Below are 144,179 nucleotides of genomic sequence, written 5' to 3'. Positions count from 1 at the left end.
CCTATATTAGGGATACCACCCAACTATTGCAGAACCTTGAAAACCTGTGCGTTCCCACGGTTGCCATTTTGGTAACTGTGGATGTTGAGGCACTGTATAGCTCCATTCCACATTCCAAGGGAGTGAAAGTCATTGAGCGCTTCAGCTCTCAGTCACACAAGGATGACAAGCCACTGTACAAGTTCATTCTGCGTGCATTGGATTTCATCTTGTTACATAACACCTTTGCATTCGACGGCTCCCACTTCCTCCAGATACAGGGGGTGGCGATGGGGACTTGCTGTGCCCCATCGTATGCCAACCTGTAACTGGGGGAGTGGGAGAATTCCTTCCTTTCCTCTGACTGCCACGATTAATTTTCGGACAAGATCCTAGTTTTGTACAGGTTTATCGACGATATCTTCCTGGTGTGGAACGGATCAATCGATAGCCTGAACCAATGCATTACATCTTTGGGTCACAATGATTTAAATTTGAAATTCACAATGATATGTGACCCCCAAAAAATAACATTCTTGGATGTCACTAGCTTTAAAAATTTAGATGGCCATCTATCTAGTGTACTATACCGGAAGGAAACGGGCGGTAACACCATTTTGCACGCAACCAGTTTCCACCCAGCTTCACTTATCAAGTACATTCCATACACACAATACCTTCAGGTTCGAAGGAATTGCTCTGAAGAAAGTCTGTATATCACAGAGGCAAAAAAATTGCAAGTGAGATTACTTCAACGAGGGTATTGCCCTACGGGCCTCAAAAAGGCCTTCAATAGAGTCTGAGAAAGAACGAGACTGAGCTTACTTTTTCAAAAGCCCAAAAAAAGTTTTGACCCAGCCCAAATATGCGCACAGACAAGAATCATCACTACTTTTAATAGACAACATAAAGCCTTTAGAAAAATTATAGAGAAACACTGGCATATCCTCCGGATAGATCCAGTATTGAGTCAATTTACATCCAATAACCATCTTATTACCTATAAACGCGCCTGTTCATTGAAAGATAGGCTGGTTACCAGTGAATATACTGGGGCATACAGAGGCAATCCTTGAAAATGTTGGGGCACCTTCAAATGTGGGGGTTGCCCCAATGCCAATTTATCAATATAGACAAAGACTTTGTACTACCAAATGGACTGAAGAATAGACCGACTCACTATGCGAACTGTTGTACGTTTGGGGTAGTATACCTCTTAACATGCCCCTGTGGGTGCTTCTGTGTGGGGAAAACTAAGCTGGAATTACACAAATGAATCAGTAGGCATGTACATAGCGTACGGACATGCAACCCTGACCTCCCATTAGGCAGACGTGCAAGAGATGTACACCAGGGCAACTTTCCGAGAATAAAATTCTTGGTGTTAAAACGGGTACACCCCAATAGCAGGGGGGTGACTGGGACAAAACCCTACTGCAAAGGTTTAGAGGTGGATAGTGGCCCTACAAGCCACTCTACTTCCAGGCTTGAATAGCGTTATCAGCTAACGTCCCTTCTTAGGCCCCGTACACACGACCGGATCTGTCTGCTGATACTTGTCCGCGGACCAGTTTCAGCAGACAAGTTCGGTCGTGTGTACGGCCTATCGGACTGTTTTCCGGCGGACATTTGTCCAGCCGACCGTTTTCCAGCGAACAAAAATTTCTTAGCATGCTAAGAAACCTGTCCGCTGGAAACCTGTCCGTCGGACATGTTCGGTCGTCTGTACAGACTCACCGGACATGTCCGATCGACCGCCATCCCTTGCATGCGTCGAAGTGATTTGACGCATGCGTGGAAGTATTTACCTTCCAGGGCCGCGCACGTCACCGCGTAATCGTCGCAGCAACGGCGCGGCCACGTCACCGCGTATTGTGTACGCGCGGATTTCTGTTTGATGGTGAGTACACACATCAAACAGAAATCGGCCAGACGACTGTCCGCTGAAAACGGTCCGGCGGACCTTTTTCATCGGACAGTCCGTCCGTGTGTGCAAGGCCTTAGAGGGTTTCAATTCAGGTGTATGGGAGGGAAAGGGGTAAACCACTGCCCCCTCTATTCCATAGGTCATGCTATATACTGGTTCCAGCTTGGAGTTCCGAAACCCCCTTTTTTTCCCCCATATGTGCACCCACGGGTACAAGCGGATTTCATCTAGGTTGCCTTATAACTCATAGTCGGCCTGTTCACTGTATAGGTGTCCTGTTGGGACGGTGTGTACTAGTGGGTATGGGCCAGATGTATCCCATTTCTTTTTCAATATATATATATATATATATATATATATATATATATATATATATATACACTGGTCCATGAATTTCTCAGAAATCAGTACGAAGTTTATTGGGTCATAATATCAAGAGTGGGCCATTATAGCTTTTTTTGAATTATAGCTGATTTAATTAAATTTGCAGTGTGGCTGTATGTGATGTGCATGTGGCTCTGTACCAGAGGTGGTTCTTTCTATGTTCTTTTTCACATGTGCTTCGAGCATGTTTTAATAATATATTACGTTTTCAAGTACACACTCATGGGTTCACGTCTATTCTAGTTGCATGGACCCATTTTTGTGTTATGTTTACTTTTTTATAACTCCATTTTGTTTTTTGTAATATAATTCAATTACAATTTTTAATATTGTCATTTATTAAATATAATGATATATTTCTATTAAGTCCCTAATTATTTGCCCTTCTTACAATCCATGTACGCTATCGGCGTCGCTTTGTGATTATGGTTGGAGCGCAGTTGCATATTCACATCGAGGCTTGGTGTTTGCACATGTGACCATCATGTGACACACAAGCCCCGATCTGTGCCTTTCCACTTCCGCAACGCGATGGTGCTGACGTGGATGGTATATGCGCTCCACATACTCATCCTGCCCAGGGGGGTGGTTGAGATTACGCATTGCGCTGTTTATATTACCGAGACCTGAGAACAGGATCCCATAGTCTCGCGTCTTTTTTACCATCCTGTTCCTGCGGGTAATTACATTCACATTATAATGAGGCTTGGAGCTTGGTTTCCACATACCGGAAATGGATGGTTTTCATCGCCTTGTCATGACGGTAGGTTGGACTCTCATTCTGATTGGGGAAATTACCGTTTGTACCTATATATTGGAGGGGGCTACAGTGGAGCGACACCCCATATGAAGTATTCTCACGCGAAACGCGTCGGGTCGTCTCCACTGCCGCCTCACCTGTGTATACAGGTGTGATTTTACAGCCTACATGTGAGTGTAATTGCTGTTTTTATTAAACCCTTTTTTATCATACAAGATTGGCCACTTTTCTCTTGTATCTCTTTATACCACTGACACTATTGGAGAGATATTGTTCAGGAATAGTCCTTCCACTGTAAGCCTTCCGTTTCCATCAGAGAACAAGATGTGCACACCAACATGCCGTCTGCCTCTATGATCCAGGACCTTAATTTATAAGCCTAAATTGACATCTGGTGACATACGTCCCCACAAGTCCATTATCTCCGGTAAGCATTCATTTCTACTGGTGGCGGTTATCATCACTTCAAGGAGGATACCAGCATCTCCTACGTTGATTTATTTTCACTTGGTGGAATCCATTTATATGGACTATATGGTTTTATATTCACGTTTTTGATCATTTTTGATCAACCTTCCATTCACTTGGTGGAATCCAATCATATGGACTTTATATATAATTGTTTCTGTGTTGCACTTTTATATGTGTGTATATATTATATATATTACATATATATCTATATATATATATATATATATATATATATATATATATATATATATATATATATATATATATATATATATATATTTATAGGCAGCCATTTATCACTCAATTTATTTTCAATGTTTATTGTCATAATTCACATTGCTTAAGCGCTACACTTTTCTTTCCACATTTTGATTTTGCTTTTTTATTCATAATTAGCCGTGTTAGCAGCTGCATATTTCAGGCAGCGCAGTGTATACCACATCTTCCTATTTTTCTTTACATTGAATTCACATTGCTGCAGCCTTTCACTGTTTAAATATTATTTAGAGAAATGGATGTATGTGATTACCGGGCTTCCCGCACTGTAAATATTGAGGGTGTATTTACCATCACAGGAATGACACTGAATTAGGTTTTCCTTTTTTTACGTTTAAAAAATATTATGACCTCCGAGTTACATTTACAGTGGGATCTTGTGTTTCTCGAGCAATATATTTCAGAAAGTACTGTATGGTCCCTCGTAGCCTTTGCTGGGAGATTCATCCCCAGCAAAGCGATCCTGACCTAGACTCTTGGTACAAGTATTTTGACGATGCGTGTGTAGCACTGGTATTTTTGTCATGTAATGCTAAAGATTGCATACCACTAGAGGGAGCCAAATGCCAATGTGAGAGAGATATATTAACTTACACAGGCAGAGCTGAAAATGTTTATTGACTGTGAAGATACTCACTTACCCATAATGCTCACTCACTTACCCATGAACACTAAATGGCTGAACTGCATGCTGGGTGGGTAATAAAAGGCAGAGTGCAGCCATTTTCTGTCTCTTCTGGATGCATGGTCTGCCTGCAAGGATCTGTGAAGGAGTGTTCAGAAGAGGGCCTACATCGTGCAGAGCAGAACAACATCCATTGACTCTGCCTTACCACAGTGTGCTGGAGAGGTAGTGTGATCGGGTCTGAGGACCCAGGACCCTTGACGGAGCAAAGTGGATGTCCGGTTTGCTTGCGGAGCGGAGCAGTGTGACAGTGCTGACTGGCAGCAGGACTGAGACAGCCGGAGCGGAGGTTCACAACTTTTCAGACCTGGAGTGGTGAGAGGGCTGTCGCCCAGAAGTTATTTAACACCCGTAACACACTTAGACTCATTTCACAGTGTTGCTGGGACCTGTAGTCCTACGGGGAGGTCTCATTCAAATAGACTGAGTTCAATCAGGTTTAAAAGCCTATGCTTCATTGAGGGCTGACTGATGATTAAGTTATACCTACACCAAAGGCATCTACAAGTGTGCTGTATAGCAGGAATTGTTATCACTCTTCAGTTATGTTACTTCATTACTTGTTAAACCATTGGATTACAAACACTGCAGTATAATCGCTAGCCGAAGACAAAGAAGACCAGAGACTACACTTCTTATTGGGAGGGTTTGTGCTGTGGATACAGTAAGACAAAAGGCTGCCTTATACCTCAGGGGAAGCTCTTGAGAAACTGTATTGTGCTGTGTTGATATCCTTGCATTGGTATGTTTGGTGCGGCCGTACTGGAAGTGGGAAGGTGACCAGTGTCAAGGCATTGTCACTCTGAGCACTAGTCCCACTTGGAGACGCGCCGCAGTAGAGGCTCAAGGGACCTTTAAGTGTTAATAATTTGTGTACACTCATTGCACTATTATAGTAAGTTGTATGTTGATGCAGTTATTATAACTACTGTCTTTATACTAGTTCCAGTAAACTTACATTTTGGTTGATCACAATTGGTGTGAGGCTTGTTCATTATTCTAACAGGTGGAACAACGGATGCCCAGATAGCGATAAAGGTACACTATATACACACTGTTATGTGGGGTTGTTCCGTTTAGTGAAGGTTTCACATCCACACTGTTACACAGCTGTGTCAAGCGGGTTGAGACAAATTATTTGGGGTAGAAAAGCAGAGTACAGGCCCAATCAATTACCAGCAGCTCCTTCGGGGGTAAGTGCTACAAGTGGGGGCTCGTCCGGGATCCTGTTACTCTGAAATTAAGCCCACCCTCTTGGCACCAGTATGGACCCCGTCACAGTGGAGCGGTGGTGTGAAGCAGAAGGCGCTCGCTCAGAAGCGAGCGTGGCAATCACACTCCCAGGAGAAGCTTGGGAGGAAGAACAGGTCAGCCAGATTGTAAAGGCATTGTCCCCAGATAGAAAGGCCTGGGTGATTGCCATCAGACCAGATTGTGGGACCTCTCACACTTATGCCCTGTTGGAATGGAGAAAGGGAATTCCGGAGAACTTTAGAGGCTCGAGTGTGCAGCTAGCTGGCAAAACCAAGTTTTACCTGACGCACCCAGAGGGGCTCGGAGGGAGCTCTGCCAACTCTAGACATGTTAAGCCAACAATGCTGGGAGTTAGTTTTGGGTCAACTCCAACCAAAATCAGTACAAGGCCCCCTTTGGAGAAGGAAGAGGCCGTGGTTGACACGCACAGGAGAGGTTCCCAGTCGGAACGACAACTAGCTGACCTAAAACGGCAGTACCGCAATATACAAGAAAGGTTCAAGGAGACCTCCGGCATGATCGCAGGACACATTGAAGAGTTAAGTGTCCCGTGCAAGGACTCGAGCGGTGGTAAGCAAAGGCAAAGACCTGCTTCAGTCATCCAGAGACGCACTCATAGCCACTTGCCAGAGGTGACGATCCGGAAAGATTTCAAGATTGAAGGTCAGATAGGAGAGAAGGAACAGAAAGGCAACCTGTCCTATACAAATCTTCTGCATCAGATTGAACTGGGACTCCAAAGAGGATATCTTGAATCCGAAATTGTAGAGGCTGTAGTCAACGCCATTAGCCCAGGTCTGAGTATCAGAGGCATGCTGGAAATGAAAAATGGACTGACTTTAGTACAACTCAGGAGAATACTAAAGAGCTACTACAAAGAGGAAGATGCTGCTGAGCTATATCATCAACTGATAAATATGGCACAGAGCAGTCAGGAGACTCCCCAGAATTTCTTATTCAGGGCCATTGAATTGAAAGACCGCCTGTTGTCTGTCTCGAAAGGAGAAGATTCAGATGAACACTTTGGGGCTGAACTGATCCAAAAGAAATTCCTGAGGTCTGTGGCTACAGGACTGAGAAGTGACTATATCAAGTTCCAGTTAAGGCAGTACTTGGACGATCCTTTCACTACAGATGAGGTGCTCATTGAAGAGACTAATGAAGCAGCCAAGATGGAGATGGAAAGGGAGAAGAAACAAAGGAAAATTCAGTCCAGCACCACAGTAAGAACCAAAGGGCATCAATCTGAAATTCTACAGGGCTCCCAGGAACCCAGTGTCCTGACGGTGAACACTGATCAAATGCCCTGGTCCTTACCTGTACAACATCTGCCCCAGTCTGAATTAGGAAAACTGTTTCAAATGCAGAAAGAGATGTTGGAAATGATGGCCCTATTGACTGCTAAGCTGGTTGGACCACAGAGGGAGGAAGTCCCGGCACCTAAGACCCCGATGGATCCTACAGCCGCTCAGACCGAGAAACCGGCGAAGCCAAAGACCTGTTTCAACTGCGGGGGAGTTGGACACTACCGTCAAGTATGCCCAAGCCCAGCAAATCCTGAAACAAAACGTCAAAAGCCGGCGGAAAACTTCAGAGGGCCCCAGTGAAGGAGCCAGCTGGGCGCCCTGTTACAACCGCCAGCTCCAAACAACCTCATACATACCAGGTCCCTGGGGACACACTTAGGCCGAATCCGGTCAAGAGCCCACAGAAGCGAGGCGTAAAAGTGCAAACTACCAAACAGGCTAAACCTGCCACTCCCCATGGATTCCCTCCTGAGCTAGTGGGACCTTCTCCAATTGTCCCCATCCAAGTGGAAGGGATTTATACTAAAGCCCTGTTGGATACTGGAGCCCAAGTGACTTTACTTTACAGTGACTTTTATGAAAAACATCTCAGACACTTGCCACTGCAGAAGCTGGAGGAATTGGAAATATGGGGCCTAGGGACCCAGAATTTCCCTTATGACGGCTACCTACCCATTAAGCTCACCTTCGACCCGAGTGTGGCAGGAAAGGCCGAAACCTTCGATACCCTGGCAGTGGTGTGTCCCCGCCCCCCAGGGGCTGATAGAAGTTCTCTCATCATTGGGACAAATACCGACCTGGTCCGAAGACTTTTGACACCGCTTGTCCAAGTACAGAGCACTCCAGCCACGAAGGTACACCCAATGCTAGCACAAGTGTACCAGAATCTATTGCATGAGCAGAAAGCCCCGGCGGAAGGAGTGGGAAAAATCTGGCGCCTAGACAGAAGTGAGAAGATTGTGCAACCAGGTGAAGTAGTCTGTTTGAAAGCTTCTATCAAACTGACTTGGAGACAACCTGGCCCTTTCATCGTCCTTGAGACGGACAGAGAGAAGGAAGATAAAGAGTTGGAAATAATCCCAGAATTGTTATCGACCAAGGCGCTGAAGCGGAGCGGAGGGAAGGTCTCAGTCAGTGTCCGGAACACCACAACCTCACCTGTGAAGATGCCAGCTAGAGTGTTGCTGGGGCAGGTGAATCAAGCAACCCCAGTCTTATCGTATGGTATCGTGGGTGGACAAGAGGGAGAGATTCCTATGGAAGAGTTCTACCCGAAAAACACCCCCCTAACACCTGATTGGATGGAGAGAGCAAAAACTCAGCTCCTGAGATGGAGAACTGCGTTTTCAAAAAGTGAGTTTGATGTGGGGCTTGCAAAAAGTGCTGAACACAAGATTAGATTGGAGGAAGATAAACCCTTCAGAGAGAGGGTCAGGCGGATTCCATTGGGAGACTTGGAAGATCTGCGGGAACAGCTGGCTGAGTTGAAGAAGACAGGAATCATCCGAGAGTCTCGGAGTCCGTATGCTTCCCCAATAGTGGTAGTGAGGAAGAAGAATGGGTCTTTACGACTGTGCATTGACTATAGGACACTGAACCGAAGGACCATTCCCGACCAATACACCACACCCCGAATAGAAGATGCTTTACAGAGCCTGTCGGGGGCAAAGTGGTTCAGTGTGCTGGATTTAAAAAGTGGGTACTACCAGATCCCCATGCACCCCGAAGATAGGGAGAAGACCGCTTTCATTACTCCTGTAGGATTCTTTGAATTCAATCGCATGCCACAAGGTCTGTCTGGAGCCCCAGCCACTTTCCAGAGGTTGATGGAGAAGACTGTAGGTGACATGAACCTGATTGAAGTGCTGGTATATTTGGATGACGTCATAGTGTTTGGCAGAACATTGGAGGAGCACGAAGAGCGCCTGGAGAAAGTCTTGAGGAGACTCCATGATGAAGGCCTGAAGCTCTCCATGGAGAAGTGCCAATTCTATCAACCTTCAGTGAGTTACCTGGGCCACATTGTGTCCGCCGAAGGAGTGGCCACAGACCCTCAGAAGCTGGAAGCTGTCACCTCTTGGCCCAGACCCACGAATGTGACCGAGCTTAGGTCATTTTTAGGGTTCTGTTCATACTACCGTAGGTTCGTAGAAGGGTTTGCCAAGATAGCTCATCCACTCACTGAGCTGTTGAAGAACCAAGAGGAAGCTGGTTTTGACTCGGACAAACCTGGAAAACCAAAAGAGGGACCTAGGAAGAAGAAAGAGTCCATCGAAGACCAGTGGACTCCGCAATGCGAAGAGACCTTTAGACAGCTGAAGTGGAGCCTTACCACTGCCCCGGTCTTGGCCTATGCAGACCCTACCAGACCCTACGAACTGCACGTGGATGCCAGCCGAGATGGACTAGGTGGAGTGCTTTATCAGGAGTATGACAGACATTTACGACCTATTGCTTATGTGAGCCGGAGTCTGACACCTGCTGAGAGGAATTACCCAACTCACAAGCTTGAGTTTCTGGCCTTGAAGTGGGCAGTAGTAGACAAATTAAAAGACTATCTATATGGCGCCGAGTTCGTGATTAAGACGGACAACAATCCTCTCACATACTTGCTCACTACAGCAAAATTGGATGCCACAGGCCATAGATGGTTGGCTGCCCTCTCTGCATTTACTTTCAGCCTGAAATATCGACCAGGAGTTGGAAATCGAGACGCTGATGCACTGTCCAGAAGGCCCCATTGTTCCCAGGACCACTCAGGAGGATGGACCCAGCTTACCCCTGAGAGTGTGAGAGCCCTTTGTGAGGGGGCGGAACAACAAGTGAAAGGTGGAGCCAGGGCTGAAGAAGTCGGAGTGTCCGCTGCGGGGGTGCCTAAGTGCTATTGTAATGTCACTCAAATTGTGGAGGAGGGTCTACCTAAGCTATCTAGGAAGGACCTCCGGAGAGACCAACAGGAAGATCCCCTTTGTGGCCTGGTATTGAAGGCTTTGGAGAGCCAACACCCTGATCTACTTCTCCAGAGCGCTCAGAAGGAAGCTCGCCTGCTTCGCAAAGAGTGGGATCGGTTGCAGCTGCAGCAAGGGGTGGTCTACAGAAGGGGCCCCTCTGAAGATTCTGAAGAGAAGTGGCAGTTGTTTTTGCCAGAGAAGCATAGAGAGAAAGTATTAATTGCCCTGCATGATCACCATGGCCACCTGGGATCAGAAAGGACTCTCCAACTGGTGAGGGACAGGTTCTATTGGCCATACTTGAGGACTGAAGTGGAGAGCTACTGTCATTCCTGTCTCAGGTGCATACAAAGGAAGACCTTACCCCAGAGAGCCGCCCCAATGGGCCATTTAGAGAGTCATGGGCCAATGGATCTAGTATGCATAGATTTCCTATGTTTGGAATCTGACCTGAGTGGGCAAGGAAACATCCTGGTAGTCACTGATCACTTCACCCGATACGCTCAGGCATTTCCCACCAGGGATCAGCAGGCATCTACAGTGGCGAAGACCTTAGTGGAAAAATTCTTCATTCACTATGGCTTGCCTCAACGGATCCACTCAGATCAGGGAAGAGACTTCGAGAGTACCCTTATTAGACGACTGTTGGATCTACTAGGCATAAAAAAATCCAGGACTACTCCCTACCATCCACAAGGGGACCCTCAACCAGAGAGGTTTAACCGAACCCTTCTCAACATGTTGGGGACTCTGGCCTCTGAACAAAAACAACAGTGGAGTAAACACATCACAGCCATGGTACATGCCTACAATAGCACCGTAAGTGATGCTACAGGGTATTCGCCTTATCGTCTGATGTTTGGACGAGAAGCCAGACTACCGGTGGATTTGGCTTTTGGCACTTCTCTGGACCACACCTCAGAGACTTCTCACCGAGGGTATGTAGACAGATTGCGGAGAAGTTTGAAGGCCGCATATGAAAAAGCCCAAGCCACATCGGACACAAGAGGAAGTAGAAACAAGAGGAACTTTGACCTCAAGGTACGGATTCAAGATCTACAACCTGGTGACCGAGTCTTGTTGAGAAACCTGGGCATACCAGGGAAACACAAGCTGGCTGATCGCTGGAAGTCACAGCCGTACATTGTATGCAAACGACTCCCAGGACTGCCGGTATATCAGATCAAACCGGAAGGGAGTACAGGACCATTAAAAATGTGGCACCGGAATCACCTCCTACCTCTAACAGAAGCAGTCCGAATAACTTCACGACAGGAACTACCGTCCACGTCTACTGCTGTACCTCGACCTGTAACTAGGTCTCAATCTGGATCCCTTGCCACAGAAGGTAGTGAGGAGGAGGAGATGGAGATAAGCTGGTTGTGGTCACCTGAAATGCCAGGAGTTGATGCAAACTGTTCACCCCACAGAAGAAGAAAGGACAATGGAATTCTTAGACCAGAAGCCCCAGAATTTGTGCCACAAAATGGACATTCTGAGGATCACTCGTCCTTTAATGACATTGAAGTACAAGAGTCTGAAGTGGGAGAGGATAGTACCTGCTCGAAGATAGTGCCTACACCCAAGAGACAAAGAGTTAAAAGAGAGATTCATGCACCCAAAAGATTAACTTATGATGTGCTGGGTGAATGCTCCAACCAGACTCGGTTTACTGCCAAAAGAAATTCTGAAATGCCTGGTCTCTCTACTGTCAATTCAGAAAGAGAGAACCCCAACCCACCCCTTGACACATCTGTACCAGACACTACAGTGTCAGCTGTGAGTGCACAGAACAGTCTCCCATCACATGAGAACTGGTGGGAGGCTCCTCTGTCAGTATTGTGCAATCGCCTAGAGGCAAAAATGTGTAATAGAGCTAAGCGTTTGAATATCTTTGGGGACCAAAGACTTAAAGCAGGGGGAGTATGTAGCACTGGTATTTTTGTCATGTAATGCTAAAGATTGCATACCACTAGAGGGAGCCAAATGCCAATGTGAGAGAGATATATTAACTTACACAGGCAGAGCTGAAAATGTTTATTGACTGTGAAGATACTCACTTACCCATAATGCTCACTCACTTACCCATGAACACTAAATGGCTGAACTGCATGCTGGGTGGGTAATAAAAGGCAGAGTGCAGCCATTTTCTGTCTCTTCTGGATGCATGGTCTGCCTGCAAGGATCTGTGAAGGAGTGTTCAGAAGAGGGCCTACATCGTGCAGAGCAGAACAACATCCATTGACTCTGCCTTACCACAGTGTGCTGGAGAGGTAGTGTGATCGGGTCTGAGGACCCAGGACCCTTGACGGAGCAAAGTGGATGTCCGGTTTGCTTGCGGAGCGGAGCAGTGTGACAGTGCTGACTGGCAGCAGGACTGAGACAGCCGGAGCGGAGGTTCACAACTTTTCAGACCTGGAGTGGTGAGAGGGCTGTCGCCCAGAAGTTATTTAACACCCGTAACACACTTAGACTCATTTCACAGTGTTGCTGGGACCTGTAGTCCTACGGGGAGGTCTCATTCAAATAGACTGAGTTCAATCAGGTTTAAAAGCCTATGCTTCATTGAGGGCTGACTGATGATTAAGTTATACCTACACCAAAGGCATCTACAAGTGTGCTGTATAGCAGGAATTGTTATCACTCTTCAGTTATGTTACTTCATTACTTGTTAAACCATTGGATTACAAACACTGCAGTATAATCGCTAGCCGAAGACAAAGAAGACCAGAGACTACACTTCTTATTGGGAGGGTTTGTGCTGTGGATACAGTAAGACAAAAGGCTGCCTTATACCTCAGGGGAAGCTCTTGAGAAACTGTATTGTGCTGTGTTGATATCCTTGCATTGGTATGTTTGGTGCGGCCGTACTGGAAGTGGGAAGGTGACCAGTGTCAAGGCATTGTCACTCTGAGCACTAGTCCCACTTGGAGACGCGCCGCAGTAGAGGCTCAAGGGACCTTTAAGTGTTAATAATTTGTGTACACTCATTGCACTATTATAGTAAGTTGTATGTTGATGCAGTTATTATAACTACTGTCTTTATACTAGTTCCAGTAAACTTACATTTTGGTTGATCACAATTGGTGTGAGGCTTGTTCATTATTCTAACAGGTGGAACAACGGATGCCCAGATAGCGATAAAGGTACACTATATACACACTGTTATGTGGGGTTGTTCCGTTTAGTGAAGGTTTCACATCCACACTGTTACACAGCTGTGTCAAGCGGGTTGAGACAAATTATTTGGGGTAGAAAAGCAGAGTACAGGCCCAATCAATTACCAGCAGCTCCTTCGGGGGTAAGTGCTACACGTGTATTAACTTTTTGAGCTTCCTTATTTAAAAAAAGGATTAGATTCCATGTTTTAGACAAGGAGATTAAAGAACTCAAAGAGAAACTCCTACTACATAAAAACTCCCTGGAGTACAATTCCTTTTCCTCTAATCTTCAAAGCCATTTGGAGAAGGAGGATAAAGATCAGCATTCTAAAAAACATAAAAAATATTCCAGGGACGTGGAGACTACAAATCTAAAACTGTATTCGGGTGGCAGAAATCACTTGCGCCCACCATCCCTATGGACAACGTCCCTGTCGTTTTGACAGGATCCTCTCTATTGCCCACTACCTCTGTAGGGTCCATGGGTTTATCAGCACAATTTGGTGCTAGGTCTACACCCTCAATGGGTCCAAACACCACTCATGATGCGCCCCCTTACCACAGAGATTGCAGTATCATAGTCCACATACTCCAGGCAATCGCTCAAGGGGGCAATAATAGAGGTAAACAAGGTGGTAGAGGCCAATCTAGAGCGAACTCTCACCATCCAGGGCCTCGCTAATATTCATATCGCAATGGCTATTCATATGGTGTTTCTCCAGTTCCATACAGAGAACACCATGATACTTACCATCAACAGCCATACCATCACAATGCTACCTCAGGACCTGTTCACAACAGGTTCTCTCCTCTCAGAGATCATCGTGATTATGAACAGCATTATGCACGGAATGGCTACGAGCAATCACCATACCGACATGGTCAATATGACTCTAATTCCCAGGGTTTTCGCAAAGGACCATCCCCTACGCAGAAAAGGTCCAAACCAAGGAGAGGGTGTAGAGGAGGACGCAGAATACAGAAGAGAAAAGAGAAGGAGGGTATAAGCAATCAGGGTGTCTTTAATTTGAGTACCACCATACTTCCCGCAGCTGAACAATCTGTGTTGGATAAGGGCCTTAAATTTGCCCCACCGAAGAAGTTAAACAAATTTGGTACAGTTATTGACATCCAGAAATATATAAGAAAAATTAATATACAGCGATACATGATTTCCAATACTCATAATATTGATAACCGTGCTGCTACCTCTGGCACAGTACATTCCGGACTGTCAAATCCGTCGCTTTTTAATCCGCTGGTACCTGTGGCCCCAGCTGTAAAAGTCTTTAAAGATTTCGTTCTGAAGGACTTATCACAATTAGTTGAAAAACTTCCACATCACCAGCCTCTGTCTAACAAGGGACTCAGATCCTTGTGTGATAACAAGGATTTGGTCATCCGCCCGGCAGATAAAGGCGGGGGCATTGTCATTCTGGACAAAGCACAATATGAGACCGAGATGCAACGCATTCTCAGTGAGCCGGGCACATATGTGGAAATTCACAATAATCCCACCTATGTGTATAAAAAACAACTTCAAACCCTGGTTGATAAGGGTTTTGATCTTAAAATTCTCAACAAAAAGGAGAGTGCATATTTGGTTCTCAAAGTTCCCAGAATTCCCACTATATACTTTCTTCCCAAAATACACAAACATCCCACTCAACCACCCGGCCGGCCTATCGTGAGTGGCATTGACTCTGTCACCTCACGTATAGGCCAGTATATAGATCACTATCTTCAACCTCTCGTAAGACAGACACCTTCATGTTTGAAGGACACAGGGGATACTATCCGTCTAATAGAGGGCCTCGAAATACAGGATGGCTACATTATGGCTACAGCCAATGTAGCCTCGTTATATACATGTATACCTCATCACTTGGGGATCGAGACAGTCCAACATTTTTTGGCTAGAGAGCATTCACTTGCCTCATTTCAGTGTGATTATCTTATCGAGCTGCTTGATTTTGCAACAAAGAAAAATTATTTTTGGTTCAATCAACGGTATTATTTACAACAACGCGGAGTTGCTATAGGGGCTAAATTCGCACCCAGCCTTGCAAACCTTTTTATGGCCAAGTGGGAGGAGGATGTCATCTATGCCCAAAACTTTCCATCTCTGGTTTTGTGAGCCAGATACATAGACGACATCCTCCTCCTTTGGACGGGTAGTCCCAAATCTTTGGGGTCATTCTTTGATGGCTTGAATTCAAACGACAGAGGTATTTCTTTGACATATGAATTCAGTACCAGCAAGATTCATTTTTTGGATCTAGAAATATCAATAGTCAATAGCAAATTCAATTTTCAAACTTATTTCAAACCCACAGACCGCAATGGCCTTATCCCTATGGCCATCATCCATCTTGGCTCCATTCGGTTCCACAAAGCCAATTCCTTAGGCTTCGCAGGAACTGTACTGACACACATACTTACCTAGCTCAAGCTGAAATCTTAAAGTCACGATTCATAGACAAGGGTTATTCTGTCTCAGACGTGGAGCTTGAACTTCAGAAAGTTCTTACGCTAGATAGAAAATCTTTGATATGTGTCAAACCTAAACGAGTCGTAGACGAGAGCTTTAAATTTGCCATGCTGACCTCGTATTCAACTCAATATAAGCAGGTTAAGAACATCATGAATAAGCATTGGAACATCCTTAGGGGGGATAATGTTTTGGGCCCTCTGTTACCAGAACAAGCCAAGGTGGTCTTTAAAGGTGTTCCTTCGCTACAGAGCCGTATCGCTCCGAACATTACTAATCCACCTGTTCGCAATTCTTTTTTTCACGAAATGGTAGGATTTTTCCCATGCAGGAAATGCCAAGTATGCCAACATAATGCGTTGGGCAAACGGAAGATCACTCAATTTTCGTCCACCGTAACATCTAAACAGTATACAATTAAACCTTTTTGCACTTGTGAGACCAAGTATATTGTTTATTTAATCACTTGCCCTTGCGGCAAGCAATATGTAGGCCGTACCATTCGCACATTTGCGAATAGGGTTGGCGAGCATATTTCTTTAATCAAAAGTGGGGATATCCAACATCCTGTACCCAGACATTACAAACAACATCACCATAGAGATCCTAGAGGCACTCAATTTACCATCATTGATAGGTTCATCCCTCCATGGAGGGGCGGTCTCATGACCAGAGGAGTTTCTCGCTTAGAAACTTACTGGATCTATGAGCTCCAGTTTTACTCTCCGCTAGGCATGAATGTCGAGTGGGACATCAATGCCTTCATCAACCAGTCATAATTCACTTTTTCACCACACATCATTTTTTCTCCCCCCCTTTTCCTTTTTTTTGGGGAATTTTGTGCTACCATCTATCATTAGCGTCCAAGGTTTCTATTATAATATTGATTGCTTATATGTATGTGGGATGTTAAATGACATAAGCACCCATTTATGAGAATCCAACATATATCGGCATGTGGCGTATTAACAACAACACCTTGGGCCAGATCCACAGAGAGAGTACGCCGGCGTATCTACTGATACGCCGGCGTAATTTCAAATTTCCCGCGTTGCATCTTTAGTTTGAATCCTCAAACCAAGATACAACGGCATCTGAGTTCGATCCGACAAGCGTATGGCTTTGTACGCCTTCAGATCGTAGATGCAATACTTTGGCATCCGCTGGGTGGGGTTCGCGTCATTTTCCGCGTGGGTATGCAAATTAGCTATTTCCGACGATCCACGAACGTACGCGCGGCCGTCGCATTTTCTTACGTCGTCTCTAGGCGGCTTTTTCCGGCGTATAGTTAAAGCTGGTATTTTGCGGCGTATAGTTAGACTTGCCATGTTAAGTATGGCCGTCGTTCCCGCGTCGAAATTTGAATTTTTTTTTTTTTTCGTAAGTCGTCCGTGAATAGGGATGGACGTAATTCACGTCTAAGTTAAAAAAATGACGTTGTTGTGACGTAATTTAGTGCAATACACAGCGGGGAAATTTAGGGACGGCGCATGCGCAGTTCATTCGGCGCGGGGACGCGCTTCATTTAAATGAAACACGCCCCCTACTCACCGATTTGAATTACGCGCCGAGAGATACACTACGCAGCCGTAACTTACGGCGCAAATTCTTTGTGGATTCAAAGAATTAAAAAGTAAGTTACAGCGGCGTAGCGTATCTCACATACGCTGCGCCTATCTAATTGTATGTGGATCTGGCCCAGTATATTTAATAGTTCCATGTTATCTATTCCTTATTAGAAATAAATACATAAAAATATTTTTTAATCTATTCGCTCATCGCACAATCACATGTGCTTCGAGCATGTTTTAATATATTATGTTTTCATGTACACACTCATGGGTTCACGTCTATTCTAGTTGCATGGACCCATTTTTGTGTTATGTTAATTTTTTTATAACTCCATTTTGTTTTTTGTAATAGTCCCTAATTATTTGCCCTTCCTACACTCCATGTACGCTATCGGCGTCGCTTTGTGATTATGGTTAGAGCGCAGTTGCATATTCACATCGAGGCTTGGTGTTTGCACATGTGACCATCATGTGACATACAAGCCCCGATCTATGCTTTTTCACTTCCGCAACGCGATGGTGCTGACGTGGATGGTATATGCGCTCCACGTACTCATCCCGCCCAGGGGCGTGGTTAAGATTTCGCATTGCGCTGTTTATATTACCGAGACCTGAGAACAGGATCCCATAGTCTCGTGGCTTTTTTACCATCCTGTTCTCGCGGGTAATTACATGGCCATTCACATCATAATGAGGCTTGGGACGCACACCACACCGCCATGTTTCCACATACCGGAAATGGATGGTTTTCATCGCTTGGCCTTACGGTAGGTTGGACTCTCATTTTTATTGGGGCAATTACTGTTTGTACCTATATATTGGAGAGGGCTACAGTGGAGCGACACCCCAGATGAAGTATTCTCATAGTCTCCACTGCCGCCTCACCTGTGTATACACGTGTGATTTTACAGCCTACATGTGAGTGTAATTGCTGTTTTTATTAAACCCTTTTTTTATCATACAAGATTGGCCACTTTTCTCTTTTATCTCTTTATACCACTGACATTATTGGAGAGATATTGTTCAGGAATATTCCTTCCTTTGTAAGCCTTCCGTTTCCATCAGAGAACAGGATGTGCACACCAACATGCTGTCTGCCTCTATGATCCAGAACCTTCATTTATAAGCCTAAATTGACTTCTGGTGACATACGTCCCCACAAGTCCATTATCTCCGGTAAGCATTCATTTCTACTGGTGGCGGTTATCATCACTTCAAGGAGGATACTAGCATCTCCTACGTTGATCTATTTTCACTTGGTGGAATCCATTTATATGGACTATATGGTTTTATTTTCACGTTTTTGATCATTTTTGATCAACCTTCCATTCACTTGGTGGAATCCAATCATATGGACTTTATATATATTTGTTTCTGTGTTGCACATTTATATGTGTGTGTATATATATATATATATATATATATATATATATATATATATATATATATATATATATATATTTATAGGCAGCCATTTATCACTCAATTTATTTTCAATGTTTATTGTCATAATTCACATTGCTTAAAGAGGAGTTCCACCTAAAAATGGAACTTCCTCTTAACCCACTCCTCGCCCCCTTACATGCCACATTTGGCATGTAATTTTTTTTGGGGGGGGAGTGGGGGCTTCAGGAGAAGGGGACTTCCTGTCCCACTTCCTCCTTCCGCCGAGGGGCTGGAAAGGCTATTAGCTTAATCGCCTTTTCATGCGCAGTGGGTGCCTGGCCGTGAAGCCAAAAGCTGTCACTAAGAATGAAGACGCCGGCCGGAGAGGGGGGTTGAGGAGCGGAGCCCCGGCCGGCGCGTCGCTGGAGCCGTGGAGCAGGTAAGTGTCAGTTTATTAAAAGCCAGCAGCTACACTTTTTGTAGCTGCAGACTTTTAATAAACTTAAAAAAAAGGTGGAAAACCCCTTTAAGCGCTACACTTTTCTTTCCACATTTTGATTTTGCTTTTTTATTCATAATGAGCCGTGTTAGCAGCTGCATATTTCAGGCAGCGCAGTGTATACCACATCTTCCCATCAGCCAGCAATGCACTGCGATGACGCAGTGAATTATGGGCCATGACGCACCACTTGAATTTGACACGAACGGACCATATTGTTCGAAATTCGGCGAACGGTTGAACAGACAACCGTTCGTACGAGTCGAACATGAGTTTGACTCGTACACAAAGCTCATCCCTATTAGACATATGCGAGATTGCCATGTTAGTTGCCTTCTATCCCACATACCAGTATACTGAGATGGATCTTTTTCCCCTCTACATACTCTGGTATGTGTTCCCTACTCCCTGACCCCTGCCACTGATCCATCTCCCTCCACATATTGGGAGACAATTGGACATTGACTGCATGTTCCTTATCTGCCTTTTCCTTTATTAGCCCCACATTGGATCATTGGAATTTGGACATCGTTGCCCACAGGTTATTACCAGGACCTGAATCTATCAGTTTCAAGTTGAATTTGGGATTGGATTGATGATCCGTTGTATTCCCATCTCCACAATTTGTTTCTATTAGTCTTTTCATATGGAACCACTCGTATTGGTATGTAACACATGCACTGCGTGAAGCTATACTGCAATTTCAAAGCTATGCACATTTACCCTATGTCATGTTTACAGTTTTCTATAATGTATCTTTTTTATTATTGTTTTAGAGCAAAAAATTATTTTGACCGCACTCACCCCTGCTTGTTACCCCCGATGAAGGATGTATACCAGAAACGCGTCTGGTACCAGGGAACATCACTAATTTTTAGTGTAATTTTTTTCTGTTATATGTGTAGTGGGGCCATCACCTGTTATGTGACCTAAAGACTACCATCTGCGGATCAAGAAGGATCTCGGCTCCCCCCGCTGGTCAAGTTGTGATATAGACACCTTCCATTCACTTTGCATTGTTGCAATCAGGAATGATGGGAAACCAAGTACAGGGAGAAAGGGAGAAAGGGACTCCATTGCCCTGGTTTATTTATAAACTACAACACCCAGAGTGCAACTGTACAATCCCAGAGTGCTTTGCTCCTCGCGCAACCTGCTGGGGGAGGTAATTTAAGGAGGAGGGCGTGTTTGGCGCGCTCTCTCCAGACCGCCTCTTCAACCCAGGAGGACACTTGCATGTCTGTCTTCACGAAAGCTTAGGCCGGAGTTGAAGCCTACCTACGCCCGGGTGGAGCGCCATTGAAAGGGAGAGACAGAACCTCTGACGGAGTGATCGGATGGTGTTCCAATACAGTAGTGAACTGTTTGAAAACCGGAGACTGTCAAGCTGAAAGACTGTGACCGGAGATCGCGGAAGGAGTGTTCCAGAAGGACAAGGCCTGAACTGGTTGGGTGAGATGGGCACCTGCCTAAAGACAAGATCTACTGACTGTTTTGCTGGAGGGTGGATCGTTCTCATTGACCATTGTGGTTTGACTATTTGGGCCTCTTTTACCAGACTGTTTGTTCCCTTATCGTATTACAAATTACCCCTTGCGCGCTACCGCATGTCAACGCATTCAGTGCACAGAATTTTGGGATAATTTGTCCTGGGGTTTGGTCTGATCAACCAAACCAAATTAGTTAGATATACATCTAAGGACTGAAGAAATCTGAAGAAACAGCAGAGGCTGTGAAATCCGTCATCCCATTGGTCGGTTCCGTGCTCCACGTCACTTCCGGTGCGACTACGGAGCGTTGCGCTCCACGCTGACATGCACGCTGTCTTGATCGGTGTTTCCTGCTTCCCCGTGGCTCCAAGGGACACTGGAATTCCATCACACCCAGCTCTCCTGTCTGCAGAGGATTTTGGTTTGGGACCAGGGATCACTGAGCACCCTTAGTGACACCGGACCTGCACTACTTATATGCCTTGTATCTCCCCTGTTTTGTGAGTAGCCATTTGGCTGTGTGTTATACACATTTTTATAAAATGTTCTATTCTGCTGCACTTAGATTGGTGTAATCTTTTCTTTCTTGCATCATCTAAGGACTGACTGTTTAGTTATTGCAGACTGTTGATATTTGTCTTCATATTCTCTAACTGAGTAAATGGTTCCATTAAACTGTGTAATACTGTAGAGAGAGAGAGAGCTGGGTGAGGCTTGGCGGGGAGGTACTTCAGTGTGAATGCCTTACTGAGGGAACCCCCTTTCTGGTGCTTACACAGGTCTGCATAGCCGTTACACATTTGTTTATATTTATCTGCCACTAATGATTCTGACTCCTGCAGGACTCTGCAGGAAGTTAATTACCGTTTTACCTCTGTTTCTTTTTGTTTTTATTCTAACAAGTAAAGAATTACATTGGTTAAGTTGAATTTGTGTGCAGTCCATCTGTCATCCTACGGGATTAATACAACTCAAGGAAATCATTTGTTTAAATAATTGATTGTGGTGCAGTAAGATATTGCGCTCCCCAACATTTATTGGGGTCCACAATCCTCATTAATACCAGTTGTGCCAAGGGAGGGTTTGAGACAATTTTAGGGGTTGATTGCCAGAGGGTAGACCCAAAACAAACCAGCAGCTCCTCCAGGGGTAGTGCTACATATGTTTTGTTGTCTAGTTGATGTTTGTATTGTTACATACATGACCATTATCCATCTTGGTTCATGTTTTTTAACTTTTGTATATACGTCTGTCGACATTTTCTATGAAAATAAACATTGTTTCTACATACATCACAGTGTCTGGCTCTTAAAGTCCCATTCCAGAGGGAACAACTGTTTGTTCTATATCACAGGGATGTGGCCATTACAATGTGTTAAGTGATATGGTGATCACCCCCCTCTCTTTCCTACTCTTATTTTAAGACATCGCTTGTATATCAAGTCAAAATTAATACAAACATTTTTATTTTCTTGCAAACGCTCTCAAACCAAGTTACTCCAAAACCAAGGTTTTACTGTATATTTTTGTACGTATTTATTTGTACATATCCCCTGTCCAAGTTATTTCCCTCCCCCTTCCAATTTATTTTATGGGATGCCCTTGATCCTGGGCCCAGGAGCCATTTTTCACATTCTTTCCAGCCAAGGGACTGGCTGGATTTTGGTGGGGGTACTGCTACATATTTTCATCTATGAAAATATTTATCACAATAAAATAGATGCTAAAGTATATGTATTTAGTAGAAAGCCTATTATACTATGAATAAGAACATGGAACATTGTTAAAGAAAACGGCTATAGGCTCTTTCCATAAGATGAAATACATACTTTATGAGGCAATTGTTTGCCTCTGATGTCTTCTTTGATGCCATTAACTCCAAAATCTAGTGAAGAATAGCACCAACCACTGTCCATTGGCACCTGTACTGTGTTTACTTCCAGTTTATTGGATCTACTATAATTAAGTCCTCCATTTACCAGATGTACATCTAAATTAAGAAACCGGATCAATTTTGAAAATTACATCACAGAAAAAGAACATGCTGTGAATTACTGACAGGGTAACACAACTTATTTTCTGACAGCTTTAAAGAGCATAATTACCCTTTATAAAAACAAAAAAAGAGAAAAATACCCTACACAAACATAGTGCCTTCATTGAGAATATTTCTTTGTCAGCTTTAAGTGCAAGCATTATATGAGGACCTCTGTCATATTAAAATATTTTTAACTTAATATAGGATTATCTTTCCATTATTTTTTGAATAGAGATACAAAGATGATAATTTGCTAAGGAGATTGAAAATCTTAACATCTTAAATCTTAAAAAATATGTGAATTTTCACTTCATTTAACCCATCATGAAAAAAAAGCAATACTCAATGATGTGCAGATGCTTTTTACATGATTGGATAATTGAAGTGAATATTCACACTATTCTCAGTTTCAGTCTCAAAGTCCCACTGTTCCTATGAAGAAATGTCAGCATCTGTTTAAAACTGAATGAGGGAGTCAGTTATCTAATTACACCATGTTTCTTATATATAAGAATAGGTTAGCATGCAGGCTCCTAAACCTAGGATAAAATATATTTTATGAAGATTAAAAAGATTAAGACATTTTGTTAGTCCCGAACAATATGACATCTTTCAAAACCATAGTAAATATATAAACATTATTAAAATAAAACAGTAGGTGGGTTGGAGGAGGGAAAAAGGGAAATCAAAATAATAAAAAGTCTAGATGCGGAGGCGACAGCCCTAAATGTCACTGTGACCCCTAACAGCTGACAGAGTAGCCCATCTAGTAGGGGTAGTGATGGTAGTGCACGTAGGCCGAGACAGTTGGTTGTAGTAGGATATTCTATAATTAGAAGGACTGGTAGAATAATTTCTCGCAAGGATCGCCTCAACCAAATGGCTTGCTGTCTCCCTGTTGCCAGGGTTTGGCATGTGGTGGAATAGGGTAATAAATTACTGGGAAGGACTGGGCACCTGTCTTGGTCCATGTTGGAACCAATGGCAAAATACATGGAAAATGGAGGGTCCTTAACCACTTCAATACCAGGCACTTACGCACCTTCCTGCCCAAGCCAATTTGCAGCTTTCAGTGCTGTCGCACTTTGAATGACAATTGCGTAGTCATGCTACACTGTACCCAAACAATTTTTTTATCATTTTGTTCCCACAAATAGAGCTTTATTTTGGTGGTATTTGATCACCTCTGCGATTTTTATTTTTTGCGCAACAACTAAAAAAAGACTGAAAGTTTTGAAAAAAATAACGTTTTTATTTTTTTCTGTAATTTTTTTGTAAATAAGTACATTTTCTTCTTCAATTATGGGCACTGAGATGGCGGCACTGATGGGCACCGATGAGGTGAGACTGATGGGCACCGATGAGGCGGCACTTATGGGCACTGATAGGCGGCACTGATGGGCACTGTTAGGTGGTGCTGGTATGCGGCACTGATGGGCAATCATAGGTGGCACTGATGGGTACTCATGGGCAGCACTGGGCACTCATAGGCGGCACTGATGGGCACTCATAGGCGGCACTGATGGGCACTCATTGGCGGCACTTATGGGTGGCACTGATGGGTACTTATTAGATGTGAACTTTTTGCAATAATTACTATTACTTGTATGCGTACTGCAACCTATAATATATATATATAAACTATTGCATCTGTATTACTGTGTATGAGCCATTCGCTTGCGAGTGCATATATGAACCACCATGTGCTCAAGGCCTGAAGCCTGAAGTTAGTTAAAGGCAGACACCTTTGAATCAAATCGTTATATTTATTCTAACAAATGACGTCCATTACATCATAAACAATGCTTTAACAGATATATCTATTACACATAGGATAATACTCTAACAAAATGTCTAACTATAACACTGGTAAATAACACAAGTATACTCAGCCCTCTCAAAGATGGTATGTTCTTCTGGCCTGCCCTAGATGATAAAGAGAGAGAAGGCTTCGGCATTGCCCCACATGGCTGGGTCTCCAAACTACAAGCCAGGCTTAAGGCTTCCATAAGGCCCAGTCCATGTGGTTCTAGCCTAGGCCATCCTCCTGCTGAGCTCTTGACTCAACCTTGCTTTGATGATAATAGAGACCTCTGTATAGCCAACACTCCCTTTTACAACAACTCAATTCACTCAAAACTTCCTCCCACTTGGCTTGGACCAATCACTCTTCATCAGGCAGCCCCCTTCTCCAGCTGGCTTGTAGAATATTGTCTTACACTAAGCCAGCCCCCCTGCTGTGCAGCTTTTGCCTGAGGGTAAAACTCCTCTGTGCCTTTTCAGGATTGCAAGAGTAATTTGCTGTACAGGCAAGCTGAATTATTCTGCAACATATGCCGCTTTGCGCCTAACAAGGCGCATAACCTCCTTCTTCAGACATGGGTCCCATTGAACAGTCCATATGGTCTTAACGCCCAACATGTGTCTCCAAACCAGTACCCCTGGAACGTGTTGCATTTTTCAACATGTGAAACAGCTCCTTTGGAACAGTCCATAAAGGTCTCAACGCGTGTGGCTTTCCCACCTGTTTTTCCGGACCAGTACCTATAGAGCAGCCCTTAATGATTTTACCGTGCTGCGCCTCTCAACATAGGCTTCAGAACCGGCTCCTATGAAACAGTCCATAAATGACTTCCAACATGTGACCTTTGGAACAGTCCTCAACTGTTTTCCAACATGTGTTTCAGAACCAGTACTTCCGGAACAGTTCTCGACTGTTTTCCAACATGTGTTTCAGAACCAGTATCTCCGGAACAGTTCTCGACTGTTTTGCCAACATGTATTTCAGAACCAGTACCTCCGGAACAGTTCTTAACTGTCCTCCACCATGTGTTTCAGAACCAGTTCTTTGGAACAGTCAATAATGGTTTTAACATGCTGTGCTTCCCAACACGTGCCGCTTTGCTACTGGGTGACGCATCAACTTCTGTGACGGCTTTCAGGTCACCATTCCGTGTCTTCTTTTCTTCTTTCTGATATCTTCATGAAAGGGGTGTAGTACAGGCAAGGCAAGGGGTGTCCATTCACTCATCATTCACCAGCACACACTCAGAACAGTATATTAACCAGCTTTCAGATACAGAGTCTCGAGGAGGGCCTTTCTTGCCCATCTTACTAGCCAAAAATATACCATTATCACACTACACCATGACATAAATCAACCTATTACCATAATATCTACATATATGCATATGACCCATCAAACTACATATCCCGCTCCCAACCTTTTATAACTCTTTACTGTAAATACGGGTCGGGATTATGCAGGCTTGCTCACAGTGGTTTTTCCTACTGCAACTTGGCCTGTCTGCGGTACCTCAGGGATCTAAATTGGCAGCAAAGTCTCTCATTTGTATGAAGAGACCCCACCATCAATTCGTCCCTCAACTTGCATAGATAAGCAGGAGAGCTTTCCATATAAGTTTTGAGTCTAACAACACATATAAAACTCAAACAATGACAAACAAAAACCCACACAATTCTATCCCTGTGACTGGATTCCAGTGACCATGCCCAGGGTATATCCTGCACCCCTACCTACTGTTAGGCTCAAGAAATACCCTTGTTTCATGACTGACGTTACATTGGTATCATCTAGGACAAGGAAAACTTGTCTACGTCCTAAATAATACCCAGGTGCTTCCTTCCCAGCAATGATCTCTCCATCCAGAACACAGAGTACCGTGTATTGACCTGGTATGCAGAGGAGATCATGGTCATGCTTTCGACAGAGGGAAATACAAACCTGCCCCCAGCTTCCGTACCCTCTGACCACATGTGGGTCATTTAGCCACACATGCAACAAGATAGAATCCCCAGTCAGTAAGCCCATTGACGCCACAAAATCTACAGACCGAGTCTGCACTTCTGTACATGGATCATACAGCACACCCTTTCACAATCCAAACCAGTACAGCCCATCCAGGCATTTGACTACCTCTTTGGATTAGTGTAAGAGACGTGTTTTGCAAAGTCTTACTGAGCGGTGATGCTAACTCATCAGGCCACTGCCCCTCATAGAGAGACTGTACAATCAGCTTGATGGTGGTCTATAACTCCGCCTGCCGCTGCGTGCACGCCAGAGCCACTGACATATCTATCCTATACCATCTCACACTCTCTACCAACCTCTCACCTTGGTTGACAAAATCTTGAGCCACTTTACAATGGGTCCCATTCCCCCCAATATAGTGCTGAATACATCCCTCCTCTCCTGGTTACTCCTCAGAGATAAGCGCCCTGAACCTCACTCTGCGTCCGCACATCTCTGAGAGCAAGCCACAAATATATTGCCTTTGATTCAGAGTAAATTCAGCACATATAGGGTACTAGGATTCTATCAACCACTGCGAGATGCTGAAGCACCTTGTGATGATGGCATACTGTACCCTGGTAGCCAGCGTTTATTGCTTTTTACTGGCATTACCCATGCAGGGTTTCAACCTCTCAGGTAAGACATCAATTAGGTGTATCTCCCACATGTCCAGTAACCGAGAGCTTCTCTATAGGACTGCTAAGATTGAGACACCGCCCCTACGAGGACGTTTTCACCCCATTGACGTATCACCTGGCACCTTCTAGTCTGGCCAACAGACACGGTATTATGCATAAGTGCCAGCCTCCTAGGTACCTGCACCATATTCAGTTACGTCACTACATCTAAACAAAAAAAACATTTCCTTTCTTTCATAATCAAAAAACATATTTTACATCTCTTGTTCTGAAGGATTGGAAAAGTTATATTCCTTCCCCAACCTCCAACCCATTGCATTTGTATTCAAGTCCGTTTGCATCCATAAATGACAGGAGAGACTTTGGCAAAATGTTTCATGCGTCTCGTTGTTGGACAAAGTCTTTCAGATTCAGTATTAGTGCAAAAATTGTCCTTAAGAAAGAGAAACCCTATATTTCAAGTATTACTCTGAATCTTTTCTCTCCTGAACATTTATCAGAACAAATTTTCGGTGTGGTATGGCACAGACGAACTGCCAACCAGATGAACATTCTTCATCTCTGTTCCAGAATCCTCTCCAATTTCGCTCCACCAAGATTCTGGAATTAAAGAACAAGGGCAGAATCAAATTCTTATCGATAACATCTCATAACATAGTAATTTAGTGTTCCTGACTTCTGAACAAATTATCAAAACAACCATGATTCCTCTCGGATGACCCATTCTAAAATGGATCCCCATGGTACAAGCAAAAATCTAAAATAATAAAAAAATGAATGTGAACGTTGCTTCTCAAAAACTCAAAATTTTAAGCATTAAAAAGAACAATGCATTATCTGTATTTTAAGATCTATGCACTACTCCCCCTTTCAGGTGGATAAATCACAAAATATTGGAATTCTTTCCACCTGAATGAAACAAAAATAAAATAGATGAAACACTAGTGACCAACAAATGAAAAAAAAAAATTTGAAAAATAAAGAAAAAAAAAATAATAATAACATTTTTTTGAAAAATTAATAAAAAAAAAAAAAAGAAAAATGAAAAAATTTGAAAAATGGATAGAAAAAATATGAAAATTAATAATAATAATAAAAAAATGATATAAAAGAAAAATGAAAACTGAAAATTAATAACAACAAAAAAAAAAAAAAAAAAAAAAAAAAAAAAAAAAAAGAGAAAAAAAATGACAATTAATATAATAATAAAGAAAAATGAAAAGAAAAAAAAAAAATGATAATAAAAAGAAAATTGAAATAAAAAAAATGAAAATGAAAAATAATAAAAAACTTGAAAAATGGGAAAAAAAATTTTTTTACAACCAAGAATTTTTATTTTAAAAGGTTAGATTAAAAAGAAAACTGAAACTAAGAGGCTTATCCTCGAAATATGCATATATCAAGGTCCTCTATAATTTTCCATACACGACCGGCAAATCTCTGTTCCACACATCTAAATCCTTATTCATAGCAAAGAAACGTTAGCCCCGAAAATTCTCACCATCCCTGCAGCTCTTTAAGGGCTGCTCCCATTGTTTCCTCCCCTTGCTAAATTTGAATGAACATGTGGCTCCTCCCCTTTATCATAATAGTGACTGCCCTGTCTTAATTGATTATTATGGACCCTATGCCTAGGGTTACCCCATCTCACCGAATACACTTCATAACGCTTTGGGGCAATTTTGGGGTGTTGAGATCCTATTTTGATATTATTCGCCGCCGCCCAACAATATCTGGCAATGTGACCCCCCTTTTTACATAAAAAACACTTAAGGGTCGGTCTTCCTGCCTGGGCCCTTCTCTGAGTATAAGGCGATGGAACCCCACATTGTTGCATAACATTACTCTGAACAGACTTAATACTTTCATCGCCCGAGGAGTAATCCCTAGCGATGGATTCATCAGATGTCTCCACTGATTCAATACCAGAATCATTTTCTAATGCGCTTACCGCATTTCCATTTACATTTTCAACCTTGATTTCTATCATATTATTATTACTTGCATTAACCATAGCATATGGTTTTCCTGCATCTTGCTTAATCTGTATCTTTATTGCGCACTGGGCATTTGCGGAGGGTGTCACCACTACTGTACTTTCGGCTAATTCTTTAATATGCTCATTAGCACATTCTCTCTGCTTTAAGTAGGCAATGCAATTATCTTTTTGCCTACAAGACTTCTCTAACATACTAACCCTCTTTTCCAATACGCACTTCTCATTTATTAATTGTTCCATACGTTTACATGCATCTGCATCACACTGTTTAGCTATATTCATTATATTGCCAAAGATATCCATAATTTCATGTCTTATAGCATTCTTTTGTACAGTATTAAAACCATACTCGTTAAGTAGTCTTCCAAGAAGGTCCATTGTTACGTTAATCTGCAATTAGCTTCACTGAAAACCTGTTTGACCAGTTGCTTAGACACTACACACCTGAATCCACACAGATCAACACATATACAGCTTTACATGAACCAACAATAAAATAAAAAAACTGGACTATTTTTGCAGTCCTACCGAGCGTACTCTAAGTTAACGCTCCCTCTGTCAGAACGCAGGCCACATTGATCCTCTTTAAGAACAGAACGCTCTTTCCACATTCACATGGGTAAAAATTAAATAAAAATAAAAACTTCAAATTATTGGAAAAAAAAAAAAATATTAAAAAAAAATAAAAAAAAAAAACGATATTTCTCCCACTTTTTCCGCAAATGGGAACAGAAATCTCTTTTCAATTTCACATGGGTAAAAAATAAAATAAAAATAAAAACTTCAAATTAAAAAAAAATTTTCAAAAAAAATAAAAAAAAATTAAAACAATATTTCTCCCACTTTTTCCGCAACTGGGAACAGAAATCTCTTTTCAATTTCACATGGGTAGAAATGAAATAAAAAAAATTCAAATTTAATAAAAAAAATAAAAATAAAAAATAAATAAAAAAATAAACAAAAATCTATACTTCTCCCACTTTTTCTGCAAAGATGTGTGGTTTATCCTGTCAATCTACAGGCTACATCCAGGGGTGATCAATCCCCTTTACTCACCAGTACGCTTGACTGGTTACAGGCCTAACACACATAAACATTACAACATCAGTAAAACAAACAAAAAAAAAAAAAAAAGGACGTTTAAAAAAAAAAAACATATCGGCCAAAAAAATAAATAAATAACTCTCACCAGTTCATGTACGTCTACAATCCTGTTGAAATTTGACAGAACTTCCTCGATCATCCAAGCAGGGTTTCAAGATTCGCGAGCCAGCGCCAATTTCTTATCCACGCTAGAGACGATTTCAGTTCTGGGTTATTTAGAGGGTTTTAGCTTAATGGACTCAAAACAAAAATACATTAGGATTTGTGAACTCTATGTCCAAACATCTGAAGGGTGCCAAATATTAGATGTGAACTTTTTGCAATAATTACTATTACTTGTATGCGTACTGCAACCTATAATATATATATATAAACTATTGCATCTGTATTACTGTGTATGAGCCATTCGCTTGCGAGTGCATATATGAACCACCATGTGCTCAAGGCCTGAAGCCTGAAGTTAGTTAAAGGCAGACACCTTTGAATCAAATCGTTATATTTATTCTAACAAATGACGTCCATTACATCATAAACAATGCTTTAACAGATATATCTATTACACATAGGATAATACTCTAACAAAATGTCTAACTATAACACTGGTAAATAACACAAGTATACTCAGCCCTCTCAAAGATGGTATGTTCTTCTGGCCTGCCCTAGATGATAAAGAGAGAGAAGGCTTCGGCATTGCCCCACATGGCTGGGTCTCCAAACTACAAGCCAGGCTTAAGGCTTCCATAAGGCCCAGTCCATGTGGTTCTAGCCTAGGCCATCCTCCTGCTGAGCTCTTGACTCAACCTTGCTTTGATGATAATAGAGACCTCTGTATAGCCAACACTCCCTTTTACAACAACTCAATTCACTCAAAACTTCCTCCCACTTGGCTTGGACCAATCACTCTTCATCAGGCAGCCCCCTTCTCCAGCTGGCTTGTAGAATATTGTCTTACACTAAGCCAGCCCCCCTGCTGTGCAGCTTTTGCCTGAGGGTAAAACTCCTCTGTGCCTTTTCAGGATTGCAAGAGTAATTTGCTGTACAGGCAAGCTGAATTATTCTGCAACAGTACTTATGGGTGGCACAGATGGGCACTGATAGGTGGGCACTGGGCATGGATGGGCACAGAGGTGGCAATAATGGACTCTGAGGGGTGGCACTGATGGACACTGAGGGGTGGCACTGATGGCATTGCTGGGCATCACTTGTTCATTTACTAATTTGTGTCAGTCAGTGCCCATGTTGCCAGTCAGTGGCATCTATTGTGCTTATTTTTTTTACATGTGGATGGCCATGAGGGATGTATCTGGCAATAAACATGTTGCCCCCTTCCCTGGTGGTCCTGGCGGCTTCCCTGGTGGTCCAGTGTGGGCATCCGAGGGGGGGCTGCGATGATAAACAATCAGCGCGAACCCCCCCTGTCAGGAGATCCACCGATCGGCTCTCCTCTACTCGCGTCTGTCAGACGCGAGTAAGGAAGAGCCGATCGACGGCTCTTCCTGTTTACATCGTGATCAGCCGTAAATGGACACAGCTGATCACGTGGTAAAGAGCCTCCGCCGAAGGCTCTTTACCGAGATCGGAGATGCAGGGTGTCAGACTGAGCATCTGGGTAGCAGTGACAATAACATAATTTAATTTAATGTCGACTGTAAACAACAAGCACATACTAACATTGCCCTGCCGCTGACCAGTTTCTATCAACATGCACAGAAACTGTTCAAGATAGGCTTTCCTCGTCTCACACTCTGTCAGTGGGAGGGAAGGAAAGACGATAACTGGCATTTCCTGGTTTACTTGTGATCAGCTGTGATTGGACGCAGCTGATCACATGGGTAATGATCTGCGTCATCGGCTCTTTATCCAGATCTGGGATGCGCAATGTCGGGGGACACAGCACACCACCGATTCATGCGTATCAAGAGTGGGGCGACATCATACAATGTCGTCCCAGAACAATCAAACCACCCAATCACCATAAATTCCTTATACAGCAGGTGGGAGGTGTTTAAAGTAGAGGTGAAAATTCCAGTGCCAAGCCAAAAGTTCAGGATGTACTTAGTCAAAACAGAAATTGACGTTTTTTAGAACTACATATTTTTATATAAAATTGTATTAGATTTGACTTTTTATTACTATCATGCATTTAAATGAATGAAAATGTATTGTCAGCCAACCATTATTGGCACCTTTAGCACAAGAAATGTATTCCAATGTGGTGTTAAAAATCCTGCTTGCTGCATTTTTGGTCTGTTAATAAAAACTGCACCTCTGCATTGAAAACGCTGCAAGAACACATCAAAAACGCACCTGTATTGCATTTTTGATGCAGTTTTTGAGTCACATGAAAAACATACCTTAGGCACATTAAAATTGTGGCAAAATCACGTGTGGCACCTTTAACGTCATAACCAGCATCTTTTATTTTTTTATCAGCAAAACTCTAATAACATTTTTTTTTCCGGCCAAACATTTTAGGTGGCTGAAACTTTGGTGAATTACAAGTTCAAAGTCCATCGAGATGCATGCCACCTCGCAGACTTATCTCTTTAATTTACAGTTTACATTTATACTGAGCGCCACAAGTATGGCTATTGCTATAATTCTGGTGCTCCTATGCTGGACCTTTGGGTCTCCACTACTGCTACCACGACCGCTCTGCCTGCTCCTCTTCTCCGCTTGCCCAGTCACAGAGTGCTATGTACTATGTTAAACCATTCAGAAAATACAAAGCCTTCTGTGAATGGATAGCAGAGGGCAGGTGTGGGCAGAGTGGCAGCTGTGTCGGAAAGCATCATGGCTGCTATCAGAGCGCCTAGAGTATGATGATAGCTGTATTCCTGGCACTGGGTAAAACTGTCAGCAGTAAAAAAAAAAGCAATAGGTCCACAAGGTTGCATGCACCTCATTGGACTTCAACTTATTGTAAGCCAGCAAATTTTTAAAAAAAATACAATATAAGTACAGTGCAACCATAAAATAATTGTGATAAATCAAAACATTTATGATGATAATTTAAAACATAAGTCCATGTGCATCTGTGTCATAGAAAATCTGCACAGTAAATTTCTATTCCTCCTATGTGGTACCTCCACGGGATAGTTCAAATTGTTCCAGTGCATTCAGTGACCACCACCACGTATTGCTGAATAAGCCCTACATGGGGCATAACTTGTACAGGTGGGAGGAGGACATTTGCAATTTTGTATCAGCGTGGAGAGGTGATGGTATGCTTGTTATTCATGTAACTACTGTATGTGAATGTTTTTAATCCCATTGTTCGGTTTTAATAAATGGTTTGTTGCAGAGAGCACTATGATTTCTCATTTTATTTTTATGATGATACATGGACAGGGCTGGACTGGGACAAAGATTTGGCCCTGGACTTCTTCCAGACTGGCCCACTTTGACAGGTCTCTCCCATGGCGGCCGGACAACTCCCGTACCCCTCCCCCCCCAGGCACCCAGGCCCCCTCTCCCCCTTCACTAGCTGTTCTACTCTATTAGAGTAGAATGACTGTTACTGGTACTCTTATAGGCAGTACTAGTAGGGAAGCTAGACATTATTTCACCCGGGGCAAAGAATCAGTTCGGTCCCCCCCCCCCCCTTATGGGACAAGATTAGGCAGAAGTGAGAAACTCCCAGGCCATAGCTGTTGAGTCAGCAGTCTGTCCCCTCCCCCATGCACCTCTGTCGTCCCCCCTGCTCCTCTGGTCCTCCCCCTGCTTCGTTGTTCCCCCCAGGTGAGCCCTGCAGGGAGAGAGAGGAGGTGAGCGCTGCAGGAAGGGAGAGAGACAGAGGAGCGGAGGGGGGGGGCGGCGGTCCGCTGTCACTGAATCCTGCCCACTGAGCCATCGGCCCACCGGGAAACTCCCTGTAGTCCCAATGGCCAGTCCATCCCTGTACACGGATGATCGAGCGTGTGGAAGTGGAATTACGTGGCTCTTAGGCTTTCTCTGCAGGAGTATCCAAAAATCATCCCAAAAGACATCTTATCAGGTGAATTTGACTCTGTAATAGGAAATTTGGTACTTTAAATGAAGCAGTTGAAATGCGGAAGTGAGAGTAAAAAAAGTATTTATTCATAACAAAATTGTAGTAATATAATAATTTTAAAATATATATATACATATAAATTGCACAAGGTATAAGCATGATGGATAAAAAAGTACATGTAAACAAACACATAATCATAATGGATACACAATGGTTAATATAATTGTATATAAAACAGTAATATGGCCTGAAAGTGCTGATATGGCTGTGGCATCAGGTATAGCTCAATGCGTTTTTTGAATGTGTCCACTTATCAGGAGAAGATACGACACAGATTCCTATGGGATATAAAAATATGGTAAACCACACTCTATGTACAGAGGGAAAAAAATCATCAAAAAAGATAGGTAGTACTTATTTGTAGATGGATAGCCAACCACATTTAGCTGAGGTGGCATTATTTAAGGTTGTAACATCAGATGGTATAGGGAGGTGCATAGGTGTGGGAATAATCTCCATGTGACAACAATGATGATGTGTGGCTCATCAGACAAGGTGATCTGGGAACAAATATTATATATATATATATATATATATATATATATATATATATATATATATATATATATATATATATATATATATATATATATATATATATATATATATATATCAATCAAATAATTGAAACAGTAGTGAATTTAAAGTAATTAATAAATAATGAACCCAGTATAGCGCCATATTTTTTATATACAATCATATTTACCATCATGTATCCATTATGATTGTGTGTTCGTTTACATGTACTTTTTTATCCATCATGCTTTATACCGTGTGCAATTTATATGTATATATATGAAATTATTCTATTACTACAATTTTGTTATGAATAAATACTTTTTTACTCTCACCTACCCATTTCAACTGCTTCATTTAAAGTCCCAAATTTCCTTTTCTATGTACCTTAACCAGGGAGGGAGGCACTTAACCGTTCCTCATTTAAGGTCCCAAACCTCCCCCCTTTATGAATTATATACCGGGATGGAAGCAGTTGAAAAGTTGGATTGTCAGTGTTCCCCTGCCATCCACGTGTGAGGTTTGCCCTTAAATGTTTATATGCCTTATGTAAGGCTTACACATTGGGGACAGTCATATACTTTGTTCATGTGTGTTTGCATTTATCAGTTTTACACATGATATTATCAACAGGCGGCATTCCCGACACTGGTCTTGTGGTTCTACATAATTTTTAATGTCTCTCTGTTCAATGCATGCCTATCAACTGGTCAGTGCTATGTGCCTTTGCGGGTTATTGTACACCTGGTGGTGCTGTTTTTTTTTCTTTGTTGCGGGTGCTGCTATGCGCTTTGTGGGTCCTCCCCCCCTCCCCTTATGCTTTCAGCGTTCGGGAGGTTCGGGTGGATGCCCCTTTGCGCATGGGCGCCACGTTCTCTGCGTCGTGCGCATGACGTCAGTTATGATGCCATTGCGCCCACGTACCAAGCACCAACTACGTGTTCTCTGTGAGGGAGTTTGGCGCTAGTCACTGAGATTCAGCTCACGCACGTGGCGTTGGTGGTGCGTATATATACATCTCACAGTTGGAGCGAGCTACACGGCTGGGCTCCTCCTGGGGTTCTTGCACATTAGCTGGTTTTCCCCTGGTGTTTTGCCTGGATGCAGCACTGGGTTAAGTGTCCCTTGGTTAAGGTTTCCTCTGGTTGTTAGTAGGGATGAGCCGAACATCTTCAAACGGACCGAACGTTCGCGCGAACATTTAGAACCCCATTGAAGTCTATTGTACTCGAACATTCGAATTCAAAAGTGCTAATTTTAAAGCATATATGCAAGTTATTGTCGTAAAACGAGTTTGAGGAACCTCGGTGTTGCCCCAGGGAACATGTATCAATGTAAAAAAAAGTTTTAAAAAAGGTTGTTTTTTCTGGAGCAGTGATTTTAATGATGCTTAAAGTGAATTTTTTATTTATTTTTTGTTTTTTGAATCAAAAAGGTTTTTATTGCTCACAAAACATGCAAACAGTGAAAGTATGATATCCTACACACTGTAATCCAACATTAAGACAGCAAATCACAAGTCAAAAAGTATATCACATATTCAAGAGAACACACAATCTGCTCAGAACCACTACAAGCGTAACATATTCTACTGAACCCCCTACCCTGCCCGCCCTTTATCCCCTCCAACCTCCCACCCATCTAGAAATCCCACCAAGTGTCCAGCTGAAAATCCCTGCTGTTAACCTCTGCCCCTACACTCCCCCAAGTAGTCTTGCCTGTACCAGTTCCAAGGGGCTCAAACCAGGCGACGCAAGCCATGGATCCCATAGTTTAAGAAATTTCCCTGCGTTACCTCTGTGATGATAAATGTATTTTTCAATTAAGAGTGTTCTACCCACGTGTTGTATCCACGTCTTGACCGTGGGGGGCATATTCGACTTCCAGTGAAGGAGAATGAGCTTTCTCGCCTGGAACAGTGCCCTGGCGAATGCCATCCTGGTCACCTCCTCCGTTATCGCCCCCTCCAGGACCCCCAGCAGGCAACAAAGTGGGTCCAGTGGAACGTTGGTCTGGAACACCGAATTAAGTGTAGCCAGGACCTCCGTCCAGTATCTATGGAGCTTGGGGCAACGCCAGAGCAGGTGAATCAGATTCCCCTGAGCCGCCCTGCAACGTCCACACAGTAGATCGAAAGCCCGACCCATTCTGAAGAGTTTCACCGGGTGAAGTGCATTCTGAGTAAAATATACAACTGAGAGACCCTCTGTGACACATTGAGCGAGCAATTATTCACTGCTTGTAGCGCCTCCTCCCAGATTTCCACCTCAATGGGCCCCAGATCCGCCTCCCACTGATCCACTGCCCTCGCAGGGTGCCCCTCCAAAAAAGATGCTAATAGCATGTTATAGCATTGGAAGATCACACCCTTAGCGCATAGTGTACGGAAAACCGGAGTGGGGGACTGAACCCACTCCACAGCTTCCCCCTGGGCCCTCACAGCATGCCACAGCTGCAGGTAGTAGAACTGCATAGTGTGCGGCAGCGTAAATCTAGACTGTAACTCGCTGAAAGGAAGCAGGGCCCCACCCCGGAAAACATGTTTGAGGTGCGTGATCCCGAAGGAGCACCACCTGTGTCGCTGCTCAATCTTAGCCAGTTCCTCATATGAGTCATTACCCCAGAGGGGGCTGAACTCGGTGAACCCTGACACATTTTGGAGCTGCTTGGCCTTATTCCATACCTTCTGAATAAGTGCATAAGTGGGCAAACGTTTATTGGGTTTCTGAAAGTTATGAGCCTCCAACCCCTCAGGTATCGCGGCTGCCCCCGAGCCCTGCAGCATAAGTCTAGCTGATGAGGCCATGGGCAACGATCCCATGGTTCCTATCAGGTGCTGAAGCTGTGCCGCCAAGTTGTATATCCAGGGATTGGGCAGAGCAAGGCCTCCTCCCACCTTCGGGCGCTGTAATTGTTCTAGTTTTATCCTAGGGGGTTTGGTATGCCACAATAATTGCCTAAAGAGAGAGTTGACCACTCTAAATATTTTGAGGGTGATAACTATGGGCGTGTTATGGAGTAAATATAGCAGTTGTGGCATTAATATCATTTTAATGAGGTTTGTTTTACCCGCTAGGGACATTTTCAGTCTGTTCCAAATGTGAATCTTGTCTCTGAATTTGGACTGCAGGGGATTCACGTTTAATTTGCAGTAGTCCGTTATTGTAGGGGATATCCAGACTCCTAAATATTTAAAAGAAGACACTACAGGGACGTGGCATGAAAGGCTACCCCCGTGAGCAGGCGCCCCATCTAGGAACATTAGGGCCATTTTGTCCAGTTGATGGTAAGGCCCGAGAAACGGCCAAAGTCAGTGATAAGGGTCATTAGCTGCCGCAGTGAGTCCTCCGCGTCCTCCAAAAAGAGGAGCATGTCATCGGCGTACAGCATGATTTTCTCATGCATGTCGCCATATCTAAAACCCCGAACCGCCCAGCAGTCTCTTACCAGAGCCGCAAGGGGCGCGATAGCCAAGGCAAAGAGCAGGGGGGACAGGGGACAACCCTGCCTGGTCCCCCTGCCCAGAGCAAAAGCATGGGACATCCTATCAGACATGCGTATAGCCGACTGTGGCGTAGGATACAAAAGCTTGACCCACCTCAGGAAATTAGGGCCGAAGCCAAACCTAGCCAGCACCGCCCAAAGGTACCGCCAGCCAACACTGTCGAAGGCCTTATTGGCATCAAGCGACAACAGTGCCCTACTGCCGGCAGAATCCGAGGGGGTCTGCATATTTAGGTACAACCGCCGAAGGTTAGTCGCGGTGGAGTTGCGTGGCATAATCCCTGCCTGGTCGGAGTGGATGATGGACAGGATAATTCTGTTAACTCGTATGGCCAGTACCTTCGCCAGAATTTTAACGTCGCTTTGTAGGAGTGATATAGGCCTGTACGAGCCGGGATCCAAGGGATCAGTAGCAAAATAACGTTCACCCTGGACGGAGGCAGGTCACCCGAGTCAAAAGAGAAGTTAAACACTTCAAGTAGCTTGGGCAGCATCACCTCCCCGTATTGAGTATATACCTCCACGGGAATCCCATCATCCCCCGGGGCTTTACATGTGGGAAAGGAGGCGGCCGTCTCCCAGAGCTCCTCTAGGGTGAGCGGCCTCTCCATCTCAGTCCTCACCCCGTCGCTCAAAGACGGAAGAGCCACAGCACCAACATAGCGCTGCAGCTCCTCATCTGTAAAGTCAACTCGGAATAAAAAGCAGCTAACTCTGTTATAATCAACTCTGGATCGTTCACCAGTCGCCCATGAGCGCCACGGACCGCTCCTATGGCAGGGGACGCCTGCTGCGACCTGGGGATTCTGGCCAAAAGGCGGCCAGTCTTCTCCCTCTCCTCATAGTAGGCCTGCTTGGTGAAGAAACGTTTTCGTTCCGCGGCGGAGGATCTCAGCCGGTCCAGGGAGTCCTGGCCCGACATACATGCCTCCCTCGCTGACTCCGTGGGGTCTAGAATAAAAGTAAGTTCCAATTGCCTCACCTGATCCTCCACCCGCTCCAAGAGAGCAGGTGAGTTGTGTTTAATGGACGCAATCTCCTTAATAAATGTTCCCCTCAGACAGGCCTGGAAGGCATCCCAACCCAGTGCACGGTCCGCCCCACCCCAATTTTCTAGGAAATACTGATCTATCTGACGTACAACACGATCATGGAAAGTAAACAGCTTCAGCCAAAAGGCATTCAATTTCCATGGGGCTCTAGGCAGGGAGGACACCGGGCGGGCAACCAGGTGAGCTACCAACGGAGAGTGGTCAGAGACCCCCCTGGGGAAATATTCCACCCTGGGGACCATATGGAGAACCTGATAGGACCCCACACACATCTATACGGGACAGGGACCCATGTGTCTTAGAAAAACATGAGAATCGCCTAGTTGTTGGGTACCTAGCTCTCCAAATATCTATCCAGCCCACCTCCCCCAGTAGTCTGCTCAGTACTGTCCCCCTGCCCCCCTGAGGCACCTGGGCCGGAGGGTGCCTGTCCACCCTAGGATCCATGCAGGCATTGAAGTCCCCCATGACCATAACAGGGACATCGGGTTTATCAACCAGGTAGGACAGGAGCATCTGCAAAACCTCCCTCGAGAAAGGGGGGGTATATACACAAAAGCTATTACCATAGTCACTGTAAACACCTTGCAATATAGAAATACATATCTTCCGAGAGTGTCCACTGCTGCGTCAATTTCCTGGTAGGCCAAGGATTTATGCACCAGCACACTCACCCCCCGTGAGTATGAGGTATGAGTGGAATGGTACGCCTTGCCCACCCAGGAAAATCCCAGGCACCCAACCGTGTCTCCCGTGAGGTGAGTCCCTTGAAACCCCACAATGGCGGGGAGGAACTTTTTCAAAAATATAAAAAACAAAAAGCTGCGCCAAGATAATAATTGAACAAGTCCCCTACTCAAGGTAGAAGTAATAGCAATGGAAAACATCTGTGAGCTCTTATGCAGAGGCTAGGAATGCACTTTGGTAGTACAAGGACACAAGTTCCATATAGTGTGGCACAGTATTGAAACGATGGATGTAAATTTCTCCAACACCCGGTGACATGCATGCAGTTTGTGAAGTTCCTCCACCTGGAAATTAAAGCCTCTTACCAGAAGGTAAGGAATCAAAGCGGATGGCTATAACCCAGCCTCGGCCTTTTGTTTCCCCAGGGATCTCAGATCAGGAGTCCACAGCGTCACGATCAATAAACCTCAGTCGCTCTTGATAGAAAAGTGGACTAACTCCCAAGATGTTTTCCATACAGAGAGAAAAAGGTGCCCCAAAGAATATGTAACCTGTGGAGATTATCCAGCAGATATATAAGTATGTAAACCAAAAGGACTTCCAGCAGCGAGATCCTGGGTGGAAAGCACCTTCTTATGGATGTTGTACAGAGATCAATTAGATGCTCCTCGCAAATGCTGAGGAGGAAGAATGACACCATTCAAAAAAATTCTCTGTACAACATCCATAAGAAGGTGATTTCCACCCAGGATCTCGCAAACAATGCAAACAATGCAAACAGTCTAGAACTAACTTTAGGTGTCCGCATTGTAGTCCTATCCGGGGTGGAGGCAAGTCGCCGCCATAGAATTCCAACGAGTGGACTCAGCAAGTCGTTCATGCGAACAGGGCACCAAAAAACAAAATCCCCCGACTGGGGCCCATCATAGTCGCCAGACATCAGGTAGATGCAAACCCCTCGCTGTAGCATAGATTCCAGAGGGGGTATACTTCAACTTCCGAAGCTCTCATCAAATGCTAACAAAATATGAAAAAGTAAAATCCCGGCTTGCAGGAGATAAACTTATCTGAACTGCAGCGAACACATCGGCCGTGCGGGAGCGAACGCAGGGCCTCAATCTCCCATATCCGCCTCACGGCGCCTCCTCAGGTCCTGCTCGTTGTGATCAAGCCACTCAGCTGCCTCCGCGGCGGATTCAAAAAAGGTGGCTTGGCCTCTTACTGTGACCCGTAGCTTGGCCGGATACAGCATAGTATATGTTACTTGGATCCTCTGCAGGCATTTCTTAATCTCAGCAAACTTGTCTCTCTTGCGCTGCACCTCAGCCGAGAAGTCAGGGTAGAACGATATCTTGGCTCCATTATAGTGGACCGCTCCCCTTTCCCTGGCCAGTCGCAGGATTATTTCCCTGTCCCGGTAGTTTAAGAGCCTGGCCAGCATGAATCTGGGTGGACTACCAGGGGGAAGGGGTCTGGGAGGCGTGCAATGTGCCATCTCCACCGCAAACAGCGCGGTAAATGCCTCCTTGCCAAAAATGTCCTGGAGCCATGTCTCTATGAAGGCCGTGGGATCCCTGCCCTCCACCTCCTCCGGGAGACCCACTATGCGGACATTATTCCTTCTCAGGCGGTTCTCGATGTCGTCTATCTTTACATTGGCCTGGGCAGATTGCTGTAATGCAGATCTGGTGTCCCTGGTGAGGGGTGGCAGCAAATCCTCCACCTCGCTGATGCGGCCCTCCTCAGCCGTGGTCCTCTCCCTGATCTTCTGGAGGTCATGGCGCATGAGGGAAACCGTCTCAGTGAGCTCCCCAAACTGCACTTTCAGGCTGTCCACCGAGGCAGTAACAGTTGTTGTGCACTTCTGCACAGCCCGGAGAATTTCACTAAGCGTTGGCTGTGGGGCATCCACCTGCATCTCCGCAAATATATCATGTATAGTGCCCGAGGAGTTCTCCAGCGGCAGCGTGTCATCCATGGCTGAGTCGCCATTTTGCCCCTGGACTCTCTGCGCCCATGTCAGCGGTGGCGGGGCAGGGGAACTAGTGGGGCCTTGTAGTTTTTGCGTATAATATAACATGTTCTTAGGGGGCTCTTTCCCTTGTTGTTTGTGCGCCTTGGGCGCCTTACCGCAAGTCTCAGGCTGTTTGTTTGGCCCCACGCGCTGCCTTCTGCTGCTGAGAGGATCCAGCACCATCTTGGAACTCCATGGCCACCGCGGCTGCAGCTCCCTTCTCTGGTTTGCGGGTCATCCGAGTTCTCGCCGACCACCTAGTCACCCTCCGCTACGGTCAGTGCAGTGTAACAGTGGGTTTAAGCCGGTCGCCGGTGTTGCTGGTTGCCGGGAACAGGATCGATGCAGGATTACTAGCGGGAGCTCCGTGCAGTGCGACCGCTCACATGCCCGTCCAGGCCACGCCCCCGATTTTTTTTTAATTCCTTTAAATATCGTACCTGCTGGGCGTCTATAGTATGCCTGTGAAGTGGCACATGTTTAGAACTGTCCCTGCACAAAATGAGATTACTATAGGAAAAAAGTAATTTAAAACTGCTTGCGGCTTTAATGTAATGTCTGGTCCCTGCAATATGGATGAAAATCATTGAAAAAAATTGCATGGGTTTCCCCCCCTCCCACCAGGTCATTACAAGCCCCTTTGGCCCTATATACTTTGAACAGCAGTATACAGGTGGTGCAAACAAGACAGGGACTGTAGGTTTGTTGTTAAGTAGAATCTGTTTGTAATTTGGAACTGGTACTTCTTTTAAAGTGTAGCTCCAGCCAAAAAATCTTTTTAAGCTTTTCTGAACACATAGAGAAGGGTTATCACCCCTGTAACATTTGTTTTGCTGTCTGTGTGCATCTGTTCAGAAGATTGCAATTCCCTTTCTGTCCCAATGACAAATGATTTTTTGAAAATGTGGGTTTTTTAGTGAAACAAGGATTGGTGATAAAGCATCAGTGGACAGGAGACACCTCTTACAGAAGAGAATTTCCCTTTCTTGGGGTAGATTTCCTTTCACTTCCTGTTGTCTCCTTCCGTTTGCAAGTAGGAGTCATTTGTAAGTTGGATGTTTGAAAGTAGGGGCCTGTCGTATATACTCTGCAGAAATTTGGGCTCTAGGTGTTGGTGTTGCCACAACACTGTAAGCCCTCACAGTTAGTCTTGGTGGGCGCTGGAATGCCCTGCTGTGAACTATTATATCAAGAATTGTAAATATATGCCATTGTTGAACAGTGGTAGAAAAATTGGGCCTTTGGTGCTGGCGCTGGTGCCACAGCACTGTAAGTCCTCACAGTTACTCTTGATGGGCGCATGAATGGACATTGCTGTGAAATATTAGATCAAGAATTGTAATTACATGCCCCTGTTGAACAGGGGCAGAAAAATTGGGCCTTTGTTGGTGGTGGTGGTGGTGGAGCTGGTGCCACAACACTGTAAGCCCTCACAGTTACTCTTGTTGGGCGCAGGAATGGGCCTTGCTGTGAAATATTAGATCAAGAATTGTAATTACATGACCCTGTTGAACAGGGGCAGAAAAATTGGGCCTTTGTTGGTGGTGGTGGTGCTGGTGCCACAACTCTGTAAGCCCTCACAGTTACTCTTGGTGGGCACAAGAATGGGCCCTGCTGTGAAATATTACATCAATAATTGTAATTACATGCCCCTGTTGAACAGGGGCAGAAAAATTGGGCCTTTGTTGGTGGTGGTGGTGGTGGTGCTGGTGCCACAACACTGCAACCCCTCACAGATACTCTAGTTGGAGCCCAGAAATGAGCCCGCTGCAAAGTATTGCATCAAAAATTGTAATTACACGCCCCTGTTAAACAGGGGCAGAAAAATTAAGCCTGAGGCACTGGTGCCACAACACTGCAACCCCTCACAGATACTCTAGTTGGAGCATAGAAATGAGCCTGCTGCAAAGTATTGCATCAAAAATTGTAATTACACGCCCCTGTTAAACAGGGGCAGAAAAATTGGGCCTTAGGCACTGGTGGCGGTGCCCAGAACCAAAAATGTTCTTACAAGCTATCAGCATGATCATTGAGGAGGAAAAGGATAGTCACTCAGCATAACAGGATAGTCACTCAGCATCAGCATAGGCAGTCTCGAAGGGATCTGACATTTCAAAAACAATTATTCAGTTACATCAGTATCAGGTGCTTGGTAGCTGGTGGTGATCCAAGCCTGATTAATTTTTATGAAGGTCAGTCGATTGACCGAGTCGGTGGAGAGGTGCAACCTGTGATCGGTTACAAAGCCTCCAGCAGCACTGAATGTGCGTTCTGAAAGAACGCTGGATGCAGGACAAGCCAGTAGCTCAATTGCGTACTGTGCAAGCTCTGGCCAGTGATCCACCCTCAAGACCCAGTAAGCCAGAGGATTTTCGGTGGGAAAGGTGTCCAAGTCTGATCTTGCCCCTAGGTATTCCGGCACCATGTAAAACCGACGCTGGCGATGGTTGCTGGAACCGGTCATACCTTGGGGCTGCGGACTAAAAAATTGTCTGATCGCATCGGTCAGACGGCCACCTTCTCCACCGCTCCTTCTGTGACTGACCGAAGCCTCAGCAACACGTTGTCCATGACCAGGATTTTGTAACCTCCCAGTCTCTGGGAACGCTTTGCACAGACCTTTCTGCAAGGCCTCCCGAAGATGCTCCCTCTGCGTGGCAAGATAAGGTCCGCAACCTTACTCTTGTAATGTGGATCAAGGAGGGTTGCCAGCCAGTAATGATGCCTCTCCTTGATAGCACGAATACAAGGATCCTTCCGCAGGCTTTGCAGGATCTGGAAGGCCATGCAACGTAGGTTTGCTGAGGCATTCGGTGCGGAGTCCTCTGGGTCACTGAGGATGACAGGATCCGCAGCCACCTCGTCCCAGCCACGTACAAGTCCATGGGTTTCTTGGGACTGTAATTGATCCCTTGAAGCCTGCTGCTGATGCTGAGTGCTAGGCTCCACCTCCATGCTGACACAATCCTCTTCCTCCTCCTCCTCGTCCTCTTCCTGTGTGATAGGCGGGCAAGCAGGAACACTGTCTGGATGAAGGGGACCTTGAGAGGTAAGGAAGTCCTCTTCCTCCCTCTGTTCTGCCTCAAGGGCCCTGTCCATTATTCCACGCAGCATGTGCTCCAACATGTGAAATAGAGGGACAGTGTCACTGTTGCATGCACTGTCACTGCTCACCATCCTCGTGGCCTCCTCAAATGGTGACAGGACAGTGCATGCATCCCTGATCATGGCCCACTGGCGTGGGGGAAAAAAACCAAGCTCCCCTGACCCTGTCCTGCTGCCATATTGGCACAGATACTCATTGATGGCCCTCTGCTGCGTGTGCAGCCACTGCAGCATGGCCAACGTAGAGTTCCACCTGGTGGACATGTCACAGATTAGGCGGTTCTTGGGCAGGTTGTATTCCTTTTGGAGGTCTGCCAGCCGAGCACTGGCATTATATGACCATTGGAAATGCACACAGACTTTCCTGGTCTGCTTCAGGACATCCTGTAAGCCCGGGTACCTTCCCAAGAACCGCTGCACCACCAAGTTAAGGACATGAGCAAAACAGGGCACATGGGTCAGTTGTCCCTGTCGCAGGGCGGAGAGGAGGTTGGTGCCATTTTTTCGCAAACCACCATTCCTGGCTTAAGCTGGCATGGCATCAACCACCTCTGAGCCTGCCCCTGCAGAGCTGACAGAACCTCTGGCCCAGTGTGGCTCCTGTTCCCCAAGCACACCAGCTCAAGCACTGCAGGGCATCTCTTTGCCTGCGTACCTGCGTAGCCCCTTGAACTCCTACGGAGCACCACTGGTTCCGAGGACACATCAGCACAGAAAGAGGCCACAGAGGAAGAAGAGGAGGGGGTGTAGGAGAGAGGTGTGTCACAACCAGTAGTAGCATTTTGGAGGCGTGGTGGCGGAACAACCTCCAACACTACTGTACCTTGTCCTGCGTCCTTCCCAGCTGCCAGCAGATTCACCCAATGCGCCGTGAAAGATAGGTAATGTCCCTATCCATGCCTGCTGGACCATGAGTCAGCGGTAATATGAACCTTACCACTGACCGCCCTGTCCAACGAGGCATGGACATTGCCTTCCACATGCCGGTAGAGAGCCGGAATCACTTTCCGTAAGAAAAAGTGGCATTTGGGAACTTGCCACTGAGGTACCGCACATTCCACAAATTCACGGAAGGGGGCAGAATCTACCAACTGAAAAGGCAGTAGTTGAAGTGCTAGCAATTTAGCTAAGCTAACATTCAACCACTGGGCATGTGGATGGCTGGGAGAGAACTTCTTTCGGCGCTGCAGCAGCTGGGGCAGGGAAATTTGCCTGGTACAATCTGCTGCCGGTGTACCGATAGTAGATTGCCCGCAAATACTTGGCTGTGACACATCTAATTCTACACCTTCAGTCCTATCAGCGCAGGCTTCAGAGAGGACTGAGGGTATAGTGGGGTTGGAGATCCCAGATGATGAGGAGCAAGGAGAGGTCCGCTTTGTTCTTTGGTGTGGGTCTTTGAGGTATGCTTGCCAACGAAGTGCATGGCAGGTGGCAGGTGATGTTTTGGACATGCAAAATATGCTTGAGACATATGTTGCAAATAGCAGCGGTGCGATCTGATGCACTCGTCTCAAAAAATGCCCACACCAAAAAAAAATTGGAATAAAGCTGAGAGACAGCAGCGCCCTGCACATGCCGAGCTCTGCGTTGTGATGCAGTCGGTGTGCTGCCCTTAAGCTGGCCCCTGGAGGGCATCCTGCCTTATTGGAGATGTGCCTCCTCCTCCTCTCTCCTATCAGGCACCCACGTAGAGTCAGTGACCTCATCATCCCCTCCCTCCTCATCATTGCAGAATACCTGGCAGTATTCTGCAGCTGGGGGAACATGACTGCCAGATTGCTGTCCTTCTTGGGCACCCCCTCTCTCTGGGCTCACATTACTGCCTTCCTCTAGCTGTGTACCATCATCAGAGCCTTCAAAACGCTGTGCATCCTCCTGCAGCATGTACCCAACACTGTGGTCAAACAGTTCGGGGGACTCCTCAGGAGGACATGGTGGGGCTAGGGAAGGAGTGACTGATGCCATTGAGCAGAGGGAAGAGGCCACGTTGGCAGCTGCTTTGCCAGACAAAGTACCCTAAACCTGGGTGAGAGAGGATGAGGAGGATGAGGACGGCTTGGTCATCCACTCTACCAAGTCTTCGGCATGTTGCGGCTCAACACGGCCAGCTGCCGAAAAAAAGGACGAGCATGTCCCAGGGCCACGTGCTGATGAGAATGCATCGTGTCCACGACCAGCACTGTTGCCTCTAGACGCAGAGCCTGCTTGCCCTCTTTTATCGGCACACTGCAGAGGACACAGACAGTACACCACCTGAAAGTACTTGCAGAAATATCCCCTGCCTGTTGTATTAATATGAGCAGATCCCTGCCTCTAGGAATAAATATGAGAAACACCAGCTTTACGTTAGGTGCACAATGTGCAGAGGACACAATCAGTACACACACCACGTAGCTTTAGGTGTACACTGCAGAGGACACAGACAGTACACCACGTGAAAGTACTTGCAGAAATATCCCCTGCCTGTAGTATTAATATGAGCAGATCCCTGCCTCTAGGAATAAATATGAGAAACACCAGCTTTACGTTAAGTGCACAATGTGCAGAGGACACAGACCGTACACACACCACGTAGCTTTAGGTGCACACTGCAGAGGACACAGACAGTACACCACGTGAGAATACTGCAGCTAGCACAATCACCTGCCTGCCTGTCAGTAAATTAGGGAGAGCGGATCTAGCTAAACTCAATACAGTGTAAAATATATATACAACACCTGGGATGCATATATATCTTCTACACACTGTGGCCTGGATTCAAGAAGCAATTGCGCCTGTGTAACCATAGTTACACAGCGCAATTGCTTACTTGCCCCGGCGTAACGAATGCTCCTGATTCAGGAACCTCGTTACGCTGACTGCAGCCTAAGATATGCGTGGCATAAGACTCTTATGCCCGCATATCTTAGGCTGCATTCTTGTGATGGCCGCTAGGTGGCGTTCCCGTTGTGCTCAGCGTATAGCATGCAAATTGCATACTAACGCTGATTCACAACGTTACGCGAGCCCTACGTACGCAGTTTACGTTGTTTCCGTACGGCGTTTTTCGCGTAAGGCTGCCCCTGCTATTAGCAGGGGCAGCCAATGTTACGTATACCCGCGAAATTTCAAATTTACGTAGTTTGCGTAAGTGATTTGTGAATGGCGCTGGACGCCATTCACGTTCACTTTGAAGCAAATAACGTCCTTGCGACGTCATTTGCCGCAATGCACGCCGGGAAAGTTTCCCGACGGAGCATGCGCTCTACGATCGGCGCGGGAACGCGCCTAATTTAAATGATTCCCGCCCCCTACGGGATCATTTAAATTGGGCGCGCTTACGCCGGGCATTTTGCCGGCGCGCCCACGCAATTTACGGAGCTACTGCTCCGTGAATCAAGGGCAGCGCAGTAAATTTGCGGGGGCACAGGGCAAAAACATTGCCCTGCGCCTCCGTAAAAAAAGCGCAAATCTACCTGAATCCGGGCCTGTAACTCTAACTGACTAGCCTGCCTGCCTGCGTGCTCTATCTACCTGCAATAAATGACTCTCTCTCTGTCTTCTCTTAACCACCGCAACACACTACACAAGGCCGACATGCAGGCGGCCTTTTATAGTGTGGGGCGTGTACTAAACCCCCTGAGCCATAATTGGCCAAAGCCACCCTGGCGAACTGTCGACCATACGATGTTCGAGTCGAACGTGAGTTCGACTCGAACACGAAGCTCATCCCTAGTTGTTAGGTTTTCAGTCCTACCATACACTTTTTTTCCCCTTCACTTGCAGTTTTTTCATTCAATCACTTTACATCAGTTCAGTGCATGTACACATCCAGGCAACCTTTAACCATTTCCCACATACACTCTGGCTTATAAATATTATTATGATTTCCCATCTCACCATCACTTCATATGAAGCTATACTGTTTCAATTATATATATATATATATATATATATATATATATATATATATATATATATATATACATACATACATATATATAATATTTGTTCCCAGATCCTCTTGTCTGATGAGCCACACATCATCATTGTTGTCTCATGGGAATTACCCCCACACCTATGCACCTCCCTATACCATCTGATGCTGAAACCTTATGTAACGGAACCCCAAATGGGACAGGGGTTAACGCCGTTTAAGATATTCCATTCCGAACCCAAGACAGCTATCGACACTCCACAATTCGGCGAACACGACCCATACAAATTCCCCCAGTAATGAGACACAGCTCTGTTTGAGGTTCAAAACTAATAGACTCTTTAATGAGAAAATCAGGCTCTTATATACAGTTAGCAACCAAAATTAACAATGACTCAACTCCCCCCACATCATCACACAATGAGCCCAATACACATCTTTTTGGTAGACATTCTGGCACCAACTCTGACATACTTTACATGAGCTAATTAACTACAGCTGATAAGTCAGACGTCTGACCTTTAGACTGTCTGTTAACTTGCAATACACACATTATCATCACTAGACCTTCACACAATACAGGGTCAATTAGCACAACATAATGACAGATCCTTAGAAGCCATACTAGATTCATTTACATCACAACAGACGACATTAACACCTAACAGTATGTGTTCCCACATTGAATGAGTCACTCTTTCAATTAACCTGTTGAGTTCAGAATCAACAACCAGTAATAGTTCAAGATATCCTGGAATATATTGTGAATTATCGACCCATGTTAAAGCAATCCAAGATATGTCCATTATTTCTTGGCTCATACTTTGTAAGAGCTTCTGGATTCCACAGGCCCTCCCGTTACATGTCTTCCCTTTTGGCAGGAGACTAACACAGGATGAGACCCCAGACGGGTTGACTCCAAAGTTAGTCCATAGTTCCATTCCTCTAATGCCTGGACAACCCATCAGCATTGCCATTTTGCTTACCAGGTCAGTAGCTGATGGTGAAGTTGTAAGGTTGCAGGGTGAATAATGGAATTCAGTTCTGGAACAGTCACTTGCTTTGCTCTCTCAATGGCTCCCAAAACTTGTTGCTGATGCTCTTGGGAGAGATAAGGCACAACCTGGATGCAAATCCCATTTAATCTTTTGACAATTTCAGCCTGTTTGTGCATTTCAATGCTCAAGCCACGGGACATCTCATAATACATGACGTAGTGTCGTTGCATCTCCGATTTCTCACTGGCCAACTTGTCACATTCCAATTTTAGACTGTGATATTGTGCCTGATCTAAGGTACATGTCGGGGAAGATAGTCTTACCCGGGTCTCAGCAGCAAGCGGGTTGGTTCCAGCAGCACGGGTCTGGGCACAGGTAGTCACTGGGTTGGCTTCAGCGGGGCACATCGGGGCATAAGCAGAAACAACGGGGGCCAAATCATTCCCCAGTAGTACATCCACTGTCAAATCCTTCATCACCCCCACATTCACGTATCCCGAGCCAACCCCCCAATCCAGGTGAACACGGGCAACAGGTAGCCGGAAGACAGTGCCTCCTGCTACTCTTACGGCTACAGTGTCTCCTGTGTGTTGGCTATATGGGATGAGGTCCTTCTGTAGTAGGGTCATGGTGGCGCCAGTACCACGTAGCCCATTGGCTACCTTTCCATTGACCCAGACAGTCTGCCTGTATTGCTGCATGTTGTCCTGGTTAGCTGCTTGTATTGGATCTGCCTTGTGCAGGACACCCCAATGTTCTTCCTCCTCAATGCAGTGGGCCGCAGGCATGGATGTGTGGGGGTTTCCCCTTACTGGCTGTCTCCATGACTGTGACTGCCTGGGTGGATTCAACGGACAGTCTAGCTTTTTGTGCCCTAGCTGTTTAACGGCGGTTAACGGCGGGTTAACGGCGTTTAAGATATTCCATTCCGAACCCAAGACAGCTATCGACACTCCACAATCCGGCGAACATGACCCATACGAATTCCCCTTGTAACGAGACACAGCTCTGTTTGAGGTTCAAAACTAATAGACTCGTTAATGAGAAAATCAGGCTCTTATATACAGTTAGTAACCAAAATGAACAATGACTCCAACAATGGCACCAACTCTGACATACTTTACATAAACTAATTAACTACAGCTAATAAGTCAGACGTCTGACCTTTAGACTGTCTGCTAACTTGCAATACACACCTTATCATCAATAGACCTTCACACAATACAGGGTCAATTAGCACAACATAATGACAGATCCTTAGAAGCCATACTAGATTCATTTACATCAAAACAGACGACATTAACACCTAACGGTATGTGTTTCCACATTGGATGACTCTTTCAATTAACCTGTTGAGTTCAGAATCAACAACCAGTAATAGTTCAAGATATCCTGGAATATATTGTGAATACTGACTAGTGTTGCTCACGAATATTCGCATTGCGAATATTCGACTCGAATATAGCATATTCGAGAAATCGCGCTATATTTCGAAATTCGCGGTGAATATTCGCAATTCCGAATATTCGATTTTTTACAATTTTTTTTTTGAAACAGATCACATCCTAGATATCTCCATCGACGTCTAAAAGCATTGCTGGTATCATTAGAGACCCTGGGCCGAGTAGCTGAAGCGTTCATTGAATTTTCCAGAAAGATCGCAATGCGATTATTCGGCAAACGCAATATCGCGCAATTACTTTCCTCGCCCCGATCTTCCGCATCAGAGCGATTTTTACAGTTTCATTTTTAAAACAGATCACATCCTAGTGATCTCCATAGACGTCTGAAAGCATTGCTGGTATTATTAGAGCCATAGGGCCGAGTAGCTGAAGCGATTATTTTATATTGCCGAATATTCGCAATGCGAATATTCGGCAATAGGAATATTGCGCGATTATTTGCTCCGCCCTTTTGCATCAGAGCCAATCAGAGTTCTCCTTCCACACTCGTCAGAGGTTAGCAACCAATAGGAACCTGCCTGCATGGACATTATATAAGCTCACTCCCAGCACCATTTCATTGCAGATTCAGAAGCTGGCTATAGAGTGTGGAGGCTGTTTCTGTGTTCCTGGTTTCCTGTGTCTTTGTTCTTGATTGATTTAGATCATCACCAGCATTGCTATTTAGTGATTCCAGTGGATCTTTTCCAGTATATCAACTGCTTTTTTCAAAGCAATAGACCCAAGAGCTTTTTTCAAAGCTACGTTTTGTGCTGTTTTGTGCTGTTTTTTTCATTTGTGTTACTGTTTGATCCTGCAATCCTCGCTGTTCAGTGATATTTGCTAGAGATTTCAGAACACATTTTGCTGAGCTTTCTAAAAGAGCTTTTCTAAAAGCTAAGTTTTGTTCATCTTGTGTTACTGTTAGATCTTGCAGGTTCGCTGTTCAGTGATATTTGATAGGCATCTCAGTTCACATTTTGTTTAGTTTTTCCTAAAGAGCTTTTATAAAAGCTAAGTTTTGTGTTCAGTTTAGTTAAATTTTGTGTAGTAAGTGTACACACTGTTAGTGTACATTTATTTCATCTAGCTTAGCTTAGTGTGTGTTTAGTGTCTGTGTTTTGTGTTTAAAAAAAAAAAAAAAAAAAAAAAAAAAAAGTTAGTGTTTGTTTAGTGCTTTTTTTTTTTTCTTTAATTTTGTAGTCCTTGTCTGGTGTACTACTTTTCTTATAGTTTAGTAGCTGTCTGTGTACGTCTTTGTCTGCGTGCCTGTCTTGTAAAAAATACACAAAAACACATTTTGTTCACATTTCCCCCCCCCAATAAAGTTTACCCCCCCCACACACATATCAGCAATAATGAGCGGCATCCGTGGCCGTGGCAGCAGGGGTAGGGGAGTTACTCCCAGTGCTGGATCGCTGCCAGCACGGGGTACCTCTCGTGCCCCTACTAGTGGTAGAGGATCGGGTGCAAGGGGAGTACGCCTGATCCGGGAGTTCTTCCCATCGGGCAGCCGCCCGATATTGCCATCTCAGGCTCAAGTAGTGGTGGACTACATGGGGCACAGCAGTGCCACTGAGTCGTCGGTCCCGACTCACAGTAGTACCACCATTACACCGGTGCCTGTACTACCCCCCCCAGCCCCCAAGAGTCCAGCATCTTACTGTTCGACAGCGACAGTGAGAGGGATCTCTTGGGGGAGGCCATGCATCAGGCAGACCTCCAGCTCTGTCCTGATGGTCAGGACCTTTTTGAAGGGATGGATGAGGAGGATGGGATACCTGCTGGCAGTATCCCAGAGACATCCCTTCAAACTGGTGCTGCTGTTTTGGTGCAGGAAACAGCAGCACCTAGTCAGACCCAGGCGTGGGTGAGGGGACAGCGGAGCCAGGCTAGAGGCTCCATGTCAGGTGGTTCCCTCAGACCAACACATTTCAGCCCTTGGTCTGACATCTCTGGGGGCGAAGAGGGTGACCCATCATGGTTGCCATCTGACGCGTCGGCTCACTACGTCAGTGACGACGGGGAAGGTAGGCACCCTGGTGAAACGGTGCGCCAGGTCACCACCAGGGAGACCATCGTCAGGGTCTCCACTGGTGATGGCAGCAGGAGGTGTCAGGAGGAGGAGCAGCAGCAGCAGCAGCAGCAGCAGGCAGCTCCACCTGTGCGCACCGAGTCCCAGCAGGTGCAAGTAAGCGTCACCCCATCTGACAGGAGGGCGGTGCTGAAATCACCTGTCTGGAATTACTTTACCCTGGTGGCAGACAACCCTACCGTGGCCATCTGCCGGATTTGTAAAGTGAGGGTGAAGAGAGGGAAGTGTTTGGCTCGGGTGGGTACCACAGCCCTGAACCAGCACCTGAGGATAAACCACTGGGCGGTGTATGACGAGATGAAGCGTGGTGGTGGTAGCAGCGCCACCACCACAAGTGAGCAGGGTACAGCAGCCCCTGCCACATCTTCATCTCTTTCCAGCAGGTCATGCCCCCCCGCTCCCTCTAGTAGAGGTACTGGTACCGGCAGCCAGACCTCTACTTCCACAGCACCCTCCACGTCTGTGTCCCGCACTGCCGTCCAGCGCCAGGCGTCGATTTCAGACGCCTTTGACCGCACCACTCCCTTCCCCCCTGGAGACCGACGTGTGCGTTCCCTCAATGGGCTCCTGGCAAGGGTTATTGCCCAACATCTGCTGCCCTTCAACATAGTTGACAGCAACCCCTTCAGGCAGATGTTGGAGCAGGCCCAACCCCAATGGCGTGTCCCCAGCCGCCATTTCTTTGCCAGGACTGGTGTCCCTGCCCTACACCAGCACATTGTGCAGAATGTAACCCTGTCGCTGGATCACGCTGTCAGCGACAGGGTTCATCTGACAATGGATGGCTGGACCAGCAGGCATGGGCAGGGGCGCTACATCAGCTTCACGGCCCATTGGGTTTCCCTCCGAGGCGTCGGTGAGGGATCGGCGGCAACCGATCTTGTGGTGCCGCCCCGGGGTGTCCAGGGGAGAACTGCTGGTCTCCCTCAAGCCACTGTCTCCGCAGCTGCTGAGCCTCCCAGCAAGCGCCCCCGTAGCTACTCAAGTGTGGGGCACGTGCGCTGTCAGGCCGTGCTCCAGCTTGTTAGTTTAGGGGACCGGAGACACACTGGAGAAGAAGTGCTGAAAGCACTTCAGGCTCAGGTCCAGAAGTGGCTGACACCCCGAAGGCTCCAGGCAGGTATGGTTGTCTGCGATAACGGCAGCAACCTACTCGCCACCCTTAGTGCTGGCAGTCTGACCCACGTGCCCTGTCTGGCACATGTCCTCAACCTGGTGGTGCAGAAGTTCCTGCGCACTTATCCAGGGTTGAGTGACATTGTGGCAAAGGCGCGTAGGATTGCCAGCCACTTCAGGCGCTCCCCAACCGCTACCGCGTCCCTGTCCAAATTGCAGCGGAAGTACAATCTGCCCCTTCACAGGCTGATTGTGGACAGTGTGCCGCGGTGGAACTCCACCCTCCACATGCTGAAGAGGTTGTGGGAGCAGCAAAGGGCGGTGAGGGAGTACCTGATGGAACTAGGCACTGAGAGGGCTTCACCACAACTCCCTTTCATCGCCTGTGCGCAGTGGGGGCAGATAAACCAGGTCTGCCAAGTGTTGTCCTCCTTCGAGCAGGCGACCAAGATGGTCAGCAGTGAGCAAATCGGCCTCAATAGCGTGCTGCCAATACTGTACTCGAGGCTGGGGAGAGTGCCTTGGTGGAGCAGGAGGAGTCAGCAATGCTCCACCGAGACCAGGGCCAGGACGAGGAGGAGGAGGAGGAGGATGATGATGAAGAGGAGGAGGAGGTGGTTGCTGGTGTCGTCCCGGAGTCAGGGCCTGGTCAGGAGGGAGAGCCGGTGTTGGGGGCACCGATAGTCCGGGGGTTGGGCATGTCTGAGTTTGACCAGCAGCTCCTCAGGGATGAAGAGTCGCACCTCATTCACCTGGCCAGCATTGAGGAGTCACAGCGGGCTGTGCTCTTCCCCATGGCTGCCCACATGCTGAGATGCCTCAGGAGGGACCCCCGGGTTAAGACCATCAAGATGAGGGATGATTTCTGGATGGCCACCCTTTTGGATCCCAGGTGCAAGGGGAAACTGGAGCAGTTCATCCCAGCCAGCCGGAGGCAGCACCGGATGGAGGAACTGCAGGCAGCCATTGTCAGACGGTTGGAGCAGGCAACTCCCCGGCCTCCAGTTGTCCCCCCTCATCTCACCCAGCAGGTGGCTGCACCCAGCTGCAGCCGAGCAGGGGACCTAATGGAAGAGATGAGGATGTTCTTCCAAACCGAGCGACCCAGTACCAGCACCAGCAGCAGCAGCAGTCACCACCAGCGGCTGGCCCACATGGTGGCAGACTACATGGCGTCCGTCGGTGCTTCTGACAGTATGAGCACCGACGACCCCATGGAGTACTGGGTTGCCAGATTGGACACCTGCCGCGAGCTCGCTCAGTATGCGCTGGAGTTATTGTCTTGCCCCCCCTCCAGCGTACTATCTGAGCGGACATTCAGCGCGGCAGGTGGGGTGGTCACGGACAAGAGGACCCGTCTGTCCACAGACTCCGTGGACAGACTCACATTCATAAAGATGAATGAGTCCTGGATCGGCGGTGACTTTCTGGCACCCGTCGTCGGTTCAGGGCGCTGAAGGGTCCCTTGCCATGCATTCCCTGATGAAGCCCCGGACCTGATGTATTTACAGTGCTGAATATAACTATTTTAACATCAGAGAAAATCAATGTTAATATTTGGTACAGTAGGCTTTCTTTGCAATTACAGCGGTCAAACCTTTCTTGTAGTTTTACACCAGCTTTGCACACACTGGAGGAGGGATTTTGGCCCACTCCTCCACACAGATATTCTCTACATCAGTCATGTTTCTGGGCTCTCGCTGAGAAACACGGAGTTTGAGCTCCCTCCAAAGATTCTCTATTGGGTTTAGGTCTGGAGACTGGCTAGGCCACGCCAGAACCTTGATATGCTCCTTACAGAGCCAATCCTTGGTTATCCTGGCTGTGTGCTTTGGGTCATTGTCATGTTGGAAGACCCAGCCTCGACACATCTTCAAAGCTCTAACTCAGGGAAGGAGGTTGTTGCCCAAAATCTTGCAATACATGGCCACGGTCATCCTCTCCTTAATACAGTGCAGTCACCCTGTCCCATGTGCAGAAAAACACCACCAAAGCATGATGCTACCACCCCCATGCTTCACATTAGGGATGGTGTTCTTGGCATGGTACTCATCATTATTCTTCCTCCGAACACGGTTAGTGAAATTATGATCAAAAAGTTATATTATAGTCTCATCTGACCACATGATTTTCTCCCATGACTCCTCTGGATCAGTCAAGACAATTATGTCAGCAGTTATTTCACACCCTATATACTCTTATTAATAATGCTGTTCATCATGGCACCTCCTGCCCATGTGATATGACTCTGTATCAACTACTACTGTTAATACTACTACTGCTGCTTCTGCTGCTGCTGCTGCCGCCCAGTCAATACACCTATGTCAGCAGTTATTTGACACTCTATATACTCCTATTCCTACTGCTGTTCATCATGGCACCTCCTGCCCATGTGATATGACTCTGTATCACGTACTACTGTTAATACTACTACTGCTGCTTCTGCTGCTGCTGCTGCTGCCGCCCAGTCAATACACCTATGTCAGCAGTTATTTGACACTCTATATACTCCTATTCCTACTGCTGTTCATCATGGCACCTCCTTCCCATGTGATATGACTCTGTATCAACTACTACTGTTAATACTACTACTGCTGCTTCTGCTGCTGCTGCCGCCCAGTCAATACACCTATGTCAGCAGTTGTTTAACACTCAATATACTCTTATTCCTACTGCTGTTCATCATGGCACCTCCTGCCCATGTGATATGACTCTGTATCAACTACTACTGTTAATACTACTACTGCTGCTTCTGCTGCTGCTGCTGCCGCCCAGTCAATACACCTATGTCAGCAGTTATTTGACACTCTATATACTCCTATTCCTACTGCTGTTCATCATGGCACCTCCTGCCCATGTGATATGACTCTGTATCAACTACTACTGTTAATACTACTACTGCTGCTTCTGCTGCTGCTGCCGCCCAGTCAATACACCTATGTCAGCAGTTGTTTCACACTCTATATACTCTTATTCCTACTGCTGTTCATCATGGCACCTCCTGCCCATGTGATATGACTCTGTATCAACTACTACTGTTAATACTACTACTGCTGCTTCTGCTGCCCAGTCAAGACACCTATGTCAGCAGTTATTTCACACCCTATATACTCTTATTAAGACTGCTGTACATCATGGCACCTCCTGCCCATGTGATATGACTCTGTATCAACTACTACTGTTAATACTACTACTGCTGCTTCTGCTGCTGCTGCCGCCCAGTCAATACACCTATGTCAGCAGTTGTTTAACACTCTATATACTCTTATTCCTACTGCTGTTCATCATGGCACCTCCTGCCCATGTGATATGACTCTGTATCAACTACTACTGTTAATACTACTACTGCTGCTTCTGCTGCTGCTGCTGCCCAGTCAAGACACCTATGTCAGCAGTTATTTCACACCCTATATACTCCTATTAAGACTGCTGTACATCATGGCACCTCCTGCCCATGTGATATGACTCTGTATCAACTACTACTGTTAATACTACTACTGCTGCTTCTGCTGCCCAGTCAAGACACCTATGTCAGCAGTTATTTCACACCCTATATACTCTTATTAAGACTGCTGTACATCATGGCACCTCCTGCCCATGTGATATGACTCTGTATCAACTACTACTGTTAATACTACTACTGCTGCTTCTGCTGCTGCTGCCGCCCAGTCAATACACCTATGTCAGCAGTTGTTTAACACTCTATATACTCTTATTCCTACTGCTGTTCATCATGGCACCTCCTGCCCATGTGATATGACTCTGTATCAACTACTACTGTTAATACTACTACTGCTGCTTCTGCTGCTGCTGCCCAGTCAAGACACCTATGTCAGCAGTTATTTGACACTCTATATACTCCTATTCCTACTGCTGTTCATCATGGCACCTCCTGCCCATGTGATATGACTCTGTATCAACTACTACTGTTAATACTACTACTGCTGCTTCTGCTGCTGCTGCTGCCCAGTCAAGACACCTATGTCAGCAGTTATTTCACACCCTATATACTCTTATTAAGACTGCTGTACATCATGGCACCTCCTGCCCATGTGATATGACTCTGTATCAACTACTACTGTTAATACTACTACTACTGCTGCTTCTGCTGCTGCTGCTGCCCAGTCAAGACACCTATGTCAGCAGTTATTTCACACCCTATATACTCTTATTAAGACTGCTGTACATCATGGCACCTCCTGCCCATGTGATATGACTCTGTATCAACTACTACTGTTAATACTACTACTGCTGCTTCTGCTGCCCAGTCAAGACACCTATGTCAGCAGTTATTTCACACCCTATATACTCTTATAAAGACTGCTGTACATCATGGCACCTCCTGCCCATGTGATATGACTCTGTATCAACTACTACTGTTAATACTACTACTGCTGCTTCTGCTGCCCAGTCAAGACACCTATGTCAGCAGTTATTTCACACCCTATATACTCTTATAAAGACTGCTGTACATCATGGCACCTCCTGCCCATGTGATATGACTCTGTATCAACTACTACTGTTAATACTACTACTGCTGCTTCTGCTGCTGCTGCTGCCCAGTCAAGACACCTATGTCAGCAGTTATTTCACACCCTATATACTCTTATTAAGACTGCTGTACATCATGGCACCTCCTGCCCATGTGATATGACTCTGTATCAACTACTACTGTTGATACTACTACTGCTGCTTCTGCTGCTGCTGCTGCCCAGTCAAGACACCTATGTCAGCAGTTATTTCACACCCTATATACTCTTATTAAGACTGCTGTACATCATGGCACCTCCTGCCCATGTGATATGACTCTGTATCAACTACTACTGTTAATACTACTACTGCTGCTTCTGCTGCTGCTGCTGCCCAGTCAAGACACCTATGTCAGCAGTTATTTCACACCCTATATACTCTTATTAAGACTGCTGTACATCATGGCACCTCCTGCCCATGTGATATGACTCTGTATCAACTACTACTGTTAATACTACTACTGCTGCTTCTGCTGCCCAGTCAAGACACCTATGTCAGCAGTTATTTCACACCCTATATACTCTTATAAAGACTGCTGTACATCATGGCACCTCCTGCCCATGTGATATGACTCTGTATCAACTACTACTGTTAATACTACTACTGCTGCTTCTGCTGCCCAGTCAAGACACCTATGTCAGCAGTTATTTCACACCCTATATACTCTTATAAAGACTGCTGTACATCATGGCACCTCCTGCCCATGTGATATGACTCTGTATCAACTACTACTGTTAATACTACTACTGCTGCTTCTGCTGCCCAGTCAAGACACCTATGTCAGCAGTTATTTCACACCCTATATACTCTTATAAAGACTGCTGTACATCATGGCACCTCCTGCCCATGTGATATGACTCTGTATCAACTACTACTGTTAATACTACTACTGCTGCTTCTGCTGCTGCTGCCGCCCAGTCAATACACCTATGTCAGCAGTTGTTTCACACTCTATATACTCTTATTCCTACTGCTGTTCATCATGGCACCTCCTGCCCATGTGATATGACTCTGTATCAACTACTACTGTTAATACTACTACTGCTGCTTCTGCTGCCCAGTCAAGACACCTATGTCAGCAGTTATTTCACACCCTATATACTCTTATTAAGACTGCTGTACATCATGGCACCTCCTGCCCATGTGATATGACTCTGTATCAACTACTACTGTTAATACTACTACTGCTGCTTCTGCTGCTGCTGCTGCCCAGTCAAGACACCTATGTCAGCAGTTATTTCACACCCTATATACTCTTATTAAGACTGCTGTACATCATGGCACCTCCTGCCCATGTGATATGACTCTGTATCAACTACTACTGTTAATACTACTACTGCTGCTTCTGCTGCCCAGTCAAGACACCTATGTCAGCAGTTATTTCACACCCTATATACTCTTATAAAGACTGCTGTACATCATGGCACCTCCTGCCCATGTGATATGACTCTGTATCAACTACTACTGTTAATACTACTACTGCTGCTTCTGCTGCTGCTGCCGCCCAGTCAATACACCTATGTCAGCAGTTGTTTCACACTCTATATACTCTTATTCCTACTGCTGTTCATCATGGCACCTCCTGCCCATGTGATATGACTCTGTATCAACTACTACTGTTAATACTACTACTGCTGCTTCTGCTGCCCAGTCAAGACACCTATGTCAGCAGTTATTTCACACCCTATATACTCTTATTAAGACTGCTGTACATCATGGCACCTCCTGCCCATGTGATATGACTCTGTATCAACTACTACTGTTAATACTACTACTGCTGCTTCTGCTGCTGCTGCTGCCCAGTCAAGACACCTATGTCAGCAGTTATTTCACACCCTATATACTCTTATTAAGACTGCTGTACATCATGGCACCTCCTGCCCATGTGATATGACTCTGTATCAACTACTACTGTTAATACTACTACTGCTGCTTCTGCTGCCCAGTCAAGACACCTATGTCAGCAGTTATTTCACAACCTATATACTCTTATTAAGACTGCTGTTCATCATGGCACCTCTTGCCCGAGTGATTTGACACTGTATTGTCAATGTCTACTACTACTATTACAGCTCAGTCAAGACACCTGTGTCCCAATTTTTTGGTACACTATTGACTACTATGACCACTACTGATGCTGTAAAGTATTCCCCAAGTGTTTTTATGCTATGTATTACTATTACCACTACTGCTTGTAAATCGTGCCTGTGTGATACTTAGTGGGAATGCTTTAATAAGCATTCCTAGTATGGATACCCGTAAATGTATTAATCTTAATTAGTGTGAATGCTTTAATAAACATTTCCAGTATTGATATCCGTAAATTTAGTAATCTTATTATTCCTTACGTTTTTTGGTTCTGCGTAACTTCGGCATACTTTCAGCTATTGAGACCATTCAACTGTAAAAATGTTCGTCTCTTTCAGCAAATGATGGGACTTCTTCAAGTTTTTTCCTACTTTTTACACTTTTATAAATTTTAAGCTTTTAGACCCTTTTTTTAACATTGAAGTCAATGAGAACATCCTTTTCCCCTTTGAATTCACATGCCCTGCCAAAAGTTTCAGCTACTTCATACTTTCACTTACAGACACTGAAAAAACTGTAAAGCGGTCACAAAATATTTAGCTATCCGGCTATGACTTTTCAGATCGTTATCGTTTCCAATTTTATGGTGAAAACGCAATTTACGTTTTGCGAATTTTTCACAAAAATGCGATAGGTTATAATGTAATCCTATGGAGGGGATTTAGAGTCTGTCATGTGACCTTAACATTGGAGATCTTTGTAATTAAAAATATCTTTACAAAAAGGGGAAACAAATTGGTCTCACGCCCACAAGATCTACTTTTCATACACAATTTTTATATCAAAACGTAGCTATGTTTGTCTGGTTTATGGCAATGTGATCAATTCTGCGATACGTATTTTAGTTTTAGTTATTGGAGCAACAGCCAGAAATTATGTCTCATAGACTCTCATGTTAAATTATCTAAAAAATGTTGCTGCAGAACTCACAAAGACGCTCTTTTCTAAATCGCAGACATGGCCACATTTTTAAGTTTATCTACATAAATTTCATATCGATGCGTTTACAAGGGCCGTGTATTTCAAACGGTGTAGTCGTTGTATCAATTGCATGTACGTTTGAGGATTTATTAAGCTTTGTTTGGAGGCTTAAATCATGTATTAGATCTGTGAATTAAAAGCGTTTGTAATGTTATTTCTTTCCATAAATCACTTTCCTGACCTCAGTGCAATATTCCTCCTCACTGACCTGGGGGGGAGGGGAAACCTATTGAGGGGGGAGGGGCGACCAGGAAGTCAGCATACTCTATACTTTGCAGATAGAGAAAGAAGCTGTGTGTCCTAAAGATAGTGTAGTGGTTATGGTGAATGTCTTTGGCAAGGGGCTCACCAATTAAGCTAGTCAGCATTGTCTAGTTATATTATATTTTAATACTCCTGCTGCTGCCTCCATGCTGAGTAAAGCTTCATGACCTCTCTGGCACAGCGGATCCACCAACAGCCTCCGCTACAAGCTACCAGACCGGATCTAAACAGCAAGTGTAACTATAACAATGAACCTTATGTTAAACCCTGTTTTGCGGCATTTATACTGCAACCATTGGGCTGTCTGCAAGAGCTCATCTGCATTCTCTCTCTTTCTTGCTCTCCCTCTCTCTCTCTTTGTATATATATATATATTGTTGCTTTTGTTATGTTCATTTTTCAACAGTTTATTTTGTGTTCGTCGTGTCTGTGTCGTGTGCTTTAGTTTGTCCTAGGTTACTGTTAAATAAAATAATAGTATAAAATGTTTTTGCTTATTATGAAGTTAAATGTGTTGATGTTGATTTGTTTGATGTGAAGTTAGATGTGTTGAAAAACCTACAAATCTATCTCAAAAAGAAATGAAACATTTCCAAAAAATAATATTTATTAATAAAAACATAATTTCAGATATAACTCTGATTGAGCTTCTGAAGGCGCTCCATCTTCTCTATATTTTTTGATTGCTGCTGCTCTAGCAGCACATTTTGTTGAATAAGGTAGCGGATCTGGCGCTGATTTGCCTGGATCCTCTGGTGGGTTGTCTTTATGAGCGCGTTCTGCCTCATCATCTTTCTTGATACTGTTAGGATATAATAAAAAAAAAATTTGGATTTAAAATAACGTTACCAAATAAATAAAAAATTTTTTTTGCTTATTAATCAATCATTATCATGTGTATACACTTGTTATGTGTCTAACACATCCCGGGAGTGCAGAATTATTAGGCAAATGAGTATTTGGACCACATCATCCTCTTTATGCATGTTGTCTTACTCCAAGTTGTATAGGCTCGAAAGCCTACTACAGATTAGGCATATTAGGTAATGTACATCTCTGTAATGAGAAGGTGTGTGGTCTAATGACATCAACACTCTATGTCAGGTGTGCATAATTATTAGTCAATTTCCTTTTCTTTGTCAAAATGGGCCAAAAGAAGGATTTGACAGACTCTGAAAAGTCCAAAATAGAGAGATATCTAGCAGAGGGATGCAGCACTCTTAAAGTTGCAAAGCTTCTGAAGCGTGATCATCAAACAAAAGAAGCGTGTGGAAAAACAAAGGTGCAAAATAACTGCCCATGAACTGAGAAAAGTTAAGCGTGCAGCTGCCAAGATGCCACTTGCCACAAGATTGGCCATATTTCAGAGCTGCAACATCACTGGGGTGCCCAAAAGCACAAGGTGTGCAATACCCAGAGACATGGCCAAGGTAAGAAAGGCTGAAAGACGATGACCACTGAACAAGACACACAAGCTGCAACGTCAAGACTGTGCCAATAAATATCTCAAGAAAGATTTTTCTAAGGTTTTATGGACTGCTGAAATGAGAGTGAGTCTTGATGGGCCAGATGGAAGAGCCCGTGGCTGGATTGGTAAAGGGCAGGGAGCTCCAGTTCGACTCAGACGCCAGCAAGGTGGTGGTGGAGTACTGGTTTGGGCTGGTATCATCAAAGATGAGCTTGTGGGGCCTTTTCGGATTGAGGATGGAGTCAAGCTCAACTCCCAGTCCTACTGCCAGATTATGGAAGAGACCTTCTTCAAGCAGTGGTACAGGAAAAAGTCACCATCCTTCAAGAAAAACATGATTTTCATGCAGGACAATGCTCCATCACACGTGTCAAAGTACTCCACAGCGTGGCTGGCAAGAAAGGGTATTAAATAAAAAAAAGTAATGACATGGCCTCCTTGTTCACCTGATCTGAACCCCATTGAGAACCTGTGGTCCATCATCAAATGTGGGATTTACAAGGAGGGAAAACAGTACACCTCTCTGAACAGTGTCTGGGAGGCTGTGGTTGCTGCTGCACGCAATGTTGATGGTGAACAGATCAAAACACTGACAGAATCCATGGATGTCAGGCTTTTGAGTGTCCTTGCAAAGAAAGGTGGCTATATTGGTCACTGATTTGTTTTTGTTTTGTTTTTAAATGTCAGAAATGTGTATTTGTGAATGTTGAGATGTTATATTGGTTTCACTTTTAAAAATAAATCATTGAAATGGGTATATATTTATTTTTTGGTTAAGTTGCCTAAAAATTCTGCACAGTAATAGTAGTCACCTGCACACACAGATATCCCCCGAAAATAACTAACACTAAAAACAAACTAAAAACTACTTCCAAAAAAATTCAGCTTTGATATTAATGAGTTTTTGGGGTTCATTGAGAACATGGTTGTTGTTCAATAATAAAATGAATCCTCAAAAATACAACTTGCCTAATAATTATGCACTACCTGTATACTTCTAGCATCAATACCATATTATGGTTCTACAATCTGACAGGTGCGCTTTATATGTTGTCCATTTTTATATCTACATTTTATTGTTGAAATGTTATTAATCATTGTGCACATATTTACCTTCCTGAACGAGGCTCACAGGACCGCTCTCTTCCTCCTGCTCTTCTGCTTGAGAAGTTGGGGTGGTGGGGGGGGGAAGCTCCTCAGCTTGCTCCTCAGCAGGAGCTGGGGTTGGGGAGTGGGAGGGCCCTGGCTGCTCCTCTTCATCCATCTCCTCCTCTGCCGCATCCTCCTCTGCCGCATCCTCCTCCTCCTCCTCATCGGCCTGGCGCCTTCTGCGCTTGGCGCGGACAACTGGCATTGGAGCTCCTATAATAACACAATGTTCATATATTATAAAAATGTTTTCTAATGACGTATGCAAATTCTGTGTACTCTGCTGTATTGTATATGAATACAAATTGATTTATATAGACAGTTAACCAATGGGACAATGTTATATTAAAGGGTCTTGTGGGCACTACAGGGGACTGAGCGTGAGCTGGGATGCAACCATGTTAAAATGAGCTGTTTTTGTCTCCTTTGTTTTGTTCAGACCATCTCATGTTAAAAAAAGGGCCTGATGGAGCACATGGGATTACTATAACAACCCCACTCCTAACACAGGAATTTAGTGGTAATCTATATATATAAAACTCAACGTGTGTGTGTGCATAAATGTATGTATGTATGTATGTATGTATGTATGTATGTTCCAGCATCACGTACAAACGGCTAAAGATATTTATATGAAACTTGGCACACAGGTTACTTATATGTCAGCCACAAACATAGGATAGGTGGTTTAAACCTTACCCACCCCCACTTGCCATGGTCGGGGTTTTTCTTTAAAGTCCCTGTGACGGTATCGGTATGATATCCCCGTCAAGCATTCCCTCCTCTCCATACAAGAACATCACAGGATTCCCCACACATGAGTCAAGACTGGATGCTGGAACCAAAACACTTTATTGACACAAAAACTCAGCTTATATGTGGTTACAGCCTGTTAGGAACGCCCCCCTCACACAGTGGGGTTTCCCATACAGATTATAGGAGACAAGTCGGAGCCGACCATGCAGACACGTTTCTTTAGATAAAGACATCAGGGGAGTTAATTAATACACTGAAGCAATCAGAATAATTAATATACTACTTCTCTAATCATTTAGCCTGATGATACAATACACATCTTTTAAGGGTAAACACAGATCTTCTTTACACAACACAATAGATCAATTAACCTTTAGAATAGTGAGGGGACATTAGCACGTCAATAACCGGTCAGAGGAATGAATCACACATGAAATTCCTTTCTACCTCTACAGACATGGCTAGTAGGGAGCAGTAAACTGAGACATATAGGCAAATGTATCACAATGGCCCCCCTTTTGCTCCCTGCTCCGGCAAATCCGGTTGGACCTTTCCTGGTCCAGTAGGGTTGACGGGTTTAGAGCTTTTAGTCCGAGGTTAACTCCGTTTGGCATGACTGACCTCCCTTGGCAACTGCTTCAGACTCAGGTATGTCACCGGGTCGTCAGATCACACGCCGGTCAGTCCCCAAGTCTTTGTGCGATCTGCAAAGTCACCAGAAGTCAGTGTGAAGACAGCGAATGGGTCTGTGCGCCGCCGTCTAGGTGTCCCGCTATGGGAGGGGGCAGGTTATGGCTCTGAAGTGACAATCACAGGAGATTCATAAAAAGAAAAAGTTATATTTGTTGAAATGCTGTAGCACTGATGCTCAGAGTCCGGGGGGGGGGGGGGGGAGGGGACTCAGAGCCCCATAAGGTCAGCCACCCCCTGCTCCCTCCGCAGCCGCCGGTTCTCCTCTTTGAGCTTCTCCAGCTCCATCTCCAGTTCATGGAGCCTGGGGGGGTCGGCCTGCTGTGACCTCAGGTGGTTGTTCTCCTCCTCCATGCGGCTTATGCACTCCTCCAGCTCCATGTACTCACGGATCAGCTCCTGCTTGCTCATGTCCTGCAGGCTTTCCACGTGGTCCTTCATCATCAGGAACTGGGTGGTGGTGTAAGGGGCCACCGGTGGGCCCTTGGCGAACATCTCGGCCCGCATCTGGGACGCCCGCTGCGACTCCCTCTCCTCCAGTCGCTTCTTCTCTTCCCAGGTCAGCTTGTTATACGGCTTCCAGGACCTCTTCTTCTTGGGGGGTAGCCGGCGGTGCCTCTTTCTGCCCAGCTCCCTCCAGGGCCCCTCCGGCTCATGGCTGTCGCCCATGACCAGCTGACAATGGTGTTCCCTGTTGTCCGTAATACCAGATTGTACCGTGAGGACTTCGTAAATGGTGTCCAATGGTTCTTCCGGACCCAGCTCCTGGAGATCCCAAGCCGAGTCTACACAATGGGCTGCTGCTGGTGGGCGGTACCCCGGTTGAGACCAATTTGACCTGGTGTTGTCGTTCATGGGGCAATTCTGCTTGAAGTGACCCAGCTGTTTGCACCGGAAGCAGCGTTGTTCGTTGTCCTCCTGGCGTGGATAGCGAGGGCTAGATGTCATCGGTCTGTTAGGAGGTTGGTATCTAGCGGCTGGTGGGTGTGAGGGCACCGTTGGTCGTGGAGGTTGTACCCGTGATGTGACCTGGTTTGTCTTGCGAGTATCCGCATATTCATCCGCCAACTTTGCGGCCTCTGGTAGAGTCATGGGCCTGCGATCTCTCACCCAATCTTTGACGTCCGTCTGGATGTGATTGTAAAATTGCTCCAGGAGCATTAGTTGCAAAATGTCCTCTGCGGTGGTGGCCTGGCTGCTGTTAGCCCAGTTAGAGGCCGACCGGGACAACTGGCATGCCCATTCCGCATAAGAGTCTTTCGTGGTTTTGCGTGAGTCCCTGAACTTCTGTCGGTGGGACTCTGGGGTTACTGCATAACGAGCCAGGAGCGCTTCTTTAACCCGGGCGTAGCTATGGATATCCTGATCTGGCACGGTCCGGAAAGCATCAGAAGCTTTGCCTGACAGTTTGCCTGACAATATTGCAACCCAGTCTCCTCTAGCTATTCGGTGCAGGTTACATTGTCGCTCAAAATCCGCCAGGAAGTTATCAATCTCACAGTCCTTTTCATCAAAAGCTTTAAAAGCGCTAAACGGAATCTTCCTTGCGTCTGCTGTGCTGTACTCACTGTTTGGAGAAGGTGCGGCTGCTGGTTGGACTGCTGCCAGTTTTAACTGTAGCTCTGCATCTCTTATTTGTTTATCCTTCTGTAGTTCTGCGTTTACTAACAGGTCCATCACTTTCAGCACCACATCCGGCGTTGGGTTCGGGCCGAACCACGCTAGATTCTCTCTCATTAGCTTGTTGGCTGGCGATTCCTCCTCCTGAATCCCTGGTGTCTCCATCTCTTGTACTGCTGGCGTTGCTGCAATCCCGTCCTCCTGGTCTAGCTCCATTGATTCTGCTATGATGACCCGCTTGGTTTTGTTGCTAGCAATCCTTCCACGAACTTCCAGTAGTTCTTCCAGTGTCTGCTTGGAATCCGGGTGTAAAGGAGAGTAGAAGGGAAAATCCCACTGCTACCAACCAATTGTGACGGTATCGGTATGATATCCCCGTCAAGCATTCCCTCCTCTCCATACAAGAACATCACAGGATTCCCCACACATGAGTCAAGACTGGATGCTGGAACCAAAACACTTTATTGACACAAAAACTCAGCTTATATGTGGTTACAGCCTGTTAGGAACGCCCCCCTCACACAGTGGGGTTTCCCATACAGATTATAGGAGACAAGTCGGAGCCGACCATGCAGACACGTTTCTTTAGATAAAGACATCAGGGGAGTTAATTAATACACTGAAGCAATCAGAATAATTAATATACTACTTCTCTAATCATTTAGCCTGATGATACAATACACATCTTTTAAGGGTAAACACAGATCTTCTTTACACAACACAATAGATCAATTAACCTTTAGAATAGTGAGGGGACATTAGCACGTCAATAACCGGTCAGAGGAATGAATTACACATGAAATTCCTTTCTACCTCTACAGACATGGCTAGTAGGGAGCAGTAAACTGAGACATATAGGCAAATGTATCACAGTCCCATGCAAAGCAATGGGAAAATTATGTTCCCACATAACTTCTGTGTTCCTGTCTGCTGTCCCATGTCTTTTTTCAACAGTACTATGAATACCTTGGCTGGTGCTGATATATGTTAGCACAACATGGCATCTTGGTTAACAACATCTGACCTTACATGAATTACATATGACCTTACATAACTGTCACCAAAGGAGCTGCGGTGGCTCCACGCGATTGCCACTGCACTGACAAGTGATTCACCTCTGCAGCTAGGGGTTCGGATCCCGCTCTCGGCTACCTGTGAATTGCGTTTGGTGGTCTCAGCCCCGCCCCTGGTGGGTGTGCTATGCGAGGTTGGGTTGGGAGGACCCCCTCACACCCGCCATTGCCAACCGGGGCATGGAGAAAGGTGGCAGATTGCCTCTGGGGGAGGCCTCCCAACTCCTGCAGGCCGGCTCCTCTCTCTTTCGAGTTCACGCACAAAATACACTTTTTAAAAAAAAAACATAACTGTCAACAATAACTTACCTGGATGATATTTAGCCCGAAGACGTCTGACCTGATCCATTTGGCGCCTCTTCAGGTCAGACCACTTCTTGACAATTGCATTGTGGTCGTGTTGGCCGCCAAAGTCAGCGATTAGGGCGCTGACCACAGCCCTTTTCTCTGGCTGCCTCCGCAGCTTATCGTATCCTGTTTCCAGGAACTTCTGCAAGATGAAGAACAAAGTATATTGTAATACTTCTGTTGACAGCCTTATGGATATATGACGTAAATGTATGCTATTCAACAATTGGAAGCATTCTCGCCTTATTAATCAATGACAGGGGTAACATGAAAGATTTTATATCCTGCCATTTCGGTCGCCACCTTTTTTGCATAAATATAGCAGCCATTATCATTTGCATAATTATGAATATATTATTAACAACACAGGATACACGTATAGGGGAGATATGCGTTGCTAACTCTTTTCCCTGTCAGGAGCCTAACGCCCCGGGGGTCAGAGACGGGACCTTTTCGGAGGGCCACTGACGTATGTACCCGTCGCAGTTTTTTGTGATGTCACTCTTTAGGTGTGTGCACATTTTTCACTGCATCCGGGTGGAGTTTTTGGGTTGTGTTTTGCACGCCACAGGCTTTTCAACAGGAAAAAAACAGCTGGAGGCAGAATGGTTGCAAAACACTACAGGTTTTTTACCTAACTCTGGGTTTCAAGACCAGTCCACCTCCAGCTGTTGCAAAACTACTACTCCCATCAGCCACGGTCTGTCAGTGCATGCTAAGAATTTTACTTTTGCTGCATCTAGGGTGCCACAGTTTAGAGACCCGTGCATAAAGGCCTGAAAAATGGGGGCCTGCAGAACTTACAATACTAGAAGTGCCAGCATTCCCAGGCATGCTGGAAGTTGTAGTTCTGCAACATCTAAAGGGCAATATGTATTCGAACGTCCTTGGGCCTTGAGGACACTGAAGTCAGGACGTTCGCATACGTCCTATGTCCAAAAATTTTTTAAATTCATTATGCTAAATAACAAGGGAAAGTGCCTAAATACACATTTGCCAACCAGGGTGTCTGCAGCTGTCCAGGCATGCTGGGACTTGTAGTTTTGTAAAAGCAGGAGACACATTTTTTGTGAAATACTAATATCTGATCATATATACTAACTTTTAAACTAGACTAAAATGCTGGGCTGGGCTGGGACTTGTAGTTTTGTAAAAGCAGGAGACACATTTTTTGTGAAATACTAATATCAGATCATATATACTAACTTTTAAACTAGACTAAAATGCAGTTGAAGATGATGAAATAACAGTGGTCAAAATACTTACACAAATCAGCAACTTTTCCTCAGACTTAGTGAAATTGCTTCCAACCATGTTGCTGTGTGATTGCGCTGCGATCATAAGTTGGAAACTGGCAAGGCTCCAGGAAATGGTCGCGTGTTGTTCGCGTGTTGGTTGCGCTGCTTGGACCGAGATGGGTCCATATGGCTTCGGCTGTATGGACCACAGTAACTCTTTTCCCTGTCAGGAGCCTAACGCCCCGGGGGGTCAGAGACGGGACCTTTTCGGAGGACCACTGACGTATGCAACCGCCGCAGTTTTTTGTGATGTCACTCTTTAGGTGTGTGCAAATTTTTCCTTGCACCGGGTGGAGTTTTTGGGTTGTGTTTTGCACGCCACAGGCTTTTCAACAGGAAAAAAACAGCTGGAGGCAGGATGGTTGCAAAACACTACGGGTTTGTTACCTAACTCTGGGTTTCAAGACCAGTCCACCTCCAGCTGTTGCAAAACTACTACTCCCATCAGCCACGGTCTGTCAGTGCATGCTAAGAATTTTACTTTTGCTGCATCTAGGGTGCCACAGTTTAGAGACCCGTGCATAAAGGCCTGAAAAACGGGGGCCTGCAGAACTTACAATACTAGAAGTGCCAGCATTCCCAGGCATGCTGGAAGTTGTAGTTCTGCAACATCTAAAGGGCAATATGTATTCGAACGTCCTTGGGCCTTGAGGACACTGAAGTCAGGACGTTCGCATACGTCCTATGTCCAAAAAAATGTTAAATTCATTATGCTAAATAACAAGGAAAAGTGCCTAAATACACATTTGCCAACCAGGGTGTCTGCAGCTGTCCAGGCATGCTGGGACTTGTAGTTTTGTAAAAGCAGGAGACACATTTTTTGTGAAATACTAATATCTGATCATATATACTAACTTTTAAACTAGACTAAAATGCAGTTGAAGATGATGAAATAACAGTGGTCAAAATACTTACACAAATCAGCAACTTTTCCTCAGACTTAGTGAAATTGCTTCCAACCATGTTGCTGTGTGATTGCGCTGCGATCAAAAGTTGGAAACTGGCAAGGCTCCAGGAAATGGTCGCGTGTTGTTCGCGCAATTGCGCATGCGCGATCGAAAAATCGCAATCGCAATATGTATTTTGGTTAAAATATCATACATATTCGATTTCAGAGTGCTGCTACAGCAGTTTTCGAAATATCTGCAATCAATTTCGCATTCGCATGTTGCGATATTTCGATAAAATATCAGGAATATTCTGAGCCAATCAGAGCGCTCCTCCAGCATATCTCGAAATTGCGCAATAAATATCGCATTCGCATGTTGCGATATTTCGATAAAATATCAGGAATATTCTGAGCCAATCAGAGCGCTCCTCCAGCATATCTCGAAATTCCGCAAAAAAATCGCATTCGCATGTTGCGATATTTCGATAAAATATCACGAATATTCTGAGCCAATCAGAGCGCTCCTCCAGCATATCTCGAAATTCCGCAATAAATATCGCATTCGCAAGTTGCGATATTTCGATAAAATATCACGAATATTCTGAGCCAATCAGAGCGCTCCTCCAGCATATCTCGAAATTCCGCAATAAATATCGCATTCGCATGTTGCGATATTTCGCTAAAATATCACGAATATTCTAAGCCAATCAGAGCGCTCCTACCGCAGTTATTAAAAAATCGCAATTATTTTCGCATTCGCAATAGCGAAAAATCGCAATCAATTAATTTCGATAAAATATCACGAATATTCGAATTTAGCGAATATATCTCGAATATTCGAATATATATTCGAGATATATCGCGAAATCGAATATGGCATATTCTGCTCAACACTAATACTGACCCATGTTAAAGCAATCCAAGATATCGCCATTATTTCCTGGATCATACATTGTAAGAGCTAATGGATTCCATGGGCCCTCCCGTTACACCTTATATAATGCCACCTCAGCTCCCGTGACGAGGCCTGTGCCTTTGGCTCACCTTGTGCCAGTTACCGTATGCCGTATTCACTGACCGGGTTGGTAAGTGTGGTTGGCTAACCATCTACAAATAAGTACTACCTATCCTGTTTGATGATTTTTTTCCCTCTCTACATAGAGTGTGGTTTACCATATTTATATATCCCATAGGAATCTGTGTCGTATATTCTGATGAGTGGACACACCTGTCAGGGCACCAATCCTGCCCAGGCTCATAGCCCGCATATGCGCAGCAGGACTGCGCTATCGCTCCCGTCTGTATCAGGCGCGCGCATGTGCGGTATGGCCGTGCGCTGCGCACACGGGCATGCAAGCATGCTCGTCCCGCTCTCGGCCAATCAGAGGCCTGAGCAGTCTATTTAAACCAGCCCCTTCCTCCTGTCAGGTTGCTGGTTTGTCACAGCATCTGAGTTATCCTTCTGCTGAAGTTTTCTGCTTGTATTCCTGATTACCTGACCTTTGGCTGATGTTTCCCGGATTGCTGCTATCTCCTGCCCCTCGACCTCTGGCTTGAACCTCGGACTCTCTGCTCTCTCCTACCCCTGACCACAGCTTGCCTCTCGGACCTGTCTTCAGCCCTACTTCCTGTTTAAAGTACCTGGAGTCCCCGAACTGTCTTTGTGTGATCCTCAGCTGATCCCAGCGGGCTGCTTCCTGCTCAGTTCCTGTTCCACGCACCAAACCTCCACCTCTCTGCCGGTACCGGTGCCTCCCGGCGCGTCCTTCCCCCTGTTCCAACCCCAGGGGGGCGGATCGCGCTAGGTCGCAAAGGGAGCCGCCCTCAGCATCTTGGCCTTGGTAAGTATATCCGTGTTAACCCGTGATAGTACAAACCAGCCAGATGTCTGAGGCCGACAGGGCGCGCTCACCTTTTGAGACTCTTTGCCAACAAGTCTCAGCACTGACCGAAGCAGTACAGAAACTACAAGAGGGGTACCTGCAAATGGATGGCCGCCTCCAACAAATGACTGTCGAACCTGGACCGTCGGTCCCCCCCGTGGCTCCAGTTACGGGGCATCCACCTCCCAGTCTTCCACAGGCCCAGCGGTGGTTGTGACCCATCCGGAACCTCGTGTACCAACACCAGAGCGATTCACGGGCGACCGTAAGAAGTTTCGGGCTTTCAAAAATGCTTGCTCGCTGTATCTGGCCCTGCAACCCAGAACCTTTTGCTCAGAAGCCGTGAAGGTGGGCTTTGTAATCTCGCTTCTCGCAGATGAACCGCAAGCTTGGGCACACAGCCTGATGGAGCAGAGAAGCCAGATACTGGATACTATTGACACTTTTTTTGAGCACATGTCTAAACTATACGACGACCCTCTGCGCTCAGCCACGGCTGAAGCTACTCTTCACCATCTGAATCAGGGTAGGAGACCTGTGGAGGACTACATTGCGGAGTTCAGAAAATGGTCTGCTGACACTGGGTGGAATGAGGCAGCCCTGAAATATCAATTCTGCCAAGGACTTTCGGAGTCCCTTAAGGACGAGTTAGCAAGAACCAATCCCCCTGCCTCATTGGAAGGTTTGATTCAGTCAGCCAACCAGCTTGACAGACGCCTACGGGAACGGCGGACGGAACGTTTCCAAGCAACCCGTCCCAACTGGACCCCGCCAAGGTTCTCTCCAGCTCCTTCACCTCTCCCGGTTCCACCTACCTCCTCTCTTCCAGATCCTGAGCCCATGCAGCTCGGCTTGGTCCGGGCTCCCCTCACTCCTGAGGAAAGACAGTGTAGGCGCCAGTCTAATCTTTGCCTGTATTGTGGTGGAGCTGGCCACTTCCTCCGCACTTGTCCAATAAGACCCAGTAAGTCAAAACCACCACCCGATCTCAGTTGCCACATCTCCAACTTACCACAGACTTACATTGTTCTCTTTCTCTCCCTACAGCTCCCGAAGGGGGCAACCCGTCTGCTGGCCATTGTTGACTCTGGGGCTTGCAGCTGCTTCCTGGATTCTGCCCTGGCCCAGAAGCTGCATGTTCCCTGCCGCCCTAAGGACTTCCACCTGCAAATCCACTTAGCAGACGGCTCTCTACCTCGCTCTGGACTAGTTACCCAGGAAACCCTGCCTATCTATGCTGTCTCTGATGCCGGACATCAAGAGTTTCTTTGCCTGGACCTTATTCCATCCCCTTTGTTCCCCATCATTTTGGGACTCCCATGGCTACAGGTACACCAACCCTGTATAAACTGGCTCAAGAAAGAAATCAAGTTCCCTTCCTCTTATTGCTCCCAGAATCAGGGGCGTACATAGAGCATTTGGCACCCGGGGCAGATCCAATATCTGGCACCCCCCCACGTTAAAATGTAAAAACACCCCACTGTGCCCCCTGCATACCTCTGCATCCTTCAATATCTTTTTGTTACTACTGTGTACCCCTCTCCACAACTGCACCTCTGGACCACTTTACATTGCACAGCACCCTTCATCACTGGACCCCTTTACATTACACAGCCTACTGCATCACTGGACCCCTTTACATTACACAGCCCCCTGCATCACTGGACCCCTTTAAAATTACACAGTACCCTGCATCACTGGACCCCTTTAAAATTACACAGCACCCTATATCACTGGACCCCTTTACATTACACAGCCCCCTGCACCACTGGACCCCTTTACATCACATAGCCCCCTGCACCTCTGGACCCCTTTACATTACACAGCACCCTGCACCTCTGGACCTATTTACATTACACAGCCCCCTGCATCACTGAACCCCTTTAAAATTACACAGTACCCTGCATCACTGCACCCCTTTACATTACACAACACCCTGCATCACTGAACCCCTTTACATCTCATAGCCCCCTGCACCTCTGGACCCTTTTACATTACACAGCACCCTGCATCTCTGGACCCGTTTACATTACACAGCACCCTGCATCTCTGGACCCTTTTACATTACACAGCACCCTGCATCACTGCACCCCTTTTACATTACACAGCTGCCTGCACCTCTGCACCCCTTTACATCACATAGCCCCCTGCACCTCTGGGCTCTTTTACACTACACAGCCCTCTGCACCCCTTTACATTACACAGCACCCTGCATCACTGGACCCCTTTACATTACACAGCACCCTGCATCACTGGCCCCTTTACATCTCATAGCCCCCTGCACCTCTGGACCCTTTTACATTACACAGCCACCTGCACCTCTGGACCCCTGCATGTTACACAGACCCCCTTCAGTGCAGACACCCCCTCAGTGCAGACACCCCCCCTAGTGCAACCCCCCCTAGTGCAACCCCCCCTCAGTGCAAATCCCCCCTCAGTGCAAACCCCCCCTCAGTGCAAATCCCCCCCTCAGTGCAAACCCCCCCTCAGTGCAACCACCCCCAGTGCAAACCCCCGCTAGTACAAACCCCCCCTCAGTGCAAACCCCCCTTAGTGAAAACCCCCTCAGTGCAAACACCCCCTAGTACAACCCTCCCCCTTAGTGCAAACACCCCCCCTTTCAGTGAAATCCCCCCAGGTGCAAACACCCCCCCTCCCCATTCAGTACCTCAGATCATTGCAGGCAGCGCCACGGCACATGGACAGAAGGTCCCCTCTGCCCCTCCCCCTCTGTACACACAAACAGAGAGGAGGGGGCTGTGCCTGTGTGCCGACTGCCGAGCACCGCTAACAGCCCGTGGCTGTGAGAGGAGGGGATGGATGGTGCTGCGGTGTCACCCCGCAACCCCCCCTCCTCTTGTACCACGGCGCTCATCGCTGCAGTCGTGGGGGGGCCGCCCCCCCCCCCACATGTCAGCTAAAAAAATATATATATTTTTTTTTAATCGGGATGGTGTCACCCGGGTGCGGACCGCATCCCCCCACACCCCCCTAGCAATGCCTCTGCCCAGCATTGCTTCCTGCCCACCAAAGCCTCTTGCTCTACCTTGACTTCCGCACCGGAAAACCTCCAACATGTCCCTTCTGTTTACTCAGAATTCAAGGATGTTTTTGACAAGCAGCAGGCTGACCGCCTTCCTCCGCACCGGCCATACGATTGTCCTATCGACCTTCTGCCCGGTTCCATGATTCCATTCGGTCGGATCTTCCCCTTGTCAGAGACTGAATTAGTAGCCCTCAAGGCTTATATTGATGAGAACATGGAAAAAAAGTTAATTCGCCCTTCTTCCCCAGCCGGGGCTGGAATCTTTTTTGTTGAGAAGAAGGACGGCTCCCTCAGGCCTTGCATCGACTACCGGGAATTGAATAAAGTTACTATCAAGAACAGATACCCGCTACCTCTCATCCCGGAACTGTTCCAGCGGTTCCGTGCTGCCCAAGTCTTCTCCAAGCTTGATCTTCGGATCAGGCCTGGGGATGAATGGAAGACCGCTTTCAGATCTAGGTTCGGGCACTTTGAATATCTGGTGATGCCCTTTGGCCTCTGCAATGCCCCCGCCACGTTCCAACACCTGGTCAATAACATCTTCTGCCAATACTTGAATGACTTCCTGGTCGTCTATTTAGATAGTCTTGAGCAGAATACGCCATATTCGATTTCGCGATATATCACGAATATATAGCCGAATATTCGAGAAATATTCGCTAAATTCGAATATTCGTGATATTTTATCGAAATGAAATTTTTGCGAAATTTCGCTATTGCGAATGCGAAAATAATTGCGAAATTTCGACAACAGCGGAAGGAGCACTCTGATTGGCTCAGAATATTCGTGATATTTTGCACTCTGATTGGCTCAGAATATTCGTGATATTGTATCGAAATTTTGCAAAATGCGAATGCGATATTGATGGCGAAATTTCGGAAGGAGCACTCTGATTGGCTCAGAATATTCGTGATATTTTACAATACAAAATAATTGCGAAATTTCGACAAATGCGGAAGGAGCACTCTGATTGGCTCAGAATATTCGTGATATTTTACAATACAAAATAATTGCAAATATTCGGCAAATGCGGAAGGAGCACTCTGATTGGCTCAGAATATTCGTGATATTTTACAATACAAAATAATTGCGAATATTTGGCAAATGCGGAAGGAGCACTCTGATTGGCTCAGAATATTCGTGATATTTTACAATAGAAAATAAAAAGTGTTTTGCATTGGTGGTGATTCTTTACTCTATCCATCTGTCACAGCCGTTTGTCAATCAAACACCTTGAAGATTGAACACGTTCATGCTGCATGCTTTGGACTTTTTTTCACTTCACATATCAAAGAAATTTTTATGAAAGATTATTTTTCTATTATTGGGACTATATTTCTTTATATATTTGTTTCACTGTGTATTTCACAAGTTATTTGCGCTTGCTTATTTTATAATTTGCCCACATGTCTTGTCACTAGACATATTTTTTTTCTTGTAGAGCGACTTCTTACAAAAAAAAATAATATCAAACATACAAATATTCATAACAGAAACATACACAAAGCCCCCCCCCTTTTGCATCAGAGACAATCAGTTATCGAAAATTCGCAATCATTTTCGCATTCGCATTAGCGAAATTTCGCAATTTTTTTTTTTTTATATTCGGCAACATAAAAGGATCGCCTCAGCTTAGCTACTCGGCCCAGGGTCTCTAATCATACCAGCAATGCTTTTAGACGTCGATAGGATGTGATCTGTTTTAAAAATAAAATTGAAAAAATGTGAATATTCGGAATAGCGAATATTCACCGCGAAATTCGAAATATATCGCGAATACTCGAATATGCCATATTTGAGCCGAATATTCGCAATACGAATATTCGTGAGCAACACTATATTTAGATGACATCCTCATCTTCTCGGCCTCACTTGAGTTGTACCGGTACCACGTCAAGAAAGTTTTGGCCATTCTCAGGGAACACAAGTTGTACCTCAAGGCAGAAAAATGCGAGTTTGAAAAGACTTCAATACAATTCTTGGGGTTCATCATCTCTACCAACGGGATATCCATGGACCCGCAAAAAGTCAAGGCAGTCCAGAACTGGCCAGCTCCGGTCGACAAAAAAGGGGAACAGCGGTTCATTGGCTTCGCCAACTTCTACCGAAGATTCATCGTCGGCTTCTCATCCATCGTGGCTCCTATCACCAAACTAACCCATCAGGGGCACCATTTCCATTTGCCTCAGGAAACACAGGCGGCATTTGCAAAACTTAAAACAGTGTTTTCTTCTGCACCTGTTCTACGGCACCCAGACCCAACACTGCCCTTCATTCTGGAGGTTGACGCCTCTGAGGCCTTGTACTCACGGCAGGACATGTCCGATGAAAACGGTCTGCAGACCGTTTCCATCGGACATGTCTGGCCGGGGACTGCCCGGGGACTTCTGTTCGATGGCTATACACACCATCGAACAGAAGTCCGCGCGTAAACAATACGCGGGGCGTGTCCGCGGTGTCGCCGCGTCGTGGCGACGTGGGCGGCCTGCCTTTAAAATGCTTCCACGCATGCGTCAAAGTCATTGTACAGATGACCGTACATGTCCGGCCGGACAGGTTTCCAGCGGACTGTTTTAAAGCAAGTCCAGGAAACAGTTGTCCGCTGGAAACCTGTCCGATCCGCCCGAAAATGGTCCGCTCGGGCCAACACACGGCCAAACATGTCTGCAGAAACTGGTCTGCGGACCAGTTTCAGCAGACATGTTTGGTCGTGAGTACGGGGCCTGAGACTGCCACTGGCGCTATCCTGTCACAGAGACAGGGACTTGAATTCCTGCTACATCCTGTAGCTCTCCACCCCATTTTAATCTTCACTGACCATAAGAATTTAGAATACCTACGATCTGCCAAGCGCCTAAGACCAAGACAAGCCCGTTGGGCACTTTTCTTTACCCGTTTCAATTTCCACATCACTTTCAGACCTGGCTCAAAGAATGGGAAGGCAGACGCCCTCTCTAGAATGTTCACTGAAACTCCCGGCCCGTCAGAACCTGGTACTGTCCTAGCCCCCCAGAACTTTGTTCTAGTCTCTCAAACAGACTTACTATCCTCCCTTAAAATGGCTTCCAGACAGTGTTCCGACTAGGGTTGTCCCGATACCGACACTGGTATCGGTATCGGTGCCGATACTAAGCATTTGCAAGAGTATCTGTACTCGTGCAAATGCCCCGATACCAAAAACCGATACCTTCGGGCTCTGTACTTTCAGCTGTCAGCAGGAATTCCCTGCCAACAGCTGAAAAGTAAAGAAAAAATGCTGGCAATTACTGGTTGTTAAGGAACGGGGCCGACCGCTTCCTTAACAACCAATCACGTGTCCTTCTCTCCCCACCTCCTCCTCCCCTCTCACCAGCTATCAGCAGGCTCGGGACAGCATGTCTGTGGAAACTTCCTGCAGAGGTAAGCAAGCCCAGCTCCCCCCATTCCACTGTCTTCTCCCTTCTGCCGGGGGCAGCTCTCACATTTAGCTCTGCTCATCGCACTGATCTGACTTTTTCCTGGCAGCTGCATGGCTCTGCACACAGCAAGGCTTCTCCCCATGCTCTGTGTGTCCGTACTTAGCCTGGTGGAGCCCCCCCTCTCCCCCTCTCCAGCAAGCAGAGGCACAGACAGTGTGACACACGGCCAGCACCACTGCAGCAGGTCAGTGTTTGATCAGATTAGATTCACTGTTCTTTGCCAGTCATTTTTGTTTTGTTATTTAAAACTATATAATTAGAGTTTGCACCAGCTGAATGTGTTCAATCATGTTTATTTAAGTAGCAGCCATACATTTTGTTTTGTTTTATTTGAATAGAGAGCAGTAGCCAGGATTGTGATTCCCCTCCCCACTTTATCTGCCCTCCCTTTTTTTTTTTCTCAGTTACCAGTCTGCCCTGCCACCACACACACTCCCAGTCTGCCCTGCCACCACACACACTCCCAGTCTGCCCTGCCACCACACACACTCCCAGTCTGCCCTGCCACCACACACACACTCCCAGTCTGCCCTGCCACCACACACACACTCCCAGTCTGCCCTGCCACCACACACACTCCCAGTCTGCCCTGCCACCACACACACTCCCAGTCTGCCCTGCCACCACACACACTCCCAGTCTGCCCTGCCACCACACACACTCCCAGTCTGCCCTGCCACCACACACACACTCCCAGTCTGCCCTGCCACCACACACACACTCCCAGTCTGCCCTGCCACCACACACACACTCCCAGTCTGCCCTGCCACCACACACACACTCCCAGTCTGCCCTGCCACCACACACACACTCCCAGTCTGCCCTGCCACCACACACACACTCCCAGTCTGCCCTGCCACCACACACACACTCCCAGTCTGCCCTGCCACCACACACTCTCCCAGTCTGCCCTGCCACCACACTCTCCCAGTCAGCCCATCTACACTCTCCCAGTCAGTCCTGCTACAGTCGACCAGTCATTCAGTCTACCAGTCAGCACATCTTCACCCCAGCCTCATCCAACTCCCCCAAACCACCCCTTTACCTTCTCTTCCCAGGTGATAGGTATCGGTAATCGGTATCGGCGAGTACTTAAAAAAAGTATCGGTACTCGTACTCAGTGTCAAAAAAGTGGTATCGGGACAACCCTAGTTCCGACCAATCAACATCTTCTCTGGAGAAACGGGATGGCTTGCTGTGGTCACGGGTCAAGATCTTTGTACCTATGGAAACAAGGCAACTGGTATTAAGCACTTTCCACGATCATAAGTTGGCAGGCCACTTTGGAGCACAGAAGACCTCTGAGTTGATCGCCCGTTCCTTCTGGTGGCCGAAGTGGAGGCATGACTGCAAGGCCTATGTGTCTTCCTGTACCCGTTGTCAGCACTGGACAGAGGTTTCCATGGACTTCATTGTGGACCTGCCCCCTTCTGAAGGCTTTACTACAATTTTAGTCGTGATCGACCGTTTGTCCAAATTTGCACACTTCTTGCCCATGATTGCCACACCTTCCGCGGCAGAGATGGCCAGAATCTTTTTTAAGGAAATAGTGAGGCTGCATGGGGTACCCAAAAGTATTGTGTCTGATAGAGGTGTGCAATTCACATCTAAGTTCTGGAAGGAGCTCTGTAAGTCGCTAGAAATAAAAATTTGCCTTTCCTCTGCCTTCCACCCGCAGACCAATGGTCAGACGGAGAGGACCAACCAAACGTTGGAACAATATCTTCACTGCTTTTGTTCAGTATCTCAAGATTATCAAGATAAGGTTATCCTTATTACCGTCAGCAGAATTTGCCTATAACAACTCTGTTCATTCGTCTACCAACCAAACCCCATTTTGGGCCAACTTCGGCTACCACCCTTCCTTCCTTCCAGATTCTATCCCCGAAGCACCGGTCCCAGCCATCCAGGAGCACATAGTCTCCATGCAGCAAAACTTCCGGAAACTCCAGGAGGTCATGCAGCAGGCTCAAGAGAATTACAAAAAATTCTATGACAAGGGGAAGAAGGAGTGTCCGGCCTTTGAAGTCGGGGAGAAGGTCTGGTTATCTGCTACTAACCTCAAATTGCCAATCCCTTCACGGAAGTTGGGCCCCAGGTTCATCGGCCCATTCAGAATCAAGCGGAAAATTAACCCTGTGGCCTTTGAACTGTCATTGCCGGATTCCTACAGGATCCACCCTGTCTTCCACGCCTCCCTGCTCAACCCTGTCATAGCAGATCCCTACCTCAGGAGAGAAGAACTTCCACCTCCTCCAGTGGAGGTCGAAGGGGAAAAAGAATTTGAGGTGGAGTCCATCCTGGGTTGTAGAAAAAGAGGGAGGCAACTCCAGTATTTAATCAAGTGGAAAGGATACCCTCCAGAAGACAACTCTTGGGAACCTTCCAGAAATTTGCATGCCCCTCGTTTAATCCGAGCCTTCCATCGGGAACATTCGGAGTTGATGGACAGTTTGGCCGTCCGGAGTCCGCCCCTTGGGGGGGCACTGTCAGGGCACCATTCTTGCCCAGGCTTGTAGCCCGCATATGCGCAGCAGGACTGCGCTATTGCGCCTGTCTGTATCAGGGGCGTGCATGCGCGGTATGACCGCGCGCCTTGTGCACGGGCACGCGCACGTGCTCGTCCCGCTCTCGACCAATCAGAGGCCTGAGCATTCTATTTAAACCAGCCCCTTCCTCCTGTCAGGTTGCTGGTTTGTCACAGCATCTGAGTAGGGTTGAGCGAACCCGAACTGTAAAGTTCGGGTTCGGTACGGACTTTGGGTTTTTCCCGAACCCGGATTTGGCACGCTGCACGGCAGCCAATCACCTTTCTTTTAACAACTGTGACTGTAAACTGATCACAGCCATGCCTACTTATGGCATGGCTGTGATTGGCCAGTGCAGCATGTGACCCATCATGTGACGTGCCTCTATATTAGATAGAGGCACACAGCACAGATCGTCACTCTGCTGCACTCTAGATAGGGAAAGGCTGGTGGAATCTGCTGCATAGGGAAAGTTAGGTGATCTGGCTCTATTCTACTTATGTGAGGGAAAAGGTTCCTGATTGTTCTTTAGGGAGAGTGTTATGCCGCGTACAGACGGTCGTTTTTTGTGATGAAAAAAAAACGACGTTTTAAATCATGAAATAAAACGACGTTTTTGAAACATAATTTTCAAAAACGACATTGCCTACACACCATCGTTTTTTCACAATGCTCTAGCAAAGCGAGGTTACGTTTCACCACTTTTTTCCATTGAAACTAGCTTCTGGGCATGCGCGGGTTTAAAAACGTCGTTTTAAACGTCGTTTGTTGGTACACACGGTCAATTTCTGTGAAACAAAAAACGACGTTTTGAAAAACGACACAAAAAATTCGAGCATGTTCGAATTTTTTTTTGTCGTTTTTCAGAAGACATAAAACGACGTTTTCCCCCACACATGATCATTTTAAATGACGTTTTCAAAAACGTCGTTTTTTTTTATCACAAAAAACGACCGTCTGTATGCGGCATTAGGTCTGTGCTGTGATACTGCTCCAGAAATTTCAAGAGGGACACTTAATTCATTTGATCTGCATCATCTTATTGTATCTGGCTCGTTGTCACTGCTGTACTTATGTGAGGTGGAGGCTTCCTGATTCTCATAGGGACAGTTTTAGGTCTATTGCTGCAGAAATATCAAGAAACACTCATTCATGTAACATCTGCTGTGCTTCATATACTTTAGGAATTTTGTTCAACTATAGTGGCTGTTTGCAATCTATAGCTAACTGAATATTTCATCAACAGTACATCTACCACAGCACCTGTGCACCCGTGATATTCTGTGTTCTTGTCAAGTTCCATTAGCAGGCACAGTTTGCTGACATATTTCTTCTGTAGTGCCAGTCACAGTCATTACTGTATAGGTGAGGTGACAACAGTACATCTGCCACACCACCTGTGCACATCTGTGCTATTCTGTGTTCCTGTCAAGTTCCTTATCAGGCACTGTTTGCTGACATATTAGTTCTGTAATGCCAGTCACAGTCAGTACTGTATAGGTGAGGTGACAAGTATTTCATCAACAGTACATCTGCCACACCACCTGTGCACATCTGTGCTATTCTGTGTTCCTGTCAAGTTCCATAGTCAGGGAGAGTTTCCTGAAATATATTTTCTGTAGGGGCAGTCAGCACTCTATAGGTGACTCTGTATATTTCACCAGCACAGTCTACCTGTCCCCTGTGATATACTGTCTGTGCAGTACATTGTTTAGTGCTGGCTTCCTGCTTCTTGCTATAGGTGGATAAATATATAGGTGAATCTCTGCCTATTTCACCAGCTTACACTTTTTTGTATTTAAAATTTCTCAAAATTAGGGCAAGACCCTAAATTTGAGAAATATGAGGAAACCGTCAAATAAGGGACGTGGCCGCGGCCGTGGTGCTGCTGGTGGAGCTCCTGTTAGAGGGGGAGGACGTGGTCGATCTGTGCCAGCTACAAGCACAAGTGAAACACCTTTCTCAGGTGCGAGTAGCCGACAGAGCCTGCAGCGGTATTTGGTCGGGCCTAATCAAGCTCTACGAATGTTGAGGCCAGGAGCAGAACAGGCGGTAGTAGATTGGGTTGCTGACAGTGCCTCCAGTTCCTTCACATTGTTTTCCAACCAGTCTTGTGCTGAAAGTTCAGAGTTGGCGCCTGCAGCCGATGTCCACCATCAGTCTTTCACCTCACCCCCTTGAAAATCAGTCAAGCAGTCTGAGCCCCAAAGCATGCAGCAGTCTCTTCTTCTTTTTGATGAGTCTGTTAGCATGTGTTCCCAGGGCCATCCAACTAGCCCAGGCCCAGAAGGGGAAGAGATTGAGTGCACTGATGCCCAACCACTTCTATTTCAGGATGAGTTCATGGGGGGGCCATCACAGCACGTCTTGCATGATGATGATGATGAAACACAGTTGCCAACTGCTGGTGCTTTTGCAATTGTGCAGAGCGACAAGGAGGGCAGTGGTGAAGACTGGGTGGAAGATGATGTGCAGGACGATGAGGTCCTCGACCCGACATGGAATCAACCTCGTGCAGGTGACCCATGTAGTTCGGAGGAAGAGGCGGTGGTCGCACAGAGCCACCAGCACAGCAGAAGAGGGAGCAGGGTGCCAAAGCAGAGCGTCCGTCCCCTAGACAGTACGCCTGCTACTGCCCAACCCAGCAAGGGTCCGAGCACACCAAAGCCAGGTCCAAGGAGTTCCCTAGCGTGGCAGTTCTTCACACAATGTGCTGATGACAAGACACGCGTGGTTTGCAGGTTGTGCAATCAGAGCCTGAAGCGAGGCATAAACGTTCTCAACCTGAGCACAACCTGCATGACCAGGCATCTAAGTGCAAAGCACGAGCTGCAGTGGAGTAGACACCGCAAAAACCAAGAAAGGTCTCTGGCTCTTCCTGCTTCCTCTTCAGCATCAGTCTCGGGCCTCTCTGCCTCTTCATCCACCTCCGTAGTGACAGTGCCACCTGCCACCCCTCAATTAGAGGACCAGCAAGCAACACTACCACCTGGGTCACCAAACATCTCCACAATGTCCCATGGAAGCATTCAGCTCTCCATCTCCCAAACACTGGAGCGTAAGAGGAAGTACCCCTCTACCCACCCCCGAGCCCTGGCCCTGAATGCCAGCATTTCAAAATTACTGGCCTTTGAAATGCTGTCATTCCGTCTGGTGGAAACGCAGAGTTTTAAAAGCCTGATGGCATTGGCTGTCCCACAGTACGTCGTGCCCAGCCGCCACTACTTTTCCAGGCGAGCCATCCCTTCCCTGCACAACCAAGTGGGGGACAAAATCAGGTGTGCACTGCGCAACGCCATCTGTGCTAAGGTCCACCTAACTACGGATACGTGGACCAGTAAGCATGGTCAGGGACGTTATATCTCCCTAACAGCGCACTGGGTAAATGCAGTGGCGGCTGGGCCTGAGGCCGATAGCAGTTTGGCGCATGTCCTTCCACCACCGAGGATTGCAGGGCGCTTCAGTTTGCCTCCTGTTCCTAACTCCTTCTACTCCGCTTCCTCATCCTCTGCCGCCTCCTCATCCAGTCAGCTTAAGAAACTCACCACCAACTTCAGCACAGCCATGGGTAAACGCCAGCAGGCAGTTTTAAAACTTTCCTGTTTGGGGGAAAAACCACACACCGCGCAGGAGTTGTGGAGGGACATGGAACAACAGACCGATGAGTGGTTGACGTCATTGAGCCTCAAGCCGGGCCTGGTGGTGTGCGATAACGGGCGAAATCTCGTAGCAGCTCTGGGCCTAGCCGGTTTGACGCACATTCCTTGCCTGGCGCATGTGCTGAATTTGGTGGTGCAGGGTTTCCTGAAAACTTACCCCGATATGCCACAGCTGCTGCAGAAAGTGCGGGCCGTCTGTGTGCACTTTCGGCGTTCTCACCCTGCTGCTGCTCGCCTGGCAGCGCTGCAGCGTAACTTCGGCCTTCCCGCTCACCGCCTCATATGTGATGTGCCCACAAGGTGGAACTCCACCTTGCACATGCTGGCCAGACTGTGCGAGCAGCAGCAGGCGATAGTGGAGTTCCAGCTGCAGCACGCACGCGTGAGTCGCTCTGCGGAACAGAACCACTTTACCACCAATAACTGGGCCTCCATGCGAGACCTTTGTGCCTTGCTGAGCTGTTTTGAGTACTCCACCAACATGGCCAGTGCCAATGAAGCCGCTCTCAGCGTGACTATCCCACTTCTATGCCTCCTTGAAAAAACCCTACTGGCGATGATGGAACAGGATGTGGCACAGGAGGAGGAGGAGGAGGAGGAATCGGGATCATTTGAAAGGCTTTCAGGGCAGTCATTCACAAGTGGCTCCGAGGGTGGGTTTGTGCACCAACAAAGGCCAGGTAGACAATTGTCTAGCAAGGGCACAGTTCTGGAGGATGACGCGGTGGAGGATGAGGAGGAGGAAGACATGGAGGAGGAGGAGGAACCATGTTCACAGCAGGATGGCATCCAGACCAGCTCATGGCCAGTACTGGTGCGTGGCTGGGGGGGATACAGAGGAAACAGATGATACACCTCCCACAGAGGACAGCTTTTCGTTGCCTCTGGGCAGCCTGCCGCACATGAGGAATTACATGCTGCAGTGTCTCCGCAACGACCGGCGTGTTTCGCACATTATGACAGGTGCTGATTACTGGGTGGCCACGCTGCTGGATCCCCGTTACAAGGACAATGTACCGTCCTTAATCCCCTCACTGGAGCGTGAACGCAAGATGGGCGAGTACAAGCGCACGCTGGTAGACGCGCTGCTGGTGCAATTCCCACCTGGCAGCGGGGCCACAGTGGAAGCAGAAGGCGAAGGCAGAGTAGTAGGAGGAAGAGGTCGCCAACGCAGCAGGGGCACCGCCAGCACCTCAGAAGGTAGGGTTAGCATGGCCGAAATGTGGAAAAGCTTTGTCAGCACGCCACAACAAAAAGCACCACCAGCTGATATGGAACGTTTTAGCAGGAGGCAGTATTTCAGCAACATGGTGGAGCAGTATGTGAGCACACCCCTACACGTACTGAATGACGGCTGTGCCCCCTTAAACTTCTGGGTCTCCAAATTGGGCACATGGCCTGAGCTTGCCCTTTACGCCTTGGAGGTGCTGGCCTGCCCTGCGGCCAGTGTATTGTCTGAACGTGTATTTAGCACGGCAGGGGGCGTTATCACAGACAAGCGCAGCCGCCTGTCCAGATCCAACGTGGACAAGCTCACGTTCATTAAAATGAACCAGGCATGGATCCCAGAGGAGTTGTCCGTACCTTGTGCAGAATAGACACCGGGCCGGCCTTACCCATCCATTTTTTTTTCTGAGCTTTCTAGGGTTGCCATCTCATCGCTTTCAAAGCAAAAACATATTAATTACACAGGTTCTCTGGCTGATTAAGGTGCTGTTAATGAAACTCACTTGGTGCCTTATTGAGTCTATCGACATTAAATTAGCCCCAGAACCTGTGTAACTCTGTGTTCAGGTTTAAAGGGATGAGGTAGCAACCCTAGATCTGTCTAACTATTTTGGGGTTTACCCTAATTTAAAAAATAAATCAATTAAAAACCAAAACCTGCTGTGTTGGCTACCTCCTCCTCCTCCTCCTCCTCCTACACCGCCGCTTCCACCTTCAGTCACATTCTTAGGCTTGCGCACTGCAACTGCTTTCTTTAAGTCGCACCAGAGGTTCTCAATCGGATTTAAGTCTGGTGACTGCGATGGCCACTCAAAAATGTTCCAGCCTTTAATCAGCAACCATGCTCTAGTGGAGTTGGAGGTATGCTTGGGATCATTGTCCTGTTAAAAGGTCCAACGTCTCCCAAGCCTCAGGTTTGTGTCGGACTGCATCACATTGTCATCCAATATGTCCTTGGTACTGAAGAGAATTCATGGTACCTTGCACACGCTGAAGCTTCCCTGTACCTGCAGAAGCAAAACAGCCCCAAAGCATGATTGACCCCCCGCCATGCTTCACAGTAGGCAAGGTGTTCTTTTCATCATAGGCCTTGTTCTTCCTCCTCCAAACATAGCGTTGATCCATGGTCCCACACAGTTGTAATTTTGATTCATAAGTCCACACAACACAATCCCAAAACGTGTGTGGTTTGCCCACATGACTTTCGGCATACTGCAGTCGACTCTTCTTATTCTTTGGAGACAGCAAGGAGGTGCGCCTGGGAGTTTTGGTATGGAGGCCTTCATTACGCAGTGTGCGCCGTATTGTCTGAGCAGAAACTTCAGTACCCACATCTGACAAATATTTTCTCAGTTCCTCAGCAGTCACACAGGGACTTTTCTCCACTCTACGCTTCAGGTAGCGCACAGCAGTCAAAGTCAGCATCTTCTTTGTGCCATGACCAGGTAGCGTTTCAACAGTGCCCATTGCCTTGAATTTTGCATTTACTACTGTATTACAAAACCAATTGATATCATTTTAGTTGCATATGGTTCTTTATGAAGTCCTTGTAGGATTTCATTCTGAATACAATTACAAATGTACACTAAATTCCCTAAAACCCTTTACAGCATTGGGGGGTTGAATAATTTTGAACAAAACTGTATGGACCTCGTCCTCCAAGGTCAAAATCATTATATTTTTTATTTTTATTTTTTTTAGGTTATTTTGAGTTATTTCCCTATCCACATTTATTTCCAGAGTACTTGCCATGCTCTTCCCGACATTTTGCTGCCATTTGCAGCCCTCCAGCACTTTCCCTTCGTTTTTTAGAGACATTTTTGTAGTCAAAAGTCCGGGTCCCCATTGACTTCAATGGGGTTCGGGTTCGGGTCAAAGTCCGGGTTCGGCTTCGGTCCCGAACCCAAACTTTTTTTTCAAAGTCCGGGTTCGGGTCCGAACCCAAACATCCAGGTGTCCGCTCAACTCTACATCTGAGTTATCCTTCTGCTGAAGTTTTCTGCTTGCATTCCTGATTACCTGACCTTTGGCTGACGTTTCCCGGATTGCTGCTATCTCCTGCCCCTCGACCTCTGGCTTGAACCTCGGACTCTCTCCAACCCCTGACCACGGCTTGCCTCTCAGACCTGTCTTCAGCCCTACTTCCTGTTTAAAGTACCTGGAGACTGTCTTTGTGTGATCCTCAGCTGATCCCAGCGGGCTGCTTCCTGCTCAGTTCCTGTTTCACGCACCAAACCTCCACCTCTCTGCTGGTACCGGTGCCTCCCGGCACGTCCTTCCCCCTGTTCCAACCCCAGGGGGCAGATCGCGCTATGTCGCAAAGGGAGCCGCCCTCAGCATCTCGGCCTTGGTAAGTTTATCCGTGTTAACCTGTGATAACATCCAAGAAACGCATCGAGCTATACTTGATGCCACAGCCATTTCAGATATGCCTTATTATCCCTCTACCATCTATCATATTTTAATTTCAATAGTTTTTTATTTAGGTCATAACAGAAATCGTAACACATTTCAGACATTTGAACAAACCACATCACAGTGAGGTAGGCATCGAGTAGCACAACAAAATAAACGTAACCTCAGTGCTGACTAATGGGGTAAAAAAATCCATCAATAGGGAACAATGTTGTAGCAATAATGAAAAATGGACTACAAATATTCAAACCCCTGGTGCCCAGTGCTCATTGCGAGGGTGAAAACCTGACTCGTCTCTAATAAATGTCTGGTAACAGTGGTCGACAGTCGACCAACATAACCTATAAATGTAAGTTTAAGTGAAACTGGAGAGATAGGCCCCGTACACACGATAGAATCTATCCGCAGATAAATCCCAGCAAATGGGTTTCTGCGGATAGATCCTATGGTGTGTACACGCCAGCGGATCTGTTTCCGCGGAGAAATCTCCTCTGGGATGGATTCCAGCAGATCGAATATTTGTTGTGCTGCACAACATATCCATCTGCTGGAATCCATTCCAACGGATGGATCCGCTCGTCTGTACAGACTTACCGGATCCATTCGTCCAAAGGGATTCCCCGCACGCGTCGTAATGATTTGACGCATGCGTGGAATTCCTTATATGACAGCGTCGCGCCCGTCGCCGCGTCATAATCGCGGCGACGGCGCGACACGTCATCGGCAGAGGATTTCCGCGCGGATTTCAATGGGATGGTGTGTACACTCCATCCCATCGAAATCAGCGGATATCTTTGAGAGGATTTATCCGTGGAAACGGTCCGCTGGACCGTATCTGCGGATAAATCCTCTCGTGTGTATGGGGCCTTAGATGAAGGTAGAAAGAAAAGAGAGAATAGAAAGAAGGGCGGGGAAGGGTTGAGAAGGAAAAGTAAGGTGAGATAGAAGAAGAAGAGGAGGAGAAAGAAGAAGAAGAAGATGGAGCCATAGCAGGACCAGCAAATCTAATATGATAGTCTAACCATGCAGTCTAACATTGCAGTCTTACAATGCAGTCGGAGGCCGTCACTGAAAACACAGACATAAGGAATGATGCCATCTGTTCCAAAGTTCCCAATATTTACGGATGCCAGATCTACCGCCTAAGCCACAGTCAAACATTTGTTCGTAGGTACCGTGGGTGTGAGTTGTTTGTATCGTTTCGGTCAGGCTCGGAGGCAACGGGTCCTTCCAGTGCCGGACCAAAACCAACCTGGCTGCTAATAGTATGTGGGATAGTAGGATTCGTGAGTTGTAGGGTACCGAGTCCATTCCCAGGGAGAGCAATGCTATCCCTGGTTCCTGGTCCAGAGGCAGGCCCAACACTCGAATGATCAACTTAAACACCTGGTTCCAGTACTGAGTGATTTTGGGGCACGCCCACAGCAGATGGTGCAGTGTGCCAGTGTTCCCGCACAATCTCCAGCATAGGGGGGAAGCCCCAGGGGCAAATTTCGATATACGGTAGGGAGTGAGGTACCAACGAAGTAGGAACTTTTGATACAGCTCCCACAGATTGGCACTCCTAGTGGATGAGTATGTGACCCTGAGAGCCGTTTCCCATTGTTCTTCCAAATATACCTTATCGAAATCCCTTTCCCATGCTCTCATAGGGAGAGACTTCTGAAACACACATTTATCTTGTAGTATGGAGTAGAATAGTGAGATGCCCCTTGCTCTTGGTGACTTAGAGAGATAGTATTGGCGGACCTGCCACGGAAGTGAAATAGAAGTTTCTTTGAAACCTTTCAGGAAATGACAAATCTGCAGGTACGTGTAATGGTCAGTCGGAGGTAGCGCTAGTTCTAGTTGAAGGGCTCTGAAGGTCTTGAGGGCGGGCCCTACATATAGATCTGCTACCGTCAGCCTACCCCCTGGATCCCATTTGGCAAGTGAGATATTAGGGATGAACAGTGATAAAGCTGATAGAGGGATCATTAGAGGTAAGGATCTTTGTTCAGGGGATGGGTGTAGCGCCAGGGACTTCCAAGCCGCAATAGATCCTTGGATCGTTGGGCTCATCGTGGAAGACGGGTGGGGCAGGAAGACGCTAGATATTAAGTAGTCATAAAGATCTTCCCCGGGAACCTGGTGTCTTTCCAGTACTGACCAAAGACTAGGATTTGAGGAGGGGAACCATCCCTTCAGCTGGGCAAGGATAGAAGCTAGATGGTAATCTTTAATGTGCGTGTGGCCTATCCCCCCTACTGATCTATGTTTTATTAACCTGCTAAATGCGCATCGAGCCCGTTTGCCCCCCCATAAGAACTTATTGATCAGGGATTGTAAAGAGGAGAAAAAGGAGGCAGGGACCGGGATGGGCAGAGTCCTGAAGATGTAAATGAGTTGGGGAAGGATCTGCATCTTGAAAGCCGCAAGGCGGCCCGACCAGGAGAGTTCAAACTTCGCCAGATTGTTTAATTTAGATGGAATTGACTGTAGCAGGGGGTAATAGTTTTCTTTAGCCAGCTCAGAAGGCTTGGGGGTAAGAATTATACCGAGATAAGAAATCCCAGTGTCTTTCCAAACATACGGGAATCTTTCAGTTAAGGACTGTTTGAGCGCAGGTGGAACACCCATTCCCAAAACGTAGGATTTAGCGTCATTGACCTTATAGTAGGACACCGAGGAGAATAGATTTAACGTCTCTTGGACTGAGTTTAAGGAGGATTCTACTTCTGTGAGCATAAGGATGATGTCATCCGCGAAAAGGCTTATAGTGTGTGTCGAGTCCTTGCTCCTGAACCCCCTGATCTTGGGATACGAGCGAATGTACGAGGCCAGAGGTTCCATGAGCAAGTTAAAAATGAGTGGGGAGAGGGGGCACCCCTGGCGTGTCCATTGGTAATATTAAAGGGGGAAGATAGTATGCCGGATATATACACCTGAGCTGAGGGGCTAGTGTAAAGCGCCATTATCGCAGAGTGGATCTCGCCCGTAAAACCAAACTTGGTAAGGACCTTCTCTAAGTAGACCCAGTGAATTCTATCAAACGCCTTCTCTGCATCCAAAGCTAGGAGCAGAGAAGGCGTTTTGGTCACATTTGCTGCATGAATGATATTGATTAAACGTCTCGTCGCGTCTGCCGTCTGCCTACCCTTTGTGAACCCTGATTGATCCATATGGATCAGAGTCGGTAGTATATCAACCAACCTATTTGCGATGAGTCTGGCATAGAGCTTCAGATCGTTATTTAGCAAAGAGATCGGTCTGAAGTTCTGTGGCATAATTGGATCTTTCCCAGGTTTTGGAAGTGCCACAATTAGAGCGCGTAGCATCTCATTGGGGAAGGAGGAGGAGGAGGCAGCATTGTTATAAACATCAGATAGAAAGGGAGCGAGATCAAGTTTGAAGGTTTTAAAGTATTCCCCTGTGAACCCATCAGGACCGGGAGATTTATTGATAGGCAAGGAGTCAATCGCTTTAATAATCTCCGGGACCGAGAAGGGTGTATTAAGTACATCCAGCTGGGCTGGCGTAACTCAGGGGAGACTGACCTTGTCCAGGAAGGTGGATATCATGGACTCGGTGGGCTGAATCGTGGTTTGATCCTCCTTCAAATTGTAAAGAGAATTATAGTAACAGCTAAATGCATCCGCAATAGCTTGTGGGTGATATAATTTTTCTTTCGTGATAGGATGTAAAATGTAGGGAATTTTAGTTTTGTATCTGATGCCCCGAAGGCGGTTAGCTAAAAGCTTCCCAGCTTTGTTACCGCTGACATAATATGACATCTTAAGACGCCTAGTTGCTAAGTCGAAATCGTCGAGTAGTACTATTCGCAAATCATATCTGAGTTGCAATAATTGAGCCGATAATAATTGAGAGGTGTCATTTTTGTTTTGGACTTCTAAGGTGTGAATTTTGGTGACCAGGTCATGTATTTGCTGTCTCCTCCTTCTCCTGACCCCAGCTCCCATTTTAATAAGAACCCCCCTCATATATGCCTTATGGGCATTCCAAAGAGTCATAGGATTGGCAACAGAATTGACATTGCTAGAGAAAAAATTGGACAATTCCACCTGCAGCTGAGCTTTGGTAGTGCCATCCTGGATCAGCCTCGAGTTGGACCGCCAGACGAAGCATGAGTTCACGCCTGGCGAGTCAGCAACCGATAGCGTCACCGAGGCATGGTCTGACCAAGTGATGTCATTGATTTTGGATGCAGTGATTTTGGGCAATAACCATTTGTCCGTAACGAAAAGATCCAGTCTTGTATAAATTCGGTGGCTTGATGAAAAAAAGAAAAGTCCCTTTCTGATCCATTGAGACACCTCCAAGCATCGTAAAGTTCCTGAGCATGTAGGAGTGGTTGTAGCGAATGGCGATGCCGGGTTGTACAGGACGTCGAGTCCATTAGTGGGTCAGGGGGAAGATTGAAATCTCCGCAGAGAAGGAGATAGCCCTTTTGAACTTTTTTAGCTTTCTTAAGGACTTGGTGAAGGAATCGGATCTGATGGTTATTGGGCGCATAGACATTGACTATGGTATATGTAGTAGAGGCAATATCACATACTAAAATGTGGTACCGACCTAGGGGGTCGGCTAGTTCGCTGTGTTTAGAGAATGCCACTGTGTCTCTTATTGCAGTAAGTACACCACCCTTTTTAGCCGATGAACTCGCTGTGAAAACATGTGGAAACTTAGGGTGGGTACATGAGGGCATTTTCTGTTTGTGAAAGTGGGTCTCTTGTGCACATAGTACATCTCCCTTGTGGTGGATAGCCTCATTCCACATAGATTTCCTCTTCACCGGGTGATTTAAACCTTTAGTGTTGATCGTCAAGAATGTGACAGGCATAGGTATTTGTGAGCAAAAAGCGGTGCAGAATGAAAGGTGGGTACATCACTTACAGTTTGCGAAGCTTGTATGTGGTGAAGAGGATCCTCTAACAATTGGCACGGTCTCGAAGGTGGCGGGTCTCCGACTGTTTGAAACGACGTGGCGGCTCCAGCTACGAAGAAGTGGCTCCAGGTGAAGAAATGAAGAAGAAGAAAAAGTTAAAACAAAACAAACGAAAAAGATTGCAAGGGGGTAGGGTAGGTCATAATGACCTGGGTGTAGCGTGTACAAACGCTAACTCAGAGTGGGGGGAAAAAAAAGTCTAGCTCAATAATTTACTCCTTAAACAGGGGTACAGCTGCGGATTAAATAGTGTAGTTGCACTGTTCAGCGGGCATTTTAGCGGTGGGAACGGGCGTTTTTCGGGTTAACAAGTTGCCAGTCGTTGCCTACCCGTGACGGGTCTCCCTTGGTTGAGCCTCTCGTGTCCTCCTCGGGGATGATGAGCCAAGATTTAAGTAGATCCAAACCCTTGGAGAGAGAGTCAACAACGAAGTCCTTTCCCTTATTAGTAATGATAAGTTTAGTAGGGAAGCCCCACTTGTAAGCAATGTTGTGGTTGCGCAGGGCTTTTGAGATGGTATTCAAGTTGCGCCTCTTCTGCAGTGTGTACTGTGACAAGTCCGCAAAAAACTGCAGATCCCTATGTTGTTCAGGAACAAGATCCTTGTTGCGGGCTGCTCTCATCAAGCGCTCCTTAACATGGTAGAAGTGGAGGCGTAGAATGACATCGCGGGGCACATTGTCAGGTAGATGGGTAGGCTTAGGCAGTCTATGGATCCTGTCCATGGTGACATCTAATGCCGATACGCCAGGCAGAATGGAGGTTATTATGTCAGTGACATGATCTAGCAAGTCTGGTTGTTGAACTGTTTCGGGGATCCCCCGTATTTTAAGGTTGTTCCTCCTTGCGCGGTCCTCAATGTCTGCGATCTTGGCCCTCACCGCTTCCATCTCCTCATCCCTGGCATCGTGGGCATCTACTAAGTTATTGATAGTGTCAGCGTACTCCCCCATTTTTGTTTCCACGTGATCCACCCTGGCAGACACATTATGCAGTTCCCTACCAAGCCCGCGCATGCAGGACATCATATCACCATGCAACGAGGTTCTAAGGGACACCAACATGTCCTTCAGTGTGGTGTCAAGCACAGGCTGATTCGTGGTGGGAAAGCGGTCGATGGAATCAGGGAGTTCCCTGGTGTCATCCCCAGAGTCCAAACCTGCACTAACCTCTGGAGTACCAACCGTGCCATCTAGCTTAGGCCGCGTCTTCTCTGGGCTCCCTGATGCGGAGGAAGGGACAGGAGACTGCTTTCTAGCCGATGGGGAGTTTCGTTTTGCTGTCTTGCTTTTAGGTTGAATCGTCTGTGGAGTGCTGGCAGCAGATGGTCCGGGAGATTCGGCGCCGTCCTGCTTTTGCTCCCATGTAAAGTATTCTGTCAGCTTCTGGGGTCGCTGGGAGCCCTTGCGTTTGTTCGTCATTTCCTGGATGGACAGTGGGGCAGTAACGCCAGGAAGGTGAATTTTGATCGCCGCTGGTCAGGCTATGAGTAGATGCTGTATCCCTGTTATTGCCGGAGCTTCGCTCTCATGCGGCCATTCCGGTCTTCCCCCCCTTCCGGGGTGTTAAGTCAACATGACAGAATGTCCCCGGGGAGGAATGGAAGTGCAGGTCAGAGGGAAAGAGAGGAGAGGCCTCTGGGGTGTGCCAAGACGGCCGCCAGAACTTACCCAAGCCTGTAGACACCTTCAGGGGCCGAAAGAGGTCAAACTGCGGGCTCCGGATAGCAGGCTGGGTGTCTCCGACGTGGCTGAGGGTGACTGCCTGTCGAGGGGTCCGGGATTGAGGACAGAAACAGCTCCCCCTTAATGGTCCGGAGTCGCAAGATGGCCGCCGTGAGTAGGCCCAAGCCGCGGGCTAAATTTGCGGACGTCCGGAGGGTCCCGATCGCTGCTCCAGTGAATTGTCTCAAAGTATCCCTCCTTTTGGGGCACAGCTGCGGGTGGGTCCCGAGGTGGTCGCCGCTCTTCCCAACGCCGCGGTCGCAGCACCGGAGCCCGGAGAGCCCCAGGCACCACAGGCCTCAAGATGGCGGCGGGTCAGCAATGGATGGCGTCGGCTGTACCCCGCTTAGCAGAGCGATCCTGCGCCCTAGAGAGCCGTCCCGGGCAGGGATCCGTTCAGGGGGGACCCAGGATTTGGGTTATGAAGTTTAGGAGGGTCTTCCAACGATTGCCCGCACAGGATGGCGTTGGATAAAGTTGGGCCTGCCGGAGCCTCTCCAAAGCACGTCTCTATCTATCATGTTTTAACGATGTCAACATATAACCCCACAGATATGTATATCATGTGATTACAGACACAGCTATCGGGCATGCCGCCCTTGGCAATTGCAGGCCATATTACTGTTTTATATACAATTATAATAACCATCATGCATCTATTATGATTATGTGTTCATTTTCATGTACTTTTTTATCCATCATGCTTATACTTTGTGCAATTTATATGTACTGTATATATATGAAATTATCCTATTACAATTTTGTTATGAATACATACTTTTTTACTCTCACCTCTGCATTTCAACTGCTTCATTTAAAGTCTCAAATTTCCTTTTTCTATGTACCTGAACCAGGGATGGAGGCACCTAACTGTGCCTAATTTTAAGTCCCAAACCTTTATAAATTGACTCTAATAGGATCATTGCTGGGAGGTGAGCAGGCAATTTGTCTATTGGTGGGGGTCACTGAAAGCACTGGAACAATTTGAACTATTACGTGGAGTTACCACATAGGAAGAATAGAAATGTACTGTGCAGATTTTCTATGACACGGATGCACATGGACTTTTGTTTAGAATTATCATCATTTATCACGATTATTTTATGGTTGCATTGCTCTTATATTGTTATTTTTTTGTATTCTATAGGGTTGCTGGTGGATATGCTTTAACTAGTGTTGGCAGCAATCATGTTAGGCCATTAATTAGTAATATTGGCCCAGATTCTCAAAGGCGTTACGACGGCGCAACACCATTTGCGCCCTCATAACTCCTCATTTGGCCCCGGGTATCTATGCGACTAATTCTTAGAATCAGTTACGCATAGATACCCATTAGATCTGACAGGCGTATCTGACAACGCTGTCAGATCTTAAAAGCAATTTTTTTTTCCCGCCGCTAGGTGTCGCATCGTCGTTTTCCCCGTCGTCTATGCAAATGAGGTAAGTACGCGAGATTCCCGAACATACGCGCGGTCGACGCTGAGAATTTACGTTGTTTCCGTAGCGTACGCGACGCGTAAGGTTGCCCCTGCTATTATGAGGGGCAACCAATGTTAAGTATGGCCGTTGTTCCCGCGTCGAATTTAAAAAAAAATACGTCGTTTGCGTAAGACGTCTGTGAATGGCGCTGGACGCTATTTACGTAAACGTCTAAGCAAATGACGTCGGGGCGACGTCATTTAGCGCAATGCACGTCGGGTAATTTACCCGACGGAGCATGCACAGTACGCTCAGCGCGGGAGCGCGCCTAATTTAAATGGTGCCCGCCCCATTTGAATTGGGCGGGCTTGCGCCGAGCGATTTAACGATACACCGCCGCAAGTTTACAGGTAAGTGTTCTGAGAATCAGGATGTAAACCTGTAAACCTGCGGCGGTCTAACGTAAATCACATACGTTACGCTGCCCAGGAGCAACGTAAATGTATGAGAATCTGGCCCATTGTATTTTCTTTTCACTTTATTTTATACATATTTGAGCTGAATATTTGAATATTTGAGCTTTTTAAAATGTTGTGAATATAAACACAAATATATATATATATATATATAATTAACACAGGGTGAATATAAATAAATCCAAAAGGTAAAGATATCAACCAGGCAGCGCTTATATATATATACAATCATACATATATCATAATCTGATTAATCACTGTCCATATCGTGAATTCACACATTTAGAAGAAATGTAAAAGGAAATGTAAAAGGAAACGGGTCAAAGTCCATTTAATCCCAGAGGATGAAAAAATCTTGCTGTTGCCAGAAGACTACACCACCACACGTGTGCTGAAAGAAGAGGGGGGGGGGGTGGATAGCAACCCCCTCTTAGGAAAACTCTTACCAGAGATCGACCAAACAGCAGCATAAAGATAACCAATCAGAGGTCAGTCTTAGTGTGTGTATCTCCTCAACCGAATCAGCTGAATGCTCAGTGATTACCATAGGGAAAAAAAGGAATGGCCATAGCGTGATCCCGTTTAAAACATTTAATAAAATTCATACAAATTCCATCTGGATGTGCACTCACATAAAACATAAAATAATCAGCTTTTGATCACAATCTACCACGATCGCTAAGTGACAATGTGCGGCTGGCATCTCCTACCACTCTCTGCTTGCTGAGCTGCGGGGGTAGAAACCTTCGTCTCCGACACTGTCAGGCATCTTCTCTCACATTACTTGGCTCCACCCTGACTAGTTTCTTCATTCAACATCATCAAAGGGGTGGTCTCCACCCCTTTTTTTTTTAAATCAGAAACAAGTTTATTGTAAAAAAGTAGAAATACAATCACATAAATACACACAGACAGATCAGCAATGATTGCAGTTACAGGGGGAAAGAATCAGGGTATAATTCTATGCTGGTATACACCAATTTTCCAAACAATGCATGCATACATAGCAGGTAAGCGGATCATCAGTTACACGATTGGAACATAGAGGAGGAGATGTTATACTTTAAAGCACTGCATTATATAAAGCATTGCCCTGTAAACGTAGTCTGACTGTGTACCGCAACATTAACCAGTAACCTCAGGAAACAGAGAGATTAAACAAACTGGAAATAGAGAGAAAAGGAAAGGAGGCAAGATAGCAAAATAAAAAAGAGTAAGGGAAAAGGAAAGGAAGAAGAAGAAAGGAAGAAGGAAGAAGGATCCTTGTTTAAAGCCGTGGACCACCATTATATTCCCAGCCTCCCTCTAATTTCCCAGAGAGGTATTGCATCACACCCCACTCCCCGCACCCCACTCTCAGCACAATCACACCCCCATATCTTGGTCTTTCACCTTTTTTTAAGGTACTCTATCCCTTTAGTAATCTGTCTCTCACCAGTTGTAGAGGACCTAGTCCCGGAACGTCCAGCCAAGGCTGCCACATTGAGTAGAACTTCTTTAAGACATTACGGTGCTGGTACGTTAGTTTTTCACGTATTAATAAATTATTAACCTGTTTCACCCATTGTGTACCCGTTGGTACCCTGGGAGTGATCCATAATTTAGCAATCTCTTTGCGGGCAAGATAAAGTGAACGTAGCACCACTGTATGACCATTCGGCGACAAATCAGGTAGCTCTAAGGCGCCAAGGAGGCAAACCACTGGATCAGTAATAACTGGTATCTGAAATACCTGAGCTATAGTATCGAGGACAAATTTCCAGCATCTGAAAAGTTTTGGACATTTCCACAACATGTGCAATAGATCTCCAGTGTGTGCATTACATTTTGGGCATAAGGGGGTGTCTCTAAAGCCCCACTTGTGTAACCTAGCCGGAGTTCTGTATACCCTGTGTAATAAATACAAGTGGGAGAGCCTCTGAGATGCAGATACTGAGACCAATGGGGCAGATGTCAGACACAATTCCCAGGTTTCCCCATCTATAGGCCCCAGGTCATGTTCCCAACCTCGTCTACAGGGAAGTTTACTTGCATCATGCGTAGACTGGAGTAGTCTTGCATAGACCCTCGATATCATGCCCGCCCTGTCATCCGCGGAGAGCACGTCCCTCATCAGAGGGTGCGCTGTTATAACTAATGGGGAAAATCTACCTTCACACTGTACTGCATGCCTCAGCTGCAGATATTGGTAGAATTGGGAGTTATGTAGGCCAAATTCCTCTCTCAGGGCAGCAAAGGATTTAAATACAGTACCAGAGAACAACTGAGTAATATAGTGTATTCCCACCGCCTCCCATGGGCCGAAACCCCTCAGTTTAAAGAGTTCCCCAAGATATTTATTCATCCATATTGGAGTAACCTGGCAGACCGTTTTAATTTTAAAAATGGTTCTCACATACTTCCATAGTTTATTCAGTAGACCAATTGTGGGAAAAGCATTGGGGAATTGAGTGAGACCAGCCTCCAGATACACCAATGCTGGGAGATCCGAATCTACCGGGACTATCAGGGACCTAACCGGATCAGAGTCATCCACTACCCCCCAATTACCAAGATGCTGGAGCTGTGAAGCTATAAAATAGAGCCTAGAATGCAGAACTGCCATGCCCCCCTGGTCTTTCGCGAGCTGCAGCGAATACAGACTGATACAGGCCAATCTTCCACCCCAGATCAACTCCCTAAACTGAGAGTCTATACGGGTAAACCATCTATGGGTAATCCAAATCGGAGAGTTGTGGAAAATATATACTGTAGGAGTTGAGGTGCCCATATCATCTTGATTAAGTTGACTCTTCCAGTCACGGACAAGGGCAATTTCCTCCAGGCTGAGCATTTCAGCCGAAGTTTCTGTAGCAGCGGGGACAGGTTTTTGTCAAGGTATTGGGAAGGGACTGGCGTAACCTGTATGCCTAAATAACGGAATTCATCCACTACAGCAATGTCCCTTGCACAATCAGGCAAAGGACCCGGCAGGGGGTCTAAGGGCATAAGAACCGATTTGTTCCAGTTGATACTAAAACCCGATAGCTGACCGAAGTCAGCAATCAGGCCCATCACATTCTGCAAGGAACTGCCTGTGTCTCCCAAATATATCAGAGTGTCATCTGCATAGAGGGAGATCACATCCTTTCTGGGCCCCCTCTGAAACCCCACTATATCCTGCATATGTCTAATATGTATGGCCAGTGGTTCAAGAGCCAGGGCAAACAACAGGGGCGACAAAGGGCACCCCTGCCGAGTGGTCTCCACCCCTTTGATGATGTTGAATGACGAAACTAGGGGTCTCCACCCCTTTGATGATGTCGAATGACGAAACTAGTCAGGGTGGAGCCAAGTAATGTGAGAGAAGACGCCTGACAGTGTCGGAGACGAAAGTGTCTACCCCTGCAGCTCGGCAAGCAGAGAGTGGTAGGAGATGCCAGCCACACATTGTCACTGAGCGATCGTGGTAGATTGTGATCAAAAGCTGATTATTTTATGTTTTATGTGAGTGCACATCCAGATGGAATTTGTATGAATTTTATTAAATGTTTTAAATGGGATCACGGTATGTCCATTCCTTTTTTTTCCTATGGTAATCACTGAACATTCAGCTGATTCGGTTGAGGAGATACACACACTAAGACTGACCTCTGATTGGTTATCTTTAGGCTGCTGTTTGGTCGATCTGTGGTAAGAGTTTTCCTAAGAGGGGGTTACTATCCACACCCCCCCCCTCTTCTTTCAGCACACGTGTGGTGGTGTAGTCTTCTGGCAACAGCAAGATTTTTTCATCCTCTGGGATTAAATGGACTTTGACCCATTTCCTTTTACATTTCCTTTTACATTTCCTCTAAATGTGTGAATTCACGATATGGACAGTGATTAATCAGATTATGATATATGTATGATTGTATATATATATATATAAGCGCTGCCTGGTTGATATCTATATTTCTTTACCTTTTGGATTTATTTATATTCACCCTGTGTTATTCATTTTTTGATGGTTTTTGTTTTCAAAAGCCAGTGTGGCTCATCATAAATCACTGGTGTGTATATATATATATATATATATATATATATATATATATATATATACCGTATATATATATATATGTATAATTTATATTCACAACATTTTAAAAAGTGTCAGGATTTCTGGAGTTTAGCTTTAAATAAATCAGATTGGGGTACTGCTGCTGGCATTTTAATAAAAAAAAAATGGTTGATTATGACATTACAATTTACATTAACCACTTAACCCTCGAAGCATATTGTTGGTCAAAGACCAGAGCACTTTTTGCGATTCGGCACTGCGTCGCTTTAACTGACAATTGCACGGTTGTGCGACGTGGTTTCCAAACAAAATTGGCGTCCTTTTTTTTCCCACAAATAGAGCGTTCTTTTGGTGGTATTTGATCACCTCTGCGGTTTTTAGTTTTTGCGCTATAAACACAAATAGAGCGACAATTATGACATTTTTTTATAATTTTTTACTTTTTACCATAATAAATATCCCCCAAAAATATATATATAAAAAAAAAAAAAAAAATCCTCAGTTTAGGCCGATACACATTCTTCTACATATTTTTCATAAAAAAAAGCAATAAGCGTTTATTGATTGGTTTGCGCAAAAGTTATAGCGTTTACAAAATAGGGGGTAGTTTTATGGCGTTTTTATTAATATTTTTTACTAGTAATGGTGGTGATCATCGATTTTTTGGTACTGCGACATTATGGCGGACACTTCGGACACTTTTGACACATTTTTGGGGCCATTGGCATTTTTATAGCGATCGGTGCTATAAAAATGACACTGGCAGGGAAGGGGTTAACACTAGGGGACGGGGAAGGGGTTAAGTATGTTCCCTGGGTGTGTTCTAACTATAGGGGGGGTGGCCTCATTAGGGGAAATGACTGATCGCTGTTCATACATTGTAGACAGTCAGGCATTTCTCCCCTGACAGGACCGGGAGCTGTGTGTTTACAAAGAGATTTCTTGTTGTGGTATTAAATCATCCCTTTTTTATTTTTTTGCTGAATAAACAAAAAAAGGCAAAACAAAAATTCCTGCATTTTTCTTTGTTTCTGTTTTTTTTTCTTTTTTCTCTCTCTTGCATTTTTTGGTCAACAATAACCCAAATCCGTGTATATTATACTGTATATGATTTAGTCTGTATGAATGTTATAGAGTCCACAAACTATGGTATATATCTTAAATTGGATCAATCCTGATTAGGGTTGAGCGAACCCGAACTGTAAAGTTCGGGTTCGTACCGGACTTTTGGGTTTTTGGTATCCGGACCCGAACCCGAACAATTTACTGAAAGTTTGGGTTCGAGTTTGGGTTTGGCAATGTAATGGCGCGCTGCAGGGCAGCCAATCATGATTTGTTTAACTTGTGTGACCTAGAAGCCATCGCAGCCATGCCTACTAATGGCATGGCTGTGATTGGCCAGTGCAGCATGTGACCCAGCATGTAACCCAGCCTCTATATAAGCTAGAGGCACATAGCACAGCATGTCACTCTGCTTTAGATAGGGTAGGGAAAGGCTACTGCTGCTGCTCTGAGGGAGAGAATTAGATAGGAATCAGACTGTCCTGCTTCAGAAATCAAATTACTCAGCGATCTACATATGTGCAAGTCACTCTGCATTAGATACTTTAGGGAAAGGTTCCTGGTTTTGCTTGTAGGGAGAGAAATATATAGGAGTCAGTCCTGCTTCAGAAATCAAATTACACCAGCACTGCATATGTTACTGTGAGATACTCTGCATTAGATACTTTAGGGAAAGGTTCCTGGTTTTGCTTGTAGGGAGAAAAAAATATATAGGAGTCAGTCCTGCTTCAGAAATCAAATTACACCAGCACTGCATATGTTGCTGTGAGATACACCCTTTAGATACTTTTCTTCTATTGTGCTATTCAAAAAACATCTATTTAGGGGAAAAACATTTTTTGTGCAGTGTTTCCTCCATACCTGTACGTGCGAGATAAACACTTTAGCTAGTGTTCTTCTATTGTGCTATTCAAAAAAAAAAAAAAACATTTAGGGCAAAAAAACTGAAAATTGTATCATACTTACCAGTAATTTTCCTTTCCTGGTGCCTATCCATGGCAGCATACCTGTGATAGAGCTCCGCCTCGACTCCTCCTTCAGGACTAGTGAATAGCATAAATTAAAGGCATAGTCCCTCCCCCAACATTCTCCGTAATATAGAATACCGAGGGTGGGAGCGTATGCTGACATGGATAGGCACCAGGAAAGGAAAATTACTGGTAAGTATGATACAATTTTCCATTTTCCTGGTGCCTCCATGGCAGCATACCTGTGATAAATAACTAGCTGACATGGGTGGGATAATGCTTAACAATAAATGTTTAATTAGAAGAGAGGACATAGCAGCCTGAACTGCCCTTCTTCCAAACTCAACAGTCGTGAGAGCTCCTGGACCAATATGGTAGTGTCTGAGGAACGTATGGTGAGAAGACCAGGTGGCGGCCCTGCACACTGTCTTCAACAAAACATTAGCCCTTGCTGCCCAGGAAGCTGAGACTGTCCATCCTGAGTGAATGAGCATTCACTCAGGATGGAGGATATTCTTCACCCTGTAGGCCTTCTGGATTAACTTTACAACCCAAGATGCCAGAGTTATGATGGAAGCTTCTTTGCCCCTGTATTTACTGAACAGTACAATGAAAAGTCTCTCAGAGTTTCTGAAGGGGTCGTGGCTTCTAGGTAGGCCCTGAGCACTCTGGATACATCCCGCTCACGACAAGACTCTGAACGTGTGTCTGTAAACACTGGTACTGCCCAGGTTCCAACAGGTGGCTTGGAGTATCAACCTTAGGTGTGAACCCTCGAAGGGGCGAAGTTCCACCCTGTCGGGGAAGAAGGAGATGTGGCCGTCACCTATCCCTAAGGAGTGAAGTTCCGAGATCCTTCTGCCAGATGTAATGGCTAGCAGGAAAGCCGTCTTAGTGCCATGTTCCATATTGCTACTTGTTCCACTGGAGCAAAGGGATTAGCAGATAGAATTTCAAGGACCAGGGACAGATCCCACTTAGGAAATGATCGTTTGACAGGTGTCGACGAATTTTCAATACTCCTCTGAGGAAAGTGACTACCAAGAGATCCTCCGCCCATCTCTTACTTGTTGCGGCAGAGATTGCTGCTACCTGCACTTTGAGGGAGCTCAGACCAAGCCCCAGATCAAGTCCTGTCTGAAGGAAATCTAGAATATTGGACGTAGAGGGAAGGATTGGATCAAATCCATTTCCGGTAGCAAATGACAAGAACTTGTCCCAGATTTTTGATTATATGGCATTAGTTGCCGGCTTTCTGGCTTTTAGAAGGGTTGTTATGACTCCTGGGGAACACCCTAGGGACTCGAACCTTTGCCTCTCAACCTCCAGATTCGAAGATTCAACTTCTGAGGGTTTGGATGAACTAGACTGCCCTGTGACAGAAGTTGAGGGAAAGGAGGGATCCTGATTGGAGGGCTCACACTGAGGCGCATGGCTAGAGGGAACCAGGGTCTCTTCGGCCAATACGGAAGTACTGCCACCACCTGAACTGACTCCCTGAGGAGCTTCAGGAGGAATTTGAATATTAATGGCCTGGGAGGAAAGGCATATGCTGTGGTGAACCTCCAGGGGCATGACAGGGCATCCACTGCCTCGGCTTGTGGATGTGGCATTTGAGAGAAGAATCTGTCCAGCTTGGTATTCTTCAGGGAGACGAACAGGTCTACCTGAGGGGGATCCCATATGCTGGCAATCTGGTGGAAGACGAGGGGGTGGAGAGCCCATTCGTTGTTGTTCAGGAAGTTTCTGGGCAACGTGTCTGCTTCCGTGTTCAACCTGCCCGGCAGATACATTGCTCTGGGGTCCAGGAGGTTCTTCTCTGCCCAGAGCATGATCAGCGCCACCTCCTTGAGGAACGACCTGCTGCGAGTGCCTCCTTGCTTCTGCAGATAAGCGACAGCTGCCATGTTGTCTAGGTGTAGAAGTATTCTCTGGCCTCTGATTTAGGACGCCAAAGAAGTTAGTGCTAAGAAGGGTGCCCTCATCTCCAAAATTTTGGAAACCACTCCCTGGGTAGAACATGACCATCTACCCTGTATTCTGGTTTCCCCGCAATGGGCTCCCCAGCCCTGTTCACTTTCATCGGACATAATTGTGATCCAAGGATGGGGGCCCAGGTGATGAGGTTTGGAGAGGTTTTCTGGAACTGTCCACCAGTGATGACTCCTGTGCATTACTCCTGTCAGCAGTATCATCTGGGATAGTCGTTGTTTCTTCCACTGCGCCAAGAAACCTGTCTGGAACTACCTGAAGTGCCAATGGGCCCAAGGAACCATGGGTATACAAGACGACATTGTGCAAATGAGGCTCAGGCATTGTGAAGCTGTCAGATACGGGCTCCAGATGACCTTGATAATTCTCTGGGTGATAATCCTTGCCTTTGGCGGTGGTAATGACACTGTCCCCTCCTGAGTGTTGAACATTGCACCCAGGTAGATTATCTGCTGTGTGGATGCTAGTTGACTCTTTTCAGAATTTATTAGCCACCCTAGCTCTTTTAGGGACTGTAGAAGAATTTCCCGGTGACATACCAACTGATCCGGATTGCTTGCTAGGAGGAGGATGTCGTCCAAGTAGTGGAATATCCTCAAGCCCCTCTCCCGCAGGGGAACCAGAGCGGATATTAGTATCTTGGTGAACACCCTGGGAGAGGTGCACAGTAAAGGCAGGGCTTGAAACTGTAGGTGGGTCCATCCCACTGCAAATCTCAGACATTTTTGAAATGCAGGTAGAATTAGAATGTGTAGGTACGCATCCTGCAGAATGACTCAAATCATCCAATCTGAGGGCTGGACCGCCTGAATACTCCTCTGCAGGGACTCCATTTTGAAGCTTTCGGGCGGATATACAGGCTGAGCCTCTGAAGGTCTGTCACAGACCTCCACACACCTGTCCTCTTTGGGACCAAAAATAGGGTGGAGTAGATGCCTGCGAAGCGCTCTGCCAAGGGAACCAGAACAGCCGCCCCCTGAAGCTGGAGTGACGTTAGGAAGTTTTACAGCGCTTGAGCCTTTGGCGGAGAGGATGGAATCTCTGTTCCTTTGAAAGAATTCTGAGGTGGGGGGGATGAGAGAAATTCCAAAGGTGCCCCCATTGAATTGTTGACAGAACCCAGGGGTCCTGACAGCATGTGGCCCAGACTGGGACAAAGAACTTTAGCCTGGCTCCCACCGGGAGTGCGTGGGCTACTCTGGCGTCAAAAAGACTGCTTCTGCTCCTGTGCCGGAAAGGTCCTTCATCTTCCTGTTCAAAAAAGAATGTCTGAGTACATTTCCAAGGTCTTTTGTTGTCTTTGGGCTGTCTTGACTGCCTAAAATCTATTGGATTTGTCTGGCGGAACCTAGAGGACCCGCCTCTGAATCTTCGCATCCTTCTGTCCTGGGGAAGCATTTTTTTTTTAATCCACTTTATTTTATGTCCTGGGGAAGGATACCGGACTTCCCTCCTGACATCCTGGAGATAGCTTTATCCGTTTTGTCTCCGAATAGTGTTTTCCCATCAAATGGGATTTTGCACCAATTTTGTTTGGAGGATAAGTCAGCCGTCCAATCTTTCAGCCAGAAGGCCCTCTTCACCATTACCGAATGCAACATGGATCTTGCAGAGCACCTGATCATGTCAATGGCCGCTACCCTGACAAAGTGTGCCGACAATCTAAGCTCTTCCAATGCTTTAATTATATCATCCTTGGGGACATCCTGACGCAAAGCCGTCTCAATATTATATGTCCAAGATCTTATGGCATTTGATACCGACGTGAGGGCGATAACTAGCTTACACGCTGCTCCCGTGGCTAAATAGCTCCTCTTCAGCTCCAGGTTGGTTCGCCTGTCTAGAGGGTCTTTGAAGGAAGCGGAATCCTCCATTGGTAAAGTGCTTTTTTTGTTTTTTTACGAGTCGCACCACCGAAGCGTCTACCACTGGCATGGAGTTTAGTGACTGCCTTGCCGACTCTGTTAAGGGGTATAGTTTATTGAACCAGCCCCATGAAAGTTTTTTATCAGTTTTTGACCATTCATTCTGAATGACCTGACTAATCTCGCCCCTCAACGAGAAGAGAACCTGCCTCTATTTAAGGAATGGGAAGTAACTCGTAGACTCTTGGGGAGGCTCTTCTGCGTCTTTTCAGGTGATTGCAGTTTTGATTGCCTGGATGAATGGCTTTACCAAGAGAGACTGAAGCCAGAAGGTTTTGACTCCTCTGAAGAGTCCTCTGAAGAACCTTCAGGTGGTGAATCTCTAGCTGGTCAGCCTGACAGTGGCAGAGGTGTACTGACTGCTGAAGGACCAGGAAGATTAGGTTCTGTATCCTGAACATCTGCTGAAGTGGTTAAGCGGGGACCAAAGTCACAAGCTCAGAGAAGGAGTCCTTCATTGTTCACTTGAGCAGATCTACAGCGTGCTGATTTTCTAGCTCGCAGCTGGACTCATAGTCCATAAAACAGTCCTTACAGACCACTCTGTAGTGGTGTGGCCCCACTGTGACGGTATTAGAATGATATCCCCGTCAAAGATTCCCTTCTTCCCATAACGAAAATCACCCAGTATTCCACGAGGGGGAATATTCCTGCGATCGCCCAATAAGCCACACATGAGTCAGTGCTTACTGCTGAAACAAGAGAGACTTTAATGGTATAACACACAGCTTATATGTAATTTCCAAAACTGTTACAATGACAAATCTCCGCCCCCTCACACTGAGGCTTCCATACAGATCATAGGCAGACATTTCGGAGCCGACCCTGAAAACACATTTTCTTTAGATAATGACATCAGTGAAGGTAATTACTAGTTGTACAGAATACATTATCTAGACAGCCTGGCCCCGCATATAGAAGAGATAATTACCACAATGAAGCAATCAGAATAATTAACATGAGCCACTTCTAATCACAGTAAACAGTAAACACAGGGCTCCTTCACACACACAATTACCCTTTGAAATAGGACTGGCTGAGGAAGGGTCATTAACATTTCAAAAGCCTGTTAGCAGAGGGGTGAGTCACACCTGAAATCACCTGTTACACTTAACCCACACACAATATTACTTAGCAGGGAGAATTTAAACTGAAGCATCCTTCACAATGGCCCCCCTTTTTCTCCCTGCTCCGGCAACCCGGTTGGACCTTCCCTGGTCCAGTAGGGTTGACGGGTTCAGAGCTTTTAGTCCGAGGTTAACTCCATTTGGCGTGACTGACCTCCCTTGGCAACTGCTTCCGACTCAGGTATGTTACCGGGTCATCAGATCACACGCCGGTCAGTCCCCAAGTCTTTGTGCGATCTGCAGATTCACCAGCAGTCAGTGTGAAGACGGCGAATGGGTCTGTGCGCCGCCATCTAGGTGTCCCGCTATGGGAGGGGGCAGGTTATGGCTCTGAAGTGACAATCACAGGAGATTCATAAAAAAAAAGAAAAAGTTATATTTGTTGAAATGCTGTAGCACTGGTGCTCAGAGTTCGGGGGGGGGGGATCAGTGCCCCATAGGGTCAGCCACCCCCTGCTCCCTCTGCAGCCGCCGGTTCTCCTCTTTGAGCTTCTCCAGCTCCATCTCCAGTTCATGGAGCCTGGGGGGGTCAGCCTGCTGTGACCTCAGGTGGTTGTTCTCCTCCCCAATGCGGCTTATGCACTCCTCCAGCTCCATGTACTCACGGATCAGCTCCTGCTCATCAGGAACTGGGTGGTGGTGTAAGGGGCCACCGGTGGGCCCTTGGCGAACATCTCGGCCCGCATCTGGGACGCCCGCTGCGACTCCCTCTCCTCCAGTCGCTTCTTCTCCTCCCAGGTCAGCTTGTTATACGGCTTCCAGGACCTCTTCTTCTTGGAGGGTAGCCGGCGGTGCCTCTTTCTGCCCAGCTCCCTCCAGGGCTCCTCCGGCTCATGGCTGTCGCCCATGACCAGCTGACAATGGTGTTCCCTGTTGTCCGTAATAACAGATTGTACCATGAGGGCTTCGTAAGGGGTGCCCAATGGTTCTTCCCGACCCAGCTCCTGGGGATCCCAAGCCGAGTCTACACAATGGGCTGTTGCTGGTGGGCGGTACCCAGGTTGAGACCAATTTGACCTGGTGTTGTCATTCAGGGGGCAATTCTGCTTGAAGTGACCCAGCTGTTTGCACCGGAAACAGCGTTGTTCGTTGTCCTCCTGGCGTGGATAGCGAGGGCTAGATGTCATCGGTCTGTTAGGAGGTTGTACTCGTGGTGTGACCTGGTTTGTCTTGCGAGTATCCGCGTATTCATCCGCCAACTTCACGGCCTCTGGTAGAGTCATGGGCCTGCGATCTCTCACCCAGTCTTTGACGTCCGTCTGGATGTGATTGTAAAATTGCTCCAGGAGCATTAGTTGCAAAATGTCCTCTGCGGTGGTGGCCTGGCTGCTGTTAACCCAGTTAGAGGCCGACAGGGATAACTGGCATGCCCATTCCGCGTAAGAGTCTTTTGTGGTTTTGCGTGAGTCCCTGAACTTCTGTCGGTGGGACTCTGGGGTTACTGCATAACGAGCCAGGAGCACTTCTTTAACCCGGGCGTAGCTATGGATATCCTGATCTGGCACGGTCCGGAAAGCATCAGAAGCTTTGCCTGACAGTTTGCCTGACAATATTGCAACCCACTCTCCTCTAGCTATTCGGTGCAGGTTACATTGTCGCTCAAAATCTGCCAGATAGTTATCATTCTCACAGTCCTTTTCATCAAAAGCTTTAAAAGCGCTAAACGGAATCTTCCTTGCGTCTGCTGTGCTGTACTCACTGTTTGGAGAATGTGCGGCTGCTTGTTGGACTGCTGCCAGTTTTAACTGCAGTTCTGCGTCTCTTATTTGTTTATCCTTCTGTAGTTCTGCGTCTCTTATTTGTTTATCCTCCTGTAGTTCTGCGTCTCTTATTTGTTTATCCTTCTGTAGTTCTGCGTCTCTTATTTGTTTAGCCTCCTTCGCTAACAGGTCCATCACTTTCAGCACCACATCCGCCGTTGGGTTCGGCCCGAACCATGCTAGCTTCTCTCTCATTAGCTTGTTGGCTGGCGAGTCCCTGAACTTCTGTCGGTGGGACTCTGGGGTTACTGCATAACGAGCCAGGAGCACTTCTTTAACCCGGGCGTAGCTATGGATATCCTGATCTGGCACGGTCCGGAAAGCATCAGAAGCTTTGCCTGACAGTTTGCCTGACAATATTGCAACCCACTCTCCTCTAGCTATTCGGTGCAGGTTACATTGTCGCTCAAAATCTGCCAGATAGTTATCATTCTCACAGTCCTTTTCATCAAAAGCTTTAAAAGCGCTAAATGGAATCTTCCTTGCGTCTGCTGTGCTGTACTCACTGTTTGGAGAATGTGCGGCTGCTTGTTGGACTGCTGCCAGTTTTAACTGCAGTTCTGCGTCTCTTATTTGTTTATCCTTCTGTAGTTCTGCGTCTCTTATTTGTTTATCCTCCTGTAGTTCTGCGTCTCTTATTTGTTTATCCTTCTGTAGTTCTGCGTCTCTTATTTGTTTAGCCTCCTTCGCTAACAGGTCCATCACTTTCAGCACCACATCCGCCGTTGGGTTCGGCCCAAACCATGCTAGCTTCTCTCTCATTAGCTTGTTGGCTGGCGATTCCTCTTCCTGAATCACTGGTGTCTCCATCTCTTGTACTGCTGGCGTTGCTGCAACCAAGTTCTCCTGGTCTCGCTCCATTAATTCTGCTATGATGACCCGCTTGGTTTTGTTGCTAGCAATCCTTCCACGAACTTCCAGTAGTTCTTCCAGTGTCTGCTTGGAATCCGGGTGTAAAGGAGAGTAGAAGGGAAAATCCCGCTGCTGCCAACCAATTGTGACGGAATTAGAATATCCCCGTCAAGCATTACCTTCTTCCCATAAAAGCAAATCACCCCAATATTCCACGAGGAGGGATATTCCTGGAATCTCCCAATAAGCCACACATGGGTCACGCTTACTGCTGGAACAAGACAGACTTTAATGGTATAACACACAGCTTATATGTAATTTCCAAAACTGTTACAATGACAAATCTCCGCCCCCTCACACTGGGGCTTCCATACAGATCATAGGCAGACATTTCGGAGCCGACCCTGAAAACACATTTTCTTTAGATAATGACATCAGTGAAGGTAATTACTAGTTGTACAGAATACATTATCTAGACAGCCTGGCCCCGCATATAGAAGAGATAATTACCACAATGAAGCAATCAGAATAATTAACATGAGCCACTTCTAATCACAGTAAACAGTAACCACAGGGCTCCTTCACACACACAATTACCCTTTGAAATAGGACTGGCTGAGGAAGGGTCATTAACATTTCAAAAGCCTGTTAGCAGAGGGGTGAGTCACACCTGAAATCACCTGTTACACTTAACCCACACACAATATTACTTAGCAGGGAGAATTTAAACTGAAGCATCCTTCACACCCACCTGTCCAGCATTTCTTCTTTGTATAGGTCCTAGGAGAGGGGGAAGGATCTTGTCCTCTGGATCTTGATCTCTCTGATCTATGACTTGAAGAATGGGACCTGGGACCGGTGGCGTGAAGAATGAGACCTGCAGTCTGAGCTGTCGTCATCACGGTTTCTTGAAGATTTTCTGGACCTCTTGGAATGGGCAGAGCCACGATGTAAGAAACTCACATTAGACCAGTGAGCGCACGTTTTTTTTTTTTTATATACTCACATATAGTTGGTCACATACCAGGAGTGCGAGGATCTTTGTTCCAAGATAAATGACTAATTGCGGAGTAAGGCAGAAGAATCAGCTGCGGAAATTTAGTAAGAAAGGGGAAAAAAAGGAACTATGGAGTTTTTTGACACTTTTTTTTCTAATAACATACATTTATTTTTTATTTTATTTATTTTTTAAGAATAAAAACAAAGGTACCTACCACAGAGCAGCGTCAGTGAAACCTAGCAGGGCACAGCTGAGGAGACTCTGGCAGCTAACCCTGAATCTGAACTTAAATAGGCTCAGGTGGATGGGCTAATCATTATCCCACCATTGCAAATTGATTCTGGAAGAAAAGGGCAAATCTGGCCCTTTTTCCAGAATCCAAGATGGCCGCAGTGATGTCGAGTGATATACAAAACAAAACAAAAAATGTAGCCCACCGCTGATTTCGGGGGAAACAAACAACAACTGCAAGCCTGTCAGGATAAAAGGCACCTGCCCCATAAACTGACCGGACTTAAAGGGAGCATCACAAAATAAGACAACAAGCACACTTGTTTTTAAAAGGAGACCTAACAGGCAAGTTAAAGGAAGGAAGGGATGGGAGAGAGGAGAGACAAAAAACAATATATGCCTAAAAATAAAATGGAAACCACCAGCCTGGAAAGATGTGAGCTGATCCTTTTGCGACTCCACTGCATTCATCATGGATGCGATAGCAGACTCCGTTCCTGTGAGGAAACTCTGCGAAAATACCCCAACAGATCCACAGAGGGGTTCCCAGTCTTATCAGCGCTGTGAGCGGCCCAAGAACAGGGACTGCGCACGGGAAAGGCTAAACCCGGCGGACGCTGCCTACTGCAGAGGTATGGACATACATCTACTCTTCACCAGCACAAGAAGGTATGAGGAAAAAAAGGAGAATGTTAGGGGAGGGACTATGCCTTTAATTTATGCTATTCACTAGTCCTGAAGGAGGAGTCGAGGCAGAGCTCTATCACAGGTACTTTATGCTGCAATGGAGGCACCAGGAAAAAATATTTTGCAGTGTTTCCTCCAGTGTTCACAGTGTTTCCTCCATATCTGTACGTGTGAGATAAACACTTTAGCTACTGTTCTTCTATTGTTCTATTCAAAAAACACCCATTTAGGGCAAAAAAATATATTTTGCAGTGTTTCCTCCAGTGTTTGCAGTGTTTCCTCCATATCTGTATGTGTGAGATAAACACTTTAGCTACTGTTCTTCTATTGTTCTATTCAAAAAACACCCATTTAGGGCAAAAATAAATATTTTGCAGCGTTTCCTCCAGTGTTTGCAGTGTTTCCTCCATATCTGTACGTGTGAGATAAACACTTTAGCTACTGTTCTTCTATTGTTCTATTCAAAAAACACCCATTTAGGGCAAAAAAATATATTTTGCAGTTTTTCCTCCAGTGTTTGCAGTGTTTCCTGCATATCTGTACGTGTGAGATACACACTTTAGATACTGTTTTTCTATTGTGCTATTCCAAAAAAAATATTATTTAGGGCAAATATTTTTTTTATTGGTACTTTTCCTGCATATCTGTATGTGTGAGATACACACTTTAGACACTGTTCTTCTATTGTGCTTTTCAAAAAACACCCATTTAGGGCAAGATCCTACATTTGAGAAATATGAGGAGAACGTCAAATAAGGGACGTGGCCCCAGTCGTGGTGCTGCTGGTGGAGCTCCTGTTGCAGGGAGAGGATGTGGTCAATCTGTGCCAGCTACACGCACAAGTGAAACACCTTCCTCAGGTGCAAGTAGGCGAGAGAGCCTGCAGCGGTATTTGGTCGGGCCTAATCCGGCTCTACGAATGTTGAGGCCAGGAGCAGAACAGGCGATAGTAGATTGGGTTGCTGACAGTGCCTCCAGTTCCTTCACATTGTCTCCCAACCAGTCTTGTGCTGAAAGGTCAGAGTTGGCACCTGCAGCCGATGTCCATCAGTCTTTCACCTCACCCCCTTGCAAATCAGCCAAGCAGTCTGAGCACCAAATCATGCAGCAGTCTCTTCTGCTTTTTGATGAGTCTGTTAGCATGTTTTCCCAGGGCCATCCACCTAGCCCTGCCCCAGAAGTGGAAGAGATTGAGTGCACCGATGCCCAACCACTTATGTTTCAAGATGAGTACATGGGGGGACCATCACAGCACGTCTCGGATGATGATGAAACACAGTTGCCAACTGCTGCTGCTTTTGCAATTGTGCAGACCGACAAGGAGGGCAGTGGTGAAGACTGGGTGGAAGATGATGTGGAGGACGATGAGGTCCTCGACCCCAAATGCAATCAACGTCATGCAGGTAACCTGTGTAGTTCGGAGGAAGAGGAGGTGGTCGCACAGAGCCACCAGCACAGCAGAAGAGAGACCAGGGTGCAAAAGCGGAGCGTCTGTCCCCTAGACAGTAGGCCTGCTACTGCCCAACGCAGCAAGGGACCGAGCACACCAAAACCAGGTCCAATGAGTTCCCTAGCGTGGCAGTTCTTCACACAATGTGCTGATGACAAGAAACGAGTGGTTTGCACGCTGTGCAATCAGAGCCTGAAGCGAGGCATAAACGTTCTCAACCTGAGCACAACCTGCATGACCAGGCATCTAAGTGCAAAGCACGAGCTGCAGTGGAGTAGACACCTCAAAAACCAAGAAAGGTCTTTGGCTCCGCCTGCTTACTTTTCTGCTTCAGTCTCGGCCTCTTCATCCACCTCTGTAGTGACAGTGGCACCTGCCACCCCGCAATCATCGGGATCGGCAAGCAACACTACCACCTGGGTCACCAAACATCTCCACAATGTCCCATGGAAGCGTTCAGCTCTCTATCTCCCAAACACTGGAGCGGAAGAGGAAGTATCCCCCTACCCACCGCGATCCCTGGCCCTGAATGCCAGCATTTCAAAATTCCTGGCCTTTGAAATGCTATCATTCCGTCTGGTGGAGATTGATGGCATTGGCTGTCCCACAGTACGTCGTTCCCAGCCGCCACTACTTTTCCAGGCGAGCCATCTCTTCCCTGCACAACCAAGTGGGGGACAAAATCAGGTGTGCACTGCGCAACGCCATCTGTGGCAAGGTCCACCTAACTACGGATACGTGGACCAGTAAGCACGGTCAGGGACGTTATATCTTCCTAACAGCTCACTGGGTAAATGCAGTGGCGGCTGGGCCTGAGGCGGATAGCAGTTTGGCGCATTTCCTTCCACCACCAAGGATTGCAGGGCGCTTCAGTTTGCCTTCTGTTGCTAACTCCTCCTACTCCACTTCCTCATCCTCTACCGCCTCCTCATCTGGTCAGCGTAACACATTCACCACCAACTTCAGCACAGCCATGGGTAAACGACAGCAGGCAGTTTTAAAACTTTCTTGTTTGGGGGAAAAAACCCACACCGCGCAGGAGTTGTGGAGGGACATGGAACAACAGACCCATGAGTGGTTGGCGGCAGTGAGCCTCAAGCCGGGCCTGGTGGTGTGTGATAATGGGCGAAATCTCGTAGCAGCTCTGAGCCTAGCTGGTTTGATGCACATCCCTTGCCTGGCGCATGTGCTGAATTTGGTGGTGCAGAGGTTCCTTAAAACTTACCCCAATATGCCACAGCTGCTGCAGAAAGTGCGGGCCGTCTGTGCGCACTTTCGGCGTTCTCACTCTGCTGCTGCTCACCTGTCAGCGCCTCATATGTGACGTGCCCACAAGGTGGAACTCCACCTTGCACATGCTGGCCAGACTGTGCGAGCAGCAGCAGGCGATAGTGGAGTTTCAGCTGCAGCACGCACGCGTGAGTCGCTCTGTGGAACAGAACCACTTCACCACCAATAACTGGGCCTCCATGTGAGACCTGTGTGCCTTGTTGCGCTGTTTCGAGTACTCCACCAACATGGCCAGTGCTGATGACGCCGTTCTCAGCATTACTATCCCAGTTCTATGCCTCCTTTAAAAAAATGCTTCGGGCGATGATGGAAAAGGATGTGGCACAGGAGAAGGAGGAGGAGGAATTGGGATCATTTCCAAGGCTTTAGGGCAGTCATTCACAAGTGGCACCGAGGGTGGGTTCCTGCACCAACAAACGGCAGGTCCACAATTGTCCACAATTGTCCAGCAAGGGCACAGTTCTAGAGGATGACGAGGTGGAGGATGAGGAGGAGGAGGAGGAGATGGAGGAGGAGGAACTATGTTCACAGCAGGGTGGCACCCAGACCAGCTCATGGCCATCACTGGTGCGTGACTGGGGGGATACAGAGGACACAGACGATACACCTCCCACAGAGGACAGCTTTTCGTTGCCTCTGGGCGGCCTGGCACACATGAGCGATTACATGCTGCAGTGTCTCCGCAACGACCGCCGTGTTGCCCACATTTTAACCACTTAAGACCCGGACCAAAATGCAGCAAAAGGACCCGGCCAGGTTTTGCGATTCGGCACTGCGTCGTTTTAACAGACAATTGCGCGGTCGTGCGACGTGGCTCCCAAACAAAATTGGCGTCCTTTTTTTCCCACAAATAGAGATTTCTTTTGGTGGTATTTGATCACCTCTGCAGTTTTTATTTTTTGCGCTATAAACAAAAATAGAGCGACAATTTTGAAAACAAATCAATATTTTTTACTTTTTGCTATAATAAATATCCCCCAAAAAAATATTAAAAAAAAAAAAAATTTCCCTCAGTTTAGGCTGATACGTATTATTCTACCTATTTTTGGTAAAAAATCGCAATTAGCGTTTATCGGTTGGTTTGCGCAAAATTTATAGCGTTTACAAAATAGGGGATAGTTTTATTGCATTTTTATTATTATTTTTTTTACTACTAATGGTGGCGATCAGCGATTTTTTTTCGTGACTGCCACATTATGGCGGACACTTCGGACAATTTTGACACATTTTTGGGACCATTGTCTTTTTTACAGCAAAAAATGCATTTAAAATGACAGTTGCAGTTTGGGAGTTAACCACAGGGGGCGCTGATGGGGTTATGTGTGACCTCATGTGTGTTTACAACTGTAGGGGGGTGTGGCTGTAGGTGTGACGTCATCGATTGTGTATCCCTATAAAAGGGATCACAGGATCGATGCCGCCGCCACAGTGATGCCGCCGCCACAGTGAAGAACAGGGAAGCTGTGTTTACACACAGCTCTCCCCGTTCTTCAGCTCCGGGGACCGATCGCGGGACTCCAGCGGCGATCAGGTCCGCGAGTCCTACGGTCCCGGAGCTTCGGACCGGGTCGCGGATGCGCGCCTCCAACCCACGGCTGGGTACTAGTACAGGACGTACCTGTACGTGCATGTGCCCAGCCGTGCCATTCTGCCGACGTAAATGTGCAGGAGGCGGTCCTTAGGTGGTTAACAGGTGCTGATTACTGGGTGGCCACGCTGCTGGATCCCCGTTACAAGGACAATGTACCGTCCTTAATTCCCTCACTGGAGCGTGATCACAAGATGCGCAAGTACAAGCGCACGCTGGTAGATGCGCTGCTGGTGGAATTCCAACCTGACAGCGGAGGCACAGTGGAAGCACAAGGCAGAGGAGGAGGAAGAGGTCGCCAACGCAGCCGGGGCACCGCCAGCACCTCAGAAGGCAGGGTAAGCATGGCCAAAATGTGGAAAAGCTTTGTCAGCACGCCACAACAACCTGCACCACCAGCTGATATGGAACGTTTTAGCAGGAGACAGCATTTCACCAACATGGTGGAGCAGTATGTGTGCACACGCCTACACGTACTGAATGATGGGTTTGCCCCCTTAAACTTCTGGGTCTCCAAATTGGGCACATGACCTGAGCTTGCCCTTTACGTCTTGGAGGTGCTGGCCTGCCCTGCAGCCAGTGTATTATATGAACGTGTACTTAGCACGGCAGGGGGCGTTATCTCAGACAAGCGCAGCCGCCTGTCCAGAGCAAATGTAGACAAGCTCACGTTCATTAAAATAAACCAGGCATGGATCCCAGTCCGTACCTTGTGCAGAATAGACACGTATACCGGCCTTACCCAGCCATTCTTGTACTTCTGATCTTTCTCACTCTTTTGGGGTGTACCCTAATTTAAAAAAGAAATAAATTAAAAACAAAAACCTGTGTTGGCTACCTCGTCCTCCTCCACCGCCACTTCCACCTACACCGCCACATCCACTGCCACCTCAACCTCCTACTCCATATGGACCTCGTCCTCCTAGGTCAAGATGATTTATTTTTTATTTTTATGTATTTTATGTTATTTTAAGTTATTTCCCTATCCACATTTGTTTGCAGAGTACTTTCCATGCTCTTACCAACATGTTGCTGCCATTTGCAGCCCTCTAGCCCTTCCCATTCATTTTTTAGAGACATTTTAGTACTGAAAAGTTTGGGTCCCCATTGACTTCAATGGGGTTCGGGGTCAAGTTCGGGTCAAGTTCGGGTCCCGAACCCAGACTTTTTTCCGAAGTTCGGCCTAACTGGCCGACACTTACTACTGTGTCCGGTTTTTCGCATAATACTTCTGGTAGATCAGTGTCCATGTTGTGGGACTATTTGTGCACAGCTAGTAAGTATTTTGTGGCTGCAAATATGACCTGCAGGTCACTGCTTCAGGGTGAGCCCCAGTCCTGGGCTCATCGGATGTTGGAAAAGAACGATGTATTGTTACAGTCCATGTCCGCCTTTTTCAGCGCGATGGCCGAATTATACGACGACCTGCAGCGAACCACCACAGCAGAGGCTGCCCTTCATGTACTCCAGCAAGGTCTCAGAACGGCCAAAGATTATGTTACGGACTTTAGACGCTGGAGTGCAGACACACAGTGGAATGACGCAAGCCCTGCAACATCAGTTCCGCTTGGGGTTATCAGTAGGTCTGAAAGACGAATTAGCATGTTTCAGAGTCCCAAATACCCTGAAGGCCCTTATCACACTGGCCATCCAAATTGACCGTTGGCTCCGTGAGTGACGATCCGAAAGATCAGCCCAGCAGCCATGTCCAGTCTGGATGATGCCCCGGGTTCCCAGCTCCTACTCTCACTCCGTACCTGTTAGCTTCACTCCAGTTCAGCCCACTCCTGTTACTACTGCCACCGAAGCTCCGGAGCCTATGCAAATTGGCCTAATACGCCCCTCTCTGTCTCCAGAGGAACGCCTGCACCGACGACAGAATAACCTCTGCCTATACTGTGGGGAAGCAGGCCACTATGTACGTTCCTGTCCAACCAAGACACCTAAGTGGCGGATGATTTCTTCAGTTAATAACTTTTCTTCATCTACCAATGCTACCAACCTAACCCTTCCCATCTCTTTCCAGCTGCTAGAAAGGGAAGTGGCAGTTATTGAGATCATTGATTCCGGGGCCTGCAGTTGCTTTATCGATCTAACCTTTGCAACACAACAACGCATCCCCTTGAGACCTAAAGCACAAGGACTTTCTGTTTTTCTAGCTGACGGGTCATGTATCAAGTCCGGACCTGTGACACAAGAGACATTTCCCTTACCCGAGTTGGCTTCCTCCCAACATAAGGAAATCCTAAGCCTTGATGTCATCTCTTCCCCGCTATTCCCTGTTATTCTGGGCCTACCCTGGTTGCAGGCACATAATATACAAGTTGACTGGGCCACAGGGAGAAAAAACTTGCATTCAGCCTATTGCCAGGAGCACTGCCTAGTGCCTACCAAGGTCCCCAGCTTCTTCTACAACACTATTTTGTGTGGACTCTGAGTCTGAGGTGTGGAAAGTCACACCTGAATCCTACCATTAGTTCCTGGATGTCTTTAGTAAGCGAGGGGCTGACACTCTTCCCCCGCATCAGCCATACGACTTCCAGGGTCTGAAATCCCTTTCGGTAGAATCTTCTCTTTCGCTGAACGAGAACAGGAGGCACTAAAAGAGTACATCCAAGAAAACTTGAAAAAGGGGTTCATCCGACCCTCTACCTCCCCAGCAATATTTTTTGTTGAGAAAAAGGACCACTCCCTACGACCTTGTGTGGACTATCGGGAGCTCAACAAAATTCCAGTTAAAAAACGATATCCTCTCCCTCTAGTACCCAAACTATTTCAGAGATTAAGGTCGGCAACCATTTTCACCAAACTAGATCTACGGGGGTCCTACAATTTAGTCCGCATCCGTCAAGGGGATGAGTGGAAGATAGCCTTTCGCACCCGATTCAGCCACTATGAATACCTAGTGATGCCCTTTGGACTATGCAATGCCCCGGGTACTTTCCAACACTTTGTCAATGATATATTCCGAGACTTCCTGGATATATTTTTGATTGTTTACCTAGATGACATCCTGATTTTTTCCATTTCTCTAGACTCTTATCGAGATCATGTCAAAAGGGTGCTGAGCCGGCTCCGCCAACACGGACTATATGCTAAGGGTGAAAAATTAGTTTGAACAAAGCAGCATCCAATTCCTGGGACTGATAATCTCACCTGAAGAGATCAAGATGGACTCTGAAAAGGTCTCTGCTATCTTAGACTGGCCTGCACCTACCGAAGGGGGTGCAGCGCTTCAAAGGATTTGCCAACTTTTACAGGAGGTTCATCAAGGGCTTTTCTGCTATCATAACCCCTATCACACAGCTGACTAGACAGAACCTACGCTTCCATTGGACACCCGAGGCACAAGCCGCATTTGATACCTTGAAGGGACTGTTTACTTCAGCACCTGTTCTTGGTCACCTGGACCCATCTCTGCCGTATACACTAGAAGTAGACGCACCTGAAATCACTATTGGAGCAGTCATCTCCCAACGCCAAGGCCCTAAGGATCTGATGCATCCAGTAGTCTTTTTCTCCCGCAGGCTCTCTCCAGCAGAAACTATGATGTTGGGGACTGAGAATTACTGGCCATTAAGGTAGAGATACCTCCTAGAGGGAGCAGCACATCCCATATTGGTCTATACTGACCACAAAAATCTTGAGTATTTGAGGTTTGCTAAACGTCTGAAGCCACGCCAAGCACGTTGGGCCCTGTTCTTTTCCCGATTTATGTTCCACATTACCTACCGGCCAGGCTCTAAGAATGTCAAACCAGATGCACTGTCTCGTATGTTCGATGACCCCAAGGAACCACCAGTGGCAGATACCATCTTGTCTGAAATTAACTTCTTACTTTTACAGGGCAACCTTCTCAACCGAATGAAGCAGGCTTCGACAGATGTTCCTAGCCCTCCAGGGGTCACGCTGACACTCCGGGAAGGTTTGCTTTTTTTTTTACGGAAGCAAGGTATTTGTGCCTGAATGTTTACGCATAACCATTTTGGGTCTGTGCCATGATCATCCCCTAGCAGGTCATTTTGGGGTCCACAAGACGCTTGATCTCCTGAAACAAACATTCTGGTGGCCGGACCTGGAAGAAACCTGTAAGAGGTACGTGAATTCCTGTGCATTCTGCAACCACAGCAAGGGTACTAGGAACCGAGCTTGGGGTCTACTTTGGCCACTGCCAGTCTCTGAAAGACCATGAAAAATGATAGCCATGGATTTCGTTGTGAAACTTCCCCCATTGGATGGATGCACAGCCATCTTCGTGGTAGTGGACTGACTGTCCAAAATGGTCCATTTCTTGCCTCTGAAGAGTACTCCCCATGGAGTTGGCTCAAGTGTTTATCAGAGAGATTGTGAGGCTTCACGGGGTCCCTATGAACATTGTCTTTTGACACTTCCAGATTCTCTAAAACTCTGTATGAAGCCCTTAAAATCGAAAGATCCTTGTCCTCTGTCTACCATCCCCAGACCAATGGACAGACAAAGAGAACCAATCAGACATTGGAACAGTATATCCGATGCTTCACCACTTTTGTCCATGATGACTGGGTATCGCTGCTGCCACTGGCAGAGTTCGCCTACAATAATGCCACTCATTGTGCCACAGGTCAGTCACCCTTCTTTGCATATTATGGTTTTCACCCATCCTTCTTGTCCGACTTTATTCCATAGACCACAGTTCCTGCTGTCCAAGACACAGTGGATTTCCTAAACCATAACAATAAGTTGCTTCAAGAAGCGGTTACCAAGACACAAGCAGCAGGCAAGACGGTTTTTGACAGGAAAAGGAGGGGTAAACTGATTATCCACCCAGGAGACCAGGTATGGTTGTCTACTACGAATCTCCAGTTGGCATCTCAAAGAAACTGGCACCTAAATGTGTGGGACCATTCCCAGTCAAGAGGAAACTTAATGAGGTTGCTTATGAATTATCTTTACCTGATTCACTTAAGATACATCCTGTCTTCCATGTTTCTCTCTTAAAACCCACAGTCCCTGACTCTTTTCCAGATAGAGTATCCAAGCCACCAGAACATGTGACCATCAATAGTGAAGAGGAGTATGAGGTGGAGGATATCATAGACTGTAGGAGAAGAAGGAATCAGGTACAGTACCTGGTTAAGTGGAAAGGTTATGGCCCAGAGGATAACTCTTGGGAGGTTGAACAGGATGTGCGCGCAAGAGACCTTGTTAATGCCCGTAAGGGGGTGGGGCATGTCATGGATCTGCAACCTAAGGGTTAATAGTGCAGACTGATTTCAGTGATTGGCAACAGGCTGCCTTATTTAAACTCCTCAGCAGTAGGGATGAGCCGAACACCCCCCCCCCCCCGTTCGGTTCGCACCAGAACCTTCTAACGGACCGACCGTTCGCGCGAACATTTAGAACCCCATTGACGTCTATGGGACTTGAACGTTCGAATTCAAAAGTGCTCATTTTAAAGCCTAATATGCAAGAACCCGGGTCTTGCCCCAGGGAACATGTATCAATGGAAAAAACGTTTTAAAAACGGTTGTTTTTTCTGGAGCAGTGATTTTAATGATGCTTAACCACTTCCAGACCTGCACACGACGATGTACGTCCTATTTTTAAAGATTGATATCTCGGTAACGGCAGCAGCTGCTGCCACAACCGAGGTATCGATCTTTAGTGTGCGCGGTCTGGTACACGATAACGGCAGTCTCTGCGGCGGATTCGCCGCAAGATCGCCGTTATCGGTGGCGGGAGAGGGCCCCCCCCTCCCGCCGCCCTCCCGCGCCCTCCGCCGCTTACCGGAGCCGTCGGTAGCGGCGGAGGAGATCGGGACTGTTCGGCAGCTGAGCGGGGACGAGACTGAAGGAAAAATCTCCTTCGCCCGTCCCCATAGCTCTGCTGGGCGGAAGTGACGTCAAAACGTCAGTCCCGCCCAGCCTCTTAAAGAGACAATTTTTTTTTTGTCATTTGAAAAAATGACAGTTTCAATTTTTTTTTTTTTTGCATTTTAGTCTAATTATGAGATCTGAGGTCTTTTTGACCCCAGATCTCATATTTAAGAGGACCTGTCATGCTTTTTTCTATTACAAGGGATGTTTACATCCTTATAATAGGAATAAAAGTGATCATTTTTTTTTTCAGTGTAAAAAGTAATAAAATAAATAAAAATAAATAAGAAAACAAAAAAAAAATTTTTTTAAAGCGCCCCGTCCCGACGAGCTCGCGCGCAGAAGGGAACGCATACGCGAGTAGCGCCCGCATATGAAAACGGTGTTCAAATCACACAAGTGAGGTATCGCCGCGATCGTTAAAGCGAGAGCAATAATTATAGCCATAGGCCTACTCTGTAGCTCAAAAAATGCAATCTCTAGAATTTTTTAAACATCGCCTATCGAGATTTTTAAGGGTAAAAGTTTGACGCCATGCCACGAGCGGGCGCAATTTTTAAGCGTGACATGTTGGGTATCATTTTACTCGGCGTAACATTATCTTTCACAATATATAAAAAAATTGGGCCAAATTTATTGTTGTCTTATTTTTTTATTTAAAAAAGTAAATTTTTTCCAAAAAAAGTGCGCTTGTAAGACCGCTGCGCAAATACGGTGTGACAAAAAGTATTGGAATGACCACTATTTTATTCTCTAGGGTGTTAGAAAAAAAAATATATAATGTTTGGGGGTTTTAAGTAATTTTCTAGCAGAAAAAACTGTTTTAGTCTTGCAAACACCAAATCTGAAAATCACCTAAGGTGGTTAAAGTAAAAAAAAATATTAGAAAAATTCATTTAAATATCCTACCTGCTGGGTGTCTATAGTATGCCTGTGAAGTGGCACGTGTTTAGAACTGTCTTTGCACAAAATGAGATTACTCTAAGAAAAAAGTAATTTAAAACTGCTTGCGGTTTTAATGTAATGTCTGGTCCCTGCAATATGGATGGAAATCATTGAGAAAAATAGCACAGACATAGACAGTACACACACCATGTAGCTTTAGGTGCACACTGCAGAGGACATGGGCAGTACACACACCATGTAGCTGTAGGTGCACACTGCAGAGGACACGGGCAGTACACACACCATGTAGCTTTAGGTGCACACTGCAGAGGACACAGGCAGTACACACCACGTAGCTTTAGGTTCACACTGCCGAGGACACAGGCAGTACACACCACGTAGCTTTAGGTGCACACTGCAGAGGACACAGGCAGTACACACCACGTAGCTTTAGGTGCACACTGCAGAGGACACAGGCAGTACACACCACGTAGCTTTAGGTGCACACTGCAGAGGACACAGGCAGTACACACCACGTATCTTTAGGCGCACACTGCAGAGGACACAGGCAGTACACACACCACGTAGCTTTAGGTGCACACTGCAGAGGACACAGGCAGTACACAACACGTAGCTTTAGGTGCACACTGCAGAGAACACGGGCAGTACACCACGTGAGAATACTGAAGCTAGCACAATCACCTGCCTGCCAGTAAATTAGCAAATGCAGATCTAGCTAAACTATACCGTGTATAAATATATATACAACACCTGGGATGCATATATATCCTCTACACACTGTAACTTTAACTGACTAGCGTGCCTGCCTGCTCTATCTACCTACAAAAAATGACACTCTCTGGGGGCGGAGCTAGCGGCCGACATGTAAAGCAGCGCTGAGAAGGAGCTCCGGCCGGGATGAACTCTCCTACAGCCATCCTGAGTGTCAGAGACACAGATCCTGTACCGCATCAGCGCCCTGACACTCCCTGGAACCTGCAGCTCAGCTGGGGATGGTGAAATACGGGCCGGCACCCATAGACTCGACCGCTGATCGCCAGTCCCGTTTTACATGGGGATCCCAAGATGGCGGCGACCACGAGGATGAGATGCAGGGCCCCAGTCATGCCCAGCACAGCGGCACTGAACACCCACCCGTCACCACAGGCAAGGTAGGCCAGCTCCCCCGCAGGATTAAGGGAACAAGAAGGGGCTCCTCTCTGGACAGGATGTCGCAGAAAGAAATGGGGGAATCGGAGCAGGCAGGGGAGGATGGAGAGCCCTCCTTGAAACAGATTATGGAGGCAATATACACCTGCCAATCCACTCTAACAGAGCACATTGATGTCATTCCTTAAGCAGGATGTCCAGAATATCAGGGAGAGGGCCTCAGAAGCTGAGCAAAGAATCAGTGACCTGGAGGATGTAGTTCGCCCCTTAGAAGGCAAGGTACAAACTGTGCATAGAGAGGTGGCTGCGCACAGTGACAAGCTGGGAGAAATGGAAGACCGTCAGAGGAGAAATAATCTCAGTTTTGTAGGTTTCCCTGAAAAGGCAGAGGGAAAACAACCTGAGGATTTCTTGGAACTGTGGCTTAAAGAAAATATCCCGGACGCCACGCTCTCCCGTCTATTCGCTATAGAACGGGCACACAGGATTCCATCTAAACCTCCTCCCCCTGGCTCCCACCCTCGCCCGATGATAGCTAAGATCCTGCATTTTATAGACCGGGAAAGTATCCTCCGTGAGGCTCGCACTTTGGGAGACCTGCAATTCAATGGTAACCGTATCTCGATATACCCGGACTTCTCGGCAGCTACACAGAGGCAGTGAGACAGTTTTGTTAATGTGAAGAAAAGGCTGAGGGAGCTGCAATTGACATACAGTATGTTATACCCAGCAAAATTGAGAGTTGTAGATAGAGGTAAAGTCTTCTTTTTCAATGCTCCAGTTGAGGCTTCACGCTGGATGGACGCCAGGGGGCGCTCTAGCCATGCAGCACACCACTGACAGCCTGAGGTTGCTATACACCTGTGTTACATGATCTGCACGTGCCTTTCTGTTCCCTAGTGGGATGGTCCTATGCTTACTCTCTGACACTAGGACTCTCCTGTGCGAGGTCCCGTGCAGTTCTTCAAGCTGACTAACTGTGAAATAGTCCCTGTGATTTTCGTCTTTTTGTTTCCTGATTTGTTTACTTTCAGCCCCCCCCCCCTCTTTTCTCCCCCCCTCCCCCTTTTTTTATTTTTTTTTCTCTGGTTCCTGGATGGACTGCCTGGACGGCTACTACTTTCACTACAACCTATTTTTTCCTGTAGTGGTTTTTCTTTCGGCTACATTGGCTGGTTGGTTCCTCTGCACTGGAGGGACTCTCAGAGATAGGCTGGACATTGTCATGGATGCTGTTTAGCTCCTTCAAGACAGGCTGTATAATGCAATGTAGCTGCTGTTTTACTACCACTGACCTGTGACCCCCCGAGGTCACCTGCTTTTCCAGTTATGGGATTTAGGCGCACAACATGTTGGGGTTGTGTGCAGGGTGGGATAGGAAGGGTTAACTTGTTTTATTTGCTTGTGCTGTGTGCTGTTGATATTTTTTGTTTTGGTCTCTCCAGAATGGGTATACGATTTACCGACTGCTAAGGTATTGTCCTAATTGCTCTCCTGTCTGTTCTTTTCTCACATTTGAATGGTGGATAAAGTAAGCCTGCTGTCCTGGAATGTGCGTGGACTGAACTCAAAGGTAAAGAGGTCTCTTGTTTTTGATTTCATTAAGAAGTATAAGCCCCATATTATCCTTCTGCAGGAAACACATTTACAGGGGTCTAGGGTTATGTCCCTAAAAAAAGCAAATATCATGAGGGTACTCCACGCTGAATACTCTACATACTCGAGAGGGGTGGCCATCCTAGTTACAAAAAGGGCTGCGGCTCATATTTTACAGGTCAAACTAGATCCTGAGGGTAGATATGCTATACTAGTATGTCAGATGTTTAATGTTTGTCTAACGCTGGTCTGCGTGTATATCTCACCACCTTTCTCCTCTAAGATATTGGAGGGTGTTTTTAGAGAGGCTGTGATGATTGCACAAGGACCAATGTTGCTGCTTGGAGATTTTAACGCAGTGTCAGATGTGGCTCTTGACAGACACGGATGTGTCTCTGCATCACATCATGCTCTCTCCTCATGGTTGGATAGCTACGCTCTCACGGACGTGTGGCGGCAAAAAAATCCTGGAGTCAGGGAATACTCCTGTCACTCGGAGACACATAGGACACTGTCTAGGATAGACCTGTTGCTGTCCTCTAAGGATGGCCTTCCGATCATATCCAGCGTTCGATATCTCCCTAGGGCCCTATCTGACCACTCCCCAATGGACCTGGGTGCTCCAAGAGGGAGGAGGCACTGGCGTATGAATGTAGGTTGGCTGCAGGAAGAGTTTATTACCATAAAATGTAAGACCGCTATTGACTACTACTGGAGGGAAAACGGAACGGGAACCTCGATTCATAACCAATGGGAGGCCTTTAAAGCGACTCTGTGAGGGGTGTTTATTAAAGAAACTGGTGATTTCTCTAAAGCCTTGAATTCAGATGTATGAAATGCAGGATGTAGGATGACCAGTGCTGAACAGGGGTATATTCAGGATCCAACCTCTGATACATACCAACATTGGCAGGACCAGACGAGACAGTACAGGTTGCTTCTGACTGAACGGGCGACAAAAAAACAATTACGTCATACCAGATCTTTCTTTGATTTTGGGGATAAGAGTGGTCGTCTGCTAGCATTCTTGGCAAAACCGCTTTATACTCCAATCACTGTCCTACAGCTCAGACGATCCACTGGGGAGGTAGTACGAGATTCTGCTGGTATTCTAGATACCTTTCTGGAGTTCTACGAAACTCTTTATCAGTCCCAGACCCAACATACAGACTTGGAGCTGACTGCCTATCTAGACAACATATCGCTGCCCTCCTTAAGCCCAGAAGATAGTGCTGCCCTGGAGCACTGTATAATGCAGGAAGAAATATGCGGAGCCATCTCCACTTTTAAGCCCGGTGAGTCGCCTGGACTTGATGGTCTCCCGGCCGACTGGTACCATTTACACAGGGAGAGCTTGGCGCCACATTTACAAAAAGTTTTTGCAGCAGCAGAGAGAGAGGGGATACTCCCAGAATCTATGCGTGAAGCCCTGATTGTGGTGATTCCCAAGCCGGGGAAGGACCCGCAGGAGTGTGAATCATATAGGCCAATTTCCCTGATCAATTCTGACGTCAAAATACTGGCCAAAATTTTGGCCAGTAGATTGCAATCAGTGATTCTCAAATTATTTAACTCAGACCAGACAGGATTTATACCCGGCAGATGTACCCAAATGAATCTTAGAAGGCTATATGTTAACCTGCAGATTCAACATGAGAATTCAGGCAAGAGAGTGATAGCATCATTAGACAATAAAAAAGCGTTCGATTCAGTGGAATGGGACTACCTTTTCTCTCTTCTGGTTAAGATGGGCTTTGGGCCCAAATTTCTCTCCTGGGTTAGGCTATTGTATAAGGATCCCCAGGCTAGTATCCGAGTAAATGGCCTTATATCAAACACCTTTCGGATCCACAGAGGGACGAGGCAGGGGTGCCCCCTGTCTCCTCTCTTGTTTGCCCTGGCTATTGAGCCACTAGCGGCTAAACTCAGGACGCATGGCTCAATTGGGGGGCTGCTGGCCGGGGATCTAGAGGAACGGGTGTCATTGTACGCGGATGACATGCTCCTGTATTTGGGAGACTCAGATGCGTCCTTATTGGCGGCGATGTCACTGATCCGGGAATTCGGAGATTTCTCTGGCTTCAGAATTAACTGGTCCAAATCAAATCTTTTTTCAGTGGATCCCCAATCCAATCTACGGCTTCCTGTTCAGTGTCCTCTGGCGGTAGTCCCCCAGTTCAAATATTTGGGCATAACTGTTCGCCTACCGGTGACCTCATTTACAGAATTGAACTTGTGGCCTATCATTAAGTCCTTTAGTGACAGAATCCAGAAATGGAAAGACCTCCCACTCACGTTACTAGGTAGGGCTAATCTCTTTAAAATGATTTTTTTGCCTAAATTCTTGTATGTGCTCTCGAATGCCCCGATTTATATTCCAAAAAAAACGTTCCGCCACATTAACTCCCTGTTATCGTCCTTCCTGTGGGGAGCTGGAGTGGCCAGAGTATCCCTAGAACTCCTACAACTACCAGTGGGGAGAGGAGGTTTGGCGGTGCCTGATCTGCGCCTCTACTACAGTACCTGGCCTCGCAACTAGTCCATATTCATTGGCGCATGTTTCCACAGCTGAAAAATGCTGCTGTTGCAGTCGAAGCAGCTGTGGCAACGTCCTATGAAGCTTTATTGAACTTCTTCTTTAGGGGGGAGGTCCCTACGGTTGGGGGCAGAGAGATGCTTGGCACGGCCAAACGCATATTGGGGGTTTGTATAAAACATATGGCAGACACCCCTCTGCACCTTTCACCCAATGCCCCACTGTGGTTCAATCCCTGTTTGAGGGAGTTTTTCCATCTGGAGGATGGGTATAGGTGGGCAAAGTTTGGGCTCACATATCTCCACCAACTATATGATAATGGGGAACTAAAAACGTTTGCACAACTACGTAGGGAATTAGGCGTGCCCGACTCCTGGGCATTCCAGTACGTCAGGATGAAGCATGCTGCTCATGCACAGTTTGGGACAGGACAAGTACTGCTTGAAAACTCTAAACTGGAAAAGCTCCTTGTTGCTTCTGAACACACTAAGTTGATCTCTACCTACTATAGTTCACTCATGGATAGAATAAACCCAAGGGAAAATAAACTTAGAGAAAGGTGGACCAATATTATACCGGAACTTACGGAGAAACAGTGGGAGGAGGTGTTGACCTCTTATACACCTACGGTTATCTCTGCTAGAGATAAAATGATACAACTTAGATATCTGCATCAAATGTACTATACTCCGGTAAGGCTCTATAAAATGGGGAGGAAAGATAATCCCACTTGTCATAAATGTTTAATAAATGAGGGTACGTTTATGCACATGGTCTGAGATTGTAATAGAATACCGCCTTTATGGTCACAGGTGACCCAGTTTATTGCTGACACGTTCGACTTGCCGAATATCTGTAGTCCATTGTTGGGACTCCTTGGCGTTATTGAGGATGAGGTGATGAGCAATAATACACATACATTGCTAAGATTACTGTTTTATTATGTTAGGAAGCTAATTGCTCTCAACTGGATTAAGAGGGAACATCTCACATTAGCTGCCTGGAAAGGCCTTGTCAATGCAAACGTCACACTCTATAAAATGACCTATGAATCCAGGGGCTGTCCTAAGAAATTTACTAAAGTTTGGGGACGTTGGATTGATTCTAAAGATACGGTACAAACTGACAATTGAGAAGATTTAATTTCTTTGTTATTATCTGATGAATAACTGATATGACATGGGAGAGGGGAATGTGAGGGATTCAGTGAATAACAGCACACAGCGCAAGCAGGTTCGGAGGACGTTACCTCCGTGGTTAGATGACGTTTGGGTATTATGTTTGAATGTTTTTTTATATATAAAGTTTAGTCTGTTAGGCTGGTAGGTTTTGTATGACCGCACAAGATGCCTGATACGAGACTTTGGTTCTATTTAAAAAAAAACGGCCATTTGTACTAAAGAACGTATTGAGTCCAGAATTAGGCGGAGGGCAGAGTTTTCTATTAGATATACCCTGATATGTTTTTTTATATGCATATGACTGTACTTTGTCTACAACCTCTCATGTCCTGTATGTACGTTTGGCAAATAAAATCTTTTAAAAAAAAAATGACACTCTCTCTCTCTATCTCTCTGTCTTCTCTCTTTTAACCACTTACCCCCCGGACCATATTGCTGCCCAAAGACCAGAGTACTTTTTGCGATTCGGGACTGCGTCGCTTTAACAGACAATTGCGCGGTCGTGCGACGTGGCTCCCAAACAAAATTGGAGTCCTTTTTTTCCCACAAATAGAGCTTTCTTTTGGTGGTATTTGATCACCTCTGCGGTTTTTAGTTTTTGCGCTATAAACAAAAATAGAGCGACAATTTTGAAAAAAATGAATATTTTTTACATTTTGCTATAATAAATATCCCCCAAAAATATATAAAAAAACTTTTTTTTTCCTCAGTTTAGGCCGATACGTTTTCTTCTACATATTTTTCGTAAAAAAAAATCGCAATAAGCGTTTATTGATTGGTTTGCGCAAGAGTTATAGCGTTTACAAAATAGGGGGTATTTTTATGTCATTTTTATTATATTTTTTTTACTAGTAATGGCGGCGATCAGCGATTTTTTTTTCGGTACTGCAACATTATGGCGGACACTTCGGACACTTATGACACATTTTTGGGACCATTGGCATTTTTATAGCGATCAGTGCTATAAAAATGCATTGGATTACTATAAAAATGCCACTGGCAGTGAAGGGGTTAACACTAGGGGGCGGGGAAGGGGTTAAGTATGCCTGGGTGTGTTCTTACTGTGGGGGGGGGGTGGCCTCACTAGGGGAAACACTGATCCTCGGTTCATACATTGTATGAACCGAAGATCAGCATTTCCCCTGCTGACAGGACCGGGAGCTGTGTGTTTACACACACAGCTCCCGGTCCCCGCTCTGTACCGAGCGATCGCGTGTGCCCGGGGGCGATCGCGCCCGCCGGGCACACGCACGGGAGTCTGGGGCGAGCGTGGGGCGCGCGCGCGCCCCCTTGTGGTGGCTGGGAGAGAGGACGTCATATTACGTGCTCTCGCCCAGCCGAGCCAACTTGTCGACGCATAACGGCGGTGGCCGGTCGGCAAGTGGTTAACCACCGCAACACACTACACAAGGCCAACCTGCAGGCTGCCTTTTATAGTTTTGGGCATGTACTAAACCTCCTGAGCCATAATTGGCCAAAGCGACCGCGGCTTTGGCCAATTATGGCTCTCCGTTTATTGCAAGCTGTGATTGTCATAGTGCATGCTTGGCCAATCATCAGCCAGCAATGCACTGCGATGCCGCAGTGAATTATGGGCCGTAAAAATGCAACTCGAATTTGGTGCGAACGGCCCAAAACGTTCGTAATTCGACGAACGATCGAACATGATTTCCTCTCGAATACAAAGCTCATCCCTACTCAGCAGCAATGTGTATTCGCTGCCTGATCTGCAGTTCATACCTGTTCCAGTGACTTTCTGTTTCCTGTGATCTGATTAGTTTCCTGTGTTTGACCGGGCTTGTTTGACTACGATTAATCTCTGTTATCCTGATCCCGGCCTGCCTTGTAACCACGCTCGGCTCTACACTGCTTCATACTGTGTTGCCGAATTTACCTGTATCCTGACCATTCTCTGCCTGTCGTCTATACCTACATCTGATCGTCTGTTACCAAACCCGGCTTGTCTGACTATGTATTCAGTGTCTCCCCAGCCAGTGCACCTACCAGCCTGCTCCCTGTTTCCTGCTGCACCAGCTGAACTGACAAGACCCAAGACAAACCAGGCACCCATACACGGCCAGGCTCTTGCGGCCACTGTTGCAACATCGGTGGTCCTTGAGCCAGGGTTGTACGAGAAAGCCTTCCCACTGCACGTCAGGCTCATCCGGCAGGTACGCAACAGTTTTGTGGGCCCATATAAAACTTCCTATTGCTTTTCTTAATTCAATCTGTGTTTTTTTTGGAATAGCTAAGGCCTTGTACACACGGCCGAACATGTCCGATGAAAACGGACCGTTTTCATCGGACATGTCTGCTGGGAGGTTTTGGTCTGATGTGTGTACACACCATCAGACCAAAATCCCAGCGGACAGAGAACGCGGTGACGTAGAAGACACCTACGTTCTCTGACACGGAAGTTCAATGCTTCCATGCATGCGTCGAATCAATTTGACTCATGCGTGGGATTTCGGGCCGCTGGTTATACGTCATAACCAGCGGACATGTCAGATGAGTCATACTATCCATCGGACATATCTGACGGACAGCTTTCTAGCGGACAAGTTTCTTAGCATGCTAAGAAACTTTTGTCCGCTGGAAACCTGTCCGCTCGGCCGGAAAACTGTCCGCTAGGCCCTACACATGTTCGGTCGTGTGTACGAGGCCTAAGAGAATAGTTTGAAAACTATATAACGATTTTGGCAATATGTACATTTTTATTATGTTGATTCTTCCCATCCATGAATATGTTACCTTTTCATATTTTTGTAATAATTGTATTACTTTTCTGACTGTTGCATTGTAATTCAATTCTTGTAACTTATTTAGGTCTCTCTGAATTTAAATTCCCAAATATGTAGGCCCGGATTCACAAAGCACTTACGCCGTCGTATCTCGAGATACGCCACGTAAGTGTAACTATGCGCCGTCGTATCTGTGCGCTGTGCCCACAATCTGAGATACGCCTAAAAACAGGCTTCCTACGACCGATGTAACTTGCCTACGCCATCGTAGCATATTTATGCTGGGCGCATTTGCCGCTCCCATTGATTTTCTATGCACATATGCAAATGAGGGAGATACGCAGATTCACAAACGTACTTGCGCCCAGGGCATAATATACACGGTTTGCGTAAGTCGTACGTCCGGCGTAAAGTTATTCCCCATATATGGGGGACAGTTCTATGTACTGGAAACATGCGATATTTCACATGCTGACTTTACACCCCCCCTAGGTACGAAATTTAAAGTGATATTTCACTTTTAGCATTATTAAATTCACTGCTCCCGAAAAAACGGCCGTTTTCAAAACTTTTTTTTACATTGATACATGTCCCCTGGGACAGGACCCAGGTCACCAAACACTTTTTAGGACAATAACTTGCATAGTAGCCTTTAAAATTAGCACTTTAGATTTCAAATGTTCGAGTCCCATAGACTTTAACGGGGTTCTAAAGTTCACACAAACATTTGGTGCGAACCGAACAGGGGGGTGTTTGGCTCATCCCTAATTCTGAGCATGCGCACTGGGATGCGTCCACGGGATGGCGCATGCGCCATTCGTTTTAAGTACTTCTATGGCGCTTGGCCCATCATTTGCATGGGGTCACGCCTCATTAGCATGGCTCACGCCCACGTCCACCTACGCTGGCTTACACAGAGGAAACCCAGCGTAGATTTGAGAGCGAGTGGGAGCACTGGCTTCCTGAATACTGTGCTTGCCTCTGTGTGCTGCGTCGGCGTAGCGTATATTCGATACGCTACGCCGGCATAAATTTGCGCCAATGTATGTGAATCCGGGCCTTAATTGCTATTTGCTGCCATTTAAACGAAAAATCCTTTTGTAATAGTAATTGTGTTTTTTCTGTTAGTGATACATTTAGCATTTCCGATTTATCAAAATGAACTTTAAAATTACTTAGTTCCCCAAATCGTTTAAATTCTTTTATTAAATTAGGTATTGTTATAATGGGGTTAGTCACATATATTAATAAATCATCTGCAGAAACTGCTGTTTTATATTCTTTTTGTTTAATATTGATCCCTTGTATATATCCATCCTTATTGCTTGTATATGGTGTTCCATCACTAGTATATATAATAAGGGAGATAGTGAACATCCCTGTCGGGTTCCATTTGAAATTTCTATGTATTCCGATAACATTCCATTGGTTCTGATTATAGCCCTTGAATTAGAATACAATGCAACAATCCTACTAAGCATTTTTGGGCCCATTCCCATCTGGATTAGTGTTTCCTCTAAGAACTGCAATCCCACTCTATCAAACCCTTTTTCAGCGTCAATAGATATGCGACCTTTACAACTTAGCTACACAGCTAGTGAAGGTGGGGAGATGGCTGAACCCTGATGGGTTTGACTCCGCCACAATGTTGGAAGCAGCAGTGGTCCAATCAGTGGAGGCACTTCAGGGACTGTTGTATACAGGGTTGTCACATTTAAATTCTATTCAAGATCCAGGGGCATGGACAACATTTGGGGTTAAAAAAATTATCACAGGTAATACGTGGGAAAAAATTCCTCACATTGACAGAAATGAGGCAACGTTGGAATATACCTGAGAGTTATACTGTCATATAAATGCAGCTTGTACATGCTCTATTAGCTTGATTCCCTAAGGGCACCCCACAACTAATAGAATTAGGTTTAGAGCAAATGTTAAGAAAAGAAAGTGGAAACAAGTCAATCTCAACTCTATATACTTATCTATCAAAGAAAATATCGTCAGACATAAATTGTGTGAATGCTGGACAAGAGATGTCCCAAAATTAGTAGAAGAGAATTGGGAGGAGATATGGAGGTTCCCATTTCAGATACTAGTATCATTCCGAGATTAATACAATTTAAGATAACACATACAGTAGGAGCTATTATACACCATATAAGCTATATAAGATTTCCCCCATCGAACCCTCAAAATTGTTGGAGATGTGCAGGCATTCCAGAAAATGTTATCCACATATTCTGGACGTGTCCGAAGATAGTGGTATTTTGGAGGGAGGTCTTGAGAATAATTACTATAGTAACAGCAGTTTTCTTGGAACATGAAGCAGAAATCTGCCTATTAGGATTAGTAGGGAAGAAAATCACATCTATAGGAAAAAGAACACAGGTGGGCCTATTACTTTTCAATGCAAGAAAGACAATAAAGTTGAATTGGAAGAAAGTTGAAGCTCCCTCGCTGGTACATTGGAAAAATTTAGTGAAATAGCAATTTGCCATTGTATAGGGAGACATACTGTAATAGAGGACAGGGGGAGAAATACGACAGAGTATGGGCAAGTTGGATAGAAAAACCCATGACGACTTCAGGATAAAGAGGGTAGGAACATAGGGTAAACCACACTATAGAATGAAAGGGGAGAAATTAATGTATAAATGTTTATTATTGTTGTGTGTTAATGAAATGAATGTGGGTGAAATGTATTAATGTAAGTTGTGAAATGTATATTTGTCTTTTTGTATGGATTTTTTTTTATAAAGAGATATATGAAAAAAATATGTTGACAAGGGCCAATTATCGATATCTGGAAGCCCCTTTAATTATAAGGGGAGCCCCAGATACTGCCCCACCATGTGAATGAGTTAGGGGTACATTATACTTCTATTCCTTCACAAAATTGTGTGAATAAACAGACAGTTTTTGACCCCTAAAACTAGTTCATCAGGGAGGGGGTGACCACCTCATTGGGGGGCAAATAGATGATTAATAAGCCTCCTCTTTTGCCTTCACCATTGTTTTCAGAGGGGAGAGATAATTTTTAAATGGAGCCTCTTTTAAAGCACCCCCACGTGTTGCTGTATGTCAGGGAATATAATTTTTGCTGTACACAATTTTCAGTTTACACGAATATGTGTTTATACATGGCAGATGTTTCTATTAAATGGTGGACCTGTAACAAAAACAAAGGCTCAAAGGCCTTAACCAATTGAGTTGTTATTTGTATATAACCCTTAATTTTTTATTCAATGAGTTTATTAATTTTGCATAGGTAGTACAAAGTAAAATTAACATTGTACGTCGTGCAACGACGTTGTGGAACATATAATAACAGAACAAATCGCGTTCATTAACATATAACAAGAAGATTAAACATAAGGCAAATAATACCATGGATATAAAACACATGTTTAGTCCTCTCTTCTGATGCGACACCCCGTATGGGAACTTGTGTCGCACGAGTGGAGAGGGGATATATAACATAGATCCATTATTCGATGTAGTTATCCCCCAAGGGATTTATCATATCGAGTAGTCAAAAGAAAAAAGAAAAACAATAAGTGTCAGTATAGAGAATATAGGTATTGTACAGGACGCCGTGGCTGGGTCCTGGAAGGACGTTATATTTCCCCTCTGTTTGGACTGTGGAGCCTTTAAGGAAATGGAAAGGGTTAATGCACCTGTCTAAGGAAGTAGTTTAAAGCAGACAGGAAGTGCAGGTGATAGTGAAGGAGTGTAGGAGAGTCTATGCATGGTGAATGGTAGACAAGGAAAGCTGTGGAAGCTATGAAAAGCTGTGAAAGGACTTGGCAGTGTGTTGCCTGAAAGCCTGCTACTGAGGGACTTACCTGCAAGGACTGTTTAACTGCGATAGCAGTTCTGAGCTGTACAAGTCGGTGAGACTGTTATTTCTTTTGTTTTTGCTGCTGCTAAGCCATTTAAGTTTAATAAACCTCCGTTTTGATTTAAAAAGCCTGTGTCCTGCGATCAAGCTGGTCCCCCAAACATTACACTGGTGCTCGAATGCGGACAGGACAGAATAACAGGCATAAGAAGAGAAAAAAAAAAAAAAAAACTTTTTTTTTCCTTTTTGCATTGGACTTTATATTGAACTGACATTTAAAGAGACAGTACATTGAATTTATGTCCTGGGTTAAAGCTGCACAAACATTGAAAGTTGAAGCAATGGAGGAGCTAATTAAACAGCTGACCTTGGCTAACATGCAAGCGCAGACTCGCCATGAGGAAGTTAATCAGCGCTTAGCAGCCCAGCTGGAGGCACAACAAGCTTACCACAAAGAGGCGCTGGCTCTGCAGCAAGAAAATACTCGCCTGTTGGCGGCCCAGCAAGCGGCGGTTGCCCCTGGCAACCAGGTGACTGTGAGGGCAAGCCATTTTCTACAGAAATTGTCCCTGAGCGATGAATGAATGAATGAATGAAAAACTTATATAGCGCGGCACATGTGAACTGAATCGCCTCTGGTGATGTAGAGGCATTTCTTGCTACGTTTGAGAGGACAGCGGAGAGAGAAGGATGGTCTCAGGACCAGTGGGCCGGCCTCATTGCTCCTTTTCTCACTGGAGATCATCAAAAAGCCTACTTTGACCTGCCACCAGATGATGCTAAAGACTATCAAAAGTTAAAGGCAGAAATTCTGGCTCGTCTGGGGGTGACTACGGCCGTTTGGGCCCAACGTGTACACCAATGGAAATATCATCCAGATCGGCCACCCCGGTCTCAAATGCACGACCTGGTGCAACTAGTAAAAAAATGGCTGCAGCCTGAGGTGTTGTCTGGCCCCCAAATCGTGGAGCGGGTCGTGCTAGACCGATACCTGAGGTCCCTGCCAGATGACCTTCAACGGTGGGTCAGCCATGGAGACCCCAAAACAGCAAACCTCCTTGTTGAGATGGTGGAACGATATACAGTGGTGGAGGACCTGCTCGGATCTACCAAGCGCATAGGGCCCAGTCTGCCACGGCCTGTTCGACCAACTGCTGCCCTTCGAAAGGATGTTCCAAGGAGCCCTGGGACAAACACCCCGGAAGGCCAAGAGTCACTCCCGGTACCTCCTCAGCGTTCTGTTCCTGTTCGGAGAGGAGGGGATGTACAATGTTGGCGATGTCATTCCTGGGGTCATACCCGGACACACTGCTCACTGCAAGAGGAGCCCATGGAATGCAGGGTTCTTCGGAGGGGGTCTTTTTGTGCCCATAAAGTGTGCACCACACACCTCGACCTGGATGAGGAAAAGTTTGAGTGTGAAGTCCAAGTGAACCACCTCCCTGCCCGGGCTTTGTTGGACTCTGGAAGCATGGTAACCCTGGTTCATCCTAGAGTGATTGGGAAGATCGGTCCGGTAAGAAAAACTTTACGGGTGGTATGCATTCACGGGGACACTAGAGAGTACCCGCTCATCACGTTGTCTATCGCCTCAGCATGTGGCACTGTTACTCAAGAGGTGGGGGTGGTAAAGAACTTGGTGCATGATGTTATAATAGGACGAGACTGTCCATTGTTTACAAAACTGTGGGAACAAGGAGAACAGTTCAGAGACTGGGGAGAAACTAGCCCCCCTGTTCCTGCTGTTGAGAGGGATAACCCTGAACTGCCAAATGTTAATGTGGACCCAGATGAGGAAAATGCTAATGATTGGGTTAATGGTGATGAAAGTAGTGTTGATACTATTGAGAATGTCAAGATATGTGGTCCACAGACCTATCAAAACCCTAAGGGGGAGGAGCCTTCCCCACTTCAGGTAATGCTGGGGGAAGAGGATGAGGAAGTGGCCTCTACCCCTGCGCTGCCAGATTTGGGTGTTCCCCAGGGGGCATTTGGGACTGCTCAGATACAGGACCCCACTTTGGACCATGCACGGGAACAAGTTGTAGTAGTAAATGGGGTTCCCCAAGAGCCAGGTGCGAATGAGAGGTGGCCACACTTTGCAATATATAATGAATTGCTGTATTGGGTCACCAAGGAGAGAGAAAATGTGGTAGAGCAATTGTTGGTACCCCAACAATATAGACGAAAGGTTCTGGACCTGGCCCATGACGATGTGTTAGGGGGACACCTGGGAGTTGAAAAAACGGAGGCACGGATCACCGACTGGTTTTACTGGCCAGGTCTGAAAGCAGAGGTAAAGAGATACTGTACCTCTTGTCCCACCTGTCAGTTGACCGCTCCGGTCACTCATTTTCGGAGCCCTTTGGTCCCTCTGCCCATAATTGAGGTCCCATTCGAGAGGATAGCCATGGATATAGTGGGTCCCTTGGTAAAGTCAGCTCGAGGTCACTCCTACATATTGGTGATTCTTGACTATGCCACCCGATATCCTGAGGCGCTACCCCTGCGGAATACCTCCTCAAAGGCCATTGCCCGGGAATTATTCCAGATGTTTACACGGACTGGTTTCCCCAAGGAAATACTCACAGATCAGGGTACCCCGTTTATGTCAAGGGTTATGGCCGATGTGTGCAAGCTGTTCCGGATTAAACAGCTACGCACATCGGTCTACCATCCCCAAACGGACGGGTTGGTGGAACGCTTTAATAAGACCCTTAAGTCTATGCTCAAGAAAGTAGTACAAAGGGATGGGAAAGGTTGGGACTGCCTGTTACCAGCTCTCCTGTTTGCTATCCGGGAAGTGCCCCAGGCCTCCACGGGGTTTTCGCCCTTTGAGTTGGTATATGGGCGGAGACCTCGCGGACTTCTTGACGTGGTTAAAGAGGAATGGGAAAGTGAACCTGTTCAGCATAAGAGTGTCCTGGAATATGTCTCCCAAATGCAGGAAAGGATCCAAACCGTGATGCCGCTAGTCAAAGAGCATTTGCAAATGGCCCAGGAGGCTCAACGACGGGTCTATAACAGGGCTGCTGAAATAAGGCACTTCCAAGTGGGGGATCGAGTAGCGGTGCTAATTCCCACTGTGGAAAGTAAGTTCTTAGCCAGGTGGCAAGGACCCTTTGAAGTTGTGGAAAAAGTGGGAGAGGTCAATTATAGAGTCCACCAGCCAGGCAAGAGGAAACCGTATCAGATATATCATGTCAACTTGTTAAAGCCCTGGACAGACAGGGAACCGGTGACCTCCCTGGCTAGTACAAGACTTGAGCCTCAGGTTGGGGTGGAGAGTGTCCAAGTAGCAAATACCCTATCTAAATACCAAAGTCAGCAGGCAAAGGAGTTCTTGCAGAGAAATAAAGAGAAGTTTTCAGACTTGCAGGGGCTAACTAGTATCATAGAGCATGATATTATCACAGAACCTGGAGTCAAAGTTTTTGTCAGGCCCTACCGCATCCCAGAGGCTCAAAGGAAGGCCGTTTCAGAGGAAGTAAAGAGGATGCTAGACCTGGAGATCATTGAGGAGTCGCAGAGTGAGTGGTCAAGCCCGATTGTGTTGGTACCAAAGCCCAACGGGACTCTGCGATTCTGCAATGATTTCCGGAAACTTAATGAGGTTTCACGGTTTGATGCCTACCCCATGCCCTGGGTAGATGAACTTATTGAGAGACTAGATCCAGCCAGGTATATCACAACATTAGACCATGCCAAGGGGTATTGGCAAATCCCATTAACTAAGGCTGCTAAAGAGAAAACTGCTTTTTCTACCCCAGAGGGGAGTTTTCAGTACAAACGAATGCCTTTTGGACTGCAAACTGCTCCAGCCACGTTCCAGCGAGCAATGGATAGGATTTTACGACCTCATCGAGAGTATGCCTCAGTGTACTTGGACGACATAGTCATTTTTAGCAGAGACTGGGAGTCACACTTGCCCAAAGTCCAGGCAGTACTGGACTCTCTCTGGAAGGAGGGGTTTACAATAAACCCTGAAAAATGTGCTTTGGGAATGGAGGAGGTAGACGCTATAAAGAGTTGGCCCCGCCCCCTCACAAAAAAACAGGTACGTGCATTCCTGGGCATGGTGGGATACTACAGGAGGTTCGTACCCAACTTTGCCACATTGGCGGCTCCATTGACCGATCTGACTAAGGGCCGGAAATCGGTCATGGTGGAGTGGAATGCAGATGCTGAGAAGGCTTTTTTGGAGCTCAAGTCAGCACTGTGCCAACACCCTGTCTTGATAGCGCCCATTTTTTCTGAAGAGTTCATTGTCCAAACTGATGCTTCCGATGTAGGATTGGGAGCTGTATTATCACAGGTTGTTCATGGTGAGGAGCACCCAGTAGTCTTCCTCAGTAGGAAGTTGACACCAGCGAAGAAAAACTACGCTATTATTGAAAGAGAGTGTCTGGCCATTAAGTGGGCTCTGGAGTCCCTCAGATATTACCTCTTGGGGAGGAAATTTAGGTTAATTTCTGATCATGCCCCTTTAACGTGGCTAAGGCAAGGTAAAGGGACTAATGCCAGGATTACACGTTGGTTCTTGGCGCTCCAAGAATTTAGGTTTGTAGTGGAGCATAGGGAGACTGCATCAAAATGCAGATGCCCTCTCCCGAGTCCATTGTTTGAGCTCCACTGTTGCCTCCACCTCCTTGGCGTTGGGGCACAGGGGGGGGGATATGTACAGGACGCCGTGGCTGGGTCCTGGAAGGACGTTATATATCCCCTCTGTTTGGACTGTGGAGCCTTTAAGGAAATGGAAAGGGTTAATGCACCTGTCTAAGGAAGTAGTTTAAAGCAGACAGGAAGTGCAGGTGATAGTGAAGGAGTGTAGGAGAGTCTATGCATGGTGAATGGTAGACAAGGAAAGCTGTGGAAGCTATGAAAAGCTGTGAAAGGACTTGGCAATGTGTTGCCTGAAAGCCTGCTACTGAAGGACTTACCTGCAAGGACTGTTTAACTGCGATAGCAGTTCTGAGCTGTACAAGTCGGTGAGACTGTTATTTCTTTTGTTTTTGCTGCTGCTAAGCCATTTAAGTTTAATAAACCTCTGTTTTGATTTAAAAAGCCTGTGTCCTGCGATCAAGCTGGTCCCCCAAACATTACAGTATATATAGGTCAAGAACGATACCAAAAAAGTCATGGAACCGTAGTATCATGTGGTAGTCGCAACCTTTGTCCAGTCGATTCAGGGCTGCCAGAGTGCCCGTGTTTTGGGAGACTGTCCAGTACTGGCTGCTGTTATAGTCTCATAACTGAAGTGTAGTGCCACTAAGTCTATGATCTGAGCTATGGAAGGGACCTGGTCTGTCTTCCAGTGTCTCGTTATGTTGAACCTGGCTGTCAGGAGTATATGTGTAGTTACGTGTCTTAGGGGGTGTGGGATGCCTTCAATGGTGAAATTAAGGATTGCAAGTGCAGGTGAGGGGGGTATCTGGACATTGGTAACATCGGAAACGAGTTTGAAGGTGTCAATCCAGTATTTCTGGATGTTGGGGCACTTCCAAAAAATATGCAGCAAGTCCCCTTTGGTGACTTTACATCTCCAGCAAGCGTTGGTGTTGTGTGTGATAAAAGATGCCAATTTATTGGGAGTAAGGTACCATCGAAGGGAGATTTTCTGAGTAAGTTCCCAGAGGGCCGAGGATTTGGTGGCCTTGTAGACCGTTCTAAGGGCGCTTTGCCATTGATCTTCGGTAAAGTTGCATGTGAGATCAGATTCCCATTTGTGGTGTGGGGTCAATTTGGAGAAGGTGCATTTGTTGTGAAGAATTTTGTAAAAG

The sequence above is a fragment of the Rana temporaria genome, chromosome 6 (genome assembly GCF_905171775.1).
Source record: "Rana temporaria chromosome 6, aRanTem1.1, whole genome shotgun sequence".
Taxonomy (NCBI): domain Eukaryota; kingdom Metazoa; phylum Chordata; class Amphibia; order Anura; family Ranidae; genus Rana; species Rana temporaria.
This window is presented reverse-complemented; position numbering follows the sequence as displayed.